The sequence below is a fragment of the Zosterops lateralis genome (genome assembly GCF_965231275.1).
Source record: "Zosterops lateralis genome assembly, chromosome: 24".
Taxonomy (NCBI): Eukaryota; Metazoa; Chordata; class Aves; order Passeriformes; family Zosteropidae; genus Zosterops; species Zosterops lateralis.
The window spans coordinates 53,688-193,748 of record NC_139784.1 but is presented as its reverse complement, the minus strand read 5'-3'; the positions used below and the strand labels follow the sequence as shown (position 1 = coordinate 193,748).

The window sequence follows — 140,061 nt, the reverse complement described above, 5'->3', positions numbered from 1 at the left end:
TGGTGGGGTCCCAACACAGATAGAGAGGGGATGGAGCTTTTTGGGCTGTCGTAAACTTTGAAACTTTCTTCTTCTTGAAAGAACATGGTGTGCCGATTTAGACAGAAATGTGAAAACAATAAAAATTTAAGCTCAGTTAAGGCCTTTTTTTCTCAACATTTGAGGTGTTCTGACAAGGCTGCAGCTGTGCCCTGGCTTATGTTTCAAATAAACCATTTCAAAGATCAGAAGAAAGGACCTTTGTCTCTTAAAAAGGCAGATAGAAAAGGTCAACCCTAAGCATTTTCAGCTTTTTTCTTTTTTTCAAGTGCAAAAGTCACCAAAACTGCAATGTTCCCCAGAAGGTTCTTTCTAAGGAGACTTTTGTTTCAATGGAAAATGTTTTGCCAAAATTTTCTCAGAAGGAGCTGGGAGAGCCAAGAAGAGAGGAAAGGAATGGAGATGGGGGAGGGCACAGAAAATGGTCAGAGTCTTTGGAAGCTCACAGAAGTCCAAAGCAGCCTTGCCTGCCTTGTGACCCCTTTAAGACCTGCTGCCCACACACTGAGGGTTTCCCCCACTCCATCCAGGTGTTCCTGTAGGATATCTTGGGGGGTCAGCCCTGGACAGGAAGATCTGCTCATGTCCTGGCACTGAGAGGTTAGGAGAACATAACCCCCATCTGCCGTAGAATTCCAGAATGGTTTTGGGGTTGGAAGGGATGTTGAAGACGATGCTGTTCCACTCCCTGCCATGGGCAGGCACACTTTCCACTAGACCAGGTTGCTCCAAGCTCAATCCAACCTGGCCTTGGACACTTTGAAGGGGTGCACAGCACATCTCCTGTTCAAGCACCTGACTAAGGGCTTTGCCCCGCTGTCTAAGGGTGATGTGGTCCTCCTAGAAGCTTTGACCATCCCCTTGGGTTCCTGCTGACCCCTTCCTCCTAATCCTGTGGTGAGCCTTCCTCCCTGTTCCAGGAGATGACCTCTCACTCTGCTTACTGCCCTGTCACTTTGCAGATGACTCCCAGGTCTTTCATGTCCAAGTGCGTCAAGTGGAAGATTACCCTGTGGACATCTACTACCTAATGGACTTGTCCAACTCAATGAAGGATGATCTGAGGAACATCCAGAACCTGGGCACAAAACTGGCCAGTGAGATGCGTAAGCTCACCAGCAACCTACGCATCGGCTTCGGGGCCTTTGTGGACAAACCCATTTCCCCCTACATGTACATATCTCCTCCAGAAGCCATCAAGAACCCTTGCTATGAGTAAGTCCAGGTTGAGGGAGTCCTCTAAGGGCCAGAAGTTGATGGGACACCACCACAATGTGTCTGGAAATCCACATCAGTTCGTGAAGAACTGCAGCCCATAGAAAGGACCTGTGTTTGAGACATTCTTGAAAGGTTGTCTCCCATGGGAAGGACAACAGGCTGGAGCAGAGAAAGAGTGTGAGGAGGAAGGAATGTCAGAGGTGTTAGGAGCTGAATTAATCCCCCATTCCCTGTTCCCCTGTGCTACTAGGAGAGGAGTAGGCAGGAGTGAAGTTGAGCCTGGGAGGAAAGGAGGGGAGTGGAGAAACTGGGTGACTGATTCTGGACAGGGTTTAAACCTTAGTGCAATCTGTGTTCCACTGGCACAGAAAGAAGGAGCAGTTCTAAACTACAAATATCATTATCACTGGAAAACTCTTGAGGGAAAAATTTTGCATCATTTTTTCAAAAGAAATGTTGAGGCTGGAAGAAAATGACTCCTAAAAGTCCCAGAAGGACTGAGGCTGGAAGCTGACCTGAGCCCAGCATCTCTAGAAAATTAATATTATTTAAAAGACCCTTCACCAGCCTCAGGCTCTTGGGGGTTTGGGTCCCTCCAGCACATCCTGGGCAGAACATTGGGATGTGGGATGGCTGTGGGGCAGGGATGAGAGCTGGAATAGCCTGATGAGCCCTGTGCCCTGAGTGCTCTTCTCCCACAGGATCGGGGAAACATGCCTGCCCATGTTTGGGTACAAACACGTCCTGTCGCTCACGGATGAGGTGACTCGCTTCAATGAGGAGGTGCGGAAGCAGAGTGTCTCCCGGAACCGCGATGCACCGGAGGGCGGTTTTGATGCCATCATCCAGGCCACTGTGTGTGATGTAAGGGGCAGGAAAGCCTGGCTAGGGGCAGGACAGGGTCACCAGGCTGGGCCAGGTGGGTTAGCAGGGACCAACCAGGACAAGATCATAAGCCTTGTTGAGTTGTTGTGTGACTGATTTCTGGAGAGAATGAACATTCAAGTGAGACATTTCTAGCCCAATAGCCAAGGGAAGAGCAGGACTCTCACAGGATCATGGTAGGGGAGAAGAGCACAGCAGGTGCTCAGGAACCATGTCATCCTTGCAGTGACCAGTCCAGAAGGGACAACACTTCCTATGCCTTTATCTTGCCTTTGCTGGAGTTCTTGCATCCCTGAGTCATTAGCCATCTTGATTAACACTCTAACCAATTAAAACTCATCTTTCACCTACAAGCAGCCCATGCCCACCTTCCAAACCCCACTCCCACAGCACTTCCCTGGGAGAACAATGCCTTGGTTCCCTGTGCAGAGGTTGGTCTCTAAGGCCAAGCCATGACCCCCTGGCACAAAGACAGCAGTGGGGTTCTGGCACATGGGACTACCCTCAGCATGTGCTGACACATGACTGGGAACTGCCTTTCACTGCAGGAAAAAATTGGCTGGAGGAATGATGCTTCCCACCTGCTTGTCTTCACCACGGATGCGAAGACCCACATCGCACTGGATGGGCGGCTGGCTGGCATCGTGCAGCCCAATGATGCCCAGTGCCACATTGACAAGGATAATTTCTACTCTGCTACCACCACACTGGTAAAGCCCAACCCAGGCATGGGGTTGTGGAGCCCAGAACTCCTGTTGGGTCCCCATGGGATGGGAAAGGTGTTTCAGCCGTGGTTGGAGAGCATGATGGGGACCAAGGTGGGGGGGGTGTACATGTTCCTAGGCTGTACCTCTCCTCCAGGACTATCCCTCTCTGGGCCTGATGACTGAGAAACTCTCACAGAAGAACATCAACTTGATCTTTGCTGTGACAGATACGGTTGTTGGCCTCTACCAGGTACAAGTTTCTGTGCAAAAGCCACCTTCCTGAGGGGCTGGTGGGCCATGGGCTAGACATGGCTTGGTGGTCTCCTCTCTTATCAAAGCTCCCATGTGCCTGGACAGGGTTTGGCCCAGCCATGGCACATTTACCCATCATAAACAGACCCTGTTTATGATATTTCTCCAGAACTATAGTGAGCTGATCCCAGGCACAACCGTGGGCACCTTGTCCAGGGACTCCAGCAACGTTCTGCAGCTCATAGTGGACTCCTATGGGGTGAGTGTGCAGTGCAATGGCCTTACAACAACACTCTCCCTAACAAAACAGCCGCTGCTTCCCACTGCCAACAACCCACACAGATTTGTCAGCTCCTCCAACCCCAAGCATCCTCCTTGGACCAGCATTGAGCATCTGCCTTAACCCATGTGTGCAGGCACTCCAGGGTTGGGAGATCACTGTTCACAGCCTGTCCCTCCTTGTCTTGAAGACTTTTCCCTGTAGAGAATGACTGAGTCTTGAGAAAGACAGGGAGCCCTTGGCTTGCCCTCAAGATGTGGGGCACTTGGCTTCTTTCCCAGGTGTGAGGGAGCATCACTGTGGTGCTGGGGCAGGGGAAGATCCTCCCAGGGCTGAGCCCTGCCCAGCCTCTGCTGTCTCTTGATCTGTCCTCTCTCCTCTCCTAGAAAATCCGCTCCAAAGTGGAGCTGGAGGTGCGTGACCTCCCTGAAGAGCTGTCCCTGGCCTTCAATGCTACCTGCCTTAATGATGAGATCATCCCGGGGCTCAAGTCTTGCATGGGGCTCAAGATTGGGGACACGGTGAGGATTCTGCTCATGGGTATGGCTTTTCTCCCCTCTATGTAGCAGCACTGCCAGATCATTTGTTGCTCTGCACCAGCATCATATGCTTGTCCCACAACCTCCCAGGTGACATGGACCCTGGAATCCCAGCACTAGAGAGAGGTCTAGAAGGGTGGGTGCAAGGAAGAAAATGCTTTTTTTGAATCTGCAGGATGCAAACTCTTGTGATCCCTCCAGCGCAGCCCAGGCTGCTGCTGACAGGGCATGGGAACCTGGAATCATTTGGATTGGAAAAGCCCTCTAAGACCATCAAGTCCAACCACTAACTGATCTCTAAGTCCACAACTAAACCATGTCCCTAAGCACCATATCTACAGGTTCTTTGAATTCTTCCAGGGACAGTGATTCTACTTCTTCCCTGGGCAGCCTGTGCCAGTGCCTGACTAACCTCTCAGTGCAGAAATTTTTCTTGATACTGAATCTAAAATTTGCCTGGCTATTGTGGCAGGCACATTCTCTGGCCCACACTGTGCTGGGACAGCTTTGATAAGCTTTGATGAGCCCAAAGAAGCCTGGTAGGTCCCATTTCTGAGCTCCTTAAGCTGGGCTATGGACTGGAGCAGTACTTATATCCAGGCACACACCTTTCCCTCCAGGTGAGCTTCAGCATCGAGGCCAAAGTGCGGGGCTGTCCCCAGGAGCAGCAGAAATCCTTCACCATCAAACCTGTGGGCTTCAAGGACAGCCTGACAGTGGTGGTGAACTTCGACTGCGAGTGCTCCTGTGAGAGCCACGCCGAGGCCAACAGCCCATCCTGCAGCCATGGCAATGGCACGCTGGAGTGTGGCGTGTGCCGCTGCAACCCTGGGCGCTTGGGCTCACACTGTGAGTGCTCAGAGGAGGAGTACAACCCCTCACAGCAGGACAACTGCAGCCCCCGGCCAGGCCAGCCCCTGTGCAGCCAGCGTGGTGAGTGCATCTGCGGGCAATGCGTGTGCCACAGCAGCGACTTTGGGAAGGTGACGGGCAAGTACTGTGAGTGCGACGACTTTTCCTGCGTTCGCTTCAAGGGCCAGATGTGCTCAGGTGAGTGCTGGGCTTGGCAAGGAGGCAGCTTGGGGCTGTTAAGGCTGCCTGAGATCATGGGCAAGGGAGACCAGTCATTTTGGTGCTTGTCCCATGAGTTGTCCCCACCTCTGGCTTGTTCAGCTGTGGATCTCCCTGGACTAGCCCTGGTCTAAAGTGATGCCAAGGGAATTACTCCCTTTTTGGCCATTGATATCACCTCCTGTGTGTGAGAGCTGGGAGCAGGGATGGGCTAGAAGATTAAAAAGGAGGCCTGGTGGGGCTGATGGGGACCAAGAGTAGTTCTGAGGTGCACATGGAAGGGACTTTGCTCGAACCACAGCTCAAACACCTCAGAAATACTGCTCTGCAGGAGGAAACTCCAGGGTGGAGGGGAAGGGGTGGGGAGACGTGGGTTTTAGCCTCCACCAAGTTCTGCAAGACTTCCTAGTGGCAAAAGAGTTGGGGAAGTAAATCCTCCCTCCTCACTGGCCTTACAGCATCTCCCCTCCTGAATATGTGTCTCTTCCACATGCTCCCAGACTCCCCCTCTCCAGTCCAGCTGCTCTCACTAACGGGAAGAGAAGACCAGGTCCTTGGGTTCTCTGGTTTTCCTCCCAGTGAAGAAGCCCTCCCTGCAGAATCCCCACACCAACAGCAATTCCAAATGTCCTGATATGCCAGGGCCTCTTACCCACTTACCCACCTTTCATTTAAGGCTTCTTCCACCCATATCGCCAGTAAACACTGAAGGACTGAGTGAATCGCAGTGCTCTGCCCATCTCCTGTATTTAAGGGATGTGAGAGAGGTGACAGTGCCTAGGAATGGGACATGAAACTGTGGCACATCCTCTCCAGGAGCAGAGCACCCCAAAACTGATTCAAGGGGGGTATGGTAGAGGGGTAGCCACCCCTGTTCCTAACCCCAGCCTCCCTCTGTAAACCCAGGATAGGTAGCTGCTAACAGAGTGCCAAAAAAAGCCACCACTTTCCTGCTGAAATCCCAAAAATCCCCAGGAAAACGTCAGTGGCCAAAGTTGATTCCACTCCACTAGAGCCCAGCCTGGGTGAGGTGAAACCTGGGGCCAGAAGACACTCAATTCTTGCTCCCTAATGTCTCCAAATTGAATTTTTGGGACCTCACCTGCCCCCTAGGCCAACTTCATGGCTCAAACTGCCTCTGTGCTGCTCAGATTGATCCTTTATCTTAATAGCCTGCTGATAATGGAGTGAAAATGCTGGTTTATCCCACCCTGAGTAGTCAGTGTCCTCAAGGAGCCTGTTCCTGTTTGAGCAAGGGCTGCAGGTGCCCAGGACGTGTAAAGGACAATGATGAAGAGCTGCCCCTGGGCGGGGCAGGCTGTTAATTAACCCGAACTCTCTGACCCTGTTGAGCCACTTCTCCCCAACCTACCCATCTGTTTCCATGCTTGTCACCCAGCATGGCATTATTTTCCTGTGACTCAGACTTAGTTCCTCATTAATGGAGTTACACATTTATTTCACATGCTGGTGTCTCCAAGGGCATGGCCAGGACAGTGCACAGTGCCCCCACAGGGAGCAGCATTCTCAATGTGTCCCACTGTGCTCAGGGCTCAGGACAGGTCAGCACGTGCAGCTCCACAGTGTTTCCACCACTGATTGTGTCTCGTCTTTGAGCTGGAATCAAACCACAATCCAAATAGCTCCAGGGTTTGGCAGGATTTGAACATGCCTGTCTGTCTTTCTGATTAAACCAGTCTCTGTGAGTGCATGTTGGGCTTTTCCCAGCAGTCAGCTTTCCCTTTCTGATCAAAGCCTCCCAAGCAGTGAGACCTGGGGGCTCTGACCCAGATGTCCTAACTCAATCCGAAATTCAAAGCCACAGCCAGAACCTGACTTGCTCAGAGACAGGCCTGATGGAGCATCTCCAGTTGCTGCTGCTGGAGCTGTGGCAGCTCAGCCTGAAATGTGGGAGTTTGTTCTTGCTTGGGTGGGATAAGAGGAGTGTTGGGAACATGGTGAAGGTCTGGGTTTGGTGTGAGCCGCTCTGTGTCTCACCCCAAGGACAGTGCAAAGGAGTTGTTCTAGGTGGCTGGTCTGCCTTGCTATGCCCACAGAGGGTGAGTTGCCACTCTGGGTCATAGGTATCCATATAGGGAATTACTAACAGGCTCTGTGGAGACACTTAAGAGTTCTGGTGCTTTTTGGTTGTCCCCAGGCCACGGGCAGTGCAGCTGTGGGGACTGTCTGTGCAACTCAGACTGGACAGGCGACTACTGCAACTGCACCACACGCACTGACACCTGCATGTCCAACAATGGGCTGGTGTGCAGTGGCCATGGCTCCTGCGTGTGCGGCCGCTGCGAGTGCACCCAGCCTGGCTCCTACGGAGACACCTGCGAGAAGTGCCCCACCTGCCCAGATGCCTGCACCATCAAAAAGTGAGAAAGCAGAGGGCTGGGACAGGTCATACCACATTATGGGCTGGCAGAGAGCTGGGATAGGTCATACTCCACTTGGGAAGCTGGCAGAGAGCTGGGAAGGGTCATATCCCATCGTGGAGCAGGCAGCACTGGTGGCAGGAGCGCTTCACTATCTGCAGCCCGGCAGGGTTGGGACTGCTGTGATTTCCACAACCTGATACTGAAAGGTGCGACAGTTCCCTGAGGAGAGCATGGAGAAACTCATAGTACCTCCCTCCACTTCCACAGGGATTGTGTGGAATGCAAGAAGTTTGAGCGGGGAAAGCTCGTGGAGCAGCAGTCTTGCAGCCGCATGTGCCGTGACGAGATTGAGACAGTGCAAGAACTGAGTAAGAGGAGACCCAACCCCTGCCCTTATATGTGGAAATCCAGCGGGCTGTGTATGCCACACACTTTCCGTCTGTGCACCCCTCGGCATGGGGGTTCTGAGCCTTCCCTCTGGCAGGTGACAGGGGCAAGGATGCCGTGAACTGCACCTATAAGGATGAGAATGACTGTGTGATGAAGTTCCAGTACTACGAGGACTCCAGTGGCAAGTCCATCCTCTACGTCATTGATGAGCCTGGTAAGACCCAGCTGCGACGCTTAGGCTGGGGACTGCAGAATGTGCTGCGCTGGGTTTCTGTGCGGGGGAGGGGTTTCTGGGGCGGGGCGGTTGTGTGCCCTTTGTACCTCCCACTCCAGCCAAGCATACGGAGGGGTGGGGGGGCGGTGCTGAGAGGGATTAAAGAACTTCTTTGTTCCCTGCTCAGTGGCACCGGGGCTGTGAATTCCTGCCTCTCAGGTATCCCATTTCCTAAGTTATTTCCTCTCCTCATTGAGGTCAAGGATGGGTGTTCAACCTTCCCACCGCCCTTATCCTGTGTCTGACTTTGTGGGGGTAATTTTTCTTGGGAAGCAGATAAAGGGAGGCTCCCATCAGCAGCCCCGGGGTCTCTACTGACCTCAGCTGAGCCTGGGGCTGTGTGGCTGCAGATCTTTCAAGAAGCAGGACCGTGAGGGCAGCCACCACCTCTCGCTGCAGCTGTCTGCCATAAGCAGGGTATACCCCACACTCCCCAACCCCACAGACAGACAGGAAAGGAAGGGCAGGCAAGGGCTGGGGTGGTCACACGGCCCTGGGCAGTGTGCAGGGGGAGTAGGAGCTGCAGAGGCTCACAATGGATCTCGCTGCCCCCATTTGCCAACTCACTGTTGACACATGGCCACAGGCCAGGGTTGGATGTCAGGGGCTGGTGGTTTGGGGCAAACTTCCACAAACACAAGGATCTGGTCAACGGTGTCATCCCCCACTGTGGGTGGGACCTGTGATACCCCTGATCTGGCTCCAGGCTTGGGTGCAGACCCCCACCCTACAGATAGGTGCTCTAGTATTTTGGCACAGGTGCCCCATGGACGGGATCCTCCTTCACAGAGCCTGCTGTGCTCAGGGTGGAGGCCCCTGCTTACTGGCAGAGGAGGATGATGCCCTCCTGAGACCAAAGGAGCTCTGTACCCATGGCCAGGTAGCCCCAGTGCTGCTTTAAGTTGCCCTGGGGGTGCTGAATCCCCCTCAACCCTTCTCTCTGCTCCAGACTGTCCAAAGGGGCCAGATGTCCTGGTGGTCCTGCTCTCGGTGACAGGTGCCATCCTGCTCATCGGCCTTGCTGCCCTGCTCATCTGGAAGCTCCTCATCACCATCCACGATCGCCGCGAGTTCGCCCGTTTCGAGGAGGAAAAGGCCAGGGCCAAGTGGGACACGGTGAGGGGCAGTGGATTGGGTGTGCTGGGCAGGAGCCCTAAAATCCCACCGCTCCTGGTTTGAGGGATCCAGATCCCAGTGCTCCTTGCATGAGAGTCCAGCTGCTGTCTGTGGTCCCATGACATGGTCCTTAAGGACCAGCTTGTCCCATTCCTCTCTAAAGCCTGAGACAGTGTTCCAGGGAGGACTCAAGGTGACATTGCCAGTTGGGACTCCCCTCCCTGAGCCCGCTGTGGTCCCAGAGGCTTGTGCACAGGTGACAGAAGATGTCTTAGATGATTTTCTCACCTCCAGCATATCCGAAGAACTTGTCAGCAGCATGACCCCCTTACTCACCGCTCACATCAGTGTTTCCATTCCATCAGTGAGGCAGAAGGTCCCTCCTTGCCCTGGGATGCTGGAACCCAGAGCAAAAGGGAGAGGACTGGTACAGCACTGGTACCTCTCCCCCACCTCTCCTCCATCTCCTAACTCCCCACAAAGTGAAGGGATGGTGTGGGATGGGACGGGACGGGACGGGACGGGACAGGACGGGACGGGACGGGACGGGATGGGATAGGATGGGATGGGATGCTCTTTCAAGAGGTCTCTCTCCTCCTGAGCTCCTGCTGCTTTTCCTTTCCTCCACAACAGCTTTTCGCAATTCTCTCCCATGAAACCTTAGGGGGAGCCATTAAATTGCTCATCCAAAGCCTTGGGTGGAGACAGGGATCCACCATTCCATGCGGAGACAGTGCCTCGGTTACTCGATGTTAAGTAGAACAAATGCTGATGCCAAGCACAAAGTGATGATGCTCTTTTTCATCTTCCTTCTCCCTCCAGACCCATAACCCTTTATATAAAGAGGCCACATCTACCTTCACCAACATCACATACCGTGGGAACATGTAAGGATGCCACATCCAGCACTGGCCATTGGATCAGCTGAGGATCCGTGGGATCTCTGGAACCCAGTTTACAGAAGAGCTGGTTTGTGTCAGCCTGCGTGTATGACTGCATATAATTTAACAAGTCCCTGACTGCCTCCAACCCCTGTTGTCTGTCACCCCACTGTAACTGCAGGGATGTGTTTTCCATGGCAAACCTCAGTCCTTACCTCAGCCGGTCGCTCACAGAGCCAGCGGCCCCTCCATACACTGAATGCAGAGAAATGGGATGATCTCTGTCAGTCTGTGAACTTTTTGGTGCTCATCGGGCCAAGGGCATTTCAGGAGCAGCTGCTTGAACCACATGCTGAGTTGTGCTCTCCTCCACAGCCTATGCTGGTGAAGCTCTCCCCGGTTGGAGTCTCCTTCTGCACTAGCCTCAGTCTCTCTGGGCACAGGGACCTTCTCATTTGGGACAGGGCAGCTGCCAGCAGGCAGGAGTCATCACTGGTTTTGGAGGTTCAGGACACTGCTTGAACAGCCCAGCAGCCCCTTTCTTCTTGCAGCCATATGTCACTGGTGCTGCTGTGACCCAGGGTGGTAAAAAGCTGTGCCCCACATAACAGTGCCCTCCCTCACTCCCTCCAGTGCATTCAGTCTATACCACCTGTCAACTCCATGTAACATCAACTGTGCTGGTACCAGCTGCAGCCTGGCTCAGCCCCTGGGATGGTGCTGAGCTCATTCTGTCCACCTCCACTGTCCCCAAGCCACAGCGCACATGGATGTGCAAGCACCTGCTTCAGGAGGATCATGATGTCTGATATCCCTTGAGCTTGGCCACCTCTCTGCCCTTAGTGTTTTTTGCACTGTGTAATTGCACCCCTGGACTTCTGTGTGGCTCAGGGTTCCAGGAAAGCAGGCAGGGCTAAGGCTATGTCCTGCTGCCTGAAGCTGTGTGTCACCCGTGGAGGAAAACAAAGAGCTGTCCTGGGGCAGTGCTGGGATGTAACAGTACTGTTGCCTGGTCCGTGCCCTGCCAGAGCACATCTCAATTCCCCTCAATTGCCCCAAAAAGCAACAGTGACCGTGTTCCTGGTATGGGGTTGGCCCTAATGGCTCCAGCAGCGTGTTACTGAGCTAGTGGTGGCCCTATATCCCTGTTCCCTGGCTGGCCTATCCCAGCAGTGTGGGAGCAGGGGCAAGGGTTGATGCTGGGTGGGATCTGAGGCTGAGCGCTGGAGGGGGGCCCGGGATGGATGAGCAGCACCAGAGTGTCAGTGATTCACATCACAAAAATAAAAAAAATAACTTAAAAAAACCACTCAGACTACTATCAGTGTTGTCCCCAGCCTGTGCCCAGGTTTCTGCCCTGAGGGCAGCCCTTGACACCCCAGCACAACTAGGGGAGCTGGTTTGAGATGAGATGGGTTGAGAGATGGCAGAACCAGAGCAAGCAGGGCCGTGGGCCCCTGACGGGGGTCTCTGCTCTGTTGCTGGTTCCCTCCTCAGGGTCAATAACAAGTTGGGGGGGGCACAGGGTGGGCCAAAGCCCACTGCAGACTATTATACTGGTAGCACCTCATTCCCTTGCAAGTAGAGTGAACCTCTGCATGCCACATCGTGTTTGCTTGAGTCTCTGACACCCCAGACACACTCCTGGGGTACTGGGTGCTCCCAGCCCACACTGAATGCACCTACACAAGATACATTCAGGCACCTTGGGCAGTGTTCAGTCCCCAGGTGTGCCAGGCAGGGTCTCAGTGGGTGGTGATTCCAGCACCCAGGTGGGATCTGGGCTTGGGTGGAGGTGGGCCCAGCTGGGTCTGACCACAGGAGGAGCATTTTGTCTTCCCGTGGGCTGAGGGAAAGGCAGAGGCAAAGGCAGAGCCTGGCTGCAACATGAAGAAGCAGGATGAACACCCCCAGGCTATCTGGGGCTGCTTCCACTGGAGAAACCCCAACAATTCCACATATGCCATTCAGGCAGGAGACTTCCATTTCCCATGGAGTTGTGGAATGAGGCAAGACCCCAATTTACACAGTTCACTGCCCCTTGATGCCAGGGGACATGGGTATTTGCAGGATCAAGCCCATGACCACAAGGAGCAGCTGTTGGGAGTCTGAAGTGGCTTTTTCCCCCCAAAATCAAGGCAGTGTCGCTGTGCCTGCCAGAGTAGAGGGAGCAGCCGGAGGTCCCTTCTGGGGCAGCACATGGACTTCATGGTTGCTCTCAACTCCCTGGAAGAAGCCATTTGGGAGTAGTAGTAGCTCCAACCCTGTGGAACATGCAAATTCCGCGCTGCATGGAAGCTGTTGGAGCCCGGCACCACTAGATGGTGGTGTCTGCATGTGCTCGGCCCAAGCTTTCCACCTTCTGGGCTGCTGAGTGATCATCTCCCACACTGGACAGGGACATTTGCTCCACAGAGGTTTCCAGGGAGTGGGGACACCCTGAAACCCATCCCACCTACATAGCTTCTACAGCAACATTTAAGGCCAGGATTCTTTTTACTGCTAATTTAATTCATGGAAGCGCTGAAGTGCTCTCTTTCCTTGGACCCCATCAGCTCCTGTTGTAAACTGTTTTCTGTTAATGAACCCCAGAAATAAGCAAAGCACTTCTAATGCAGACAGAAGATGACAAAAGGTGTGTTTTTTCTGATTCACAACCCAGAATGGGGTTTTCTAGGTCTCTAAGGAATATTCTGAAATGAAACACATCTTCCCATTCAATCTAGGGAAGCAGGTCAATGTTGGAGTGCTGAAGCCCCCATACTCTCAATGGAAATCCACTTTCCAGAACAGAATCTCCAGGAGGTACTGAAGGACATGGCTGTGGAAGGTGAGTACATTGGCACTTCAGGATAGTTCAGGATCTGGAGCATCAGCTGGGCAGAAAACCTAAGATTTGGAGAAGAAGAGAAGAAAGAGCTGGAATTAAAAACAAAAAACAAAATGGTGCATTTCCCTCAGCACAAAACCAAAGAAAAATTTAGGTTGTATTTTGAGTTCCCCTTACTCAAAGATATTTGCTGAGAGAATTGGGATTGTTCCTAGAGAAACAAAGCTTCAGAGTGACCTAATTGTGGTCTTGCAGTACCTGAAGGAGGTAACAGGAAAGATGGACAGAGACTCTTTTACAAGGACCTGGAGTCACAGGACAGGGGGGAATGGCTTCCCACTGTCAGAGGGCAGGGTTAAATGGGATATTGGGAAGAAATTTTTCCGTGTGAGGGGTGGCTCTGGCGCAGGGTGCCTACACAAGTTGTGGCTGCCCCATCCCTGGAAGGGTTCAAGGCCAGGTTGGGCAGGGCTTGGAGCAACCTGGTCTAGTGGAAGATGTCCCTGCCCACAGCAGAGGGTGGAATGTGATGGTCTTTAAGATCCCTTCCAACCTCAACCATTCCATGACTCTGTGATATCTCCCCACTGACTAACTCAACCTTCTCCCGTAGCCCTAGGGACATGGTTGACATCCACAATGTCCAGCTATCCCCTTAGCCAGCAAGGAGCTCCAGGAAGCTCAGAACACACCACAGAAGGGGACTGGCCTTCCCCTCTTTGCTCTCTACTTCTATCTGGACTGTCCTTAAGCAGCCCAGTGACAGGAGCACAGGGAGGCCGCTGGTTCTCTGCAACTCTCTTTGGATCACTCTGACATGGGACATGCCATGCACTCAGCATAGCTTAAATTGTCTCTATTTCTGCACTTCCCTTAATCTTGAGTTGAATCTTTTTCTTTGCATTACACACTGGTGTGTCTCAGCTGTGCCACCCCTCAGTGGGGCACGGGAGAAGAGGTTCTGTCTGTACGCTTGGTGGAGCATTGAAGGAGGTGATGGGTGATGAGTGGCCATGGAAAGGTAATTTAATCCTCCTTGGCCTCAGCATCCAACTCTTCTGGGAGAGACAGAGTTTCATTGCATTATTATGGCTACATTTCTTCAGATCCTGAGATGGAAAGAGTGGGTGAAAGGCGAAGAAGTCACTATTAATAATAATAATAATAATAATAATGTCTTTTTGGCAAGTTTCTCTGTGCTGACCACCAGCAGGCAGGGTAGTTTCCCAACACTTTTTTGTTACAGACAGCACAACCATTGTGGATAATCTGGGCTTTGATCTGGTCACAGAGGAAATTCACTTGACCCCAGAGCAATAGGAGGCATGAAGTCTGGATTCTATGGATGGAGTCTCTCCAGCTGCCCTTTTGCCATCACTCCCAAAGCCTGAAATCTCCCTGGAGAGCTTGTCCTGGCTGCCAGCAACACTCCCTGCTTCACTCAAACATTGTCTGGGCGCTTCCCCAGGGCACAAAAGGGACACTAACCAGGACCTCAACTCCATCCTGGGCTCTACAGCCAGCAGGGTTCACCTGGCCAGCAAGGAAAGATGGAAGCCTTAGGATAGAAGAAGGTAAGGCTAGGTATCCAAGGTCTTTTTCCTTTGAGGAAACCTAGAAATCTTTGGAAACCAACAGATTAGTTAAAAGCCTCCTGCATGCCTCTACTGGTGTTTGTCAGATGACAAGAATGTGATCTTAACATGAGGCAACTGATTCCCTTAAAATATTGCAGTGGTTCCCACCGACATGGGATAAACATGAAAGCAAGTCTCTGGTGGTGAGGAACTGATGGTTTCTCCAGCAGTAAAATCATCCTCCTCTGTCTCAGCAGAGTCTAATACCTTATTTTTGTACCTCCAGATGCCACAGAGTCATCATGCTATGATGGTGTTATAAATGAAATAGCCGGATTACTAATCGAAAGCAAATTTTATTTCGCGAAAAAGCAATCTCAGAAAGCCACAATAAAAAAGGACAACTCCAATCCCGGGATTGGAGCTGGGTGAACCTCGGACTGGCCTCTATCGCACCAGTCCCTCCCTGTTCACAAATCCCGCCACCGAAGGTGCAGTTTATATACAGTTTATTTTCCCTAAGGCAGAGTTTCTTTGAACACTTTAGCTCAGATCGCATATTCATGTGTCTTCTTTTGGGACTTCTGTTCTCCCAGATGCAGGCAGGGGCGAGAGATTTATTAGATTTCTGAGAAGCCGGCATTGGAATGCACAGTCCTGATAACTCTGGCCTTCTGTGTCTCAGATGCATATCTGGTATCAATCACCTAGGTGCAACCTGGCTCACCACTGTTGATTGCCCATCTTCGTCGACAGCAACTCTTTTACTGTTGTAAATTCGTGGTTCCTCCTCAGAGCCTTCCATGCTCTTAAAGTTGCAAATTAGCTTTCCCCGGTAGCTGCTTGTGAGCTCTCAATATTTTTTTAATTCCCATGCACGAATTACTTTATACAGACACTACACATAACAATGCGGATTTCTGCCCCTGAATTTAGTCCAGATTCTCACTTTTTCCTTTTTCCAGTTTGTTTCAGATGTTTCTGGCGACAAGAGCAGAGGCCAACCTCTTCTCTTACCAGATGGGACAGAGAAAGAGTCAATTTTACCTTTTCTGGCTAATGATAAACTGCAGGGAATTGTCCTCCCTGCCAGATACCTAACGAGCACTGTGGAAAATGGAGATAGATCCCCATGGTGTTACTTGTCCAGATCTTCTCAAAGCTGCTGGGATACTGTTGGGGGTTCGGTTTGTTTCTTTTTACTCTAAAGAATCTTTTCCCCATAAGTTACCAAGGAGGCCAAGTGTTGGATACTTAAGAGTACTTAACCAAAACAAAGAGGTGGCCAAAGCTCAGAAGGGGGAGATAACGGGAGTTTTGGGGGCAGGGAAAGGACAGAGCTTGAAGCAGCAGGGTACTTTGTTTTTCGGCGTTCGGGGAGAGAGAACGGCTGGGTTGCTGCTGGCTGCTAGAGGAGTTCACTGTGGCCAAAGGGGTCCAGTCCTGGGAAATCTACCATCTGTTCGCCCTGGGATTCTGAGCTCCTCTGCCGCCCTGCTGGAGCTGGGCCACCCCTGCCCCGCCGTCGGCTTCTTCAGCGCCGCCCTTCTTGCTAGAGTGTGACCCTGCACCCCCCTGCCCTGCCGGGACACCCTGCCCCTGCTGCCGGGACAGGGTGTCCTGCCTTTCCAGTTACCAGCCCGGGACTCTCCACTGTTCCAGCCTGGTGCTCTGAGGGTCCTGCCGGGGCATCGAGACTAAACTGCCCTGGGTTTTGTGAAGCAAAGCCCTCAAGGTTCTTGGTACTGTTTTGTTATTAATGCTGTTGATTTATTAAAAAACTATGGACATTGATCTAATACCAATATCCAACTATGACGGACAAAGACTCTCTAACAGTTTAAAGTTAGAAAGTGTATGTTTATTATGTTTATTACGACGCCGGGCAGCGTGCGGGATAGCTCCCAAATACACACGCGCAATTTACAGATCATCACAGGGTCTTTTATCTACAGGAGTATTGAATACACAAACTACAAATGCATATTCATAGCTCTGATACCTCCCATTCCCCGCTTCGTATGGTAATTAGCCCAAAAAGCCATCAAGCATGCGTAGTTTGTTCTTTGAAATGGGTCAGTGGTCTTTTTTTATAGGGTGGGGTCCCAAAATGATGAAGTAAGATTGTCTTCCTCAGCTCTGACTTTTTAACCTTTAGTGTTCGTGACAGCTAAATCCTGTTTTTCCCAGGACTGTTTGATTTATGATTGTATTGTGTTCATGGGGTCTATTGATTATTCAGGATGCAGAAGCCTAGTTTGACAGCTTCTCTGATTTATCAGTTCCTTCCAAGAATTATCAGTTCCTTCAGTCTGGCTTCTGTTAGCAAAAGGGAAGTCCTAGCTACATTATCTCAGCCCTATCTATTTTGACTACAGTCTTTAATTCTTCTAAATCAATGCCTCACTGTAGTTGTTGTTTTTGTTTGCTTTGTTATACATACTAGTAAAGAACTGCTATTCCTATCCCCAAATCCTTGCCTAAAAGCCTCTGACTGCAAATTTATAATTGGAAAAAAGGGATGGTTTACACTCTCCATTCCAAGGGAGACTCCAGCTTTCCCTGGCAGATACCTGTCTTCCCAAGCCGAGACAGATACTCGTTCCCTTTGAGCTCAGTGAAAGCAGGACAAGGCTCAGTCACAGCTCGGACCACTCTCCTCCTCTCCAGCCTGTACGAAAAATTACTCGGGCAGTTTCAATTACCAGAGGACTCCTCTACCTCAAAGTATTTGGGGAATGGGCAGAGTTGGCAACTCTACCCCCAGAAAATTGTTTCAGATTATCAGGTGAGTTGCCTCTGTGGGATAGAGAGGGAAGTGCTCCTCTCTACTGGGGTATTTGTGCCTTACATAACAACATACACCAAACACAGGGGCCCCAGTATGAGATTTCCAGAAAAGCTTTATATCTGGTTGCACATCCAGAAGGATCCGCACGGCTGCCATCTGCTTTGCAAAGGCACTCTGAAAGTGTCACCACGGGCATGTCACACCCCTGTGCAGTTTAAACCTCCCAGGAAGCAGGTCCTTCCAAAGCCGTGGGTGCAGCGGCTGGTGCTGAGTGGGGCTGGGCTGTTTCACAAGCCAATGTCGCCCTCTTTCGTCCTCTGGTTGCCACCTGCAGGAGCTCAGGGACTGCACCAGCCACTGTGGATGGATGGATGGATGGATGGATGGATGGATGGATGGATGGATGGATGGATGGATGGATGGATGGAGGCTCCCTCAAGTGTTGCAGAAAGAATCCCCACAAAATTTGGAAAGACATGGGTCACCCTGTGCCTCCCCTTGCACACTGTGAACAAAATTATAGAATTCCAGAATGGTTTGTAAGGGACATTAAAGACTACCCAGTCCCCCCATGGGCAAGGGCACCTTCACTGTCCCAGGCTGCTCCAAGCCCCATCCAGTCTGGCCTTGGACACTGCCAGGGATCCAAGGGCAGTCACAGCTTCTCTGGGCACCCTGTGCCAGGGGCACCCCACCCTCACAGGGAACAATTTCTTACAATATCCCATTTAACCCCGCCCCCTGTCAGTGTGAAACCATTCCTCATTGTCCTGTCACTCCAGACCCTTGTGAATAGTCTCTCTCCCTCAGGTACTGGAAAGGGCCACAGTTAGATTACTTCAGAGCTTTTCATCTCCTGGCTGAAAAAAATCCCAATTCTCTCAGCCTTTTCTTGTACACAAGGTGCTCTATCTTTTGGATCACCTTGGTGGCCTCCTCAACTTCCCTCTTTCCTCCTTCATCTTCCCCCTCTCTTCCCAGAAGGCCAAATAAATAAATGTCTAAAGGAGTGCTGAGAGATGGAGCTGGACTCTGCTTGGTGGTGCTGAGCAATAGCACAAGAGGCAACAGGCACAAACTGATGCCCAGGAAGTTCATCTGAACATGAGGAAGAACTTCTTCATTGTGCAGTGACCAAGCACTGGTACAGATTGCCCAGAAGTATCAAGCTTTCGTTACTGGAGATACTCCAGAATTGTCTGGAGGCAGTCCTGGACAATCCATTCAAATCTTTTGAACTTGAACCCGTAACGCTTTTTTGTAAGAGGACAAGTGGGAATGGGTTCAATATGAAAGAGTAGGGTTAAATGGGATATTGGGAAGAAATTCCTCCCTGTGAAGATGAGGAGGCCCTGGCACAGGTTGCCCAAAGCAGTTGTGGCTGCCCACGGATCCCTGGAAATGTCCAAGGCCAAGCTGGACGGAGCTTGGAGACACCTGGGCTAGTGGAAGGTGTCCCTGCTCACGGCAGGGGGTGGAACAGGATGGGCTTTAAGATCCCTTCCTACCCAAACCATTCTGAGATTCTGTGCCATGAACTCTGGAATGACCTTACTGGAGCAGGAAGTCCCCTGCGGTCCCCTCCAGCCTGTCCCACTCCGGGACTCCTGAAGCGCGAGATAACCTCCAAAAAAGGCCTTTTCAGGAACTTTTCCCGACATGTTGCCGCGACACCGCCCCACCTGACCACCCCTCCCACGTGACCGCCACACGCAGTCCTCCTTCGGGTCGGACAACGTGGGGCCACTTCCGCTTCCGGCGCTGTCCGGCCCGTCATGGCAGCGCCCAGTGAGACGCGAGAGCGGCGGCCTTTCGGGAGGCGGCTCCTCACCGACCCCGCCCGGCTTTTCCAGCACAATGCCTGGTGGGTGAGGACTGCCGCCATTGCCCGCTCCGGACTCCTATCAGCCGTCCAGGGGGGCTGCTGCCCTGTGGTGCCGCCCCGCGCCTGGCAGTGGAGTGGGGGTGGCCGGGGCGGGTTCGCTGTCGCTTGTCCGGTTTGCCGTATTCGTGGCCAAGGGCTGTGTAAAGGGCCAGCCCCGACCTGCCCGCTCCACCTCACAGGCCCTGACCGAGGTCCGAGGTGACCGCCCTCTTCTCCGGACGCGCCTCGGGAGACGTCGTCAGGGCGCCGAGCGGGCTGAGGCCGTGGGTGTAGAGCTGGCGGCCGGACAGCGGCTGCAGGCCGGGCGGGGACCAGCATCCCCGGGTAAGGCGCTGCCCAATGCCGTGCTAGGGAGTGCTGGTCCCCGGGGGTCTTGAGCCTTCGGGAGTGGTTCCCAGGGGGTCCTGAGCACTTGGGACTGCTCTCTGCGGGTAGTGAGTCTTGGGAACTGATCCTTTGGAAGCTCCTTATTCTTTGGGATTGATTCCCAGGGTGTCCTGAGCCTTCGGGACTGATCGACGGAAGTTCTGAGCCATTTTCAACCCCTCCTGAAGCAATATCTTCCTCAGGCTGCTGTGGTTGTAGCAAATATTTTATTGCTGTGGTTAATAAAGGTAGATTACCTGCTGTCAGAAATCCATAACCTGTCATTTCTTCAGGGAGGTTGTGCCAGGTGTGTACTTGGAACAGGAGCTCTTTATTTGGATACAAAAGTTGTTTTAAGTCAGCTAAACATCCAAATTCTCTGTTTGGCTCGGATCTGGAGGTATTTTACATTTTTGGAGTAAATAGATCCACTTTCGGTCTCTGGTTGCTATACCTTGTTAAGAATCGGGTGTGTTTAATTTGCAATTACGTGATATTTATATGTGTCAGCCTGTCATTCCTTCTGGGACCGTTCTATACAAAAGGTATTTTACAAAAGAATATTCTTAGTTTTCCTGTGGAAATTCTTAGTAATCTGTTTTTTTTCACTTTCACTTACCATTTAAGCCTTTGTTTTATGAGTTAAAATCAAAAGATTAATTTCTTCTGAGACAAGAACTGCTTCTTGGGCCTTGTAATCTGCCTTTCATTCACTTGTTTTAATGAAAAAAGGCTGAGCAAATCACTTTAATTACTGCATAGCTGTGTATGTGCATTGAAGTTATTAATAATTCTCAATGCTTTAAAGCTTCCTGCATATTTTTCTCATAATTTGATTTAATTTGTTACCTTCCAAATAATCGAACTGCTTTTTTTGTTTTAACTTGAGAAAGACTATCTAATTTTGTGCTGAGTGTGCTCATGGTTTTAGCAAGGATCTATTCCTTTTAAATTTGACTGATCATCCAAAATGGGACAGATATAGGATCCCTTCTGTTTACAGTTCCATGAGTTCTTTCAGGACTAGGACACACATGTGCTGACTGTGCTGTTGTGCTGGTGCTGGGCTGGAATTGGGGACCACACCTGCACCCCTGTCCATTTGGGGGGCTCTCCAGACTTTTCCCTGTGTCTTTGTGCTACCAGGCTTAGCTCTAGTTCATCTTATTTTTCACAACAGGGATAATGTGGAATGGTCAGAAGAGCAGGAAGCCAGTGCCAGGAGTAAAGTTCAAGAGAACAGCTCACGACTATTGCCACAAGATAAACAAGGTACTTTTGAAGAGTGTCCTCATGGTTTTGTGCCAGGAATGGAATAGTCTGGTCAGAACATTATCAATTCCTCCCTTCCCCCTCTCCAAGTCATTTAGAAGCCATTAACCTTTCTGTTCTTAATTTACCTCTCTGTGACTCTTCCACCTTCACTAGAGACTCCTCCTGGCTGGGAGGAGTCAAATTGGGTTGAGCTTCTTTATCATGTTGCATATGTTAAATACTTGTTAGTTTTGTTGTCAACAAACCTCTTTGAGTGTAGAGTTGTTGCCTGTGCTTATTTTTGCTCATTAAAACTTAACTGCTAATAGCCAGTCTCTTTTTGCTGGCTTGCTGTGGAGTGAGCCCTGAGCTGATTTTCTCGTTAAAGGGTCTGATAATGTAGTGTCCGCATCTATCTACAGAGTGAACAAACTTCTTGGGAACAATTTCATCAGAGAAAGAAAAATTGTCTTTTTTTGTTTATCCTCAGACAGACAGCAAAGGGATTCCAAAGTTTTTATTTTATTTGATTTAAAGGATACTTATCAATCCAAAATGTAGAGCTTACCTGTCTCTGAATCAAGCTCATAGTGCTCAGCTCTGTGGTTAAGTCATGGTTGAAGTCATTCTGCTATGGTTAATAATGGAGTTCCTCCACACCTGATAGAGATCATCCAATCCCTCAAATGATGGTGAAATGGTTCTTTGCTGTGGTAAGAAACCTGTCTGATCATGATCTTATTATATATACCCTGCCGAGCTCTAGGGTATATCTGCTCCTTTTGTTCAAATTAAACGGAGTGTGTCACCCATAAGATGATACTGAGCACTACTGGAACTATTGAGACACTTCCAGTAGTACTCACAATAGCAAATTTAATTACACCAAAGAGTAACCCTCCTAATTCCTAATTTCTTGGACTCCTTGAAGTATCCAGCAGTTTTCCATTGTGATGCCCATTGTGTTGAGTTAATTTTAAAGTCTGGTTAGCATTAAAGGGTGCTGTCTGTCATGCTTTGAGAACCTATATGGAACTAGGAAATTGTGGAACAATTTGCTGTTGGAGCAGTTTGTCAGAGCTCCATGATGTATTTCCCAGACTCAACAATGGAGGCCAGTCAAATGTTGATGGGTGCTATTCACTGGGAAGCATGTGGAGACAATGGGATGGCTGGAAAGTAGGGAAAGCAGCCCAAGAAAACGTGCCTGAAGGGTCTGGTGGTTTGAGATTCAGGATGTCCGAAGGGGAGAACAAAGGCAGAGTATTGGTCATTATGGCTGTATTATTCTGTGGAGTTCTTGAGGATGTCAGGATTTGTTCTGAAGAAGGAGGGAAGCTCTGTGAGTATGTGGAAGATGTGTCTTCTGGCTGGGAAAAGGAAGAGAAGAAGTCCAAGTTTCTTGGTTTCCTTTTGAGGCTCCATAATTATGCCTCTTGCAATTCAGGAGGTCCTTGATTCTCTTCCAGTCTTTGTGAACGGTTACTTTGTTTGCTTTTCTTTTGCAAAGTGAAGGAGTAAGTCTGGGCTTGGCTTTGGGGGTGTGCTTTCAAAGGCGTCCAGAAAGTCAGGAGTCCTTATCAGGAAAGTTTTTGGAGGAATCTTGCTTGCACGCCAATGGCACTGTGAGCTAATACCCCAAAAAGGGCCTGAAACAAGTATGATGTCAACTTTTTGGGCTGGAAGTCTTACTGAAAAATTAACATGGTCATATTTTCACTTAAATATGTTTCTTGTATAATCTTTGTCCACTGGCCCTTGAATTTTTGTATTTATATTGTTACTGATTGTTTATTCAGGCCTTTGAAAACACCAGGGGCTCCAAGGTAAATGAGCTTTAAATAAAACTTCCCCACATGTGGTTTGGAGTATAACAGCTCTTCAATAGCACCCAACAGAATTTTACAGTAATCTAACAAAGGAAGAGCACAATGTCTTGTTCACCAGTGTAACGTGACAAAAATGTGGGCAATCCAAAATGGCTGGGCTGGAATTTTGTTCCAGCATCTTGGGTAAGTATTCCACTGCACTTGGGCTGTTGTGGAATTGTTTGAGATGGGCAGAAATCAGGATTTGTATTTTTGTTAGGTGAAACAGTGTTTCAGCCCCAGAAGCCTTGCATATTCCTACTACACGGGAGAAAGACAGTTGAGGACAGAGCATGCCAGGGTTTGGATCAATAGCACTTCTTCCAGCATTAGCAGTCATTGACTTCTTCCATGCGAATAGTGAACTGACCTGGCCCTGCTCACTGTGACCTACAGTGAGATCATGTTACAAGCTTACTGCTTGTGTGTAATATCAGACATGAAAGTTTTTTTCAGCTTGGGGTTTAAGAACCAGGCTTCTTACAAGGAGAAAATCCTTGTAGTTGACGCAAAGAGATTATTTTTATATATAGTTCTTTGTGCTGCAGGGATAGATCCTACTAAAAATAGACATATGACTGATTAATGCTTCTTTGTTAAAGCCATTTTTGTCTATATTTGGCTGATGCTACATATTTTTCCAGGTGTTATGAGTTCACTTTACTGTGTCACTTTGAAACAGTTTTATGTTCTTCAGGAAGACTAAAAAATAAACAGCAGTTCAGTTAATAATACCCTCCAATCATTTTTATTCAGTGATGCACTTGTTGCCGTGCAAAGGTGCTTGAGGAATTACTTGTTATTAGAATGCAGTTGGGATTTCTGGCAATGGATGTTAATGGCTCTAGGTGATTCCAAGTGTAGGATGCTATAATTAAGTGTTGATTCCCAGGACAGAGAACTCATCACATTGATGAAGTCCTAGAATGCCGCTTGGATTTGTAGCTTCCCATGTAGTTCCCCTAGATGGTACTTGATCTGAAATCTGTGAAAGTGTGTGGAAATAAGTTTGCAGGTGACTCAAATTTCACTTGATTGTGGCTTTGTAAGAGTTATTCCAGCTCCCTGTAATACTCACCTCACTCCTGGAATGACCCATTTAATGTGAAAGTGCTGCTGCTCAAATTAATTCTGTTCATCTTGAGCCTGTCCACCTTAGCTCTCTCCACTGGTACTTTAGTGCAGTGGTCACTGTTGGCTCCCCTCTTTTGTTTTAGTTCATAACTATGCAATGCTCTGACATGCACGGAACTATGGAAAGCAATGTTATCTGGACTGGACTGCAGCAAAATGTGGAAAACATGCTGTCCTGTTACCTGGAGGATTGTATAAATTCTAACTGAGCTTCCTGCCAGGCCTGGAGTGTTACCTAATTTTTGTGTTTCTTCAGCTGAAAATAGGAGCAGTGTGTTGGACAAGAGCTTTCAGGCAGCTCTCACAAAATTCCTCAGGAGTTGTGCTTGATACTTAATGTCACCAGGCTCCAAATTAGGTGTTCCAGTGAACTGAAAAAGTTACTGTAAGAGATGGAAGCAAACCTCAGATTTCTTTATTCCAGTCTTCTTCAAAAAGACTTCTTCTGTTGACAGCTTCCTTTGAATCCTACCAGGAGACAGAGTCTCCTCTTCTCTCTTTTCTGTTTTTAAGTCCTAACAAAGTGCCTGTGAGGACATAGGCTGAGTGTTTATGTGGGATTGCAAATTTAAAAGGTGATTTTCAGTCAATAATCTCACTTATTACAGCAGGTTGGTGCATAGATCCCTCACTCTCTGGACTGATTAAACCCTGAGACCTTCTGATTTGATGCCTGGTGATGTTTTTGCTTGTGTTCACAGAGGAATATGAGGTGAATGCTAAGAAATACTGGGATGACTTCTATAAAATCCACGAAAATGGCTTCTTCAAGGACAGGCACTGGCTGTTCACTGAATTTCCTGAGCTGGCATCTAACAGGAACTCAAGCCAAAATGAAGTTTCTGTGCATGGATTTAGTAACACAAATGAATCCAAGAATAAAGGACTGGGAAGCTGTGAAAATGGCCACTGCTCATTGGAAACCAGGAGACAGAGTCAGTTAAACCTGATAAAAAGCCCACCTGCAGGCCACACAGAGGAGTTGGCTGCACAGAAGGACAGTGAGCTGTGTCAGAGTGATGGGGATTACCCAGGATCAGCTGCATCTTACCGTATATTAGAGGTAAGAGATGTAAATCAGAGTCACGCATCAAAGCCTCCCGTGTGTCAGTGTGGCTGGGACATAAAAATGTGTATCACTGCCCAACAGCAAGGGAGTAGATAATTGCCTTCGGTCAGTAAAATGCAAAAATCACGGGGTAGTTTAGAACTTATCTGTTGGGATTCTTTTTGTTCAGACGCTGAATTGGCAGAGCACAAGGACCATAAGAAGTTTACAAGTTTAAAAGCCAAACTACTGCTATCAGATGTTCAAACAAGCATTTAAAAATCATCTTTTGAAGAAGTTGATTCTTCTACTCTGTATAAAGCTTTCCCTTTCCATTTATCTTTTCCATGTTTGGGCTGACTCCTGTTTGCCTTGGGAGGTGTAAAACAAAGCAATGAAGCCAAAAATGTAAGGATGCTCTTGGGTTTGTTCCTTAGGGGCCTTGCGATAACAGGAAATCGCAGACTGATACAGGCTTTGCCCAGAGAAGTTTGTGGTGATTATAAATATTGGACTGCAGACAGCTGGTTGTGACCTTTTGCTCTGCCAGCTCTAGTTGTTCACTGTAGATATTACTGGATTTGTTTAATGCTTAGTATTATATGAAAGTCCTGCCCTTCCAGGGAGAGTTAGTATGAACTGTCCTTCTGATTTTTGAATTCAATCTGACACTTTTAAGATTTCCTCAGATTCTGGTATTCTCAATGTGCCTTTCCTATCCCACCTGAGCAGTTTAACTAACATCTGTAACTGCAAATCCTCTGTTGTGTTTTCTGCTCAGTCTGTCAATTTTACTTATTTTTTAAATATTCAGAGGCAAATTCCCCAAACCCAGTTGTCTGAGCCATCATCTCTTCAAATGGGAATAAGCAGAAGGAGTAATTAGACTAAAGCAAACTTAACTTCTCTGTTGTTCTGATTTTCTGTGGAAGTGAATGTAACTCATTCATGGCCTTTGCCAGTGTTTCAGTGGCTCATACTGGTTGCTATGCTTGGGTTTCCAACAAAAACAGCTTTCGAAAGAGTAACAATATATAGCTTGTTATTAAGATTTCAAAAAGAACTTGCTTAGTGTTTTCCCACACATGTAATCCTGTTTCTCAGATCTTAACACACTCAGATCACACTTACAGGGACACTTAAGAATGGTCACTGCCATGCTCAGCTTTACTCATGAGTTGCTCTTCATTCCATGGCTGTAGACAGATGATTGAAAATTATCTGCATGACGAACTGAAGGAATAATTTTCACTGTATGCATCTGCTCTGTTTATGCAGGTTGGCTGTGGGGCTGGGAATACAGTCTTCCCAATTTTACAAACCAACAAGTAAGTAGTGACAAGACAAGAGGAAATGGCTTCCCACTGCCAGAGGGCAGGGCTAAGTGGGATATTGGGAAGAAATTGTTCCTTGTGAGGGTGGAGAGGCCCTGGCATGGGTTGCCCAGAAAAGCTGTAGCTGCTCCTTTCCTGGAAGTGTCCAAGGCCAGGCTGGACAGGGCTTGGAGCACCTTGGTTTAGTGGAAGGTGTCTGTGCCCATGGCAGGGGTGGGACTGGATGATCTTTAATGTTCCTCTCACCCTAAACCATTCTGGGATTCTGTAAAGTAATTCTCAGTAGGCTTTTACCTGCATGAGATATCAGCCTCTGAAAAAGAATTGGAAAAAACGTTCCATGTGTTCCTAATTTAGACAATCTCAGAGAAAAGCCAAGTGCAAATGGTATCTTTGCCATCTGCAGCTTTGGGTCATTGTGTTTTGAGCTTGGAAGCCCTTGGTTTCGTATCCAGAAAGAAAAGGAAGCAGTCAGTTCCATCTGAGAATAATGGCCATAAAGGAGCAAAGGAATCCATCAGATTTTGCACAGAAACTAAGGCCCAGGATTTCTCAGCTTGGTGCATTTGAAACACTCCTTAATTTTTTGATATAAATGATGAGTTTCTTTGATTTATTGCAGTGACCCAGGCCTGTTTGTTTATTGCTGTGATTTTTCTACAACAGCTGTGGATCTTGTCCAGGTAATCTCAGTGGTAACTTACGAAAATGTGGGAAGTGTCTGGGGCCAATTGCCCATTAACACTAGTCTGTTCCAGCTGCCATTGACTCTCTGGCTGTGCTGGCAACTTCCTGGTTTTAGCCAGCCCTGGTGCTGACCCTTGGCACTGGGAAATCTGGAAAATGAGCCATCAAAGCTTGTAGAAATTAGGGAAGTAAAATTCTCAAAATGTCACATTGGCAGCAAACAAGTTAGCTAGATTTTTTCCCCTGTGGTTGGCAGTACTTTTCTCAATACAGTGTTCTTTTAGCTGAGTAACTTGGAAACAAACTTGAACCTTGAAAACATTCAGACTATTTTTTAACAGGAACTGAAGCTGGTTTTGGTTTGTGTGTGTGTTACTGTCACCAGAGTTCTGGGAACATGGTCTGCTTCTGCACAGGCAGCTGAAAGAGAGATCATGCTTGTGGAGCAGGAGGCTGGGATTTAGTCAAAGGACAAATAAAACTAATAAATTTCAGATCAAGGCAGAACTGAGAATATACAAAGTATCAAGTGCAATCAGTCACTTCCTGAGATGAGAGGGGAGCATAGCACCAGAGACAGCATCCATTTCCTCCTCTGGATATGACACAAGCACTGTTTGTAGAGGCTTCTGCAATCTTTAGCAGCAGCTTTAAAAAATATGCAACTTGTAAAAGATGTCTAAATCTGATTTTTAAGACTAACTTTAGGCAACCAAGTTTGATTTTTAGGGTGTAGGGAATATCTGCTTGTAGGTGAAATAAATATTGATTTCAATGATGCAGAGAGGTGCCCTGACACTCACTTATGTAAAAGTTTCCAATTTATCAGTATAAATCCCTCACTTCTTAGTGAGAGTTAGTGGAAATTCTGATCTTAAAATTGCAATATCAATTTGGTAGTTTTTTTCAGTGCTGATAGTAACAAGACCAAAACCCTTTGTAAATCTCCTGTGTGTAAATATTTTTTCACATTTCCCACCTGTTCCTTGCCTGACTAAGGAACGTACCTGACACAGAAGTCGGGTGAAGCTGAAACAGATCTCTGGACACATCTCTTGATAATGTGAAAATTAAAAAACTCCATATAATCCATGTAGTCCAGCTAATACTGAGATCAGGGTCTGCTACTAATGTTCTTAATTTCTTTCTCTCAAATACAGAACAATGCAGAATATGATACTTCTCGCTGCTTTGCATTTGTCCATGACCTGTGCAATGACCAAAGTCCTTTCCCAATGCCAGAGGAGAGTCTTGACATTGTTATTCTTATCTTTGTCCTCTCAGCAATTCTTCCAGAGAAGTAAGTTTTAATAATTCCTTCTGATTGCAGAAGGTAATTCTTCTACAGCTGGAGTTCTTTAATAATCTCCTCTCAAGGAAAATTTAAATTTGTTCTATTTGTGGTCCAGTTTTCCATGAAGCCTCAGAAAATGAAATTTGAAGGTATTTGCTATTGTAACCGATTCTGGCAGAGGACAGGGTGATTTTAAATGGCTACAGGTGATTGTTGCTGGGGTCACTGTTCTGAGCCCCAGCCACACTGAGCACTCACTTTAGAAAGTGTTCTGCTGGATTTTCAGGCTCAGAGGTAGATGAATTTCTCACATGGGAGGTGGCAAGAAGGAAGGGTTCAGGTTCAGAGAAAAGGTAAGGAAAGTGCTGTGGTCTTAGCGTGATAATTGTTATGCTCTACACTAGTCTCTTTTTTTGTTCCCTTTAGTTTTACTTCACAACACTTCTCTTCAAGCTTACTTATTACTTGTCTTACAGAAACCAGTGGAGATCCTTTTGTAATCAGTAGTGGAGAGCATTTAATCCCTGCTGTGGCAGAATGTTATCCTTGTAGGGAAAAAAGCAAAATCAAGGAATGTAAAAAAATAGAGACAAAATAATATCAACCCACCATGCTCTGGGAGAACTCAGAATGGTGCTCCCTTTGGGTAGCTCTTCATACAGAGTTGAAACATGTAGAACTTCATTTCATCTTTTTGGAAGGAAACATGATTTTGCAGCATGTTGAGCACTCCTGGTTTGTTTATCTCTCAGGATGCAGTGCATTGTGACCAGACTGAGTCGCCTTCTGAAACCAGGGGGAATGATCTTGTTACGAGATTATGGACGTTATGATCTCGCCCAAGTTCGGTTTAAGAAAGGTATTTCCTTTCCACTGGGAACTCCTGCCCCATCACTAGTAGATTCTGCTTCTCTGGAGCTGTGTCTGCCCTTTTTGGAGACAGCTCATTAATTCCCCAAAGCACAATGTGTGCTGGAGAAGTGCCTGTTGTTGGATGGCAGTTGTTGATTTTTAAGTGATCAGTGGTAACTGTTTATATCTGTCTTGCTCTTAGGTCAGTGTCTGTCTGATAACTTCTATGTGAGAGGTGATGGCACCAGAGTCTACTTCTTCACACAAGGTGAGAGGCCAGAAACATGCCTCTGAGCATCGAAAAACATCCTTCTGACTCTCCTCACTGCTTCTTGTCCCTGTGCCCTCCAGTTTGTCCACTAGATCTTGCCCGCCTCTTTCTTGGAACACTCTGAAATATTAAGCGTCTCTCAATTAAACAGTGGCCTGGGCTTGTCAGCTCCTGGTGCAAGCATGGCATGGTCAATTCCTTAGTGGAAAATCCTTGAAGAGGAAGACTGGCATGTTTGCTACCCTGGGAAGGGTGGGATTGGAGGAGCTCTCCTTGCATATTTGCTGCAGATGATGGTGGGAAATGGATACCACTTAGCAGAACTTCCCTTAATTTTCCTGCTCTCCTCTGAGGAAATCAAAAGGGTGTGGTTCAGTGTCGCTATTGTATTAGGGACGGCTAAATAACGACACACAACATGCTTCTCAGCAGACTAGAGCCTCGTTTATTGTACATCACATCTTTTTGTAGACAGTTCCGAGAGAGCAAGACATGATTGGTCCTCAAACCAACACCTCACCATTATTGGCAAATTATAAATAACTTCTCTTCGTAAACACCTTGCAAGTAAAGAGCTAATTCAAAACACCAGCTGCAAAGATTGTTTTAATTCCTTCTTACAGTTCCAGTGTGGGGAAGTTATGTGGCTTGCTTTCCCACGAACTCTGCTGCTGCTGCTGATACTTAAAAATCTCTCTTCTCTGACCTGGCTGTCAGCATCCACAGTTCAGCATGGAGCTGAGGCAGCCCCTCCCATTCTGCTGCTGCTTGCTGTTAGTAGCAGTTGTTATTCTCCTGGTTTATCACCAGCTGCACCTCCAGTCCCTCCACTACAGGCCTCTGTGCACAGTCCGTTCTAGAGCAGTGACACAACTGAACAGTTCTCCACTGCATGAGTCTTGTTTGGCACAACAAAATTAACGTTTAATGCATGTTTGGCAAACACCTCACAATGGAAAGCATCTGATAAAGGGGCACAAGTTGAGACCTGTCAGGCTTTTCCTACAGAAACTTCAGACAAACCACATGCTCTGGGAGTAAGCTCTGCTGCTCAGCAGTACTGGGGTGCTGTGAGTCTTATTTGCTTAGTCAGGAATACCTGCCAATAGAATTGTTGAAGCCTCAAGGGCTCTTAGTGCTTTAATTGGGCCTCAGCAGGGTGTGGGTTTTAAGGATTTTTTTTTTCCCAGATTTAACCTTGATGAATCCCATTCCCCTCCAGCCTAGGCAGCACAGATCTTACTGCCACTGTTTAAAAACATAGGTTTGATCCCGCTCCTTGCCCTTGCGGACTCTGAAATTCCTCTGAGCAGGGGGTAAGAAGTGGCTCTGTCCCAGCTTGCCAGAAGATGCTCCTTATTTGGTTACTAGAAGCAGTTCCCACATTTGAAAGTGCTACTCTTTCCTTTTTCAAGTCTCTATAGTTGTACTCCAGATAATTCTTTTCTTCTTTGCTAGAAGGGAAACTTGAGAAACTGTGATGTTAAACTCCCCAATAAAGTAGTTAGGTCTTGTTTGATCATTTCCCTGCCAGGGTGAGACCGTGGGTTTCCTCTGGCCCATCTTTCAGCTTAGCTTAGCCCTCAGTGTGAGCAGGTATCAGTTAAAGAAAAGCTATGGTCTCCTCAGTCTCCTTCTCTCTGCTTCCAGATGAATTAGATCATCTGTTCACCACAGCTGGGCTGGAGAAAATCCAGAATCTGGTTGATCGGCGATTGCAAGTGAACCGTGGGAAACAGATGACGATGTATCGGGTGTGGATCCAGTGCAAGTACTGCAAACCCACTGCGCTTCAGCCATGAGGCATGTGGATTTTGGGCTGGAGCATCTTCATCTCCTTCTGGTGACGTGTGTGATGCAGTTCTGCGCACCCAGGACCTCAGTGCCTTGTTCCATGCCTGGCATCACTTCAAGTGAGTTTTGCTAAGGACAAACGCTCTGAGAGTAGAACAAGCAGTATTTTAGATGTCATAGAATCACAGAATATACTGAGTTGGGAAGGACACATGAAGATCAAGTCCAACTCCTGGCTCTGCACAGGACATACCAACAATCTCACCCTGTGCTTGAGAGCGTTGTCCAAACCTCCTTGAGTTCTGGAAGCCTTGGAGCCATGACCATTCCCTGAGGAACATGTTCAGTGCCCAACCACCCTTTGTGGGAAGAACCTTTTCCTGATATCCAGCCTAACCCTCCCTGGACACAGCTCCAGCCATTTCCTCGAGTCCAATCCCTGGGCAGGAGAGTGAAGAGATTGGTTCCTGCCCCTCTGCTGTCCCTCAGGAGGATGTTGAAGATCCCAGTGAGGTCTGACCTGAGTCTCCTCCAGCTGAACAGAAAAAGTGCCCTCAGCTGCTCCTCGTATGGCTTCCCCTCAAGGCCCTTCATCATTCTCATGGCCCTTCTCTAGTGGCTTAATGTCTTTTTTGTATTGTGCTCAAAACTGCCCCCAGCACTTGAGGTGAGGCTGCCCCAAAGCAGAGCAGGACAATCCCCTGCCTGACCAGGAATGCTTTACCTAATGCTCCCAGGACACAGATGTCCCTCCTGGCTGCCGGGGCAATGCTGACTCATGTTGAACTTGCCATGGACCAGGACTTCTGAGTCCCTTCCTGCAGCTGCTTGCCAGCCTCATTCCGCAGTCCATCCATACATCCAGGGTTGCCCCTTCCCACATGCAGAATCCAGCACTCTCCATTTTTGAACTTCCCTCGATTGGTGATTGCCCATTTCTCTGATTTGTCAAGGTCTCTCTGCCCCTGAGAGACCTGACAGCTCCTCTCAGTTTAGTGCAGACAGCAAATTTACTTAGTATTCCTTCAAGTCGTGCATTCAGGTTATTAATGTGGATGTTGAAGAGCACAGGCTTGAGAAGGGAGCCCTGTAAATGTCATGCTACTGGTCTGAGTTTTAAAACTTATTTATGGTTTTAACCTAAGAGATGGTCATGTATCAGCGAGTTTCTTACAGCAGGTGAGCAAGTTGAGTAGCAACTTGTTCATACTCCAGACTTCCACATGAAATAGGAGAGCTCTGACCTTATCTGTTTTGTTTACTCTTGTCTTGGGAACAAACATAGGAAGGATAAATCTGCTTTTCTCTGCAACTGCTCACTGATATGAATCCCTTGGCCACCTTATCTCATGCAGCTATTTCCTAGTCATTCAGGTGTGTGCCAATCCATGAGTTAAAATACATTGGTCTGAGGGCAGGAACTGAAACTATGTGAGTCTTTCTGTTCCAGCTTTCCCTGGATGCCTCAAGGTGTGGAGATAAAACCTGTGGAGAAAGCAAATGCTGCCGCTCTCCCCTCACTGTCCACAGGGATGTCCTCCCAGGGAACCAACACACAATAGCTCAGGTGCTGTATATTCCTCTCAGGCAGGGTTCAGGTTTTCAAAGGTTTGGTGCTGATGCCAGTTTTGGGGCACCTTCAGGGTGCAGCAGATCAAAAGTAGCTAACAGGACCGGGGTTTATGAATAATTATCTGCTTTTTCTACTGGATGCAGCTCCTGGGTCACAAACTGCCCTGTCATGGTGATGTGCTAAACCCAAGCAGATGAGACATTTTGCTTGATCTGAAATCTGCAGGATGTTTAATTTTTGCATTCTTGTTTAATTTCTTAGAGGAAACCAACACTGTGGCTTTTGAAAGCCATTTCCCTTCTCTGACAGTAAATACCTTTTATCTCAGCTTGTTTTCTTCTGTTATTTTAGGGAGTAGTATGGCAGGTATTAGAATAAGTTTTGTGCCTTTCAGTGGTGGTTTGATTCATATAAATCAGGCTTGCAGAAATCTCAGGTGTGAGCCTGGGCCACCATTAGGGAACTACAGTTTTCTCCTATTACAAGTCTCACTAGTCCCTATCCTTCAGTTGCAGAATAAAAGGCCTTGGCTGGTATTTCTTGCCTTATTTTAGTTCATGAACCATCAAAATGTGTTGTGTGTCCTACTCGCTGAAGTGCAGTTTCTCTGTATTTTGTTAGCCAGACACTTGTATTTGGAGCTTGATATTGTCACCTCTAGAATCACATAGGTTATGAAATAACTGCTATCTTGAGCCAGCGGAGAGAGGGTGTGCTAGTTTGAAAACAAACCAATGGGACATCCCAGGTCAGAACTACAATTTAATAGGAAATTAAAATAAAGGCAGGAAACACCAGCTTAACCTGGCTTAACCCTGTTGGTCAGGGTGGTAATAGCCATCCTATTAAATGGTGGCTGCAGTCCTCTTGAAGTGATAGATGTGGTTCTGTTGAAGCAGTGATCCTGTAGAAAGGTCTGGTCTTCCTCTGAAGGTCCAATGGTGGTTATGGAGCTCTTGTCCTCTGGCAGTTCAGTAGGTAAGGACTGCCTGTGGTGTTTCAAAGCTCAGATTATATCCATGTAGGAATGCTTGGTTCCTCCCCCTGGGTGGACCATTTCACAATGGGATGATGTAATTTTGTGAGTCATGCAGTAAGGCCTTGAAGGCTCATTAACAGAGAGCTATCCCCCAGAGGGAGTTATCAGGGATGTGTCATGGAAGAGATAAAGGACACTGTCCTACCTGATTTTAACAGCTTAAGAGGATGGTGAGAGAACACATACTTTTGGTTACATCCTACATTGTAACCCAAGACAATGGGTTAAAAGCTGAGGAAATGTTATTGCTGGTTTTGGAGAGCCTGCAGGAGCCAGGATGGATGGACCAGGAACACCCTAATTTGGGAAGCATTGGCAGGGACTGGGCAGTACTTCCAGCTAGGCTTGTGGCAGCATGATGAGTTCCTAACTTCCACATCACTGTGTCATCCTGCAGGTATTGCTTTGTCTGCTACCTGAAGGCTTCTGGGTCAGGACATTTCAGCCCTCCCTGGGAAAGGTAACCCAGGGAATGCATTCACACCATACGAGAATGGAAATGCACCATTTCTTTTTTTGTATATATTTCTTTTAAATAATGTTGAATCAAATCAAATTATTTTTGGGGGGGAATGGAAGTCAAATAACTGGGAAGAGAACTCTTGATCAGTTTGTAGTGTATTTTCTAAAGAGCCAAGAACCTTTCCAGCATCTACAAATGAAACAGGAGGAGATAAAGCATGTCTCTTCTGAATCACATTTGTCTTCCACTGAGTACAAGCCTAACCCACCCCAGAAGCTCTGCAGTCACGGCTGTGTTTTCATGCTAAACCTACAAAGTTTGGTTCTCTGGCAAGGTTGAGGCCTCACGCAAGGTCTAGGCAAAACACAGCTCAAGTCCTCTGGCAGCAGGTGAGCAAGCTGCTTATCCAGGCTCAGAGTCAGGCTTAGCAAGAGCCCTGTGAGCATTGGACCCAACCACCTCAGTGACAGACCTCCTTTGTGTAACTGGGGCCTCAGGCAGTTCCCTAGGATCCTTTCTCTCTTGGTCCCTGAAGGAAGACCTCCTCCCAGGATAGCTTTATTTCCCTGAAAGAAAAATTATTGGGGTACACAGTCAGCATAATTAGTGTGAATTAAAGTAATTTAAATAATGCCTTATTAATCATCCAAAGGCTTGTAAGTAGTGCAGGAAAATATGTTTTTAATTATAAATATGATTTTTGTAAAGTTGATGGACTCCTCTTTAAATTCAAACTCCTGAATGGGAGAAAATGAAGGCTTCTTTCTTTGTGTTTTCAAGATTATATCCCACTTGCCTGGTTTTAACTTGGGCTTCAAGCAAAAACTTGTAGCCCTGTGAGCCTGGAGCCATTGAAGTGGCTCTTTGCCTCTCTTAATGCTCTTAGTTCTGCTGGGGTATTTAAGCAGTCACTCAGCAGGGCCCATGCTGTTCAGACACGCTTTTGTTTCCTGTCCTCTTGGTGGTGTTCAGAAAGCAACAAGTTAAAGGCGTTGAATTGAGCCAGGCCTCCTACAGACAGATACTGTTTGAGCTTCCTTAACTAATCCCTGCCAGCTCCTGTTCTCCCAGAAGCTGCTGCTCTCTTGCCACTCCAGGCCTTGCCTCCCACACAGCTCTGCTGAGGTATCTTGGTCCTGACTTGCAGCAGTTCCTGCCATTCCCACCTTGGACCTGCTGAGCAGGCTGGGTTGTTTGAGCTTCCCAGCATGTTCAAAGGAAATCTCCAAATTTACTTTTACCATGCTGAAAAGACAGGTTAAGTGCCATTAGTGTTTTGGGGGGTTTTTTCCCCTCTTCCTTCTTAGCAAAGTAACGTTAAGTCTAAAGCCTTGCTGGGCGTTTCTGCTCTAGTTTTGTTCCCAGCATTCCAAGTCTTGTGGTCTGTGGCTTACAGGCAGTGCCAGCGTGGCCTGATGAACCTCCCAAGCAGAAGAGATGATTTCATAGCACTTCACATGTGCTGCCCCAGCAATCTTGGAGCCAGGCATTGTTACACTTCAAAAAATCTGGTCCTGGCTCTTGCCAGAAGATGGTGGATTTCCTTGGAGATTCATAGGATATTTCGGCTGGAAGGGAACTTTATCATCACCTATTGTGACCCCTCACATAATCTTTTCATGCAGGGATAATGCAATCAAGCCTATGACTTGGATTTGGACTTGGCGATAGTCCTTCAGAACGGACTTTGATCCAGCCATGGTGCTGAGGGCTCCAGTGAAGGGCAAAGAAGCTTTTGCCTCCCAGGTATATCATTCTTCTCAATGCATTGTGGTTTCATAGACAGGCTATGAATTGGGAGGCAGGAGGGAACAAGGGAGCAAGGCACTGGGGAGTATTTCTGAGGCCATCACTTCAAAATTAAGTAAATTGTAAATTCCACTGGCAGTGAGAGCTTTCACAGGATCTTCCTGACAGCACAGCAAAGTGAGAACAGCAGTCATCTATACTGATTTGGAATGTTAAAACAGTGGTCATCAAATTCTTTTGACTGGGAGCTTGTGAGATCAGACACAATTATCTTCTCTCCCAAATGATTCTGCTCTGCCTTCTTCAAGTATGCCACCACCATTTCTAAACTGCAGTGAGTTCTAGAGCTCTGGGATAAATGAGACCTGATTATTTTCAGTAGGAGAGAGATGTGAGCACAGGGAATGTCCCTGTGCACACACCAGCAGCTTTTGGCACTGCATTGTAACAAAAGCTAGAAGAGCTTCTTGCTGTCATTGGTGTTGGGATGAGCCCTGGCTTGTCCCCACTGGATACCCTACAGGAATTGCAGACCCAAACTGAACTTAACTATTCTTCTGGAGCACTGCTAAATGATGCACAGATTTTACTGCCCTAGAATTGAGGATGGGGCTGCAGGGATCAAGTTATTACAGGATTTGGGGACCTTCCTTCCATCTATGTAAACACAGATGAAGGGAAACTGAATCATACAGTCTTTGTTCTGATCAGTCAGCAGGATCTGATTTGTCAGTCAGAGAAGTGCTACCATTTTTGCTTTGTTGCCATATTGAGGAAAATAAGTCCATGAGAGTGGATGACACAATCAGGATCACTTTTGCTATTGTAACTGTTCCTCGACAGGGGTGCCTGGCACACATCCTTGTGTGTAGTGTCCCTAGACACTGACTTCAACAGGAGTTCTGATTTTAACTGTGTTTCAGGGCAAGATAGAAATTGCCAGAAAAATGAGGATTAGAAGAAATTTCTTGGAGGACCCTCCTGCAAAATGAGATGCTCTGGAGGAAAAGGAGTTGTCAGCTGTGTGCTTAACTAGCAAAGCTCTGGAGTTCATGCTTTTATCTCTCACTGAAGGCAGTAAGTTACTGTGTATAACTGCCTGGCTGAATGGGAGCTTGTGTTGCTTAAAAAGCGGGACACATTGCAGGAAATTACCCTTGTAGGCAGCCCAGAGTGCTAATCTGAAAAAAATAGGGTACAGTATGAACCAGAAGAGCATGAGCCAGGCCTGGACACTTGGCTGGAACACAGGCAGGGAAAGGCAAGGGAATCTGAGTCATGTGTGCCTCTGCTTTTCCCTCCTGCCCAGGGATTGTATCGCATGGCAGTTGTCATGCCAATGAAGGCTTTTATTCTTGGTCTTTGACCTGCAGTGGGATGAGCAGGAAATAGCAGCAGTTGGAAAGTAGTGATGGCAAAGCTCACTGGCAAGTCTTCCATGTCAGCACCTGCCAGCAGCTCCCAGCCAGTTGGCTGTTTCCAGGAAAGAAGAAAATCCTAGGGATGTTTGGACCCTGCTGTTCTAAACTGCTGTCTCGTGTTAACCCCAAAAAACCCTCACTGCAAACACCAACATAGCATGGGAACAGCATCTTGATTTTGGGGTGGAGTTTGACTGCTGTATTTAGGTTGTCTTGTTGTCGAAAGGACCCTTGTAGATCTTGAAGTTTCATGTTATGTGGAAGTTGGGGAGTTCCAGGGGATTGCCAGATCTTTGGAATATGAAACTTACTTTCAGCTCTTGTGAAGCAAGAAGCTGCTGTTGGCAGTCCCTGGTTGCAGGGGGCCAGGCTCACACCTCTGTGCTGTGTGTGGAACATGAGGGGATCTGCTCAGGTGTGAGGAGAGAGGTAAATCCTTCCCCAGGGTCACTGGATGTGGCTTTCCTCATTTGGCAATTTAGTTGCCTGATCTCCCCTCAGACTCCTCCTTCATCCTTGGGACCAGGCTCAAGGGATGCTGCATATCCCCATCACCTGGGGAGCAATACCTGGGCAGAGCCACCTCACTACAGTCTGTAATTACACAGCCACATGGCTTTTTCCACGTTTGTGGTCCCAGTGGTGAATGTGAAGAGATCAATGGAAGTTACACAGAAAACTAAATCTGGCTTTTCCACAACTGCAAGTGACTTCTTCCCTACTGAGATGAGCCTCATTGGGAACATTGGAATGTATTTGCAGACATTCACAAAGAGACTGAATATACTTAGGAATAAAGTGTGTGCAGTAACTCTGGCTTTACAATAAGATGTTGATTTAATTTTCCTCTTACACAAATCTCAGGGTAGTTTATCTAATTAAGGCTTTCCAAAGCCCTTGTAAGGTAGAGCATTATTATGTGTAGTAACAAATGAGCCAAGGACTCAGACCAGCAGGGAATCTGAATTGTTTATTCGAAGAAAGGAGCTGGTTTTATACACTGTTTCAAGACACAGTATTTCCTTACATGGTAATTCTCACTAAGCGACCTATCATACATCGCCAAGTCAGCAACATACTTTCTTAATGTTCTTCTATGGGGTGATATGCACTGTTCACCTGTTTGTCAGCTTCAGGCAGGCTCCTGTCTACAGGGCCTTGCCTGTAGGCACCTCCTGTCCCCAAGCTCAGGCGAAGACAAGCTTCTCGGTGTGGCCACGTGCTTCTTTGTGCTCCTGTGTCCTTCTGCAGATGCGTGTCATGGCCTGCAGCTCAGCTCCATCCTGTCTCTTCCCACAGTTATGCCCATTTTATGCAGGAGAAAGAGAAGCAGTGGACAAACCAGGTTGAGAATAAAGTCCTGCTGTATTCTGGGAATCCAAGAGTGAGCACGGATAGGGAAGGGCCTACTGACACATTCTGGAGAGTCATTGTTTCAAGTGCTTGCAGAACCAGCGGATGTTTCCAGTACTGTGTGCTTTGTGATCTCAGAGGTGTTCCTTTCCTACCTGTGAAGCTTGTTTCCCCTCAGCTGGATCATGATGGCTGCGCAGTTCCAGGTGGCTGCACGATTCCAGGTGCCTGTACACAGCTGCCTTCCTCCTCCAGCAGCAGGAAACGCCTTGGATGCTGTGAATCAGGGCTTTGGGGCTGCTCATGGCTTGCTGCTTCTGTGCAGGCTGAGTGACCTGGATGCTTTCCTACTGGGTTTGGGTATCAAAGCTTCCCTAATAGGATACCTGAAGGTGTAAACAGAGGGAGGGGCAGGAACAACCTCAGAGATAAACTCCATTGTGTAGGAGGGTGGAGGCTCTTGGAATGGCCTCAGGAAGGAGTCAGGCAGTGGCATGTTTTCTTTGAGGCACTCAAATACCAGTTTTCTTCCTAAGAAAAATGAGGAAAGACACTTTTAGTGTTCCTAGTGTGGCAGAAGCCCTACCCTTAATAGACAAGAAACCGCACAGGGGTGATGTGTTCTGAATGCCCCAAGCCTAGAAAAATCTTCACTGGCAGCTCATGCCTCACTATGTCTAACAGAATCTGGTGTGCAGACCAGGATCGACCTCTTCAGGATATGATGCCTGGAGATGACATTATCCCCTGGTGCTAAAATCTTAAAAAACCTGTTGAGTGTTGTACTCCTGTGGGGTTTGATTGGGGTTTTTTTTCACCAGTGCTATAAAATGTTTGGGTTTGAGATCACTCATGCCAGCTTTTACATTCTAAAGGTTCAGGCTATTTGTTGTTTTTTTTTCCAGTCCCCAGCTGCCCGTATCCCAGTATCACTGAAGAATCTCAGCTCTTCTTTTGTATACCTTATATCAGTAGATTTCCAGACCTTGTGGCAATACAGAAATGCTTGGGAAAATACAGTTAGTGTATTCCACAAGTTTGGAAAGCAGAGGCAAAGAAAAGTCACCAAAAACACATTCAAAACATGAATCTTGACTTCTGACATTTAATTTTTTCAAAATTGAAGGCAAAAGGAACTTGTTATGTGCTCTGTTAAATCTTTATAGAATCTTCCCCAGTTTTGGTCTAATCTAACCTGTGGATTAGCAGACAGGCTATGGTGAGAAGACAGGGCTTGCTGCTGTTTTGCTGACCATGCTGTGCCTGTGGAGGGGAGCTCCAAGCTCTGGTCAAATCCAGTGACAAAGAAAATGGCTGTGGCAGCTGAGTCGTTCTTCAAAACATGATACAAGTACTGTGTACTAGGGATATTCCTGACATCCAAGGAGGCTGAGACAAGAAGATAAGAGCTACCACAGCAATATAATTAGAGGCATTAACACTGCTTGAGGGCAGACCTGGTGAGCAGGATGTGCACAGGAGTGATCTGGCAGAGCTGATGGTGGAGAAGAGCTGGCTTGTCCTCATGGACGAGATAATGTTTGGTCAGCCATGCACATACTTTGTTGCTCATAACCAGCTCCTCTGAAAGGACCGGAGTTCAGGGGCTCTGAAAAAGTTTATGAAAAGGAGGGAAAACAGAATACTTTCATGCGTCACTCAGGTGTGGACTTGGAAGAAGTTTTCCTGCATGAGAATTCTTTGAGGTCCAAATAGTCTCTTCTCTTGTTGGGCCAGAATGTGAAACACACAGAAATTGCTCCCTAACTGTAATACGATGGGGAAAATAAAATTGAGGTCAACAGAATCTTGATTTCTAACCTTACGTTGTTTTAGTTTTGAGGCTTTATAAGCTTTTAGAAGTAGTATCTTAGAAGTTGACAGATTTTTTTTAACTGAATCAAACAATTTCCTGTACGAAATTATGAACTATTTACATATTCCAGCCACTTTCAAGAGCAAACGTTTCCCTGTAAGAGTAGAAACAAACTGCTCTTTTCTGACCAGAAACACATTCCAACAAGGTGGCTTTTCTTATTAAAAAAAAAAAAAAAAACCAAACCAAAACAAAAAAAAAAAAAAAAACCCAAGAACAACAACAAAACCCAAATAATTTAAAAAACAGTCTACCAAATCTGTGTCGAGCCCAAACCTGGGGGATCAGCTCCCAGCAGAGACGATGTCATAAAAAATAGTCCAAGTGTGATGTAGCAACACTGATAATTAAATTTTTACCTGAGAGACCTTTGCTGTTCCGGGGAGCCCAATCTCGGATGTGCTGGCACAGTACAGTTAAAAGTGTTGTACCAGGCTGGGCTGTGCAGTGCATCCCCGTTCAGAGCTCTGTCCTGATGGAGTGTAGGAGGAAAAAGTTCTGAGATCACTGCAAAATTTATCCAGTAACTTCCTTCCTACTGTTATCTGACAAACTTGTTGAAAAACCCTTGTACCGACCTGTACTCTGCTGACAGCAAGTGGGGTTATTAAAGGCTGCTCTGAAATTCCTGCTTACAGCTAGAAATACAGTTACAACTTGTTGATTCCTTCCTTCTTGGTGCCACAAAGCTGCCATGTCTGGTACGAAGTGCAATTTTGGCATCTTGGAAAAGAAACTGCAGCTGGAAGTGTTGCTCCAAGCTGCTTTTCAGAAGATGAAGGTGGAGAGGACCATAGTTGAGTGTGCAGCAGAGGAGCGTTGGGAAGGATATGACTACAGCAGAGGATGAACTGCTGGACAACCAGGAGCAGAGCTGAGCTAGCAGAGCTCTTGGACTGCAAAACAGAAGGGCTGCCTTTCCAGAATGTGCTGAAAGGGATGTCCCCTAGTCCTGAATTGCAAAGTGAGAAGAGAAACCCCAGTTATTTCAGAGGAATGCAGGGCAGGAGAGGGGAGTCACAGGAGGAGGATGGTGCATCCTCAGTTTATCTGTTCCTTATCAGATGTCACCACCTCCTATTCCAGCCTGATCCAGTAGAGCCCAGGTCTGGGGCCATGGGTCCTCTGTCAGGCCTGGAACTCAGCAGTGCATCAGGGGATGTCTTGGAAAACATTCCTGGCTGCAGTGGATTCTCCAGGAGGCTCTCCCTGGGAATTTGGTCCTGCTGGAGGGAAGGAGAAAAGGGGCATTGGTCTGTGATTTCAGTGAAAATGATAGTGAGCAAACGACCATCGGGAAATGACAGAGGCTGCCCCATCCCTGAAAGTGTCCAAGGCCAGGTTGGATGGGGCTTAGACCAACCTGGTCTGGTGGAAGATGTCCCTGCCCATGGTAGAGGGTGGGGCAGGATGGGCTTTGAGGTCTCTTCCAACATAAACCATTCTGTGATTCTGTGACAGCAAAAGTTTCTTCTGGTGGCCTACGTGGAAATACTGACAGCATTGTGATACTTGGCAATGCAGTCCCTGGCAACGTGTGGAGAAGGAGAAGGAAGTGCCCCATCAAGCGCTGTACAAAAAATTGGACCGAAATGACCTCCATCACCCCTAAAGCACAAAGGTGTGGGACAGTACACCACAAAGGTGGGGGTAGATTGGATGTTACTGGTGTCCAATTCCTGCCTAGCACTCTGAGGGGGTGAACTGCTCCCTTTGGAGTTGGAGGTGTTTCTAAGAGCAGTGAAGGGGAGTCCAGAAGAGGTGGGAGGTTCAGTAAGTCAGTCCCTTTATTTGGTGTAACAGCTCCCACAACGTCTCTCCACCCAAAATCAAACTGAAATGCTCAAATGAAATTTAAACCTCCTTGAACAATGTTCACTGCAACTGGTCCTAATTAACGTTCCCTAAATGGCTTTAATTAGCTACTAGCTGATGGAATATTTACTCGAGGATTTTTTTCCTTTTAAAAAAACCCACAACCCAACTCAGACACAAAACTATTTATTTAATTATTTATTTTACAAATTCCTACCACCAGTCATGCTGAAAATGTGACTTACAGAGCAGGAGCTGGAGTGGCTCTTGTACTGAAAGAGAAACAGATTAAAGTACAGGAGAAGCAGCTTGCACAAGCAGGCAGTGCTCCCAGAGCCATTTGCTGCACTGACTTGACAAAGTACGATAAACTAGCAATTTTAAAATAATACAACTTCCCCCACTGCCTTGCAGAAGCAGTTTTTCCATGGTGCTCCACTGGCTCCTTTCCACATCCCTTTTGCCAAACTAGTCAGTTCCGGTTCGGTCATAAATTGCTCGATGTCACACAAGTGAAGGGGAGGTCACAGATGTCCCTCGGCATACCCAGCCCTGCCAAATCCTTTATTGAGCTCCAGGAACCTCTGCTCCCATTGCTAATCTACGCCTGCCTCCCCTTGGACAGGCCTGGCCACTTCCTTTCCCAACAACCCTCTACTGCTTGTTTGCTTTTTGAAAAGCTGATTCAGCCTTGGATCAAGTGGATGCAACACTCACAGTGATTTGGGTCCTGCCCCACCACCTGCAATGAGCCAAATGAATTGCGATGGAATTGCTCCATTCCAGCCAGGACAAGCCCTATCTTTATTAATTTTGGGGCTCTTTTCTCAACCGTGGTGGCAGCTTGGCTTTGGAAAGTCAGCAGTGGAGTGTGTGTCATGGGGGCTGCTGAGGCACCTGGGTTGTGTCTCACACATGATATCTCACACATGTTGGATCAGCCCTGAACCAGGGGCCTGGTCTGTTCCAGGTGGTGTTCTCCAGGGGCAGGGATGGAGTAGGGGTGAGTTCGGGGGTGCTGAGGTGCCCTTACACCCTCCCTTAGGGGAATGAGGATGTGCAATTGTTCGTGGGTGTGTAAGATGGAGACTGGAGAGGAGATGAAAAACTGGGGGGGTGCATGGATGTCATACCTGCACTCCCTCTCTGCAGCATCCTGGGGCAGGGGGTAGGTCAGCCTCTGTTCCCCCTGGTGGTGGCATCTCCCTAGGCCTTCCCTGCCTTGCCCCCTGCCCTGGGTGGATCTGACCCCCTCCTTGTGCCTGTCACAACCCAGCACCCTCTGGCCCCCCTAGGACCCTGGCCCTTGCTGCTTCGCCATCTGTGATCGCCCCCTGCCCCGAGGCTGACCATCAGCCCTGACCTCACCCAACGCTGAATCCAACCCCCCCCACCTTGTGCCTTGCCCCTACCACCCCTAGGTGGTCATAGTCCACATTGACCTTCTGTTGCCCCCCAGCCCTCTTTGTGACCGCCCTCCATACTTCCTGCGTCCCCCAGACCTGCCCTGACCCCCAGGCCCTTCTGTCCCCGCCTTGTGCCTAGTACCCCCACCTCCCGCAACCCCATGAGACTTTGACCCTCTGGTTCTTCCCCTCATGTGTGTGACTGCCCAGTGCTTCCCAGACCTGTCCCCACCCCGAAACTAGAGCTGACCTGCTTTTGAGCCTGCTGCTCCCTCAGCCCCCCCAAGCACCATGACCCCATGGTCCATCGTGAGCGCTTGCTGCTCCCCCAGACTTGGTGTGACACCTGCCATACCCCCTGCCCCCTCGGACCTGCCCTGACCCCTAGGTACTAATGGCAGACAAGCCCCCCCCCACCCCGATCCCATAGGACTTTGACCCCTTGCTGCGTCCCCCAGCTCTATGTGACCCCTCCACTCCTCCCGCCCTCTCCGACCTGCCCTGACCCCCCAGGCCCCACTGACCTCCCCCCACCACCTGCCGCCCCCTGCCCCCTCCCTCCGCCCCCTTAGCCCCCACCCCTCTTAAAGCCACGCCCCCTGCCCTCCTCCCCCTCCCGCCGCGCAAGTCTCGCGAGACGCCGCGCGGTTTCCCCAGCGCGTGTGCCCCCATCGGCCGGGCCGGGCCTAGCGCAGCGGGGCGGGAGGGACGAGGGGCAGCACCTGCCCCGGCTCCGCCGCGCCCGCCGGCCCCGTGCACCCCCCGCCCCGCCCGCCCCACCTGGCCGTCGGGTCCTCCCGCGAGGCCTTTGTCCTGCCGCCGCCGGCCCGTGCACGCTCCGGCCCGGCTAGGCCCCTCACGCGAGGCCGGGGATCCGCGGCCTACCGCCAGCCCGGAGCCTTCCCTCTCCACACCCCCCCACCACCCTTCCCTTCCGCCCTTCTCAGTCCCGGTGTCCGCGGCGGAGGCCGCGGAGCCGCCCCCGGCCTCCTCTTCCCGCCCGTGCCGCCGCCGCCGCCGCAGCAGGTTCCCTCCTTCCCTCCTCCTCCTCCTGCTGCTGCTGTTGCTCCTGCCCCCGGCGGCGGCGGGATCCGCGCGGTGCCCGGGGAACGCTGGGCCGGGCGGCGGCGGCAGGAGCGGCAGCGCCAGGTGAGACCCCCCAGGGGCGGCGGGGGCAGCGCGGGGACACCTCTCGCCTCGTCCCCGCCCGGACCGACAGTGGGTGGGGGCGGCCACGGGGGAGGAGGTGGCGGGGGCTGGTACCCCGGGCCGGGTCACGGCGAGAGGGCCGCGGCCTGAGCCCCAGGGCGGCGGCAGCGCGGCCTGGGCTCCTCGCCGGGCACGGAGTAGCGCAGGCCCCGCGGCCCGGCCCGGCCCGGCCTGGCAGGCGGGGGTGAGGGCTGGGGGTAGCGCGGGGGCGGTAGAGGGTGGGCACGGCCTTCGGAGGTTCGGGCTGAGGGTTGAGGCGGTGCTGGAGGGGAGGAGGAAGAGGCCGAGGCGGTGCAGCAGCTGGTAGCGGGGCAAAGCTGCTCGCTCGGCGGCTGGTGCCTCTGCTTCCCGAGTGGGTAGGAGAGGGGTGCTGGAAATCCCCTCCCGGGAGGACAGGAGAGAATGCCAGCCCTGCCTGGAGAGGTGCAACGGGTCCCGGGGCAGCCCCCGGCGGGGGTGTCTTGTGTCAGCCTCTTCCCCAGAAGAGCATCCCGGTGTGGGGACGCGATTCCCTGCGGATGGTCGCCCCACGATGGGCTAGAGCCCGGGGAGCACTTGAACATCTTGGCATTTGCGGCTTGTCTGTCATTTTCCTCGCTGCTCAGATTTCCTGCTTTGAAAACTGGGCTGAGAGCTTTGTTGGGCTTTTAGAGCCTGTGGCAGAAATATGGTTGTTTAAACCACGTTTAGGTTCCCATTCGTTTTTGAGGCTTGGAACTGATTTGTGAGAGCAGTTGAGAATGCCCCCGGATGGACTCACTTTGCCCCTGTGACTTGGAGCCGCAGCATTTGGAGGAAGCAGCAGGGACAAAATGGACAGTTCATAAAAGGAACAATTGTGCACTGCCTGTTCTAGAGGGCACTTGCTGCCCTTCAAGAACTTTCTTCATCACATATGCTCCTCACACAGCAAATCTTTATCTTCTGTTTCTGGCCTTTTTTTTTTTTTTTTCCCTACCTTAGTCCAGAAAATGAAACTGGAACAGACATTTCTGGAAATGAACTTGATTGGTGCAGTTGGGAAGATGTGATTCACAGTTATAATGAACAGTGAATTTTGTCCCATTTTTTCTCAGTTCAGGATTTGAATTATGTATTTCCTGATTTTTAACCTGTTTACACAGTTATGCTGGGTAGGTTTTTAACCCTTCAAATAAGGCATCTATAGTGTTGGATTGCCAAGAGGTACCCCAGGTACATCCAGAATGTAGGAGCCTCTGTTATTTTAGAAGTATCTGATGCTTTACCTTGTAAATTAAAAGGTTTAATCATGCATTATTTTTTTCTTATAATCCCACTCTGTGCTTGGAAGAAGCAAAGCTGTTATCAGTGAAATCTGGAGTTCGTGGAGATCGAGTATTTCCAGGATTGGCCAAAAATAAATTATGGGGTAAAGAATGTTGCTTTTTTTTTCTCCTAGTCATGCAGCACAGATGAAAAGCTCTGAAGCTTTTAGTCATAACATTATCGTCCCATGTTTTCCTTTTAATAAAGCATCCAGTGGGAGAATGTGACATAATTGGTTTCTTGGATTTAGAGATCTTGAAATGGCTGGTACAACAGAGGAGAGGAAACTCCAGCAGGGTTATGGTTTAAATGCTATAATATGGTGGCAATGGTGCCATTACTACATGGCTATCTTGAATTGCTCTTGCAAGAAAATGCTCTCTACGTGGTTGTGCTGCAGAACAGGCACTTTTAAGTCTTGTCAGTGGCACAGAATATTAAATGTCTCTCTCCTTTCCTTGCATTGCATAATCTGAGTGTTATTCTTCCATAGCAGCAGAAATGATGGAAGAATTGCATAGCCTGGACCCACGGAGGCAGGAGCTCCTGGAGGCCAGGTTCACCGGGGTTGGGGTTGCCAAGGTGAGTGTGAGTACCTGTGGTGACAGGTATGACTGCTTAGCCATCCTGCCTTGCGCTTTGGTTGGGTTTTTTAATTTCTACATGGATAATTTTGCTTTGCAAACAAATTCTGTATCACTTGTTGTGTTTTGACCTCTAATTTGTGTGAAGTATGTTCAAGAGGAATGAAAATGGGATCTCTGTAAGCAGATGTTATGCTATACAGATGATTTTGGACTCTAATTAAGTTTCTAGGAGTTGTTCCATCTTAAGACAGCTTGTATGCCCATAAAACCCCATGACAACTTTGTAGAAATGGGAATCTTATCTGGCTCGCTCTTCCTCCAAGAATACCTTTGAGAGCTGAATTTGGCTGCTGGTGGGATACAGTTTCAAGTATTGTGGTGTGTTGGGTACAACACAACCAGGCTGAAACACTGAGTTCTCTTATTTGGGGTGCAGGAGCTAAAATTGTCTACCCCATCACATGGAACACACACAGAAGGTGTTTGCAGGGCAGTTCTCCTGTGTCTGATCCACAGCCTGCCAGTAAAATCCCATCTTCATCCTCATGTACAGCTTCCACTTGGTCAGGCGCTATCTTAAGCAAGGCACCTGAGTAACAACGTTGTTTAGTTGCTTGGTGTCCTGGCATTAAGCTGTGAGTTCTCAGAATGTTGCTACTGTTAATGTCAGTCTTTCTGAGCAATGAAATGGTGACAGAACTCATTTTAAACTAGGTCGGGGATAGTGAGTTAATTTTTGAGGGACATACTGAGTTTTGGACAACATCAAGGTAGATGGTGAAGGAACACATGGTTAGATAAATTTCTGAAGCCACTTAGAATTATTTAAAAAAAAAAATTGTAGATGCCGCATTTCTCAGAAAAGCACAAAGTGATTCAGACCTTGAGAGAGTTCTGTTTGTGTTCTCACTTTGTGCTCTGCCTCTCAGACAAAGTTGAGTCTGGGAAGAGAGCATGAGGAAACCAAATGCTCAGCTGTAAGAAAGTGTAGTAAGGAAGATTAACACTAGAAGTTAAGAGGTAACAATTTTGGTTGCTGAAGTAAGAGTGTGGGGATTTTTTTGTCTTTTCCCCTGCACTTAAGACTTTTAGCGTATTAACGTCGTTTTCTTGCATAAAACACAATGGCATTTTCTGTACTGTAATCTTGTTTCATACAACATTACAACTTTTCATGTACTTTTTCACCCGTTTCTTGCCTTTTTTGCCCCATATTGTCACTTCAGAATCTTTACCTGCAGCAGTACAGATAACCCAAACATCTTACTAGAATAGTTAAAAGCATAGACACTGGTATAGCATTAAAACAGTGCCAACGTATTCAGTGTTCACTAATAATGTTGGCAACTCTTCCTTTTAAAGGAATAACCTTTGAGAGATACAGGAAAGTAGATCTTAATTACGTTTCCAATATGTTTGGAGCAGAAAGTACATGCCCTTTTCTGTAGGGGTGAATATTGAAAACTCATTTCTAAAGCAATCCAAGGAAAAAAGCCTCATTTGTTGGAGTCCTCACTGCGAACAAAGCTGTTCTGTTACTGAATTTTATTTTTACTTGTTGTTATACAGTTTTACCTTGTACTAGTCAGTAAACTGTTAAAGTGCATTACACTTATTGCAAACAATATATTTGTTTATTTACTTGCATTCTTGCTAATTTGCAATAGTTCAGCCAACCATTGATATAAACTAGCATGACTCTACTATGTTGCAGCAAATCTTGGTTGCAATATTAATTTCAGCTACTACATTCCCTCCCAGGTTGGTGCTTCAAATTCCCTCCCTACCCCCCCAAGCCTCCGTCCGTCATGCTCCGCACTGGCATTGGTAGGTCACTGTCTTAAAGGGAATATATTGGGAAAGCTGTGATAAAATTTTGTGTGATTTAGCTAAGATTTTTAGCTGGCTCCAATAAAATGTTTAAGGAAAGAACTGTGGAGTAAGTGAGTGCCATCTAGTGGGACAGGGCCTGGCCCATCCTCCTGGGATGGAAGGTATCTGGTGCTGTTTATTGCATAAAAGGAAGAAATGTCATCTCAGATGCTCAGATGTGATTGGGTGAAGGCAGCAGGCAGTTGTACGAGCTTCCTGCCTTCCTCCCACTGGGTGTATCTCGCTGTGTATGGCTTCTTTCTTTAATGTGTAGAAACACAGCGCATATTTTGGACCTCTATAAAACAAAAGTAGTAGTTTATGCCTTAATGCAACTTCAGCTTCAAGCCCACAGTTCCTCTGTGTTACTAAATAACAACTGTAGATGTTTTGAGATACGAATGAGAGCAAGCTGATCTAGAATAAGTTTTCAGGCTAGAAATGAGAAAAAGGCTTCTAGCCATTAGAGTCATGGGATTCTGGAAGACCTTTCCAGTAACAACAGTAGAGGACAGAAATCCTAAACTGTTTTGGAAACAACTGTGTGCTTGTCACCTCCTTTGGTACCTGAAGGCACAACCCAATCACAGAGGTCATTTGCAGCCCCAAAAGCCTTAAAATTCTGTTGCAGCTCTGTGATGGAGTTTCTTACTTAGTAGCTGAAGAATGTATTTCACTAGAAGCTTGGAGTTAATTCACTGAATCAAATTTATGGGAAAGGAATGTTTCTAGGCAACTGTTAGACTCCTGTGCTTCACCCATGTCACTAGAAAGCTTCAAAAAGCTGGTGATGCTTTAGATGTGTATACTTGCCATATGGTAAAGTGCCATTCTTCCCCAAATTCTCAGAGCAAGTTCCTGAATTAACACATGACACTCTGACACAGATAATTCCTGCTTATTTAGCTGCTGTTTGTATTTACTTACTGGGAAAACCTAAGTGCATTCCCATTAGGCATTATCATGCCTAGACATCATCCTTGGTTCAGGAGGCCCAGGAGAAAAAAAAAAAAAGAGTTCTTCCTCTAGATATCTAGATAATATTGTTTAATTTAGTCTGTTCTCATCTTTTACCTCCCTTCTTCCTATTTGGGTGCTGCCTTTAAGATATCAGGTAGGTTAACTTGAAGAGATTTGTGTAATTTCCACAGACTTTTCCTGGATAAGAATTTAAACAAGTAGTTGTGATGGGTGAATCTGTATTTGCACACAGCCTGTCTCAGGCTTAACCAGGGTGGGTCCTCACAGCAGCACATGTATCTTCTACAAGTTTGGTTTTCAAAAGATCTCTGAACCAAGCTCTGTCTGCTGCTTTTATAGTTAAACTAAAATGGCTGAAGTACTTCTATAGAGAGTAGTAGCTGGGCGGTAGGAATCTTGTAGATCCATCTGACTGTGCCAGAATTGAAAAAGTGTTGGTCTTGGTGGTAGCTAGTGCTCCCTTTCCTCCTGCTTTGAGGTAATGATACAGAATATATGCTGCCAAAAATTTGTTCATAAAGAACAGTATTTGCTTGTATTAGTTTGGTTTTTACTTATTCTCTGTAACTTTTGAAGTCTTGATCACTTCAGCAACTCCAGTTCTGTGATGTACTTAGCTGCAGTTTTAGCAGCAAAGCTAGCATGTTGAGAAGTCATGTTTGAGGGTAATCATGTCCTCCTTGGAGAGAAGTGGTGCTGCACAGTAGTGGTCCCCAACAGGTGTCATAGTCCATGAGAAGAACCAATTAATAAGGGTTTTAAAGCTTAGAATTGAATTTAGCAGCTGCTGCAAAATATGCCAGGACTTTATGCCAGATATTTGAAAATTGTTTGGATGTTTCTGTGTGCCACATTACTTCAAATGTGTTGTCTGGCTGCTAGAGCACAGAAATAGTTGACAGATCTCAGTCCCATTTCTGCTCCTCAGCTGAAGGTTAGGATGAGTCACGTGACCCTTCTGTCCAGTTTGCCATCAGTAAAATAAAAATACTGTACTTCCAACCAGAGAGAACTCTTGAGGCATAATGGAAGCCAAGCAAATCCTGCTGCAAATCTCCTTGCCCATCTGATAGAGTGGGGGTTACCTGTGAACATCTGAGAATAGATTAACTTTTCATGGCAAAAAGACCTGAGTGATTCAGGGATTTCGTTATCAGCAGTAATACTGAGCTTTTCTAAAAGTCCAATTAAGAAGCAGGTTGTAATTCTCATACTTACGTGATGCTTGAAATAAGATAAGAATATGTTAATTAAACCTGACACAGTAGCACTGGACCAGAGTAACTGTAAACCACAGTTTCACTTCAGTGCAAACCTGTGTGGAGTCAGCACCAACCTTTAGTGGAACTAGGGATTTGAAATCTTTGCCTTTGAAATCTCTTGATCTGCTACAAAATTCAGAAGAACTTGGGTTATCCTGGCTTGATGTAATGAAGCATGTCTATCTCCGTATCTCCTTCATTTAAACAGCAAGATAATTTTGCAGTGCTTGTTGCTGTAAGCCTATGTTGGAGACTCTGGCTAGGCAGCTGGAATTCCTAGAGCTCCCTTTTAGCGAAGAATTGGAGAGCACAAAATGGAGACTACCCAGCTTGAGTTGTGGAGTGATGGATTGTTTCTGGGAACTTGGGGAGGCTGTGGAAATGCACAAGTCATGGGAGGCAGGAGATGGTAAAGGGGGCTGAGTCAGCTTGGTGTTGTTCTAGATGATCTGGTGGGAGCTATTAGCCAGATAAGCTGTTTTTTTTAAAGTCTCACCCATTGAAGCCTCACTGTGGGCTTTCCAGGGGCTCTGGCAAAGGAAGGAAGAAATGACTAACCAGCTCCTGTGAATGGCCAGATTTTAAACTCTTGCCTCTTGAGTAGGAGTCTTCAGAGTGTCTGCTGCTGCTGCTGCATCCAGTTCTCAGTGTGGAGGCTTTATTGCGCATAGGTAGGTCACAGACTTCGAAGCAGCAGTTGATAGGTGAATCACAAAGAGAAAAAGCATACCAGCTTATCTTGGAGAAAAATTCCTTGTGGAGGAGGAAGTGTGTGTTGTTCTTGTGCTTGTAATTTGGGTAAACACTATAGGAACTATTAGCTTGTTTCAGATGACCCACGTATTTTGAATTTTTGCTTAGCCGCATCACCAGTTGCCTTGACAGCGCAGAGTGGATGGCTGGAAGGGAGAGCAGAGAAGTGCAGTATTATCCCATAGTGTTCTATGCTAGAAAAGTCAGATAACTTCCGGAAAAAATTCATAAGCCCTTCCTGTGTAAACTATTGCATTTTATTATTCCCCACTGCTACTTCCCTGGCAATATATTCATGTTAATGTTCTGTGCTTGCTTCAGGCTTTTTTCCCAAAATTCACATTCATTCCTTTAATTCCTTTTGTGTCATGTCCACTTAAAAACGGTATGCTAAATTAAGTACTGAACATTTATCCCAAGTCAGTTGCTGCGTTAAGTATAAACAGTCATGAATGATAAAATATAAATTTGAAGCTTTTTTTTTTTTTTACAGATACTCACTGACTGTTAGCTGAGGGGAGAAACTCGGATGTATGGTTTCTCACATCCATGCCTAAACTTACTGCTATAAGCAGTTGCTACCTAATTTCACACATAGCCTCGTGTTATCTGGATAATCAGGAAAAGTTTCCTTTCTCTTGACTCATTACATGAGAAGACGTGCAACTGAGCACGAGGTCACGTTTCTGAAACATCCTAGGTATTGCATCTTTGTTGCTTTGAGTACAGCACGTTCTAGTGAACATTTTGAGTTTCCATAGCCAGAATGCCTCAAAACAAGACTTTTTGCTGACTTTGCCAAGTTCAGCTCTTGTCTGTAAAGGTCTAATCCTTTAGAGTAAAAATGTGTCAATGAAAGGCTGTCTCAAATGTAAGCAGGGGAAAGGGAAAGCCATGCATTTGATCCATTGCATGGGTCAAAACATGTCTACAAATAATTATGTATTTGTTCACAAACCAATACATGTGACAGTGAACTTTCTGGATACCTGTAGACAATGATAAGCTGTTCTGTTCCAGTTTCGTAATGAAGAAGTTGTTTCCTTCTCACCCTTTCTACTGAGTTGAGTTGTACTGAGTTGAGTTTTACTACATCATCAGTGTAGATTCTAGAAGAAGGTATAAAATAAAGAAAAAAAAAAAAAGCTGTGAGGTTTTTTTTGTTCAAGAATCTGACCAGCATCAAACTCCTCTTCTATTGATGCAAGAAATGCTTTTGATTTCAGCTGGTAGAGCTAAAAATTTCTCACTTACAGTATAGTCAGTACAGGTACTTGTAATACTGGAAGTAAGAAAAACGTTGTGGATTTTGTATTAGGCATTCTTCCAGCTGCTTGCATCCCAGAACTTTATATTCAGGTACAAACTGCATAGATTTCTTGTACTGGACAAGATAAACTTGTATTTCTGCAAAAAAATGTTAGTATCGTTTCTAGCTGTAAGTGGCCTCATCAGTTAATTCTCCAGGTGATCGCAGAATACAGGGGCCTTGCAGAAGAGTTGTCCTGTGTAAGCCACTGGTATTCCCCTTCAATCATAATGTTCATGGAAAGTTCAAATGTGGCATTTTTTGAACAGCTGCTCCTGTCATTTGCTATCCATCTGTAAAATGGAGGCAGTGAGATTTAAGCAAATGTGGAAACAACTTTCACTTTCATCTTCATCAAGGCAGAACCCCAGTGTAAGACCAGGAAATGCTCTTTTAGAGAGATGCTCCTGTATCTCACAAAATTCTCACCTGGAGGTTGATTGGTGCCTCAGATGTGCTGTTGGGGTTGGAGTTCCTGAGAGAATGGAAAGATTTTGGAGGGCAGCATTTGTGCAGTTTATAAACAAGTTTTTTTCATGGGTGAAAGGATTCACTTTCTACTGCCACTTGCCATAAAATTTTACAATATTTTTAGCAGTGAGACTTTCATGTGGATGTAGCTAAAGTTAGTGCTGCTACTTCCGTTAAGTCCTGTTGGCCCAGGAGTAAATTCTTGGAATAACCAAGAGTTGTACCTATAACATTTGTGAGCCATCACATTTGGTAGTGAGGAGCTTGCTCCTTTGCTTAAAAGAAATTATTGCTGAAGAGATGAGGTGAGACATTTTTCTGGTCCTGAGTTATTTGTGCGATCCCTTAAAGAGATAATGGTATGGCTTAAAGAATATAAACCTGCAATTTTTTCTTAAGGGAATTGTAAATGTTTAGCTTGAGTTATTCAGGTGTTGGGTTTTCTTGGTTTGGTTTGGTTTTGGTTTTGGTTTTTTTGGTCTTTGTTTGTTTAAGTAATTGAGCATGTCGTCTTAGGAGAAACAAATTTGATATTTAATACTGCCAGTGAACACAGAAGGTAAACTTTTACTTTCACACATGCACATGCCTGCTTGGGAATTGGGGTTAGTAATAGTTATGTCACTATTTGATAGTGGTGTTTGTTCCTTAAACAGGGTAGGGCGAACTGGTTTGTTCAAAAATTAATTTCTGTGGTGTTTCTCTGTGGTGTTAAGCCTTCTCCTCCACTCGACCACTTGAGTCTTCTGCTCAAGTGTATAATGAGAAGTGGCTTTGCTTTGAGGAAAGAGTGATTGATGGGAAGTGGTTACTGCAAAGTTAAAAATGCTAAAATAGAATGCACCTTGGGGAAAAGATGCTCACAAGTTATTAATGGAGAACTGGCTTTATCATGTCATTCTTCCTGTTAATACATTCCATCATTAATTGTGAATCTTTTCTTTACATCTTTCTCAAATTTGTCTTCATTTCTTAAGTTAGATCTGTAGGAGGATACTTTCGTGTCAGGATAAAACACAGTGACTTTGCATGATTCACTTTTTCCTTTTAAAACCAGTTTTATTGGAGATCTTAAATAATTTTCAAACCACTTGGATATGTAAAAATGCAGCTGTGTATCCAGCAGAGCCTGCCAAAGTGCAGCAGACTCTTGAGGTAGCTGGTTGCAATTTTAATAGATCTATGCTGGCCTCTTAAGTTTCTGCTTTGGCCTGGTGGGAGCAGCTGCTCTGTGGGCAGGTCCATAAAATAGCCAAGTAGGAAAGGTTATATTATGGGTACCAGTTGTACTGTGTTTGTACTGCTGTTAACACAAGTTTCACTTGTTCACTTTCCTCCTAGTGTTAAAAAAAGCATTAAATGACACATTTAAATCAGTGGTACAGCCAGCATCTGATAACAGTAATAGCTGGCTTGCCAGATAAAGATGTATCTGAATGCTTAGCTCAGGGTCAAGCAGATTCTTGCATGGAGAGCTGATCTTGGAACTCCTGCCACTCAGCAAATCAGGTTTTTTTCCTCAAGCCTTAGGCTTCTATAAATACCACCTTGGCTGTTTTGTGGATGTGGGTAAATAGACCAGCTAGGATATGAACTGATGCAGAAATATTCCAAAGGCTGGATTATTATCCTGAGAAAAAATTGTTGAACAATCCACCTGTCCATCTGCAAATGGTTTCTGAAGCTTCTTAGTGCCCCATCCTGTGTCTGGAAGTTTGACCCATGGTGCTGGTGTAACCATAGTTAGCCCAGAGACTGAGTGTTTGTTAGGATGGGCCTGCCTTGTAGGGACATTGTTTCTAATGATCTTTGCTTGCTTTTCACTAGGGTCCATTAAATAGCGAGTCTTCCAACCAGAGCTTGTGCAGCGTGGGCTCTCTGAGTGATAAAGAATTGGAGGTAAGCAGGCACAAGTGTTTGGGGTAGTCGGGTTAAGGATGAACATGATCGATTGCAAAGTGTAGAAGAAATTGTGTGAGAGTCAGTGACAGTCATCTTAGGAGAATGAAAGGAACCAGGGAAGTATTTAGCTTGACCCTGCAGGTGTTTGACCTCTCTGTGAAGCTCCTCCTTGAAGCTTCCCACCATTCCAGGCAGGTTTTACCCACTCCCAAACACAGCATTCGTAAAGCTCAGCTTGGGAAACTTTTTTAATTCATTGGAATACATTTTTGGATACACATGAAAAGCCAGATAGCATTAAATGGTTAGTCTCACTTCTTTAGGATTAACTATTCAAAATGCTCATTAAAGCAGCAAAATGAATTGTAGTTGGGTTTTTATTCTGAAACTCAATGTTAATAAACCAAAATCTCAGATTTAAGTACATTTTTTAATGCATTTCTTACAAACTTCCCCCATGGGTTACCAGGTAAGTTTTGGATCGTATTTCCCTCTATTATATGGTAGTACTGGTATGAGGGGCTTTTAAGAATGCAATATCTTAAACTCCATAAAGTAAGTGTAGTTAATAGTGAAAATCTGAGAATTCATTCTTCTAATGGTTTTTTTAAACAAACTTTTGTGGAGAGAGATAAATTCACCAAGCTGACATACTCGAACCTCCCGTTCCTTACTTTTGCAGTCTTGTAACAGATTATGTTTTATGTCATTTTTGTTATGTAAGTACTTGAATGGAAAAACAACTTAAACTGAATCTCATTAATAATCTCACAGCTCCATGGAGGCTGTAATGGAGTCTGTGGTGTTGTAGTCACACCAACGCTGTTCAGGAGCTGCTCTTCATTACACACTGAGGAGGCAATGTCACTGACTTTTACACATACAGGGGCTGGAGCAGCAAGTCTCTAGGTAGCTTTGGAGTTTTCGGTCCCCTCATTCTAAAAAAATACCTTGCAGACACAATAACCACCTTTGTTTTAATATCCCCTCACCAAAACAACACTCTCTCTGTGAGTACCCAGCTGGTAACATGGGGCTGTAGATGTCCAGCACCCACTGGGGACACAGCCACGTTTAGATTCAACTTTATCCTTTTTGTCCTGCTAAAGGAGGGAGATTGATTTCTGTGCTTAGTATGTAGAGATCTTTAAAGAGGGAAGTTGAGACTTGGATTTCTAAAGAGCATGAAACAGGTTTACCACAGACTCTCTGGCCACGGCTTTCCCTCCCCCAGAGCTGTGTTTTGCACAGTGTTTTTCTCCCTGCCCTCAGGCTGTAGTTCAGTGGTGGCTGCAGTGAGAACATATAGTTTGGGAATTATTTGGGGCAATTTGAGATAAGAGATGTTTTTTAAAATGACAGTGGTAATGGGAATGACAAGACATCTCTTTCCAGCAACCTCAGTGACCTGCTTCCAGCAGTTTCTCAATGTCTTTGGCAGGTTTGGCCACAGATGTGGCCCTGGTGATGGGGAAGGCACCATACCAGGGTCTTCTCCATTCTCACATGTTTAGGCTTGTTAGCCTTCTACAGAGAGATAGGCATGACACTTCCGGAGCCTTTAGGCCTTTCAACTGTGCTCTATGTTGTGCCTATGCATAAATAAATTGATTGTGTAGAAATCCACTGATCAGCTGCCTATCAGGTCGCTGGGTGCTCACAGAAATGGGACATGCAACTCACCCTTGACTTTAATTAGGGTAGATGAGGAGCAAATAGAAGTGTAGGTGAATTGCTGCATCTGTAACAGCTTTGTCCTGGCTGCCGTCCTGGGATAGTTCTTATAGCCATCTGCAGTGGTCTTTGAAAAGAAGCATTACCTGCAGGCAAAGTGAATTGGCTTAAGAGACTGTGATTGGACTGCAGATTTGGATGTCAGTAGTTAAACGTCTCATCATTATTGCCCTTGTACCAGTACTATGATCACCTTGAAGGCGTTTACATAGGTTTTTATAAATGTTTGAGCTTGCTCTGCTAACCTGGGAGGTCACTGGACAGTAGAGGCTGGCTTTCAGCAGCTGAAATAGAAAAAATAAATTTACCTCCTTGTTAACTACATTCTCTTCCTACTGCAGCACATCTGTGACAAGGTAGCAGCTCTTTGAGAGCAGTTGTACCAACAATAGAAACAAATGCACCAGAGAAATGAAACGGCCACTGGGGATGTGGAACAGATTATTGTGTTTGGGCATTTTCTTTCAATCTTGGAATAACTGCAGTAATGTTAATTTGGAAGTATTGTTTAACAGACTCCCGAGAAAAAGCAGAATGACCAGCGGAATAGGAAGAGGAAAGCAGAAGCCTACGAGAGCAGTCAAGGTAATCCATGCTCTGACCCTGCCACAGGACTGCTGCATGCTTGCTAACATGGGCACAATGTGCAGAGGCAGTGTCCTAGGAAACTAATGGCTCTTCCCAAGGGTGTGTCAGGCAGCTTGTTATAACTGTTAATACACCATCATGGTATATTCTCTTCTGGGACCCTTGTTACCCTTATTGGCAGGAAAATACTTGGCTTATTTGCACAAACTCGTGAATTTTTGTGGGAGAGGCTTCCCAGAGGCTTTGTATGCTGCTCTGGAGTGTTGTTTTAGTCCTGTGTCACTACATATACAGCAGCCAGACTTCAGACTACAGCCTGTACTCTCTTCCTTGCTTTCCAAGATGTGTGCCTGCCTTGTTAGAGCAAGTTTTCGCCATGACAAATCAGGAACAAGCTGTCCCCAAGCAGGCAGTGCTGTCCTGAATGCTGTGGAAAACCTGGCATGTTCGATCCAAGATCAGATTTTTTAAAAAATGGGCAGATTTTGATTTCTTTCATTCTTCAACAAGAAATTAATGAGAATTGTGTTGACAGAACTGCTTTGATAATATAATAAGAAAAAAGGACTAAGTTTTAATGAGCTGATGTTAAGCCACTGCTAATTATCTCTTAAACTCTTACAGGAATGCTTGTGAGAGATCTAATATGCAGTAATTTATCTGAAGGTGGAGGAGTAAAAGTACCCTTTGCTCTCTCCTTATCTTGAAGGAAATTTTGGAGAACCTATGCAACAGTCAAGACCTTCAGTGTTTTCTAAGTACTTCAGCAAGTGCAAATGGTATTTGATTGGATGTGACATGTTTGGAATTGAGAGTTAATTGAATTGTCAATTGTAGAGCCTCCCAAAAACAGCACAAGGGCTGTAATCCTGGGGCGGGCTTTTGTTGTGCAGAAGCTTTGTTTTGATAGGTATTGCATTGAACAGGAAGAGGAGTGTCAGAATGTAAGAGGAGGTTTTTAGAATGGCATGCTAACTTCTCTTCTTAAAAGCACAACTCTTATTTTAATCCTTTGCTTTCCTTTTTAGGGAAAGGCACTCCTAGAGGACATAAAATTAGTGATTATTTTGAGGTAAGAGTCTTTTCATTGACAAATCTGCCTTAATTCACATTTTGCTAAATTTGTAGATAGAAGTTTCTCATGTGACGTGTTACTTGATCCGTCATTAGAATCATGGATTGATGCTATCAGCCTGATATGCTCAGATCTGATTAGGCATAGGATATGAGGAAGTTGATTTTTAAATTTACAATTAGTTGAACAGTTGATAGGGCATTTTTTTTCACTTAAGTATAAGTTTGAGGTTGATTTCCATTGGAACCTGTATCTCGGTTGAGGATATCTCTAGGTTTGCAAACAGTTTTGATAAGTGCCAAGTGTTGCAAAAGAGCCCATCTGCACAATCCTGCTGATTGGAGTGGGAAGTTGTTTACAGGGTTCCCTCTTAAGAAAAACTTCCCATGGGAGGCTGGCACCATAGAGGCCAAACCCCTCCCCAAAACAGTGATGGACATTCTAAAAATCAGTATTTTTTTTGCTCTGCATAATATCTGAAGTTTTTCTAGGTCTGCGCAATCCAGAGTGGTAGCTTTTCTCTTAAGTTTGTTCTTTATTTTATGGAGTAACTCAAGAGTCATAAATTAAGTGCTTATTAGTGTTTATTTCTTTCCTGGGTAAATTTTTTTATGAGCAGTACACTGTAGTGTACTGTTGGTACAGAAACTGTAAGGGTTTCTGTACCAACTGGAGCAACTCTCCAGTTCCTTACCTGTCCTGCCTCTTAACAGTGACTGGTGCAGGTGCTTCAGTGGAGATGAACATTCTCTACCACTCCTGGGTGCCCATCAGACACATCTTCTCACAGGGAATGGGCAATTCCAAAGAGTAAATAACTGATCTACGGCCAAGTGTGCAGGTTTATATCTTTGTGTTAAAAAGGAAAATGTACTTGGTGCAAATAAAAGTGTTTGTCTTCTGTAGTAGGTACTTCTGTTATTTTAATAACTCCATGAACTGTTAAGGTTTTCCTTTTAATTTATGTTCAGTTTATGTAAATTACTCCCTGAAGCCTATAAGGCTTCATTTTTGAGTTAAATGTGTTTCTTCTGTTTGTGTTAAATTTAGTTAAATGTAGTATCTCTGTGGAATTCCTGACGATCAAATCTGTTTGTGTGCCCAGTTTGCTGGGGGCAGTGGCCCAGGAACCAGTCCCGGTAGAAGCGTGCCGCCCGTTGCCAGATCCTCTCCACAGCATTCCCTGTCCAACCCCTTGCCGGTGAGTATTCTTGGGGACACAGCTGGTGGCCTGGTATCAGTTAACTTGGTGGCCGTGCTTCAGACAGGTAATAAAAGGTTCTGGGCACGGAAGTGTCTCTTGGTGAGTGATTTGGCTGCTTCTCCATTTTAAATATGAAACTGGGTTCTGAGAGCAAAGCCATTTCTAGGACCCTGGGAGAGTGGCTACACCATCTGTAGCAGATACGAATATCTGAGCCTAAATTGTACAGGATGAATGTTTCTAACATGCTGTGTTGGTACAGAGAGATGCCGGTCCTTAATGAAGGTGGAGCTGACCTGTTAGTTACCCTATATTCTATTGTAGCACATGAATTTCTCCGTGGAGTTGGGCGTATGTTGTGTGTTTGTGCACCACTAGTCAGGGATATTCTTATCTTGATTGGACCGCTTGGGTATCTTGAACAATGTGCCCACCACAATTATTTTGGGAAGGCCTTTTACTTTTGTTCATGTGCACATGACTTGCAAGGGGTATTTGCAAAAGCTTGCAGAGAAGTGTGTATACATGCATTGCTGATGCTGTTTTTTGGCATGTAATTTCACTTTACTTGCAGCATTTCTGCAGGGTCTGGATGTGAAGAAGTAACCAATGTTTTTAAACCATTTTAGGACAGAGCAGCTAAAAAAATTTGTTGCAACTAGCAAAGCAGTATTCAGGGGCTCTGTTGCCCGAGCTTTAGTTTTGACCGTTGGCTGGGATCCTTTTTAAAGATTTTCAGCATTTGTTGCGTGTCACAGAAGTCTGGAGACATTGTGGGAAAGGTTGGTATTCCCAAAGCCAAATGTAAAGTCTTTAGTGGTTATTCTGCAGAGAAAGACCTTTGCACAGTTCCTCAATGTACTGAACTGAACCCCAGTGCTGAACACTGCTCAGAATTCCATGTGTTGCTAGATTTCAGAAGCTTTGTAATACTGCTTGAAGGGAGAGATTCACATATGCTTCTAGATACTTTTTAATGTTTCTAAAAATTAAAATGCATCTTATTAATTGAATGGACTTTCATCCTATCATGTATTAATTCACTAATACACCTCTTTAAAGAGTAGTTAATGAAGAAATAGCATCTCTGAATGTTGCAGATGTATGAGAGATTAGGGACAATTCTTAATCCAGCAGGTTAGATAACACACAATGGGACAAGTGGATTCTTCCTTTGGTTTTCTTCTTCTACACTTGTATGTATGGAGTAGGTAAAAGTTGAACAGACTGTTTCTGATCAATATTGATGTTGCAGTTAGTTTCAGCTAGGCCAGTTTGTCTCTCTCCTTACACAGGTGCTTAACTTCTGTTCTTTACTCTTGTAGCTAAACCTGTGAGGTTTGCTTATTCATAACAAACTATTCTGGGTCTTTGTAAGGTCTGTTCTCTTCTTACAAACTGAATGTCAGTGATTTGATCTAATCCCCCCAAAAGTGGGGGGATGAGTGAAAATTGGAGGACGCTGAGTGTCTTACCTTTTACAGGTGTCAGTGTGATCTTGGAAGGAAGCAGTGTGTTAAAATGTCTTTCACTTGATACAAACCTCTTCCAGACCTGAGTTAATCTATACTGTACTGGAAAATTTCTGGCATTAGAACTTGCAGAGGAATTGTAATGGCCTCAGAACATTACTGCTTCTCTTCAAATCTCTTGGCTGATTTGAATTGCCTCGCTTCTCATTTGATTAGAATGATCTGCAGGTCTTGAGACTCTTGCGAGCCTGCTCTCAGGCACAAGCATTCTTTTGGGGAAGGAAGCATACTCTTAATATTGGTAATGTTAACCAGAAAACAGGTTGCAGTTTAGGTTTTTAAGAAAAACTGAAGCCTGACCTGACTGTTTGCTTTCTTGGAGGCATTTGCCTGGAGTTACAGCTTGGAAGGACTTGGATGATTATTACCCAGATTGCCAAGTTTTAGCAGTGATGGTGTGGCTTTGGAAGCTGGGGCATTGAATTGCTGTGTGCCATAATCAGTGTAACTCAGATGATTCTTGTTATTGAACCCAGTTCCTCCACCAGTTGGAAAACTAATCTACTACAGGAGAAAGGAGCTGATCCTTAAGAGATGTAATAGACCTTTAAAAGATTTTGGGAATTAATTAGTACATCCCTAACCTTGTGGGAGATGGGCCCGAACTGTAATTACAGAAGTGAGATTACCCTGATGTCTGGGTCCTAGACATGGCTAGATTGCTGCCATTTAGCACTTCTGACTCAGTTTCCCAGAATAGCAATGTATCATGAAATTGGCTGTTTGAAAATGAGCCCTTAAGAAACATAAAAAAAATATAATTGTGAATGCATTGACAAAAATCCCAGTGTAGAATTTTGGACCTGCAACCTATTTTGCCCCACTGACTCTGAAGCACATGTATTTACAAAGGAAAAGAATATGTTAACTGACAAAGAATTCTGTCCTGTGTGTTCATATGTTAGGGATTTTTTCAGTTGTTAACTTTATTTCCTTGTTGCTGTCTGCCATTGGAGCAATCACTGCAGGCATCCTGTTTGAGTTATCAGATCCTCACCATGCTGCCTGCTCATTCCTGAGCTGCTGCTTCACTGACAACAGTTTTGGCAGAGTCAGAGAATTGCTTTTTTTAATTTAAAAAAAAAAAATTAGTTCATTGTCTGTTTTTTGACTGTGTTGCAGCGGCGAGTGGAGCAGCCGCTGTATGGGGTAGATGGCAGCGCAGCCAAGGAGCCGCAGGAGGAACACTCTGCCCTGCCAACGCTGATGTCGGTGATGCTGGCGAAGCAGCGGCTAGAGAATGAGCAGCTGGCACAGAGGGGAGGTGGCCTCTGTTTTACTTTTGTCTCGGTGAGCAGCTCTGAAAAGATTTGAATCCTAAGGCATGTGTCTAGTTAAGGGATGGGGAATTTGAAGCTTTTCTGCCCAAGTTCAGGCTTGTTTTTGCCGACCCCAGTCTGTCACCTTCTGGTAAGTTCATCTTCCTTGTGAAGAGTTCTAGGTCCTAGGTTTTGGTTGTTAATTAAAATGGTGTGAGTTTTAAGTTAACAGCTCAAAATCTTACGTAGATCAAAATGTTGTCATCTGAGAGGATAATCTGATAGATCAAGAAAAACAAAAGATTGAAGTATAGTCGTCTTGTGAGAAGTGTTTGGTTTGGCCTTGCTTAATCTCAGCTGCTGTGACTTATATCAGGCTTTTAAAAGTTTTGTCTTCAGCAGGTTGAGCCAGGCTTCTTGGAAGAAACTGACTCTGCTTTTACTGAACTGAATCTTTAAAGCATCCTTAAACCTGAACATGGAAGTGTGGTGCAGGCCAGGCTGCCGTTCCAGTGTGGAGATGAATGTATCTGCATGAGCACTGGTGATCGTGCTGAGGGACATGTAACAATACACAACTTTCTTTTACAGGCCCAGCAAGGCAGCCCATCTTCTACCGGATCAGGGAACACTGAGCATTCCTGCAGCTCCCAAAAACAGATTTCCATCCACCACAAACAGTCACAGGTATAGCTCACTTGACAGCATAGCTCTTGGATGCGAGGTTAAAATTTGATGCAGCTTGTCTGCTGTGCTAGAGGATGCCACTGGTAGTGGACATGATGTTTCCAGTGAGAAGAGCCAGTATTCCCAACTCCATCTGTAACTACTGAGTGAAGTTAATTGATCTGCATTTTGTTCCTCATCCTGTTACTGAAGTCACTTACTAAAGAATGTTTTCAGTTGCTGCTGCTGGAGTTTGTCCAATCTGCTGCTGAAGCTTTTCTGTGTCAGTGCTGTGGGCAGTTCATCAGCTGTGTGTGATTGTGCTTGGGAGAGGAACACCTCAGCTCTGTCTGTTTCTGTTCTGTTGTATCCTCAATGTTCTTCCTCACTCTGGAAGTGAAGGAGAGAAGGAAACCTGAGTGATAGATATGAATGTCTCTGTTGAAGCGCTGGGTCTGTTCAAGCACTGGGTCATCACATTGCTTACAGTAGAAACAGCCACAGTCTGGCTGGCAGCTGTTTGACCTCTGCAGAGTCCATTCATGGAATAGTTTGTCCTGTCAAGGTGGAACACAGTGTATTCCCAAAAGTGTTTGCCAGCAACTTCACTGACCTGGAGTCAAGAAGAGAAGTAGCTCTTCTGACTGTAATGCTATATTTTTGGTACTTTTTAAATTACTGAGATTTTTTTTAGCTGTGTCATCTTCTGTTGCTTACTAGGGTGCCCAGCTTTATCTGCAATGCACCTGGTTTATTTCTTCCCCAAGCCTGTTTTTAATCTTCTTCGGATTTTCATCTCAGATCTCTGTGTCTTCCCTTGAGCAATTTTTAAACAATCATTTCCTCACACCAGTCTGTGGCAGAGGTGATTTCATTGCTGGGAAGGTCCATTCTCCATTAACCCTACAGGTGATACAAGTTCTCTGTTCACCAAGAACAGCAGTCCTCCCTGTGGAGTACTCATTTGCTCAAGTGTGGGCTCTGTTGTGTCACTAGAGTTGCATTTGTTATCTGTATTTTTAAAATTTTGGTCTGGGAAGATGCCTGTTTCCTGACAGTGTATGGAGAGGTCTGTATGTGAGAATAATGCCATAACTCAAGAACCTGCCAGATACTCTGTCAATCTTTGCTGTCCCAACACCCATGCTTAAAACAGTGGTTCTGCCTGGAGGGAAGTAAGGTGGTTTTATTTTCTTCTGTGCTTAACATGCCCACAAAGGTCCATGTTCTTAGCAAGATCCTATCTGGGCAAGCTTTCTGCCAGTGTTCAGCTTCATGATATTCCCCAGAGGTCTAGGTGGAGCATATATGTGTAGGAAAGAATCTAGGAAGGTGCTCGGTGGCATGATGAAGACACTCTCTTGGTACGCATTCTTGGTTTTTCCCTTCCAAGCTTGTTTGGAGCTAATAGAGTTAAAAAATAGATAAACTTTAGCGATTCCCAGCTTGAATCACTTGTGCCGGTACCAAAAGCAAATCAGCATGGTGTGATTTCCTCGGCCTTTTCAGTTAGTGCTGGGGCCCAAATGCTCTGAGGTGACTTGGGGTGAAGTCACTTGTAAGACTATGTATCCTGACTTCATCTGACACAGGACAAGCATGTCTATGCGCTTGCCTAAGTGAAATAAGTCACTTACTAAAGAAACTCTCTGCTGTTTGGCCAGCAGCTGCGCCAGGTTCTCCACAGACATCCTGCACAGTGCCCTCCCATGGCAGAGCTTTTCCTGCAGGCAAGGAAGCATGAACCAAGTTAAGTCAAAGGTGAGGTGACCTGCCCAGGCTGCCTCTTTCTCTCTTGGGATTTAGACCCATCTTGCTTGATGTGCCATGCTGGCTGGAACCCTGTTTAAGCTTTTCCATACTGGGCATATGTCAGGAAGCAACAGTCAGCCAGTTATTCCCTGCTGCTGGCTTCCAGACAAGCTTGAAATTTGGAGAACAGTTATATAACAACTCCACAGGTAAGTCTCTGCAATCTCTTCTCAGAAATGGAATAGGTGCCTGCTAACCACAAGTGTGAAATCTCTGTGTGTGCAGTCTTTGAGTTTCCTCTGTGTTGACTTGGCTGTTTTAGATTCTGTGTTCACATACATACTGACTCCTTCCCCTTTTCTTCCCCACCCTTTAATTGGAGTGCTGAATCTGAAATATTCAAAGAATATAGTGTGTCTTCTGTTCCTGGGTATGACTCTCACTTTACTGCTTCACTGAAGGTATTTGAGATGTTCTGCACCCCATAAAACTATCTTTATAGTTTTCACTCAAGCTATAAAGCTCCTGTCCCCAGTGGGTACTAATACATCAGGTTATCAGAAACAAAAGTTTGTGCCCAATACTCTTGCTGTCAGTCTGTTACAATATTTTAAAATGGATACCCGTGTTTTCTGTCAGGACCACAGGTGTTGACTTTGTCTACAGGTGGTTATCTGTGCTCATGAAAGATCATAAATTTGATATTCCAGCTAAGGTCTGGGATTTGATATGGGTTTTTTTTTTTTCTTGAACCTTTTTTCTGTACAAACTCTTCTGCATAGAGACCACTAAAGACTGTGCAGAACTCAACTATAAATATAAAATTCACAGGACACAGAGGATATTTTAGGCTGTAGAGAGTTACCAGTTTGTGCTCTTCAGAGCTACTGGGTCACTGCACCTCCTGTGCTGGAGGAGCCCACCATGCAGCAACAAAAAGAGTAATGAAGAATATTCTTCCCCTGAATGCCAGGATGCAGGGGATCTGTTCTTCTGAGACCCAGCAGTTCAGATCAGAGGGGGTTTACAGTGGGACATTAGGGCTAACTATTCAAAACATGGTCCATTTGTCTTAAACATGGTTTATGGTGATTTTTCCCTACAGTCTGACCTCACAATGGAAAAAATATCTGCACTAGAAAACAATAAGAACTCTGACTTGGAGAAGAAGGAGGGGAGAATAGATGACTTATTAAGAGTAAGTATTTAAATTGGGACAACTCTTCTAAAAGCTGCTATTTAAAGGTACTTAGAATGCTTCTGCCAGCTAGGCTGCAGAGCAGGGGCTTGTAAACCAGCTGTAGAACCAACACTTGCAAGGTAAAACAAATCCAGTGATCCCTTAGCAGCAGGATAATTGTTTGGCCTGTGGACACTGTTTGAGCCTGCTTGAACCTAAGCAGTGTCTGGGCATGTACAAGTGCAGAGTTGTAGCTTAGTTGTTTGTGTCCTCAGCAGTGCTGGACTCCGTTTGATCTATTCACAGAATCACGGAATCATTAAGGTTGGAAAAGACCTTGAAGATCAGCAAGTTCAGCCGTCAGTATAGCACCACCACCATGTTCTCACAGAACCATGTCCTCAAGTGCCACATCCATGCGTTTTCTGAACATTTCCATGGATGGTGACTCCCTTTTCCCTCCACCCAGTTACTCCCCTCTTCTTAAGTCCTGAGGAGGTGACTCTGCCTTTTGTTTGGCAGCATGTCCAGTAGCCTCTCAGTAGCCTGGGAAGCCATGTTCTGAAATGCTCATTCAGGAGAATCAGAGACCTGTATAGAGATGAGAACGTCCTTAGGCCAAACCAAAAGAATAAAGCTCTTAACCCATTAGTATTCTTCAGTAAAAGATAAATACCTTAAAATCAAGAATCTTGTCTTAATGGAAGAGTTCTAATTGACTTAGCTTTTATCAGCTGGAGAGGCAGTTCTTGCGAAGTGTCGGAAAGTGTTAGGACATTAAAGGGAGTAGAGGGAAGGCTTTGTGTGTGTCTCGTCTCAGCAGCTAAAAGAGCTCAGTCAAGCTTATTGGAGACACGAGGCACATGTGAGTGTGTGGCAAACAATCCATGGAGCAAGGAAATATATTTAAAAAAAAAAATAGGATTATTTTTGTTTTTACCAGACTACTAGTAGGAAGAGAAATGGTTACATTTAACTCTGTTAATGAAAGTGGTTGCACATACAGTCCTGCTGCATGCTGCGGTGGTGTGAAGCAGCAGCTGCCACTGGGAGTAGTCTGTGTAGAAGTACTGATGGAAAGTGACTCAAACAATAATTTAACTGAAAATACAAAGATTTCCCCCATCCTTTGCCAATAAAGAGGGAGGATAGTCCAGCAATGACTAAGCTATTTTGAGACTTCATAGCTGTGGCAAGGTCTTAAATATTTAACAAAAAAACAAAACAAAAAAAAACCAAAAAAAAACCAAAACAAAAACAAAAACAAAAACAAAAAAAAAAAAAAAAAAAAAAAAAAAAAAAAAAAAAAAACTTTTGTTTGTCCTTAGTCTCTTTGTACCTTAGTTCCTTACATGTAAACTAAGATGACAGAACTTCCCTGTTCTAGAGGACTGTTAAGATATGAGTGAGTTAAAAACTTAAGAGTTTGTCTTGGATGTTTTGCTAAACAAAACCTGTTCTTTTATCCTGCTGGTTTGCTGACTTTAATCTGATATCCACAGCTAGCTGGAGAAACTTCTTCTGAAGCGATGCTTCGTTTGGCTCTTCTGAGTGGTTTAAAGTCACGGGCTTTGTTCTCTGTTCACTCTTAGGCCAACTGTGATTTGAGACGGCAAATAGATGAGCAGCAAAAGATGCTGGAGAAGTACAAGGAGCGATTGAATCGATGTGTAACGATGAGCAAGAAGCTTCTCATAGAAAAGGTGAGCAGGGGACATCTCTGCAGTCACAATTCATGTCCTTGAAAGCATCTCTGTCTTAGCAGTAAAACCCTGCTCCTGTTGTTTTAGTGATAAAAAATATTTGGAATTCTGTCTTGAATTATTTCTCAGCAAACAGGTATGTAATCCAAAGAGTGAGGTGGTTCAGAATGTTCAGATTTGTTCAGAATGGTCAGATTTTGCAGTGGCAGAGTGATCTCTTGCTTAAATGAAAGAGCTCTAAATGCAGCAGGCATTGCTTAATTTGGAAACCCATACACTTGAAAAGCAACTCTGTGCAGCTCTGAGAATGCAGGAGCAGTGCCCCATTGTGCAGTGGAATTGCAAAAACACTGTGGGACATGAACAGGTGATTTTCCTTCTTTCAAATGGCAAAGTTTGAGATTGTTGCTTTGTGTGACACTAAAAACAACACACTGTGGACAGTGCCAGGTTCACCAGCATCCAGGCTGGTTCAGTATTGAAAGATTTCCAGCTTTCCTGGTGGTTAAACAGTGTCGGGGTTTGTTTGCTCTTTCACCTGTTGGCCAGTTACACCCATTGTTTTTGAGCATTGGATGGGTAAAAATACCCGGGTACTCTCTGGGACATGCTGTCCGTTTGAGTTGATTTTGTCACAGAGCTGACTGTTCTTGGTTGAACAAGGCTCCCCTCTCAAGAGTGGTGACCTAGCTGAGATTGTGTCACTTCTGGACATGGTACAATACTAGGACTGAACTGGCTGATCACTGGGTCTTAGTCTTAATAGTGATTCGAGGTCCATCTTCTTTCTTCATCTCCTGAATAAGGGCCTGATTAGAACTGTGCCTGCAGTCTAGCTAAGCTCCTGATACAAAGGAATAGTTTTAATCCTACTGCCAGGCTGATCTCAACTGGTCGTAGGATGGGTGAGCTGCCCAGATAGTCATCAGGGGGGAAGAGTGAGGTTGAAATGTCATGATGGAGGTGAACAGATGCCTGCCAGACCAGTGCAAAGCACCAGCAGTAATTTAATCAATGATATTCAGCTGGGTTCCAGATAAGCAGAACTAAAATAATAGAAAGTGATAAGAATTGGTGGTGATTTAAAATGCAGCACAGCCCTTAGCTAGTAATTTATGGCTTGTATTTTTACATGGCTTTATTTTGCTTTCAGTCAAAGCAGGAGAAGATGGCATGCCGAGATAAGAGCATGCAGGATCGATTGAGGTTGGGGCACTTCACCACAGTGCGGCACGGCGCGTCCTTCACTGAGCAGTGGACAGATGGCTATGCCTTCCAGAACCTCATCAAGTGAGGACAAACAGGATTCTTTAACTTCAGAGGCAGAAATGGAAAAAAACCCTAGCAGTTGTGTGTGATGTCTTGCACGTCAGAATGTAGAATGGTGTGACTGATGCATGAAAGGATCAGATAGGAATTCCTGACAATGGGGAGCTTTCTCTCACTGAAGTGAGAAATCCGTTTCCACTGAAACTTCCAGAGACCTGAACTGGAATGAAATGGTTTGAGTTGGCCTCTGGGGCAACTGTTGTTACCTGTTGGGAATTCTCAGTGCACTCACCCAACTGTGTAGTGCTTGGGGTGGAGGGGTGGACTAAAATATCGCCTGTTGTGAGTCAGTCCATTTGATTTACGTCCTTGCATATATTAGTCAAAGAAGGCTAATTAACTTGCTTTTTTTTTTTTTTCCCTTAAGTAGAAAGTGGAGATGCTTGAAGGAGAAAATCCATACTTAGTAACTTGTTTTGCCTTCTGGTAACAGTGATCAAAGGGCCTGCAGAAACCTGGAGATGGAGATCAGAGACCCTTTATGCAGGATGTTAATGGAAATAGCCAGTCAATTCCCACCTGGCCTAGACCTTTAAGTAGGACTTGGCAAATTAATTGCACTAGAGAGCTATGTGTGATCCTTTAAAATCACATCACTTCTCTGTAGTCTCCCTCTGATAGGGAGGTGCAGCTCTTGTTAGGCACAGATTAAGGACTTAAGCACATAGAAAAAAATACTTCTCAATTTTTGCAACAACTCACCTGCAGTTGTAGTCCCTTTTTAAAAGGGAATTAGGTATGCAAGTGCTTAGGTCATTTAGACTTGAATTTTCAAGAGTGCTTTTATCACTGTAAAATGTTTCAAGATAGTCTTTTTATCTTGGAGGAGAGACAGTTTCTTAGTGAAATCAGGAATGATGTTGGTTATTTTCCAGAGAATTTAAGATAGCTTAACTGTACTTTTGAAGTGTAAGGATACTTTCTCACACAGTGCCAGACTTCAGGAATAGTTTTAACAGGAAAATCTGGGATTTCGAACAGAGGCTTCTAGGAAAAAGTGTGTGGAAAGTTAGTGACTTGCCATGGATCCTAGGTTTCCATGGGGTTAGCAACTGCTTTACATGAATTAAACCTTTCACCTACTGAAAGATTTCTGTAAGCCAGGAAAAGGATCTCATTTTATGTAAAAATATCTTCAAAACTCTGGCTCATAATGTTTGGCACATGCTCCTTTTCTGTACAAAAATATTTTGTTACAAATCTTACGAGTACAACTGATTTGAAATTCATGGCTCCAGTCTGGTAAGAATAGATGTTGAAGACAACCAAGTGCACACCCTTAGATATCTGTGTTGTGTTTTTTCTTCTCTCTGCTTTTCAGGCAACAGGAAAGGATAAATTCCCAGCGGGAAGAAATAGAAAGACAACGAAAAATGTTAGCAAAGCGGAAGCCACCGGCAATGGGCCAGACCCCTCCAGCAAGCACCGAGCAGAAGCAGCGCAAGAACAAGACCAATGGAGCAGAAAATGAAACGTAGGTTCTGGGCCTTCTTGGTGCGTGGCAAAGCCCCATCCTTTGATTAGAGCACAAAATATCTCCTGGGAAATGGAATCTTACCCTTGCTTCCAGGCTTCACTCCATGCACAAATGAATGTTGTGGAATTAGCCTGGCATTCAACATCTGGCGCCAGTTCTAAATAGTTTTCATTGAAGTAAAACAAGGATCACTGCTGAGTCCAGACTTTGTATGAGCTTAAGTTTTTGTTTGGTTTTTTTGTTTGGTTGGTTTTTTGTTTTTGTTTTTTGTTTTGTATTGTTTTGGGGTTTTTTGTTTTGTTTGTTTGTTTGTTGTTTTGTTTTGTTGGTTTTTTGTGTGGGTTTTTTTTGTTTGTTTGTTTGGGTTTTGTTTGTTTGGTTGGTTTTTGTTGGGTTTTTGTTGTTGTTGTTTTTTGGGTTTAGGTTTGGTTGGTTTTTGATTTTTTTTTTTTTTTTTTTTTGAGTCCAGTAATTTTCCCAGTGTTCCTGTTGTGGTCTGGTTTGAAAAGTGGGCTCTTACTTCAGTGTTGCAAGTTCAGAATTGATCTCTGTAACAGAGTATACATGGTGCTTTTTTTATGGAAGCCTTGATTTCTGTGTATTTACTAAATACAGTGGAGAATTCTGAGTTAAGGGTTTTGAAACAATTCATTTGGGATGCTGAAGGAACAAAATACTCTCTATAGAGAGTGCATTGAGCATTGGCCTGTTCTCCAAAATGGTTCTTCACACATACATGACTCAGGGAAATGGTGAAAGTGCTACTGTTCTTGTAGATTTTTTTCCCCTCTGCCTCTTTTGAGGTTACTGAGGCTCTAAGAGACTTGATATTCTTCTAGAGTAAAGCTGAGGCTCGAAAGAAATTTAGAATGTTATTTTTTCAGAAGTTTTTGTGAGTTGGAAATACATTTAGTTAGAGACTTAGCCCTACCTTCTCCTAGTTCCCTTTATAGACTTCATTTTATTGCTGTAGACTAATATCATAACCCTCACTGACACTTTTTTTTTCATTATTAAATCTCCTGGGCTTGACTTGACCTCAAAGTTCCAGAAGCCCTTTGAATTCTTGGTCTTAATCTTCAAAAGGACATGTGAAGCAAAAGCTCCCACTGCCTTCGCAGTCTCAGCAGAGATGGCACAAGGTTGGGTGAATTCTGATGTTCAGGGTACCCTCAGCTCCCTTGGTATGCCACCAAAATGGGGTATAGGTACCTGCAGATCAGGTGGGTTATCTTGAAGAGCACTGTGTTATTTGCTTCCTGCAAATAACTAAGTTGGTTGGAGACATTTCCCCCTCATTCTGACCTGAGAAGAACTAAAAAAAGAACTAAATAAAACTTTAAAGTCATCCTTTGGTATTGCCAGGTTTGAGCTGAGAGAAGCAAATGGAATGTTTGTATTGTTTGTATCAAAATGGATATTTTGAAACATTGCTATTCACTGTGGCAACCTTTCACTTCCAAAGGGCAGGAGGAGCTTTCCCCATTTTTGTGGGATTCTTTTTCTCCAGCAGTCTGGTGCAGCTGTAGAGTGGCTTATTTTCAAGACATGGCAACACAGGTCCTGATGTGCCCTGGGAATCCTGGTCATGATGGTTCTCCTTGTGCTGTGAGCCTGGCTTGGCATAAATCCAGCTTTACCATGCTCTGCTAAGAAGCCTTTTGGGCTCCCAAGTCTTTTTCTCTGTTTCTTGCTGGTTTATCATTCTTCACTGATACATTTTAGGGTAATATCTTTGATTTATTAAAAAAAACTATGGACATTGATCTAATACCAATATCCAACTGTGACGGACAAAGACTCTCTAACAGTTTAAAGTTAGAAAGTGTATGTTTATTACGACGCGGGCAGCGTGCGGGATAGCTCCCAAATACACACGCGCAATTTACAGATCATCACAGGGTCTTTTATCTACAGGAGTATTGAATACACAAACTACAAATGCATATTCATAGCTCTGATACCTCCCATTCCCCACTTCGTATGGTAATTAGCCCAAAAAGCCACCAAGCATGCGTAGTTTGTTCTTTGAAATGGGTCGGTGGTCTTTTTAATGGGGTGGGGTCCCAAAATGATGAAGTAAGATTGTCTTCCTCAGCTCTGACTTTTTAACCTTTAGTGTTCATGACAGCTAAATCCTGTTTTTCCCAGGACTGTTTGATTTATGATTGTATTGTGTTCATAGGGTCTATTGATTATTCAGGATGCAAAAGCCTAGTTTGACAGCTCCTCTGATTGATCGGTTCCTTCCAAGGATTATCAGTTCCTTCAGTCTGGCTTCTGTTAGCAAAAGGGAAGTCCTAGCTACATTATCTCAGCACTATCTATTTTGACTACAGTCTTTAATTCTTCTAAATCCATGCCTCATCTTCCTGGTTTAAAAAGCTTCTTGTTGTGTGCTTGATAAAAACTGCTTGCCAGGGTATGGATATGGTTCATGTGGAGCATTGTAGTTTATGTGAAAACACTGGAGTTTTTGCAAGTTAGCTGTAGCAACTGACTGAGTGTCTACTTGCTTAATCATTAGTTACCCAGTAAGTGCATTTGTTGGACCATTGTATATCAGGAGCAAAAAATTACTTCTTCTGGAGGGAGGCTTTTCATTGTGGAACTCTTAGAGAGGCTGACTTTTAGGCAGTTTAAATATAAATGTTTCTAAAAGTTGAATGAGAAGCAGACAGCCAAATTCTTTTTTGATTTTTGGTTTCTCTTTGGTTTATGGTTGTTGCTGTGTCTTAAAAAGGAGAGGAAGGTCTCGTGATGCAAATTTAAACACAAGCTCTCACAAAATGAGTTTTCTAGCCTGTGAATGAGAAAAGAGTTTTCATTCAGGAAGATTAATCCCCTGGGGCTGGTTGAAATTCATTAGAGAAGCTTGGGCAGCCTTCAGCTGCACTAGAGGTAGGTAGAGTGTTTCCACCATGTTTCTGTGAAACAGGGCAGTGTTTCTCTCAGAGCCCCTTTGATTTTTGTGATGGTTGCTGTGACAGACAGCTATTTCTGGCAGTGTTACCCTGGTGGTGCTCATTACATCTCTGCCCTAATGAGTAGACTGATGGTGGTTGTTATTTGTGCACAAACACATGTGCAAACCTTGTTGCTGCTTTATTCAATTTTGTCTTTATTCATTACACAGCAACAGCAACCAGTCAATCAGAGAATCACAAGGACTTAAACTCTTGGGATGGCCTTTTAGATTATCTGAATCTAACTAAAATTCATGCTATGTGTGTGAATTAGAATCATAAAATCACAGAATATCCTGAGTGAGAGGGGGTTCCAGGGGTCATCAAGTCCAGCTCAGGGCCCTCAGCAGTTTTATATGAAATGAGACAACATGTGACCATTTTTGGTACTGGCTTTGTTTTATACGTATGCTTAATTTGTAATAAGCAATTACTTCTGCTTGAGATTCTTTTATAGGGAACTTGGCTTATGAGTTTTCCATTAAATTTATCAGGTAACAACTGCTTTAGGCCTTGTTTCAAGTACCTGGACTCTCTACATTATCGACAGAGAGAAGTTGAGACATGTCAAGATGAGCACTTGATGAGCTGAATGCTCTCTCCTCTCAATTTACTGAGTAAGATCTCCCTGCACAGATGTAGGATTCAGTCCCCCTTGAAAGAAGTGTAGGTGTTGGTGCTCTAGAGGCCTCCTGCACTAACCTTGTGTGAAGTACTGTGTAGAGCATAACTGCTGTTGCAAAAATCCTCCTGGGATATGCTTTGAACTCAGTTTAGGTTTAAAAAATTGTATTTGTATGCTGTCACATGCAGGTCTTGTTTACAGAGTGAAAAGATGCAGTTGATAAGAGCATCATAGCTTTTCGTTCACATGTGATACTTTTGCCAAATACCTTGTTGGTAGCAATGAGACAGTTAATATAGTGATTCATTTTTCTAATCCTAAAGGTCTCAGGGTGTCATTGCATTTCACTAGTGATTGGGTCTGTCACTGTTTTAGTGCAAGGCTGTGCTTTGATCTATGTGGCACGCTTGGCGTGGAAAAGACATTGAAAACATTATGAAATTTCTTTTGACCAACCACCTAGAGCAGAAACTTTGCACATCATTTCCTATCAATACAACAGGGATTATTCCCCTTATCCCGTTGCTTCTCCTAACTACACATGAGGTCAAAAATACAATAAAGTGAATTTCCCAAGGTTTCCCTGGAATCCTCTTGGCAGAACCTGAAACAGGAAAAAGTTCTGTATCCCCAGATCATTGCTCTGTTTGCAGCGGCTGTGCGGCCAGGTGCTTCTAGTCTCAAAGTGAATAGCTGGGTTGAATTATCCAGCTTTTATTACAAAGAAAATTTTGAAAATTACTCAGTAAAGCCAACCTTACATGCAAAAATAAGATGTGGGATGTTCAGGCTTCACTTTTCTATATTTAGATTATGGTTTAGCTGTCTTTGTTAAAAGTCAGTCAGTAGCCTAGATAGGTGTTATTAGGGACTTGAATTTAATATTAATGGGTATTGTTGAGGTTTAAGGTTTTGTTCTCCTTTAGACTGATTATTAAAAATATAGGTTGCAGAGTTTATCTAAAAAATTTCGTGCTGACTGTTGATGTAATCTGTGGAGTTGTTTCTTCCACTGGCTATGTGCATTCTGCAGATTGTTCACTTTATCACATTTGGAAACCTAGTGTGTTGAGTCTTTCTTTTTTATGCAGGTTAACATTAGCAGAGTACCATGAACAGGAGGAAATCTTCAAACTCCGACTAGGTCATCTTAAAAAGGTAAGAACTAGTTGCAGGAAAGGCCTTTTGTGCAGTATTTTGTGAACAAGAGCATTTCTCTCTAGAGATCACTACTCATTTGATAATCAACAGGGTTTTGCGCTTGAAAGGGATTTCCAGGATTTTGGAATAATTTTTTCAGGGCAGTGGTATTCACAGAAGGTGTTCTTTGCTTTGATAAATAGATTTGTGTCCTTACAGTTCGGATTTCATGCAGAGTTCTGTTTTTTGCCCTAAACCAGGACAATCATCTGTCACTGTGACCTGCCTGGTGCTGGATTCTGAATGTGTATAACATGGGGGAATAGTAAGGCCAAGGAACAAAATTATAAGCACACAACAAAAAAAGAATGCAACAGTCTTTGACTTTTCCAGTTTTCTGCAATATTGAGTAACCAATGTTATCAGTCCAAAACATCTCTTGAGCTGTTGCAAACCAGTCCTGTTCTGGCAGCTGCAATGCAAGTTTGTTCTCAAATACCTTGGCCTCAGTAGGAACTGTACCTGCAAGTGAGCTTATATTTAGATAAGGGGTTGATTACCTTGAAAGCGATTGCAGTGACCTATAAATAAGTTTTCTGGGACACTTAAGCAGATGAAATACTGGGAAAAAAATAGATGTCTTCTGCCATTTCCTGGTTAGGTGCAATCTCTGCTAAGGCCGAGGAATTTTCCTTTGGAAATGAATCAAAGAAGAAGCAAATGTCTTGCTGGAGTGCCCCTTCCTTTCTCAGGTGGTGCTCAAGCTCTGCATCAAGTGTTTTTCCTGTAACCTTGACATACAAGCTGAATGCAAGGCCTCATTAATGCATCCATACTCCTTGTTATTTTCTGTGGAAGGGAAAGTTACTGCACACCCAGAATCTGCTGGCAGTCTGCCCATTATGCTTTATTGACCTGTGAACAAAGAGAAGTGGTATGGGCAGGAGAATGCTGCAGGCATGCTGGCTCTACAGCTCCCACATTGTTCCAGGGGATTAACTGCAGGTCCATCTATCCTGGCATGTAACATTGGCACCCTGGAATGGAGGAATCCATTTGGAAATGGACCTTAATGGAAAATGAAGTAATATGTTGGGATTGTGGCATTGTCTGAAGCTGCACTTATCCTTCTCCACTTTTGGAAACTGGCTCATTCTTTATGTCTAAAAATAGAACCAGTTGGAAAGGGAAGGAGCAGAGTCACAAGACAGATGGGTAACAATGTCCCCTGAGTTACATACACAAAGTGTACTGTTCAGGGAGCACATTTGAATTGAAATTTGCAACCCTGGCCACAGTGATGTGAATTCTTGTGTAGATTTTAAAGGCATCAGATTTTCCATTAGACAAACACTATGTCAGAACTTCCACATGGCATTGACAAACACTCTGACCTGTTTGAGTAGTTACCACTAGTGAAACCTAATGTCATTCTCTCACACTTTGCATCCTGTCCAGATGCTGCCCCATCCAGTGTGGCATCATGACATCCCTGCTCTTACTGCTGAGGGCTGTCTTCTTTCTCTTGTCCTACCAAAACTGAAATTCCTTCAAAAACAGCTGTATAGCACTTATTCAGGGAAGGAGCAAGACCACAACAACAAGACTTCTTAATTACAGAAAATATTGTAAACAAGGTGGTGTAAAGATGCGTCTCCTCCTGTCTGTGTAGGTGTGAACAGAATTGCCCAATCAGTTTTCATTCCTGTTTATGTGCTACATGACTGCAAATTGACTCTGATCATCTCTGATCTCCCAGACAAGTTTTATGTCAATAACCTCTTCAAAAGAGGAATTGCATTTGTGTTTCTATAGATCAAGTGGAAGCACTACCTGCAGTACCTTACAGAGTGTTGTGTTTTCCTTTTGATTTTCCTTGTTTAGGAAGAAGCAGAGATCCAGGCAGAGCTGGAACGGCTAGAGAGGGTTAGAAATCTGCACATCAGGGAATTGAAAAGAATACACAATGAAGATAATTCACAGTAAGCACATGGGATTCAGGGATAAGAACTTAAAGTAATTTTTTTATTTGTTCTCTCCATAATAAGAAACAGTCTTTTCATAATGGGCAATACTTAATCCTTCTAAAATTGATATTATAACTCAATAGTCACTTGATTGTGGGTGGTACAGTTATAGCTTGAAGTTCTCTTAAGACAAAGGCTTCCAAGTGCATCAAGGTACCATTAAATAGTCTTTCACTGGTGCAGAGTGATCAAATAGTATAAAATTTGTTAGTCATTAACACAATTGTATTTCTCTCTCTGAAAGTGAAAACACTGTTTCTTAGCTGTGCGGTAGCTATAATTTATTGTGCAGAGGATATCATTGTTTCTGTCTTCTTAAACTGTGTCTTTCTCACCAGATTTAAAGACCATCCAACGCTAAATGATAGATATTTGTTGCTACATCTTCTGGGTAGAGGTGGCTTCAGTGAAGTATATAAGGTAACTTGGAAATGGCAATCTTGTGTAATCTGGATCTGCGGGAAGCAGAGTTTTAATGCTTGTTTTCTCAATGCTGTATGAGTTATGGAGGGAAGAAGGGAGGACAAAGCTCATGGTGCATCTGACTTGCATTAGATATCAGAGTTAAGATTTTCAGGAGCTGGCCTTTTCCTCAGGAGTCAGATTTCATTCAAATATGTGTCAAAAAATATTGCACCAAGTCTTCAATTTTTGTTAAACCAGAGAAGCAAGGCACTTGTTTCCTCAAATGCTACACACAAATACCTGTAGTGGCTAAGCCTTACTGAGATGGCACAGTAAGTCTGTATACCTTTGTAAATAAGAGAAAATAGCTTCAATAATAAGAGCAAAGCCTGTACTTCCTGGGGGTATAAGACTTCTTTTTCTTGTGCCTTCATTTTACCGCCTGAAATAGCAGACTGGGGACTCTGTGTGTGTGTGTGCAGTTTTGGGACTTCCTTAGAGCTGAGGATTCCTGGTGTGTCAGCACTCTTAACAGCCAAGACCTGGGATACTTCAGTGCTTGCTATTTGACTGTTACACTTAAAGCGATTCCTGTTCTCAGTATTCCCCACTTAAACTCAGAAGTTTGGAATTCATGTTGAAATTGGCTAGAATGGAAATAATCGTGCCAATGCAAATATTGGAAACTTCATAGTGCTTTGTTATTTTGATTCAGCACAACAATAGGAGCCTAAACTAAAGGGACTAGACTCTGCTCTCGGGGGGGGGGAAAAGAGTGTGAGCTATGTGTAAGTACTTTGAGCTGCTTTGCTGACTAGGCAGAAAGTTTTGGCTCCACAGATGAAAGCAAGATGGTATTAATGTTTCCTACCTGCCTGATCTTAAGAGTTGTAACTTACTTTAAAAAAGAAATGCTTAGCCTTCTTTTCCGTGGTCTTGGCCAATCTGTTAAGTGTTAAGAATTAAGTAGGCAGTTTTTGAGGTGAGCACAAATTATGCCTGTTTGCTTATCAGAGCATTTTGTCTTGTCCTGGAAATTATTATATTATTGTTGCTGCTCTCAGGCAAGGTAGAAGATTTCTCCATTGCTCTGTGAGTGCCATTTCAGAGGTCCATTCTTTAAAGAATAATAAAAAAGTGGAGGGAAGGATAAAGCACAAGATCACACAGCTCTGCCATTGAATTCTCCAGCTTTTATATGTGCTGAAATAGACTCTCAGTTGGAGAGCTGAGCTACCAGTGTGAAACAAAACATTGAAAAATCTTCTGTATTTTGGTGGTTGTTTTTTGTTAGCCCAAGTGTAGAAAATAAATTTTGGACTTGGGGGAACAATAGCAGGGTCTTTCCCAGTATAGAAACTGTCTGTATTTTGGTAATTTGATCTTCCTGGTCCCTTTGTAATTCTGGTAGTAAAATACCAAAATCAATGCAGCATGAGTTAGATTCTGTAGGGAAGGTCAGAACAAAGCACGAAATATTCAATTGTTTTCAGAGTGGCTTGAATTCATTAGTGCAGCTTATTAAATCAAAATGTGGGTTTGCTTTTCCCTCACTATGTTTTAATGCGGATTTCCTGGGTGGGGTGGTTGGTTTGTTAGAGCTTGTCTGCTTTTGCGGTATTAACTTGAGCCTGTGATTCCTACTGATTTTCAGCTCTTCTCTCTGCAGGCATTTGATTTAACAGAACAGAGATATGTAGCTGTGAAAATACACCAGTTAAATAAAAACTGGAGGGATGAGAAGAAAGAAAACTATCACAAGTAAGTGAGTTTGTAAAACAGACAGCCATATTTCCCAATCCCTCCTGCATTTGGTTATCCAGTGCCTGTGAACAGGCTGCCAATTTTTTCCTGTGTTTGCCACATTTCAAAAGCCACCTTCTGTCCCTGTAGCTACTTGCAAAAGTTCTGGTCAGATTAGGAGTGTTTTAAATGTGTGCCTACACACTCAGTGTTTTGTATAAGCCTGGTGACTTCACATATTAAAGCATCAGTGCTTTGTGAGGAAAGTGCTGAAGTGGCTTCTTTCTGAAATGTTCAAGCAGTTCCATGGGAAGTTGTTTCTCTTGCCCATCTTTCAGGTACACACCTGTGTTTTGCTCCATGGAAGCTTCCCCCTTCCTTTTGTTTCCTAGAATAAGTAACCCTAATTGTGGCTTTCCGCTACCTGAAGGGAGCCTGCAAGAAAGATGAAAAGAGACTATTTACAAGGGCCTGGAGTGACAGGAAAAGGGAGAAATGCCTTCAGCCTGACAGAGAGCAGGGTTAAATTAAATATTAGAAAGAAATTCTTTACTGGAAGCCTTTTGCTATTGCTAACTGTTGCTCCCAATGGCATGGGTTAGATAGCTCTGCAGAGTGACAGCCAAGCCTTCTCCATAGGACTTCCAAAATAAAGCTATGTTCTTAATTCCCAACAAGTCACTGGGACAAACTAAGCTGAATTTGAAGCCTAGAAATCAGGCTGTTAAGCATCATGGAATTCTTCTAGAACTTGATGATTTTTGTATTCAGCTATCTTGGATCTTGTAAGGATTTATGAGGTTCTTCTATTCTGGCAAGCAGTACCATTAATCAAGATGAGTTATTTTGTAGCATTGCCAGGGTTGGAGCTGCACTTGGGTTCTCTGGTTCTCAAGAGCTGTTCTGTGCACTTCCTCCTTCACTTGATTTTTCTGAAGCTGTCTCAGAAACACGGCATGGGTTTGATTCAAGCTGGGTGCTGTGTGGTATGTCTGGATTCACTGTCCAGAGAAATTAGAATTAAGTCACTTGTATGACTGATGCTTAGACTTTACTGTTTTCAGACATGCATGTAGAGAGTACAGAATTCACAAAGAACTGGATCACCCTCGAATAGTTAAACTATACGACTACTTCTCACTGGATACTGACTCGTAAGTTGTGTTGCTCTGTCCTTTCTCATGGTTTGACCTATTCACTAAAGGCAAAGTATTTAAAACTTTCCAGGAGAGTCCAGAAGGTGTCCACACCAATGTTAGATTTTACTGCAGAGATAACAGAGGTGTACTTCCAGCATACACTGATTTTCTAGAAATTCCAGCTCACAAACCAGTGTGCTGTCACATGTAGTGCTTTAACTGTTAAATCCTGCTATTGGCCCTGGGCAAATGCCACAGGTGATAGAGCTTTCAGCCTCTTGGTCTTTAATGGGGGATCTCTGACCTATGTAGTGTTGAGCAGTGAGGCCTGTGCTCCTGGTAGCTTACTTTTAGAAAGGGATTAATAGGCTGCAGGACTCTTAATTTAATATATTGGCCAAATAGGTGAGTTACAGACAAGCAGTAACAAAGTGTTCTAGTTTCTATCAGATGTCTTAATTGCAACAACCACTGTTTTTTTTTTCAGGTTTTGTACAGTGTTAGAATACTGTGAGGGGAATGATTTGGACTTCTACCTGAAACAGCACAAGCTAATGTCGGAGAAAGAGGCACGATCCATTATCATGCAGATTGTGAATGCTTTAAAATACTTAAATGAAATTAAACCTCCTATCATACACTATGACCTTAAACCAGGTATGCTGTGCTGACATGCTTAAGGATGCTAAGGAAATGTAATGGGTTGCAGGTTATACAAGGAAGTTTCCTTTGGTCAGACAGCAAAAAGAAGACGGGGCTGTCTGGGAAAGCTAACTTGCAACAAGAACAAAACATAAAATGCATACAGCATTTGGAAAATGTGTAAAGGGTGTAGTCTCCCAGAATTGCAACGTAAAACAAGGAGGTGTAACATTTTCAAGAATGAGACCTTGAACCACCAAGTGGCTGTGTTTGTTTTCTTAATGTCCTGCTTGTATTCTACTGTTGAGAGCTTCTGTAATTGCTTCATAAAGGTTCCCACAATTACTGGTGTGCTTCATGTTCCCATTCTTCTGGCTTATTCTTTCTGTAATCATCTGGCTGAAAAATTGATGGCACAAGCCAATGTTGAAATGTTCATTTTTTCATATTGTGTGTCAGCTCCCAAAGCTGAGGACTCACAGACTGCTCAGGTTTGCCCTTGAGTTGACTCAGTTACATCTGCCATGGAGAAGATCCTCCCCAAATGGTGTTGTATATTTTCCTTCTACCACTGGGGCAGAGCCACAAGGGGGAAAATGGAAATGTTCTGTTTTGGGATGATGCATATTGGCTACATAGCTTTTTTCCTAGTCCAGTAAATTCATCCATCTCTTTGGGCAGCTATCCCTGGCTTGTCTCCCTGTGCTGGTGGCACCTCATCAGCATTGTGTAACTGGTTTGTGATGTGGTTTGTTGCATCAGCATGAGGAATGTGTACGGGAGATGGTGCTGTTGCACTGATTGTAGTGACCCTGTTTCCTCCCTGGCTGTTCCCAAGTTGTCTGAGCTCTGCCTGCAGCTGCCTAGAGCTGTGATTCATCCACTGCCATCACACACAGTTCTGGTACTTTATTGTAGGCTTGGAGAAAAACAGTGATGATCTGACTTCTTGATGGGTTTATGAAAGTCTCTTGCCTAAGCAGTAATTGTCCTTTTTGAGCTTAGAAAGTCACTTAGGGAGCACTGTCAGAAAGGAGAGAGTTTCTGGCATGTTGAGAAGACAGAGCAAGTCAGAACAACTGGGCAGAATGAGTCATAATTGTGTATGTGTACTTCTCTCCTTAATCCTCCTTTTTGACCTGCCCTTCCAGCGGGATCTGTGGGAGGGGTCAAAACAGCCTGGACTTGAAGCTCATTTGGCTAACAGGGCTCAGGGTCTGGAGGTTCCAAGCAATATGATGTCACTAGATCATTCAAAAGATGGGCAGATCAGCTCTAGCACTTGGTGGTCCCCAAGTTGTCTCTGAAGTTCAGAGTTTTGAGAGTTAAAATATCTGGTGCAGCTCACTCTGGGTCCCTTGTCCTTGTGCAGTACAGGGCTCAATAGAATTTTATTCTTGCTAAATGTGTATTCTAAGGGCTGTTTCCTTCCTCTGTCTAGGTAACATTCTTCTAGTCAATGGTACTGCATGTGGAGAGATAAAAATCACAGATTTTGGACTTTCCAAAATCATGGATGATGACAGCTACAACTCAGTTGATGGCATGGAACTGACATCACAAGGGGCTGGTACATACTGGTAAGTGATGCCTGGGGCACTTGCAAGTTAAGATCAAGAGCAGTTTATAAAAAGCTTTGGAAGTGTGTCAGCTCTGTGTGTGCTGCCATTGGCTGTGACAGCTTGACACTGGAGGTTTGAGACCCTGGAAACTGTTCTTGTTGCCACACAGCTCCTTTTGAGGCTGGCGGCTTTTCACTGTTCAATAGATCATTGTTTGAAAACCAGCTCATATTCATAAGGCCGATGAAAAGTTGCATATGCTGCTGAGATAGTGAACTCTGGAGTGGGGCTTGGCTGCTCTTTGGCAGTCCAGAGTGGCTCTGTGTCACTTCTTAAACAAGAACAAGGGAAATACTGGACCTATTTGGAAATTCAGGTGCATCAGGGAGATGAAAAGAGTATTCCTCTGAAATGAGAAGGTGGAGATCCATAGTTAGCTCTTGAAAAAGATAAAAATCTCATGGTGGTGTCTATAGCCAGAGCTTCACTTGGTTGTTGTGTTTTCAGCAATTTTTTATCTTCTGTGCTAAGTGTCACTGTATCACCCTTGGCTGAGAGCAGACCCTTGGTGATTGTCACTGAGTGTAACTCTTACATGTCAATGAAGCTGCAAACTGTCACCATGGGCAACAGAACATTTTTTGGGCCATTCTGTATTGTACAGCTTTGTTCTGTTCCTAAAAATGAAACTAGCTGTACCCTGAGTAAAGCTTAGTATCTCTAACTGAACATGTCATCTGGGGTTGTATTTCTAAAAATATGTATTTTGGCTGTGTGCTTTCATTGTGAAATTGTTGGCCAAGCGCTTTCAACAGCAAGTGTCAGTCCTGAAGATAAAAGAAATGGGCTTGTTTTGCATGATCTGGTGAAAAGAAACTGACTGTGCTGACTAGCTCAGAATACAAGGAGACTCCCTGTGATCATTGTTCCCAGAAGGAGTAGGCATTGGTGATCTTGGCCCAGAGATGCACAGGAATGAAATGGGACCCTCAAGTCCCAAGCAGTGTCTGATCATAGAATTTTCTCTTGTGAAAGGAATAATGGAAAATACTTGAAGGTGCTGCTCCTAACTTCTTAACCCTTCCTTCTAATCAGGTATTTGCCACCAGAATGTTTTGTGGTTGGGAAAGAGCCTCCAAAGATTTCAAATAAAGTTGATGTCTGGTCAGTGGGAGTCATCTTCTATCAGTGTCTATATGGCAGAAAGGTAAGAAGGCATTTAATTCCTTTTCTTAGTGGTGTTTCCCAAACCTTTTGGGAGGCAACCCAGGTGTCTGCTTCCTTTTCCACAGACTTAGAATGTGCTCCCTTGTCTCTTTGCCATCAGTCCTGGGGCAGAGTCCATGCTAATGGAAGTGGGGAGCATCAACTAGGCTGTCTTGTGCTCTACCTTTAGCATTTCCTTCAGAAAAGACATTCTGCAGAACATCTCTTTCCACAGGACATATTCACACTGAGGCTGTTTTGGACAGGACAAGTGTGTCGTTTGTGGTCTGAAGTTTTTGGTCTGGTCTTATTTGTGACACTTTCAATGCCCTGAGTCTTTGTTGGTCTTGATGGCTGCTTAAAGGAGAAAAAAAGTAGGTACAAAGACCGGCTTTAGAAGTTTTTAGGATGGCTTTTTGAAGGGAAGAGTGTGGATCAGGAAAAGGTGATTTGTCATGAGAAAAGGCAGTTTGCTTTATGACAACAGGAGAGATTAGGATGAAGAAGGGAAAGAATTCCATGGGCTCTAATTTTCAGGAGTCTCTGGTAACCAAGTGTTGTGAAAGTCGGTGCTGACGTGTGCTGCTCAGTGCTGTCAGTCAGACATGTGGAACCAGCCTAGCAGAGACGAGTGGGTGAATTTCTGCCAGCTTAGATGGATGACAAATGCTGTAACAGACCCACAAGGTCTGGAAGCAGGTGGAGGTCCCTACTGGCCAAGCCAGACATGTTCCAGCTTGATCCCTTTTGTTCAGTTGAGTGTGGAAGCAATGCATCCTGGTCCTCTGGTATTCACAGCACCTTTCCAGCAATTGTGGACAGCTTGCCTGGAAAAATGCAGCTGTCAGGTGATGACAAACAGTAGAGCTACGGGGGTTTTTTGTCTGTCACCAACCTTTAACAACTTTTTTCTTTCTTTTGGTAGCCCTTCGGTCACAACCAGTCACAACAGGATATTTTGCAGGAGAACACAATCCTGAAAGCTACTGAGGTGCAATTCCCTCCAAAGCCAGTAGTCACACCAGAAGCAAAGGTAAATCTGCTTGAGGGTCAGGCAGCACAGGCAGTTCCAGCTTCCTGATTTCCATAAAACCAACAGGAGTCCTGTGTTTAATGCTTGCCTATCGCACAGTAATCAGTGGCTTTGCATGTCCCATCCTTGGAGGTGTTCAAGGCCAGGCTGAATGGAGCTCTGAGCAGCCTGGTGTAGTGGAAGGTGTCCCTGCTCGTGGCAGGGAGGTTGGAATGACATGAGCTTTAAGGTCCTTCCAACCCAAACCATTCTGTGATTCCATGATTACTGCAGCTGTCAGGCTGAGCATTGAACAGTGGGTGCCCTCTGCCCATGCTTCTCCTGCTGAGCTTTAGTGCAAGAGCTGGTCTGTGTCTAGGGAAGGAATTTCAGCACTGGGGTTGTCACGTTGGCCCCACTCCCAGAGTCAAAAGCTTCCTGTTTCTGTCATTAAAAACTAATTCTTTCTTTGGCTTTGGGGCGCTGCAGGCATTCATCAGGCGGTGTCTGGCCTATCGAAAGGAGGACCGGATAGATGTCCAGCAGCTGGCCTGTGACCCCTACTTGCTGCCTCACATCCGCAAATCTGTGTCCACAAGCAGCCCAGCTGGAGCTGCAATTGCATCAACCTCTGGATCATCCACTAACAGTTCTTCAAACTGAGACAGAGTAATAGGCCAAAAACTGCTTGAGAAACCGGCAGAAAATTTTCAGAAACACCTTTGGAACAGAGGAATCCACAAGGGTCTCAAGAAACCTGTACCAGGTGCTTTTTTCTCTTGCTTTTTTCCATCCATAGAGCATGACAACATCAATTCTCATCAAGAAAGCCTTCAGCATCTAGGCCAAGCCACGTGGATAGGAGATGGCTTGAGGTTAATCCAGTCAGTGACCACAAAAGGGTGGCTGCTCTGAGTGAGGAGGGGAAACTCAAGAAAAAATACAAAAGGACATGGTTCCATGTACTGTGAACTTCTGAACATGCAGCCTTGGGGAATCCAGGACGCCGTGTGTGCTTCATATGAAGAATGTGGACTTTGAAAAAAGACTGGGCTAGTCCAGTGTTGATATTTAAGCATTGTTCTTTTTCTTTTAATAAAGTTTAGGTAACATCTCCTGAAATGCTCGAAGCACCAAGGTTCAGCTGGGGATGGTATATGACTCTTTGCCCTTTGGAGGGGAAAAAAGTTGATCCTGCCTGTTCATGGCACTAGAGTTAGTGTTTTACCCCTAATTAATTTCAATTTTTTAAAAATAACATTTTTTTTGGAAGAACACAGTTTTCTGGTCTCAGTGAAACCCGTATTAGCAGGTTTGTGGCAGTGTCCATGGTGCAGCTGTCTGCTCCTTTGGGGTGGTCTCTAAGGAATGATTCACCTTCTCAAGAGGGTGGTGAAGCCCTGGGAGAACAGGCTTGTGTTACTCTGTGATCAGGGTGGGTCACAGCTCAGGCTGCCACAAGGTCTCAGCTGCTGCTTCATCACTCTCACAACAGTTGCACCTTTTTAATGTGTTGAAGTGCTGTTGTTTTTGCAGACCCAGCCCCTCATGCTCATACCAAACTCTCCACACTTGTGAGCCTGGTCTTGGCTGGCAAGCAGAGAGTTGGCGGGGATTGGAGCACAGCTCAGGTGTCACAGGTGTGATCTGTGCCCACACAGCTCTCTGCTGACCTGGTTCATGCTAGAGCATTCCAAAACTGAAGCCTTGGAATGAGGAGCTATTGTCTGCTCCTCTCCACTGGGTGACTTGGCAGCAAAGCTTCCTCTCTCCCTTAATACTCTTCAAACTTGCTGACTCATGAAACTTGCTGCCATTGCTGCATCCAATTTCAGATGGCAGGGAATGAGATAATGTTTTGAGCAAACAGCCTAATTATTGTCTCCCTCCTGTAATCTGCCTAGAGGGGTCTTGTACCTTCAGCTGGATCTGCCTGTGGTGAAATGGGAGCCTCCCACTCTGCTTGCTTTTCCCTCCCTCATTGAAAGAAAACTGAAAACACAAGAAGTCCAGCAACTGAACATGTGGCAGCCAGGTTGGAGTGCCCCTAACATGTGGCAGGAGTTCTTAGCCAGAAATATTTAAAGATGCAGTGTTGAGGAGCAGGGTTTGTCCTGGGGGGAATTGAGTGCTGCACTATTGCAGTTCAGGATGGTGGTTAAAAACCAAGCCACTCTGTGTGCACTTCCCAACCCACTCCCTGAACCACTGTGGGCTGGGAGCTCCTTGGTGGGACAACTCCAGGATTGTACCCACAACTGTTGACAGCCTTTGGGCTGTTTGGGTGGCTCTGTTACCCCAGTGGCATCTCCTGGCAAGTGCTATTCTCCATCACGCACTCAGAACTGCCCCTTGTCCATCTTACTGTAGGCCACCATCTGCAAATACTGTGCTTAAACCTGATCAGGAACTTATTAACTGAAAAATTTGGCAGTCTGTTGGAATTAAGCAACAGGCCAGGGAAGTGGAGAACTCTGCTGCTTTGATTTTTCTTACTATTTTTGTAGTGACTCTTGGGCTTTTAACTGGATTTACTCCCTTGCAGCTGCATTAAGGTGGTGTCTAAACTGCTGTAGTGTTTCAAAGAACAGCAATACTGCATCTTTAAATCCTCAGCCATCCTCCCTTAGCCCTTTCCATGCCTGCTGCTCTAAGCCAGAAGTTAATTGTCCAGCAAGCAGCTTCCACATGTTTATGCAGCCTCTGTCAGGAAAAATCAGGGTTGGTGCTTCATCCCATTTGCCGAAACTGGTGACTTGGTATCTGTCCACATCAGGGAGAATTCTAAAAGGGTTTTTTCTATCCTGATCTTATTGTTTCTTGGCCAGCCAGTGTGTGCATCTGTGGGTGTGATTAATTTTATGTCAGAAGCATTTATTCCTGCTGTGCAACACCCATCCAGGGCCAGGGGACAGTGACAGCCTTCTGGGGCTGATAGCAGGGAAGAACCCTGGTAGAATTCTGGCTGCAACACTTCCCTTGTTAAGATGGGTTTCACTTCTAATAACAGACCCTATTGCCACACTGTTCATTTACTTAAAGTGTATGAAGAATTTGTAACTTAAACCAGGCCAGACTGTTTTGGCTCTACCCAACAAATGAAACATGGATATTAAAATAAGTTTTAAGAAACTGATTTGCTTGGCTTTTACTGTTTGTCTGCTCTTGGCATTGGCATGAGCTCTCTTGCAGTGGCTGCACAGGGATGACACAAGACAGGATGAGGAAGGATGGAGGAGGGGTGCATTCCATAGTTCAGACCAGTGAGATCTCTGCATCAGAGGAGGAATCACTGAAAATTACTGAGTCACTTACTGGTATTGATCTTGTCCTGGAACATAAATTAGAAAGCTGAGGTGGTTTTGTCCCTCATTTCCTGTAGAGTACCAGCTGCCTTTAGAAGCCATATATGTTGACATTAAAAACCGCCTTTTCTGTTCATGAAAATCTGTGGGTCACAATCCCCCATCCACTCCCCAGCCCATGGACACCCAAGTTGCCCCTCTCAGTCACTCACAGTAACCACACTGAGCAATGATGAAACTCAGCTTTAATTTCTTGGGGCTGGGCCTTGTCAGCTTCACAAAAATACACAACAGAAAATGAAAAAGGACCTTGGCAACTGAAGATGCTGAGTCTGTATCTGGAGTGGGGAGCGCTGGGGCCCTTGGCACAGACAGCTCCTCCACAGGCATGTGGGGCCACTGTGCTGGACATCTCCCAGGAGCCAGGGCCGTACCTGCCTGCAGAGCTGCTTCCTCAGGTGAACAGCCACCAGGCTCCAGGTTGCTCTGCAAACCTGACCTGACCTTCACTGTGTCTGAGATCCAGCACAGTGAGTGCAAGTGAAACCAAACACTGAGCAAGCTTGGCTCCCTCACTGCTGCTGCACTTGATCATTTTACAGCCCCCTGTTCCAGTTCAGATGATGTGACAGATTTGGGCCAGAAGAGGCAGCAATGGTGCTTCAGTAGCAGCAGCAGCAGCATCATTGTCCTGCAGCAGGTAGGCAAGAGCCCACACGTGCAGGGATGTGTGTGGAGGACACAGCTTTGGCACCCACAGGATCAAGATTCACCAAGCGGCTGTCTCTCTTGATGCTTCACCTACCTTCGCAGTTGGGAGTCATGCTATAAATGAGCTTCCCTCTGCTAAATGGACCATTCCCAGTTTATTTCGTGACCTGGCAAACCCACAATGTGAGCTTTGCAACCACAGCCAGTGTCTGCCTGGGGTCTGCTGCTGGAGGATGTTGTTTTCTGGATGCTACACAAGCTTGGCTCAAACAGCCTTAACCTAAACCTTCCTACTCCCAGCACGGAGAAGAAGAGACTTGGGAGTGTGTGGGAGCATAATTAGGCACAGCCCTGACTCCCACCCAGCTTGGACTTAACCTTTGCCACTACATGCTGATGCATCTTTGCACTGAGATACTGATTTTACAGCTGCACATGGGTCTGCCTGTGGTCTCTGCTTCTCCCTGGCCCCAGCACTGCCTTCAAGGGCAGCTGGGTGCCCCCCTGGCCATGGAGGCAGAGTGAGGGCAAAAGGCCAAACAAATGCAGAGCAGCTTGGTCTCCCCTCACTACATTCACACACCGGAGCAGGCTTTTGGCCAAAAGGACACTTGTCTGTTCTGGGGGTGGGCCTGAGACACGCTCCCAGTTCCAAGCTTTAGCTACATGGGGGTGTGAAGGCCAGGAGAAGCTGCTGGCATGTGCTGATGGTGAGGAACTGCATGCTCCTCTGTGTTCCTAGCCTGCATCTCCTCCTGGGATAGGTTACTGTAGTCTTTCTTCTCCCTCCACCTTCGGCTGCAGCTTGTGTTTCACTCACTCTGTTGCTACTCATCTCCAAACACATTCAGTGAAGGGGAGGCTCAAGTGCTTTGAGCTGGTTCAGGAAAGCCTGAAAATTGACATAATCCATCATCTGCCCTGCCAGAGTGGGATGAGCCTCACCAGGCCCCAGGCAGCCCTGGCCAGGAGCTGCTTTCCCCTCCTCTGTTACTTGGGCTGCAGGGATGGTGCAGAGCAGTGCCATGGTCCAAAAAGAATTAAAATACAGAGATGGAGATAAAAACACAGGGACAGAGATTAAAAAAATGCAGGAATGAAGATAAAAATGCAGGGATGCTGTGAACAGCAACAGGATGAACTCAGGGAGATTCAGCCTCATGTTCAGGCTAGAGCTCCCATTCCCACCTGGGCTGCCCTGGGGAACACCAGCAGCAAAGTTATAAGGTGATTGGCTCTGCTTTGCATCCAGGGGAAGACAAAATCCAGAGCTCTGCTCAGCCCTGTCCTCTCCCAACTGAAGGTGCTGGCTGCATATGAGCCACAAGCACACGCTGCCCTGTTGGCAACTGCCTTGCTCTTGGCTCAGCTCCGCATCAGGATCAGGACTCCAAACCTGCTTTGTTCAGCATTGGCTCATCTCAGCTCATGCTAATCCTGAAAATCCAGGCACTCACACCCAAATCCAGAAGAGTGGCTGGGATTGATGCCAAAACCACTCCAGGCTAAAAGAACTGGTGAGGGATGGAAGTGGAAGGGGCCATGTCCATGGCTATGAGGTAAGGCAGTGGCAGAGATGGAAATGTAGCACTTGGGGTCAATTAGACCATGCTGCTCTTGCTCAAAAGCGCTCAGGAACAGGGTGAGATATCTGCTCTGTGGTCCCATACCTGCTTCTTCCAGAAGGAAGATGCTGTTCAGGATGTGCTGTCCTCCACTACTCTCCAGCTGTTTTCCCTCCCTACTCTGCAGCCTAGTTCCACCAATTTGTTCTTGAGTCATGCAGAGAAAGTGTTTTTCTAAAAGTCAAATTTCTTGTAAATGTCTGGAATTCCATCTCTGCCCCTTTCCAGGAGCCCTCCAGGGGAGGCCAGGCAGGAAGGAGAGGCAACAGGCTGAGAAGGCAGCACTTCTTCTTGGGCAGCCCCCAGCACCGTCTCGCCCCCGCAGCAGAAGGCCAGGATCTCAGCACTGGCCCTCACAAGGCTGGAGCGCCCTGAAATTCTTCATGGCAGCTCTAAGTGAGCACATCTGGTTTTAATAAATTATTTGCAGCTTGAACTTGCCTGACTTCTAAGGGCTGCAGAAGACAGAGCAGCAAAGAGCTCTGGGAGCTGCCATGTGGGGCTTCCACAAAGGGACCCCCTTAGCAGTACCGGAAGACAGCAAAGTTGGGAAGGAGGTCGGGGAATAGGGCTGACCAAGCATATTAAGGGACCCTAGCAAAGCTCCATCTGCTCCTTGCAAGAGCCAAAGGGACGGTTGGGCTGGAGGCAGGGAAAGGTCCCTTCATTTTGGCCAGGATCCTTCTACCTGCAGCTGAGTGTTCAGCAGAGCCTTGGATGATCCTAAACATTGTGTTTCAGCTCCTGGGGGAGGAGCACAAGAAGCAAACAATAGGTGCCTCCCTGACACCTCCTGCTTGGTGGAGTCTCGGCCACCAGCACTGAGACTGCTCTTGCAGTGTTGAACCCTAACAAGAAAACCAAACTCTCAGGAGAGCATCAGTCTGGGGCTTCAATGACAACCAACATGCCTGGGGCTGTGGCAGCACTGAACTCCTGCATGGTGTCCCCAGGCTTGTCCTCAAAGGGAAGGATGCAAATGCAAAGTTTGGGGATGAGTCTCTTCCTGTACTCCCATGGGGTTCCCCACCAAACCCCACATCTCAGTTAGAGGATACCAATCACCCTCATTGCCTGCAACGCAAAGCCTGGAGCTTGGAGAGGGAGCTGGACTGGCTGTTCCTGCCTGTCTCCAACAGAGAGAGTGACGTGGCCATTCCCTGCTGCTACTGCCGGTGCGAGGGAGAAGGAGCCAGCAGGCGCCAAGACGGCCTCTTCCCCAAGCAGTGACCTCAGTGCACAGCGCCTGCCAGGTGGGTGTTGATCTTGGCCCAACCAGTCCTATTTGGAGCCAGGATGAGGCCGAGGCAGCACTGAGCTCTTGGCAGAATCTGTCAGGTATTGCTGGTCCCCAGCAAAGCAAAGCCCCTGACACCAGAGTCCCCCAACAGCTGCCGCCCATAGGCAGGGCTTTGCTCTCCTGGAGCCCTCAGTCCCACAGAGAGCCATGGGCTGGGGGGAACACCCTTGGATGAGTGCAACAGAGCAGGACATGCTGCCTCCCTGGTCATCCAATAAATAGGATGACCCTTAGAACCCTCAGAAGTGGCCAGACCCTTCCTTCAGAAAATCTGAAGACTACAGATGCTGTCCACAGGTCCCCAAATAATTTCCTCTAATCTCTCTGGCACAAGCAAACACCAAACATGCCCCACGACAGTCACAAATTTAGTAAGTCACGGGGTGCCTCACTGCTCTGAGCACCTCAGCTCCAAATCTGGGGTTTCTTCACCATCCCTATGCTTGGGTCCCACTCTACATTGGTGACGTATTTTACAACCTGCTGAGCATCCTGACTGACCCTTTTTCTCCCAAGCGCTCCTGACCAGACTGCCAGCCAAAGGCAGGCAATGGCTTGGGTCTATCTCCAGAAATGTTTTTCAAACTTTCTGCAGAATGATTTTCACTTGAGCCAATGCTGTTTCACCCCCTCCCACTGCAGTCCCTACGACATGACCACTCCCTACACAGGATGTTGTTTTGGCCAAAACTGAGAATTTATTTCTCCAATTAAATGACAGATACAGATGTTTCAACTGTGGGAATCAGCTACTGACGCTGAGTATCCCAAGTTCCAGGTAATCCTGGGATAAAGCCATTGTTCCCAATCGATCTCCCCAGGCAAGGAGCTCTCCTGAAATTGTGGCCAAAGGTGCAGTTGGCCATCCCCTGCATGCAGCCCTGTGCCTTTGTCCTTGTCTGGCAGCAACTCATTAAGGCCAGAGGTGTCAGACAGACTGGAAATGCCCCAAGGGAAAAACACACTTCCTCCTGACCCACTCTGCCTAGTAGCAACACAACTGGTACTAAATCAGATTAGGAGGAGAGTAAGGAATTGTTGACCTGTGTTGAAGAAATTAATTAATAGTGCTAATTATCTGCTAATCATATGCAGCATAGGGACCTCCAAAACACAGGATGAACCAGGCCAGAAAGCTGCAATGCTCCATGGGATCCAAAGACCTTTGACTCTGCTATGTTCCTTCTTTCAGATGGGTTCAACTTCCTTGAAAGGGATGTCAGGTTTAACCAGGACGGGTGGAGGGTCTCAGTCACAGGACTCTACAGCCCCATCATGTCCAGCCACTTGTGTCTCAGTGGGTGGCATCCCCCTGGAGTGCTCTCAAAGTTTTCGGGATAGAAGCAAAGATTTGGGTGATTCCTTCCTCTCCTCTGAGCTGTCATGCTTGTTTCCTGTGGCAGCCATGGAGGCCAGCAAGGCCTTTCTCTCAGTGCTGCTGCAATTAAAAAATAATCCCTGCTTTAGAAAAACCAGCAGGCCAGATACTGATGTGCTTAATTAGCCCCCCCAGAGGGTTTGCATCCCCAAAGCCCATCCTGGCACCAGCCTGAAAGTCCCTCCTGCCTTGCTGGGAAACAACGGATTACTTTGTTTTCTGAAGAACAGCCAAACCATGGCTGGCTCACGCTTGGTCCTCACCCCCTCAGGGATTTGTGCCATCTTGGGGCCAGATCCTGCTCCCTGCTCAAGGGAGCTCTGCCATGAGCTTGGTCTCATCAAAAGCATCATCTCCCCTGATTTTGTATGGCAGAGTCTTGTGTGTCAAGGACTGACTGACCCTCCCTGCACTGCTCAAATCCCAGGAAAGCTTGAGGAGGTGAGGCTTTCACACCCTAAAGGATACTCCCATAAGAATGGGCACTATAAGCATCACCCAAATGCACTAAACAGAGGCAGAAACCCAGGAATATGGCAGCTTCCAGTGTTTTCTGTGTATGCTGCCTTCTTTGTGCGGCTTTTGGGGCCATGGGAAGCCATGCTAGAGTGAAGGTGTGAAGATAAAAGTTCAAAAGTTCTTTTAAAGTTTTTAAAAGTCTTTAATGTGCAGTTCCTGGATGCGGGATATTCCTGCATCAGATATTGTGGATGTTCTTTGCCCCATGCCCGCAGCAGAGCACCAGAAGCTGGAGAGCCGCACCAGCCCCCACAGATGGAGGGACTGGGCTTGTGGTGGAAGGTGCGGTGAGCTGTGTCCAATTTCAGCATTCACAGCTGGATCTGCTCGGCTCTGTGTCACAGACATGGATAGAGGAGGATCCAGCTGGGCTGGCTGTGCTTGGGATGAGATAACTCTGCCGGGCACCCAGAAGTGCAAGCAACGATGTGTGGTGGGAGCTCACGTTAGCTCCTGGCTCCTCTCTCTGGCAAGGTGGGGTCCCACGCTGAGGACCTGCAGCGGGACCCAACGGGGGACTGACGGCACCGCGGGCATCTCCTCCACACTCTCCGCCCCGTACCGGGGCATTGCGACCACCCGGGCTGCGGAGAGGGCTGCGTGGGTACTCTGCCGGGGGAGCCAGCCATCGCCGGGCATCTGCAGGGACGCCCTGTGCAGGCCGGGCTTCGTTTCTGCCACTACGCCGCTTCACCCCTGGGCCCTCCGCCCCAGCGATGCGCTGCAGCGGGCGGAGCCCCCCGGGCTGGGGCCGCGCCCCGCTCTCTGCCGCCGCCGGGGCGGGCCCCCGGTCTGCTGACGCAGTGTCTGAGCCCGGCGCGCACGCTTCGGGTTTTTTCTTATTTTATTTTGTAACATCTTTTTTCCCCCCTTCCTTCCCTCCCCCTCCCGCTCGCGTCCCTCCTCTTTCTCCTCCCTCTCTCTCTCCCCACCCCCCTCCCCGTCCGCGGCCCCGGCCCGGCAGGAGCGGCAGGAGGGGCTGGAGCGGAGTGGAGTGAAGCGGAGCGGGCAGCGCCCGGGATGGGGCGCGGCTCAGCGGGACCGCGGCCTGTCTGCCCCCCCCTGTGCTCCCTCTTCCGCGGCCCGCTGTGCTGCCTCCTCGGGCTCCAGCTGGTGCTCGGCGCTGCGCACCCAGGTGGGACCGCGCTCTCCCTCCCTCCACTTTCCTGAGTTTTCTTCTCGGAGGGAAAAGGGGGGGCCAAACCACGTCGAGTAGCCAAACCAGGGCTGGGGGACCCCTCCCTGCCGGACTCCCCCGGGGAGGGGGTGGCGGGACCCCGGCGGCGGCGCCCCGGCGGCGGCGCGCAGGGCGGAGGGGGCCGCCTCGCTAGAACGCGGATCACATCGCTGTGGCTTATTTCTCGCGGAATGTATTACTTGCTTTTACTACGGTTTGTTTTACTCCATCCCTCTGGTCGTGCTGCCTTCTGCCGCGTTTTGTTTTCTCCAGTTTTGTCGCGCCGTGTTTTCTTCCGATCCCCCGCATTTTCACTCCCTTTTATCACTCTTGAGTTTAACTCCTCGCGCCGAGCGGCCACGCAGCGCCGGCCGAGGCCGGCGGAAACGCTTCCGCGGCGGGGGTGGGTCCCGCTCCGGCCCTTTGTTTCTCCGGGGAGGGCACTTCGTGGAGCCGGAGGTCGGGAAGGGGCCGAAGGGATTTGCTGGAGCTTGCGGCCCTCTCCCATCCTGACCCCCTCTCCTCTCCCGACGTGTTACTCATATGAAAAAGTGGGATCGGGGCCCGACTGGGCATTTGCAAACTTTTTTTTTTTTTTTTTTTTTTTTTTTTTTTTTTTTTTTTTTTTTTTTTTTTTTTTTTCCTAGTATCTAATAACAATAAAATCAACGGGTTGTATTTTAATTTTTTTTAACCTTCTGAAGGCACTACGAGCCAGACACTGGAGGCTCCTCTGCATGACCCCTGAAATTGCCGTTTGAGACTCTTTTTTATTCCTGGATAGTCTAGCCTAGAACTAAGGAACTGCTTTTGGGGCTTCCTTGAATTATTTTGGCCCTATTGATAAAAATGTAAAATTCCAAAAGAAAGCAAAATTGGCTACTTTTGCCTGAAACAACTGTAAACCCTTGGCCGATTTTATCAGAGCACATTTAGCAAATCCAAAGTAGGTTTGGAAGTGGCAGCATAGGAACACACTGATCCCCTGCCCCCACCTCCCCTTGCCCTCTTGCTTTCCTCTCTCACCCCAGTCTCACAGTGCCTGGGGCTGAGCCGCCTCATTCTAGGGGCAGACATGGGGTCATGGTCATGATGACAGTGGGCAGCAATCCCATGCCAAGCAAGGGATCAGTTCTGGAATCAGAAGAGAAACTGCTTGGCTGGGAGATGGAGAAAGCAGGAAGCAATGGGAAAGGAGACCCCTGTACCCTGGGACAATTTGGAAGAGCGGTCAGGATTTGCTGCTTGTAGACATCTCAGCTGGATTTTCCACAGCTGAATTCCTGTTAGACCTCCCCATAATTTACTTGAGGCCTGTGAATTCCTCCTTCTGTGGGCTTTAAGGGAGTTATTTCATTTCAGCAAGGTTTTGCTACCTTTACAGGCCAATTCTGGCTGTTTCATCCCAAAAAATGTCAGTGAGATCCAGGTCTGGCGATTCTGAGAACAGAGGCATCTCTGTCCTGGCTGTGGGGCGGGAGTGCGGTGGCAGCCGACCCCATGCCGGGCCTGGGTGAGGAACAAGGCGGCTTTCAGCGGCCGCCAGCCTGCAGGGCTGTGTCATTCATGCCTTGTTGGTGCTGAGCACCCTCAGCTCTTTCTCCCCATCCCGACTTTCAGCTGCTCCTGCCCTGCATCAGTCCTAGTTGAGACCCTGTGGATGAAGGGGGCAGAGTATAGCACCACTGGAGGTGCCACATCCGGGATCTCCCAGCACCAGGCTGGTTTGCAGCTCAGAGAGGATCCTCACTAGGAGTTTGGGATCAGGATAGAATAGTCCCAAGAGTTCCTTGTTTCCAAGGACACTTTCAGTGGGGGCCAATCCAGAAGATAGGCCATTGATTCCCCTGGGGAATTCATGCTTCCTTGTGAGGTTTGTGCCAAACTCTCACCTCTGGGACAGCCAGAAAGGTGGAGCAAGAGCATTTGGCAGGAGGTTTGGGGCTCCTTGCTGAGATATTTTCTCCAGCTAACCCATCTGTGCAGCACCATGCTTTCCTAGGGAAACTGAGGCAGCAGCTGCTATCCTGCCAAGGCTGCAGGCAGGACAAGGTCCTTGTCTCAATGCCAGGACTTGGTGCTGGATCAACTTCCCACCTACCCAGTGCTCAGTATAGGTCCTGCTATGTCAGCTGTGGGGCAAGAGAGAACGCAAAAGGGATCTGGAAAGAATTTACAGCCTGTAGAGTAAACAGAGCAGCCTTTGCATGAATTTCCCCCCGCCGTTTTCCCCATCCTAATGGAAATAGCTTCTTACATGGCAAATGCAGCCCCAAGAAATTATATCTTGATCTTCGTCCTGTTTAGGAGCAGGAAAAGGGGTCAGAGGTGCTAGCTTTGCTGCTGGAGCCTGCACGGCACATGGAACAGTGGAGACCTCACCTCCCCAGTGTCTGCAGCCACGGCAGCTGCTGGGACGTGGCAGCAGGGCTGGGGATGGTGCTTATGCAAGACTGACAAGAGTGGAAAGAGATTTAATGTAACCTTACGTACAAAACTGTCCACTTCCCCTAAAGCCACCCAGCTGGTGTGGGGACCCCAGGAGGTTTCCCATGGGGAGGTACTCCTTGCAAGCATGTGCAAAGGCATTTTCAGGCAAGGTCTTGGTGATGGTTAAAGCCACGTTGCAGATTTTTCTCTCTGGCTTCATTTTCTCTCTGGATGGATTTTGCACCTTTCCCTGCAGGCAGAGGCACTCTCCTTAAGTATTACTTCCTTAAGTATTTTCCAAGGAAATGTTTTGTCCCCAAATCAAAGCAAATGTGTGCTGAGGATGTTATCATCCTTCTGTACATCCTTCCAGATGGTAAATCCATCACAAGAGACTCTGGTCCCATTGCCTCAGTGGGTGCTTGGAGCAGGGAAGGGAAGGCTTTGGTCCAGCTGTGCCAGAGGTCCCAGTGTTATCCACTGGATCATCATGCCCTGCTCAGCTCCATGAATGCAGCTGAATCTTGGGTGAGAGTGGGAGTGGTGGCTGCCCTCCCACCCACTCCAACCCATCCTGAGCCAGCATTTCCTTATTGTTACAATTCAGGATGGCTCAAATAATGATACATAAGCTCGGGTTTCTTAGGAGAGCATTATAGCGAAAGTTTATTGAGAGGCACATCCTTTTATACAGTGTTTCAGTACAGTGGATATTAATTGGTCATTTGGAACAACACCTCTCGACCGTTTCTTACAAGTAAACAACAAGTTAGAAAAAACACCACGAGTCAGGAAAAGGGATATCTACAAGGATTGTTTGGGTTCCTCCTTATGATTTCCCAGGCCAGAGTGGAACATAGCCTCAAGCTACTGCCTGAAGCCTAAAAATCTATTTTCTGACCACTGTCAGTTCCCACATTTCCTGAAGGTCTGTTTAAGCAGTTTGTAAAATTTGATTCTTCATGTGCAGTGAGAAGCAGGATTTTAATTAATCTGAACCGTGCACAGCTCGCAGAGCATCAACGTTTTTCTCATTCCTAAGATTGCTTAGAGGCCAAAAGAGACCCACACAGATGCTCTTATTCTTAAAGAACCCATCTGTAATTTCTTAAGGATTAGAAAATGATTGACTTGCAAATTCCTGGGAGCACTCTTTAGTCTGGGAGCAAAGGTTTGGCTGTTTCAGAGGGCACAGGGTATTTTCCAGTATCTCCATCCCACTGCTCAGTCCTGCACTGGACCTCATGCTATTGCAATAGGGACGCATATGGGATTTTCCATGTAAAACAGCCTTGTTTGCAGAATGGTGCAAAGGTGGAATGGACAGATGGAGCTTTTCCTATTCCTCCACCTGAATCCAGACACAGCAATATGGAGCTCTGTAGCAGTGGCCCCATTACCCCAGGAATGCCTGGTCTGGGAATGCTGGGCATGAGGCAGGCAAAGGGAACCGGGTGGGAAGTTCCATGGTAAATACCATTTTATTATATATATATATATAATATAGATACCATTTTTATTTTATATATATATAATATATATACCATATATATATATGTCAGACACTGAAGGCTGACCCTGGTAGTGTGAATGTTCTTGGGTTTGGTGAACAGGGGGGTCTCTGTCCAAAGACAGTGATACCACTGCTCAGGGAAAGAACATTAGGAGTGGTACTGGAGAAATGAGGGAGGAGAAATATCTATGGATGTTTCATCATTTTGGGGAGAGTTTCTTTAGTAGTTTTGAAACATTTGATAAGTCGTCCACCAACTGTGCTGGAAGCACCTTGTGTACAAGGACATGTCAGGGCTGTCCTGCATGTAGCAACACTCCACTGGCTAGTTTGCTGGCTAGGGGGTCTGGGGTGCTGCTGCACTGTGTCCTAGGAGGGACCCTTTACCACTGTGCTCTTGATGTGTCCATTGCACTTCTCCATCCTGGTTGGAGCCCATTCGGTGGATGGTGCTGCCTTCATCTCCCTGCATTCCTTGAGAGTCAGAACCTCTGGATGAATGCAGCTGCTGCAGGGCTGGAGCCTGCAGCAAGTCTAGGGAGAAACTGGGGAAAATTTCTGTCCTTCTATCCTTTGCCAGGTACCAGAGGGCAGATTCTTGGGCTCTTGTCTCCCTTGTGGCCACTGCTGTGGTCAGTCCCTTGGGCTGCCCAGGGACAAGCATCCCTTCTGAAATGTGTTCATTTTGTTTGTGTCCCAGGCAGGATGCTGGGAGAATGGGCTTCTTAATGTCTTCAGAGAGGCTGAAGCGAAGTATGTGGTGCCCTTCCAAAACCTTTACAAGACAGCAGGGGTGAGCAGGGTAGTAGGTAGCCATCATCGTCGCAGCCAAGTAAGGAGCTCATCTCATACAGCTCCCACCATAGAAACAACAGCTTCTCTCTGGCTGCTGGGCCAGCCAAGAGGAGTTTCTCAGCTTGAAGTGCACATCCTGCTGCTCCATACCCCCAAAAGACTGTCTGAAGCTTCACTTCCTTTTTTATAGCAAGAGGTCCTTAACTCCCTGAGGTCTGTTTTTAAAAACCAAAACAAGAACCACCCTCTTTTATTCTGGAGCTTGGCTTGGAGCACCCAGTGCTGCTTCTGGCAAGTCTAGCCCCAGCTGAGCCTAAGGGTTGTGCTGTGCGGGGTGAGTCAGTGGGATGTTGGGCATCATTGCTCATTTGCTGCAAAACTCTAATTTAGGAGCTCTGAGGGTGGGGGTGTCTCCTCTCAGCTCTGAGCAGACAGGACCAGTGCCCTTCATGAGCCAGACATGTCCTAGCTGCCAGTATGGGTGCATTTCCTTCCCTTTTTTTCTTTTTTTTAGTCTGAAGTTCCTCTCTAAGGAGTTGCATGGAGTTACCGACACCAAGAGCAGCTGGGGGAGGTAGAGCCATGACGTCCTTCCCACAGGCTAGGAATGCTCTTGTGTCGTGTGATCGCTGGCAGCAGCTCTGCTGTTGGGAGCAGATCCATGGACACAGCTGATTCTTTTATCACTGTTTCCTATTCCCAGCCTGCAGAAGGATGCACAGGCTCCTTTGTTGGACCAAAAATTGGTGCTCTTCATGGCAATGGCTATCCTTCTTGCTCTTCTTCACACCAAGACTGTAAGAATGGCATCAGCCATGCCTGGACTGACTGCTGGAGCTGGGCTTTGCTGGGAACATCTCTCCAGGAAGAGGATTTTCCTCCAGAGGAATAATTTGTCCAGTAATATGAAATTCAAGATGGAGTTGGGGCTTTTCTCTGACCGTGCTGTATCCCTCAGCAGAGCTGTCTGGGCATGGTCGGGGGGGCAGTCCTGGGGTCCTGCCCTCCCAAATGTCACTGGAAGGTGAATTGTCAGACTGGTCCCCCAATCCAGCAGTTCCTTCTCCTCCTCAGGGCTGTGCAAGCTGAGCCCAGCTGAGGCTTTGTCAGGTGAAATTCCTGTGTTCCATGAGCAACTATTTTTGGTTATTTGCAGAGTCCCAAAATGGCTTGTGTTGAAAGGGTCCTTTAAAGGCCATCTCCTTCCACCCCCTGCCATAGGCAGGGACACCTTCCACTAGACCAGGCTGCTCCAAGCCCCACCCAGTCTGGCCTTAGATGTTCCCAGGGATGGGACAACCACAGATTCTCTAATACCCTGTGCTAGGGCCACTCCAGTGTCACAGGAATAAATTTTTTCCCAATATGCTGTCTAACCCTGCTATCCTCCAGCTTAAAGCCACTGTCCTGTCACTCCAGGCCCTTGTCCAAAGTCCCTATCCAGCTCTCTTGGACCCCCTTTAGGCACTGGAAGGGACTCTAAGGTCTCCCTGGAGACTTCTCTTCTCCAGGCTGAACATCCTCAGGTCTCCGAGCACATCTGTATTTTTTGTCATCTTTTTCTATTTTTTTTTTTATTCCAGGGGAATTTTTCTTCTCTGTTGCTGATCTTTTCCTCATACTTGGTGCATCCCCACCATGTTTATCGTGAATGAGTTCCCTCTTCCCGCAGTTTCTCACCCATCAGTGCCATGTAGGTTTCAGAGCCACTGCTCACCCTTGGGCTGCAAAAATGGGCTGAAAAGATGGTGGTTTGGAGTAGGTGGCTTGGAGATGCTGTACCCTGTTTGCTGGCAGGTGAGACACATTACGTGAGGGGTTCAGGCTGAAACAGGGATTCCTTTCTGCGCCATACGAATGAAGGGTGGGTTTCTTGCTGCCAGACATTACAAGTAAAAGGTTTTCTTGGGCTCACAAATCCAAATGAAGGTGTTAGCACACGGGACTGCAGCCTCTGAGGGAGCTTGTGAGTCTTGGAGCACCAATGCAGGCCTGTTTGCTTGCATGGCTGGGGCACCTTGTGGGCTTCAAGGTTTTGCTGCCTTTACCAGGTGGTTTGGAGCAAACCATATCCATGGTGTGTCTGCAGCACAGGAACCTCTGAGAGGGATCACCCCAGTGGCTCCAGGTATGCTCAGCCTCCTGTGCAAGCAACCTGGAGCTGTGTTTTTTGGGACATCCCACATAAAGGGGAACCTTGAATGAGAACAAGGGCAGGTAGCACCTTTGCCAGGGCAGCTGCAGGGCAGGGCTGAGTTCCAGAGGTTTGTGAGGGGCTGTGGCATCACATGGTGTCATGATCACCCTTACAGAGGAGCCAAAAGAGGTGGCAGGAGCTGGCAGGGATGTGGTAACAGAGCCTCACAGCACTGACATGTTGGAGACAGCATTTGCTTTCAGCTGTAATTGCAGCCAGAGCCCTGGCGCTGCTCCAGTCCACAATAACTGGGAGTGGGGTCTAGCTTCAGTCCTTTCTTGAATTTGCTCCCTGCATTTGTTGCTGGTGATGGGAGGATGACAAATGCAATGGAACAGGGATGCTCTGGGTGTCCTGTTGTGGGTGGCTGAGCTGGAATGTGCTTGAGGCTGGGTAGTGCCAAGGATGCCTATCCATGTCATGCTGCAGGGCTTTCTCTGTCTACTGTCCCTGTGGCCTCTCTCATCCAGTGCTGCCCACAATCCCCAAAATTGCTGGTTGTGAAGCTTTCCATATTTGCTTGAGGGTGGGAAGGCTGTTGTGGGAACGGTTGAGCTGAGTTCCTTCAGTTCAGGCTTCCTGCTGGCCAAGAACTTGCTTTTTTGATTAAGAAAAAAAAATTTGGAGCCAGCACAGGGTGTAAAAGCTCTCTTGAGGTCTGCCTCAAAAGATGGCAGCTTCTCCATCCCTGCAGTGTTCAGCCACCAGTGGCAAGGCCAGTTTCTCACATGGTGCTCAGGCATGAGCATCCCAGTATTTCCCACATGGGAGAGGAGAGTGTTTCTGGTGGCAGATCCAGTGTCCTGCCTTCAGTCCCAGCTCCCCCCTGTCCTCACCATCACACTGCCTTGTAGCACCAGCTGCTTTCCATGATCCCACCAGTAGGCTGAAGGCAGCATCCCAATTGATGCGCAGCCAAGGGGAGAAGACACTATCCTTGATGGAAATGTGTGGGATTTTGCTTGCTTTCACAAGTCATCCGCAGAGGAGGAGGACCAGGATGTGATGGGTCAGAGCTACTCTGAGCTGGCCCTGCTCAAAAGAGGGAAGATGCAGGAGGGAAAGACAGAGTATGTCAATCCTGGCCCTGATTTAATTTTGGTGATTCCAGGCAGAGCATCCAACGGGATTGGGTTTTCCAGTGCTCTTTGTCCTCAGCCAAAGGACAGCTCCTCTTTGGGAAGGATCTGCAGGTGTTGCCATGGGTGTTTTCCATAACTGGGGGGTGATTGGAAAGCTCTGCCTGTGTAATTTCAGGTCCACAGGTGGCTACCAAAACCCGAGGAACATCTCTGAAAGGAGTCAGCCACAACTGTGCCATGGCTACTGAGGGCAGTGAAGGAGAGTGGGCCCTGGAAGGGACGAGGACATTCCCAGTCCCTTTGGGATACTCCTCTGGAGCTGCCTCTTGCAAGGATTGAGTTTGCTCTGCAGAATGCCAGCTTGGGAAAAGGAATTCATTGATCCAAACTTGCCGCCTCCCACCCACCTACACATCTATCCTGGGGTCAGGAATGCTGAATGTTCCTCTCAGTGCCCAGGAGCCTATCCAAGCACCACTGCTAATGTCATGGACAGCATGGACCCACTCAACCCCAAATTCTATAGAAATAAGGGAAAGAAAGGTGTCTTTTTGGTGAAGCACAGCTTTACTGCCTTGTGTTGAGCTTGTGTGGGTTATCCCCCCCTCCCCAGCTCCTCCCCAGCAGTGCACAGCAAGCAGTTTTGCACAGCAGTTTTGCTGGAAGAGCTGTGGGGGTGCCAGGCCCGAGCTGGTGCTGGAGCTTTCCCATTCCTCCATGGCCCAGCAAACACTGGGGACACACACTGCATGGCCTCTCCTGCCTTCTTTGAGCCAAAGGGCTAAGCTGCTTGCAGCATGCAGGGGCTACCCAAATCCCGTAGTCTATAATCTCCTACCTCCAGCTCTTCTCATTTTAGAGTAAAATGGCATTTTGTGCTTCTCTGGCCCCAGGCCTGCCCCCTCCAGTCTGGATGGCTTCCTTGAACATGGTGCCACTGCAGGGCCACTGGTGAGTGTGACCCTTGCTTGCATGGTGCTGGCAGCCCCAACATGGCACTGATTCCTCCTCCTGACACCGATTCCTCCTCCAGGGCTTTTCCAACCCCATATTATTTTTTTTCTTGCAAGACCAGGCTCACAGGTAACAGTCAGGGGTGTCCTGTTGCTGATGCTCCATATGGTGATGCTCATGGTAGAGCAGTTTTTTCTGTTCTAAGGAGCAAAGCACCATGGTGTTTGGCTCCTTGCAGAGGAGCCACTGTGGCATCAGGCTGTGCCCCAGGGAGGCCTCATCCTGCTCCAGTGGGTCACAGCACTAATGCTACATCACCCAAACCTGCTTAAAGACCTCCATGTCCCTGATGCTGGAAGGGCTGCACTGCCCTCACTGTAGGTGGGAAGGGGATAGCAGTGGGCTGGGTGTGGCATGGATGGTGCTGGCATGGGGAGAAGGTGTTTGGTGGGGGATGAGCTAGTCTCCCACTGTCCAGGTCAGGATCAGGCCAGTTCCAGCTGGAGAAAGACCAGCACCACCTTAAGGAATCTGAGCTTCAGCCAGCCAGAATCAGCCTTTTTCTAGATTTTTGCCTATTTTCTCACTTGCCATGATTTTAAAAATATTTTCAGTGAAATTAAAAGTTTCCCTTAAATTAAATAAAGCCCTGCAAACAAGCTACACTTTTGTTTATTTGTCATCATCTAATAAATGTCCTCTGAGCTGGGGAAGGAGCCTCTGACATAATTTCTGTCCCAGAACTGGGTTGATCCTGGAACTCCCAAAAGAAGTGGGAATGTCCGTCTTCCTCTACTTTTTTTCCTTTTGTACGCAGGGCAGAGAAGTTCTGTGAGCCAAGATGTTTGTTGCTTGAATGTGCCGGAGCTGCCTGTAACAACAAAGCTGGGGCAGGGTGAGGTTGTGGGGAATTAAGGAATGAAAACCTTTTCAGCCCCCCAAAAAAATCATACAGTGGCAAAAATCCAAAGCAAACCAAAGCAAATTATAGTGGGGCCTGTAAGTTCACTTGGACTTCTGGTGAATGTTTGTGGTGGGAAAAAATGGGATGTTTTATAACAAAAAAAGAACAACAAAAGTGGTGGTGTTGATGTGGTGCTTTCAGAAGATTCTTGCTGGAATGTTGGGGCAAGAAGAGGCAGTGAGAAGCCCTGAGGTGGCTTTTAGCTTAGAAACATTCATTTGAAGAAATGAAATGTCTTTCAAACATGACACATCAGCTGGAGCAGTGTGTCCCAGAATAATGTCTGGGATTTACTGGTTTATACAGGTTTTGGGATAAAGTCACATGATGGGGTGACCCCCAGTTATGTTGAGGTTCAGGGAATTTCCTTGTGGATGCATGGTTGGCCCATGGCAGCAGGCAGGACTGTGGGACATGTGGAGTTGGGGTTGATCTTAGCCTGTCTTCTCTCATTGGCTGCACCTCTGTCTGCTGGCAGCAATTCCCCTCACTTGGCTTCTGCTTTCCAGTGCCTGGGCTGGGATTCCAAAGGGTCCTGGCATGACATTTTGTATTTGCTGGGGCTGTGCAGGCGCTTTCCTTCACAGGATGGGAGACCTTCCCCAGCAGTTCCTGTTTGCTCCACAGTTTTTAGCAGGTCCCCAAACAAGCATAGCAGTGACGCATGCGCTATTTCCCTGCTCTGTTTTTCTCTGCCTGGAACCCATGGCTGGTGCTGAAGCCATTGGCTTCTCCAGCACTGGCATCATTGCAATGTCTGGGAATGCAGCACCCAAATGCTGCCCATGGGAGGTCAGTTTTGAACGGCTCTAACGATGCAGTTAGAGTGGGCAAGCACTTTGCTCTCGCTCCGATACCCAGCAGCCACCTTTGGTGATGCCACACTGGATACAGACACCCACCTGTGTCATTCTGCCCAGAGCCCACCACTGGGGATGGGCACTGGGTCAAACCCTGAGTCAGTGCTGAAGGAAAGCGGTGACCCCAGCGTCCCAGGTGCTGTGCCCAGGGATGCACACTAAAACTTGCTTTGCACAGAGCCAGGACGTTCTGTCAAGGCTCAGAGCCATTCATGGCACTTACTGAATCCCCAGTGATGCTTTCACCCTTTCCATTTGTTCTCTCCCCAGACTCCAAAGTCTTTCTCATCTACAACACGGGAGTGCAGGGCTGCCTGGAGACCAAGGACTCGCTGGTGCGACTGGCCAAGGGCTGCAACACCAGTGCCCCAGCCCAGCAGTGGAAATGGGTCTCCCGAAATCGCCTCTTCAGCGTGGGGGCCATGCAGTGCCTGGGGGTGTCATGGCATGGGACCAACGCCACGGTGGGGCTGCACCTCTTAGCCACCTATGAGTGTGACCGCGAGTCAGTCAACATGCGCTGGAGCTGCCGTGGGCTTGGGGAGCAGCTCTCGCAGCATCTAGGTGCCCGCCTGGGCAATTCCTCCCTGGACAGGGGGGACCAGGCACATGGCTCACAGTGGAGGACGTACGGCACCGAGGAGGATCTGTGCTCCATACCCTACTCTGGTAACACCTCCTTGGGCATTAGTGTTATCCTGTAACCCAAATCAACCCCAAAACACAAGCTGAGGCTGTGGTGCTGCAGTAATTGGGAAGCTGGGAAGCTCAGTCCCAGCTCACTGGAGCTACAGAACCAAGCAGGATCAGGGTGATGGGGGGTGGGAAGCCCCCAGGCACCCCGTAACCCCGCACACTGGGCCAACTTTCACCCCTCACCCCAAATCTCCCTTCAGCCCCCATAGACACATCCTCAAGCAAGGGCTTCTCTTTTCTCTCAGAGATTTACACCATCCAGGGCAACTCTCATGGGAAGCCCTGCACCATCCCCTTCAAGTATGACAACCAGTGGTTTCACGAGTGCACCAGCACAGGGCGGGAGGACGGGCACCTCTGGTGTGCCACCACCCAGGACTATGGCAAGGACGAGCGGTGGGGCTTCTGCCCCATAAAGAGTAAGTAGAGGGATGCATCCCATGGGAAAAAGCAAAAACCCCATGTCAGTCCCTCTTGGGGACTTTCAGGCTTCTCCTCTCCCCCTGTGAGCGTTCTGCAGTGCCAGAGCAGCAAGTTATTGCAGTTTACTGGGTTATTGGGGGAATTTGTGTGTCTGTTGTGTCCTCACCCTGCTCATCCCCACAGGCAATGACTGTGAGACCTTTTGGGACAAGGACCATCTCACGAACAGCTGCTACCAGTTCAACTTCCAGTCAACGCTGTCGTGGCGGGAAGCCTGGAATAGCTGTGAGCAGCAAGGGGCCAACCTGCTGAGCATCACAGAGATCCATGAGCAGACTTACATCAATGGTGAGATTCTGCCAGCCTGGCTGTGCACCCCTCATCTAGGGCAGGGCTGATGGCACTGTGGGCATTGCCAGTGCCAGTTTGCTCTGCCTGCCCCAGATTTAGGGGGGTAACAAGCTGGGGACTGAGCTGGGGTTGAGAGACTGATTCTACCCCTCTGGCTCTGTTGGCTCCAGGTCTGTTGACTGGGTACAGCTCCACGCTCTGGATTGGTCTGAATGACCTGGACATCAATGGAGGCTGGCAGTGGTCAGATAACTCACCCCTCAAGTACCTCAACTGGGAGAGTGGTGAGACAGGGGAGGTTGTGTTGGTGATGGTGCCTGAGGAACACCTTGTGACCACCAGAGATGGCCCCATGGCAAGGGAGGTGGCCCTGCCTCCTGCAGGGTATCCCCTTGCTGCATGGGGACAGAGAGCCCTAGGGGCCTGTGTAACAGCCTGGGACATCTTTGGAGCTGCAGCTCCAGACACAGGCTGCTAAGGGGGAAGTGGCCCTCTGCAAACACTCATTGACCTTGTGGATAACCTGGGCTGATATTCCTTGTTTGGCGCATTGCTGCATCCCTGCTTAGTGCTGGAGTGTGGCATAGGAGTAGTCTCCAGCTGCAGACACCCATCCCTAACCCTGGAGTACTCAGAGGAAAGAGGGCCATGCCTAGCGCCATCACCCAAAGGCATTTGGGGGAGTACACTGAAACCCTTGAAGGAGGTTTGAGGACAGGTGGGAGGAGTTCAGGTCTTGTCCTTTGACCCCCTGACTGCTATCAACATTTCCAGGTAAAACAGTGATCCTTTGGGTTCTTGTGCATTGAGGCACTATAAATAATCCTGGGCGTGTTATCACGTCTTCCTTGTGCAAAATAACAAAATAAAAGAGGTTTTACTGGTGTTGAAGCAGGCAGAGCTGCATTGGTGGCTCTGTCCTGGCTCCTCAGTAGCTTGTCCCCTCGTTATCCCACTCTCCAGACCAGCCCGACAACCCCAGTGAGGAGAACTGTGGGGTGATTCGCACCGAGTCATCTGGGGGATGGCAGAACCGCGACTGTGGTATCGCACTCCCCTACATCTGCAAGAAGAAGCCCAACGCCACAGCTGACCCCTTCCTGATGGGTGAGCAGGGGATGACCAGCACTGGGAATGGGCAGCTCTGTAACCTATTTGGGTGTGCTCCCAGCATGGTCAGGGGATGCTGTCCATATAGGTGCCCATGCTGTCCTCAGCTTGCTGTCCTAGGTGTGCAGAGTAGGGCTTGATTTAGGAAAAGTCATCCTTAAGGAACATTTCCAGGAAGTGCTTTGTGCCATTCCAGATTAGATGGTGAGGGAGAGATGGAGAACAGCAGGTCCCTGTGGTCCCTAGGGGAGGGAATGCTCTCTACTCTGCCCTCATTCCTCTGGAGACGGATTTTGTTTTGTCCCTGGAGCTCTGAAGCCACAATTCCCACACCTTCCATTGCCTGTTACATTTTGGCCGTGGCTTTCCCACTGCGGCTTTGGCTTGGTCTGCTGAGCACCCGCAGGACTACGGACCTTTCCCTGCCAAGGAGAGGGCTGGATTAGCTGGGCAGGAACCCTCAGGCTGCCTTGTATCCTGCCAGACTCATGGTCAGAGGTGAAGGTGGACTGCGAGCCCAGCTGGCAGCCCTTCCAGTCCAACTGCTACCGGCTGGTAGGAGAGAAGAAAAGCTGGCAGGAGGCAAAGAAGACCTGCCTGCGGAGCGGGGGTGATCTGGTCAGCATCCACACCTTCTCCGAGCTGGAATTTGTCACCAAGGATATCAAGCAAGGTAAGGAGGAGCTTGCTGTGCTAGCAGCCCCTTTATTGTCTTTTGGGATCCATGGAAAAGTCCCTGGATATGCTAGAGACTGCAGAGTTGACTTTGTGGTTGTGCAGGGAGTGGAGGTCCCAGGCTGGGAGGTGCTGTGTTCCTTGGAGGAGCCCATAATCTGGGTGCATCCTTCATCCAGCAAATGTAAAAGCTGTTCCTGGAGCCTGCAGTGCTGAGTAAAAACTACACAGCTGTAGCTGGGAATGGTGCTAGTCCCAGCTGGTTAATATAGGAAAAGATGGGAAAAAAAATCCTGCTGGACTTTCTGGAGGAGGCCAGCAAGGAGGTATAGGAGAGGGGAGGAAGGAGAGGAAATACCGCTGTCCCCAGGCTGGTAGAAGACTGGGATTTGCAGGAAAGGAATGGTTGAGAACCAGTAGTTCACTGGACCTGAGCATACAGACCTGGACTTCTACTCCCATACTGCTAGCCCTTCTCTGAAAGCTGCAGCCAAATGTCCCTGTGTTTCCCACTCTGGGAGTCCATGTCCTTGTATTTGCCACTCCAGGTGCCCATCCTTGCAGGCAGGAGCTGCCCTGCCCTATCCTCCTCTGTCCTGCCCACTGGCACAAGGAGGTCAGAGCTGAGCCCTGAATGGGTTTTGGCAGGCACTGTGCAGAGAACAGTCCCGTCACGAGGGCTGAGATCACCAGGGGGTTCTGCACAGGGTCAGCCAGGAGGAGGGAATTTCACTCCCTCCCTTCTTGTCCTGGCAGATGTGGAGGAGCTCTGGATTGGCCTAAATGACCTCAAGCTGCAGATGAACTTCGAGTGGTCAGATGGGACCCCCGTGAGGTTCACATACTGGCACCCCTTTGAGCCCAACAACTTCCGTGATAGTCTGGAGGACTGTGTGACCATATGGGGACCGGTGAGAGCCTGCAGGGGATGGGGGCTATCCTGCACCTCTGTAAGGAGCACCGCAGCATCCTCATTGATGAGGAAGGCATTCCTTAGGGAATGTCTTCATCTGGGTTCAACTTAGCTCATCTGATCCGTTGGGGTGGGAGGAATCCATCTCATCATCCTTGGGGATTTGGTGTGGGGAAGGAAAGTCTGTGGACCCAAGGTAGGGGCAAAGAGGCTGAGACATTCCCCAGACTGTCAGACAGGCTCATTGCCATTCCTCCTTCCACCCTGCAGGAAGGGAGGTGGAATGACAGTCCCTGCAACCAGACCCTGCCATCCATCTGCAAGAAGCCTGGTCGAGTGAGCCAGGAGAAGGAGGAGGATGACCACGGGTGCCGAAAGGTGAGGGCCACCTGGGACGGCAGTGGCTCTGGCTGCTCCACAGCTCTGCATAGTGCTCAAGGCTTCAGGGGACCTTTCCTTAAAACCATTTTGGGGAGCCCCGATGAGCAGCACCCAGAGCATCTGTTTCTGAGAGCTGTTGAGCTGGAGCACTCTGGGGCTGCTGAGCCCCTCACTGCTATGGTGAAGTCCATGGGAAGAAATTGGGACACAAAGCACATGCATCTGTGCACGTTGTCAAAGACCTTCCCCATCAGGCAGCTTTGGCTGCCAGCAGGGATGTTCATTTTTTTCCCCCTTGCCTCTCTTTGTGCCAAAACACAGAAGCACTTGGGAGCCTAGCAGGATGAAGGTGGCCCTATGCCTTAACATGATGGCAGGTTGCCTCCTGCAGGCAGAGCCTGAGCATTGTGGGGACACCAAACCAGTGGATTTTCACTCAGCCTGTGCCCTGCCTCAGTTTCCCCAGCTGTCACATGGGGCTGAAGCCCCCCTGTTCCCACACCTGCTGGGAAGTGGTTTTTGTGGTTCTCTGCAAAGCCTCCAAGCACTGAATCTGGTAGCACTGTGGCTCTTGAACCTCTCTCAGCCTTTCAGAGCTGGCCCATTTGCTTGCACCTTGACTAGTAAGCAGCTGCTCCAGACCAGCTCCCAGAGGTGCTGCTGGGCTCCTCCCATGTCTTTGCCCTATTTCCAGCAGCTGCTTGGCTCTGCCAGAACTCGGGGGAACACAGCATCCAGGAGAGCTGCCATGCGGGGCCAGATTTGAGGGCTGCCAGACATAGCTGGAAGAGCCCCAGTGTCCACAGGTGCTGGGGATGAGACACTCAGTGGCAAAGTTCTGCTACCATGCATCTGTGTGTCCCCAAAGCAATCCTAAGGATTCCCTATGCAGATTTAACTCCCTCCTGGCTCTCCAGCCACAGTCTTATCCTGGTCCTGGGTGCCCAGCAGAGATGCACTGGGAAGCAAACTGTGAGGGACAAATGAAGCAATGAACCAATGCAAGGCACAAATGAAGCAAGAACCATCCTTCCTTTACTTACTCATTCTCAATGAAGACCTTTGCCACCCAGAGGAAGCAGCTGGTGGAGAGGAGGCACATCTTTCTTGGCAGTTTGGTCCTATCCACTCCAGCTGCTCTGCAGGTTTTTCATGGTGGTGTTGCTGCTTTCCCCCCCCCACCCCCCCCGCCCCCTTTAAAAATCCCCTTTATTTCAGGAGCAGCCTTAAAGGAAGCAATGAAGGATAGAGGTTTGGCCAATGGGAAATGCAGATCAGGAGAGGGATGTGAGGGCACACTGGGATTGGAGGCTGGAGGCAACAGTTGGGGCTGGGGATCCTGTTCTGGCCCTCTTTTGGATCACAGGGACTTGCTGTGGTGCTTAGTGTGTGGGAGTGCACCCCCAAGGTATTACGGGTACTGAGGCTGGTGCTGGCTGGTGACATTGCACTGTCCCAGGATAGGCCCCTTTCTTGGCTGTTCAGTTGCATCCATGCTGTTCCAGAGGGACCCAGCATATGGGTCTGTACCTGGATTTGCCAGCTTCAGAGAAAGGCTGTAGGAGCAAGAACTTGGGGTAAAAACTGGGATTTGTGGTTGTTTTCATTTTCCAAAGTTGCTCTCCTACCTCTCTCCCCACTGTGCTGATGACACTGCATATAGCATGTGCCCCCACTGTCCCTCCAATGCCCGAGGGACCCAGGAGTAGAACCCTAGTGATGCTTCCCCTTCCAGGAGGTCCCTGAGCCTGGGGCCACTTGGCTCCTTGACTGAGCCACTTCACCCTTGTGAAGGGTGTGTGTCCCCTCTTGCAGATGAGCCCTCATGTCCCTCCCCACTCTGCCACCACTGCTGCCAAACCCAGGGCCATCCTGCTCCCTGCTCTGGCAGAAAACAGGCAGTTTTGCCTCCAACCCCGGAGAGACTCCAACATCAACAAGGCGGGGATTAAAGCTGGCTGCAGTGGTACTCGCTTTGGACTCAGCCCTGCAGCATAAAGAGGAGGATTGTGTTCCCCTGCCTGTGCCTTGGCTGGGGCTGGATGCTGGCAGAGAGAGCTGTTTCCCCAGCTTTGAAGCTGCCTGGGTGTTTGTTTTCCCTATAGCCATGTCCTCTGGGGCCAGGGGCTTGTTAGAGCTCAAAGCTGAGCAAGGTCAAGCTGGGGCAGCTAGAGGCAGGAGACTTCCCAGGAGAAGGCAGAGGCAGTAGTGGGATGTTGCTCTCATGCCCTGGGATTGCTCCCATCCTTCTGGGGAGGTCCAGGTGGGCAGTGGTGGATGTTCCCTGTCACCTGTCCCCAGGGCTGGAAGTGGCACAGCCCGTCCTGCTTCTGGCTGGGTGAGGACCGTGTCCCCTACAGTGACGCCCGCAAGACGTGCTCCGACTACAGCTCCACACTGGTTACCATCACCAACAGGTCAGAGCCATGCCAATGGTGGTGGGTTTTCCCCAGAAAGAGCCCTGCAAGGTGGGGGCTGGAGCATCATGGGCAGCTCAGCGCCCACTGTCGCTGTCCCTCCAGGTTCGAGCAGGCATACGTGAGCAGCCTCATCTACGGCTGGGATGGGGAGTATTTTTGGACGGCTCTGCAGGACATCAATGAGACAGGCGCATTCCACTGGCTGAGCGGTGATGAGGTGATGTACACTCACTGGAACCGCAACCAGCCCGGTAAGGGTCGGGGGTGCGATGGGGACTTCCCCTTCTTGCAGGGTGGGGCTGGCACTGTCCCCCAGCACAGTCCAACCCTAAGTCTGCCATCTCCCCTGCTCTTGTGAGTGCTCCAGGTTACAACAAAGGTGGCTGTGTGGCTCTGGCCACTGGCAGCTCCATGGGGTTATGGGAGGTGAAGAACTGCAGCACCTTCAAGGCCAAGTACATCTGTCGGCAGAACATGGGCACCCCAGTCAATCCTGAACTGCCCGGTCCTTTCCCCACGCCCAGCCTCACTACCACCTGCCCCCCAGGATGGAGCTCTGACCCCAAACTCCGTCACTGCTACAAGGTGAAGGGGGGTTGGATAGGTTGGTGTGGGGATGCACGTGCCTCCCCAGTGCAGGGGAGTGAAGGGGTACACTTTGGTGCTTGCAAGAGACACCTCACAACCCTGGCTGGGGCTGGATGGCAGAACTGTGCCCTGGGATGTGGCTGCCTGCTGGTGGGAACAGTGCTCTGCTCCTGTTCTGCTGCTGAGCTCCCCATGCTGTGGGTTCTTCTTTTCCCAGGTATTCAACTTTGAAAAGCTGCAAGAGAAGAAGACATGGATCGCTGCACAGGAATTCTGCCGGGAGCTGGGGGCCCAGCTGCTCAGCCTTGGAAGCTATGAGGAGGAGCATTTTGTTGCCAATACCCTCAACAAGATTTTTGGGTGAGAGGCTAGCAGCCTCAGTGTGTCCCACTGTTGGAGTGTGCTTGCCACAAGCCCACAGCTCTCCCTGGTGCTCTGGCACATGTGGATGGATGGATGGATGGATGGATGGATGGATGGATGGATGGATCTCTCTGAGCGCAGACTGGTGTACAGAAGGTGCATCAGTTGGTGTGGTTGATATGGGAGATGTGCAGGAAGTTCAGTGTAACTTGGGGATGGAGCTTGGATTTAAAGCAGCTCCAGCCCTGAGATAGGATGCCTGTTATCCCAGTTCCTACCTTCAGGTATGTGGGGATGGCAGGCTTTGAAAACAAACAGAAAAAGCCCTGATTATAATTATATATTTGTATATAAATATGAACCCCTTCAGTTTGAAGGGGGTTGTGTACTCACCTGTCCCCCTGACTCCCCATAGGGAGTCAGAACCAGGGCTCCACGAGCAGCACTGGTTCTGGATTGGCCTGAATCGGCGGGATCCCACTGGTGACCAGAGCTGGAGGTGGAGCGACGGGCTTGGGGTGAGTCCAGGGGGCATTTGGGTTGTGAAAGGGGCAAATCTGGTGCTGGTGGAAATGCCCAACACTGCCCATCTCTCTCAACCCCCCAGTTCTTCTATCACAACTTTGACCGCAGTAACTATGATGACGATGACATCCGGAGCTGCGCAGTGCTGGATCTGGCCTCCCTGCAGTGGATGCCGATGCAGTGTGAAGCCCAGCTGGACTGGATCTGCAAACTACCCAAAGGTACTGGCAAAGGGGTCCCCAAACCCATCAGCTGTGACTGACCTGGAGGAGCTTGGGCTGTGGGTGGTAGAATCCTTGGGAAGAGGGAGGGTGGTTTCTAATTCAGGGACTAGGAGAGCTGCTCTCACTTCTGGGGGAATTTAGGAGGGGCATCCTGCTGTTGTAGCCTATGGATGGTCTGTGGAGAAGCATCCCAGCCTGCATCTCACTGACAACTTCTCCTTGCCCTTTCTTCAGGTGCTGATGTGAAGGAGCCGGAGATCACAACCCAAGGTGTCTTGGCCACAGCCTTTTGACACAGTCACAGACTATTCTGGGTTGGATGGGACCCAGAAGGACCACGCAGTCCAGCTCCTGGTCCAGCACCCCAACAATCCCACATTATTCTTGAGAGTGTTGGCCCAATGCTCCTTGAGCTCTGGCAGCCTTTGAGCCATAGTTATTGCCCTGGGGAGCCTGTTAAGTGCCTGACCACCCTCTGGGGGAAGAACTTTTTCCTGATATCCAACCTCAACCTCTCCTGACTCAACTTCAGGTCATGCATAGACCACCTGATGGTGGTCATGGGTGTCTGCTGCAGTGTTATTCAGAGGAGGATGGATCCTGGGCAGGGTTGTGGGTGGGAGGGGAACCCAGGCATCCTGCTGCAGCTCCACTGCGGGAGAGGGACAAAAGCAAAGCAACCCAGAAAGCACGGACCAAGGGTCAGGGTGACCATGGCAGGGGTGTCAGCCTCAGTGTGACACCAGTTCCTGCCTGCAGGCAGCAAAGAGTGGGTGAAGTACCAGGAGGCCGAATACAAGTTCTTTGAACACCACTCAACATGGCTGCAGGCACAGCGCATCTGCAGCTGGTTCCAGGCTGAGCTGACGTCAGTGCACAGTGAGGCCGAGCTGCACTTCCTGGGCCAAAACTTGAAGAAGGTACCAGGGGGACAGGGACTTCCTGGGGCACCAGTGGGCTCTGCTGTCTAGTGGGCTGCTCTTCCTTGTCTTCTTTGACCCTTTTCTGGAGGGACAATATCTGGGGGTACTAGGCTTTGCTGGGGTCATGATGGACTTGTGTGGTGGCTAGTCCTGATACCTGGGGGTGGTTTGGGGGTTCAGCATAGTGATGTTTTATGCCTTGCTTTTGTAAGCTGGGGAAGGGTCTCTGATCCCCATGGAAGCCTCAGTTGCCCCCAAAGATCCCCCTGCCCCTGAAGGGCACTGATATGTCCTCTCTGGGCATGCAGTTCTCCAGGGGCCAGGAGCAGCACTGGTGGATTGGGCTGCACACCTACGAGAGTGACGGGAGGTTCAAGTAAGTCACAGATAGCCACCGTATCCTTGGACATCCCCACCTACAGTCCCCATCACATCCCCACACCACTATGTCCCTGCATGTCCTTACACTATTGTCCCCATCTCTCAGATTGCTGACTCAGCAACTGCATCTCAGGGGTCTTATTCTGGGCTGCTGGGCTGGAGGTTCCTCACCCAAGAGGGCAGTGGTGGGACATGCTCCCAGTTAGGACATTCAAGTGGTCCCATTCACCAAGTCAGTGCTCAGCCTCGTGCTCCTCCTGATGCTGTTCCAGGTGGTCTGATGGGTCCCTCCTCAACTTTGTCTGTTGGGCACCAGGCAAGCCTCGGGCCATCAGCAAGGACAGGAAGTGTGTGTACATGACAGCCAGCCGAGGTGAGGGCAGGGCAGGGCTCTGCGTGGGTTTCTGAGGGGCTGGGGCAGCGTGGCTGGGGCAGTGGTACTGGTGCAGAGGGGCATCATCCCCAGCCTATCACTCTCCACAGAGGACTGGGGGGACCAGAAGTGCATGACAGCACTGCCTTACATCTGCAAGCGGAGCAACAGGACAGCTGTGAAGCCTTCCCTCTCCCCGGTACCTGCTGCCACAAGTGGGGGCTGTCCCCAAGGCTGGCTGCCCTTCCTCAGCAAGGTACCGCTGCAGGGAGGAGGGACAGCAGGATAGGAGAGGGGATGGCAGGATGGAGAGGTGATGGCTACTTCCTGGTCTTCCATTAGCCCTGCAGAGGCACAGAGGGGTTGGCTGTAAAATAGCAGAATGGAGAGGGATGCCTGCACATGTTTTGTGAGGTGTGCTGGGGGATGCATTTACAGGGATGCTGGGAGATGTGCTGTGAGATGGGGAAGGTGAGGTGTATGCACAGGTTTGCCAGGAGAGATGTGGGAGGGCCAGAGGGGTTGGGGGGTGGCAGGCATGAGGGTATGCAGGAGAGCAGGACCATTGGGGCAGAATGGGGCTGCAGAGGGTTGCTGGGTGGGAAGGGTGCAGGGCTCAGGGTTGGGGGCAACTGCACCTCCTGGCTCATTCTGTGCCCCTGCCTGTGCAGTGTTTCAGCTTCAATGGCCACAACAAAGGCGAGCTAGTGAAGTGGCCAGAGGCGAAGCAGGTGTGCGAGAGCCAGGGTGCCATCCTGGCCACCATTAGCAGTCCCCTGGAGCAGGGTAGGTCTCCTCTGCCCCACCACTCCACCAGAGTTCTACCTGCCAGGGGTGGTCCTCAGCATCTCACCTGTCACTTGCAGCCTTCATCACATCCATGCTGCCCAACATCTCCTTTGATCTCTGGATTGGCCTGCACGATGCCCAGGGGGAGTTCCAGTGGGTGGAGGGGGAGCCACTGCGGCACGTGAGCTGGGCACCTGGAGAGCCCTCAGGCTGCAGCTCCTCCAGCCCCCGTGATAAGCCGGTGAGGGAGATTCCCCACAGCACCCCCATCCCCCAGGAAGGTCTCAGCACCAGGCCCAGCCTTGGAAAAGGAAAGATTTAGCAGGCTGGGGTGGCTCTCTAAGGGCAGTGCAGGATGCAGCCCTGCAGGGTGGGGGTTTCTGGCATGGGGATCTCTGTGGTGTAGCACAACAGTGCTAAGGGCAGTGCTGACCTTGTGGTTTGGCTGTGCAGACCAACTGTGTTGTGGTGTGGCATGGCTCGCCCCCTCTCTTCACGGGACGTTGGGATGACCGGAGCTGCCTGGAGGAGAAGCATGGCTATGTCTGCCAGCAGAGCATAGGTAGGAGAGGGATGAGGGACAGCCTCAGCTCTCTTGGCTGGAGATCTGCCACTGCCATCCTGGTGCCCCTTGCTGTGGTGGGACTGGGGAGCTTGGAGCAATGGGTTTAGCTTGGGGAGAACTGGGGAGACAGACTTAACTTGGGCAGGTGGGTCCTTGGTCCCAGCCTTTTCTGGGACAGCCCCAAACCTGTGCACACCAGCGTGGCTCAGTGTGTCCCACATGGATGTACATCCTGGTGGAGAGCTCCCGGGTGGGGATGGTGCTAGGGTGTCACTGACTTGTCATCCCTAGGGATGTGCCTCTGCCCTCCCCAGTTGCACCAGGATATCACCAGGTGCAACCAGCACAATATTGCTAAGGACAGCCTGGTCTGGGTAGGGGTGGACAAGGGAGTGACCCACCTGGGATGCAGAAGTGTCCTCTGTGCCCTCTGACTATGTCTCTTTGCTCCTCCAGACCCGTCCCTGAGCTCTGCGCAGGCACTGTTCCCCCCTTCTCCTACCGGCACCCTCTTTTACCACAACAGCACTTACCGCATCCTGCAGAAACCCCTCAGGTGGCACGAGGCGCTACTGCTCTGCGAGACCCTCAATGCCACCCTTGCCACCATCCTCAACCCCTACAGCCAGGCCTTCCTCACGCAGGCTGTCAGCAGCCTGCAGGCTCCACTCTGGATTGGCTTGGCCAACAATGAGGTGAGGGAATGGGGCAGGCACCTGGGGCACTGGTCCCCAGAGGGGTCACAGCAGCCCCCCAGGCATCTCCCCACTGTGGTCTTCCAGGGAGGCCGGAGCTACTCATGGTTGACGGAGGAGAACCTCATCTACACTAACTGGCAGGATGGGGAGCCCCAGCAGATCCCTGGCTGCTCCTACATGGACACGGATGGGAGCTGGCGCACAACTGGCTGTGACACCAAGCTGCAGGGGGGCATCTGCCAGCTCCAAATAGGTGCTGGCCGGGGGGCCTGGGGTAGTCTGGGTGGGGTGTGACCAACGATTGGAAATGGCATCCCACCAGGGACTTTATGGAGCATGTCCTTGTGGGTCTGGGTGCCCCAGTGTGCTGTGGGACCCCAACATCCTGTGCCCCACCACATCTTTAATGTACCATGTGCTCCCCAGGTCACCCCCATACACACAAGTGGACCTACAGTGGCAGCTGTCCCAAATCGCTGGAGGACTCGTCCTGGATCCCCTTCCGGGACCACTGCTACACCTTCCACATGGAGATCACCCTTGGGCAGAAGGACGCCATGAGGAAATGCCAGAAAGGTATGAGGAGGTTGGGGTGGTAAAGGAGAGTGATACATCCTTGGAAATGGTAGAGAGTGGGATCCCCAGGATGTTTGTGGGTGCAGCAGAGCCCCCTTGTCCCTGTGCCCGTGTCCAACCTTGGTCAGCCATTGTCTCCTTGCTGTTCCGTTTAGGGTTCCCCAATCATCATGTGGTTCATGGGTGGGTCCTCAACTTTGTCCTCTTGGACACTACTGCTCCCTAACTCAATCCTCTCAGTTCTGGGCTCCTCCATGACAGTCTTCCCTCTGCAGTTGGCGGCACAGTGTTGTCCATCCAGGATGAGATGGAGAATGTCTTTGTGTGGGAGCATCTCCAGGCATACGAGGGCCTTTCCAAGGGGGCCTGGCTGGGCATGACCTTCAACCCTAAAGGTACAAAGGAGTGAATGAGGTTTGAGATACTCCCCTAGACACCTCCATGAATTCCCACCCAGTCTGCAGTGAGCAGAGGAAGCCCTTGGTGGTGGCACCAGTAAGGAAGGCTCATGCCATAGGGTGACCAGGTGCACCAGTATCTCAGGCCACGTTGGACATACTGTGTCTGTCCTCCTCTGGCTTGGTGGGATAGGAAACCCAAAGCCTTCTCCAAGGCACTGGAGCCTGCAGATTTGGAAAGGTGCACTGTAGCCCGTGGTCCTCCCCATCACACCTCCCCACCATAGAATCCCAGAATCGCAGATTGGTTTGGGTTGGAAGAGACCTTAAAACTCATCCAGTCCCACTCCCTACCATGGGCAGAGCCATCTTCCATTAGACTGCATTGCCCAGAGCCCTGTCACACCTCCTTGTACTTTCTGAAGTGGAGCAAAAGTGAAGTGTCTTCTTAAGACTCCTCAAGCTTAATTTTCCCATTTCCTAGGTGGCACCTTGGTTTGGCATGACAACACTGCCGTGAACTACTCCAACTGGGGCCAGCACGACACGGGGCCCAGCATGCTTAGCCAGAACAGCTGCTACTGGATCCAGAGCAGCAACGGCATGTGGCGTCTAGGCTCCTGCACAAACGTAACCATGGGGGTCATTTGCAAGATCCCCCGAGGTAGGGCCCCCTCTGCTCTGAGGCTTCTGGGCTGATGTAGGGTGAGCTGGGGGCTGGGGCAGGGTGCTACGCAGCAGAGCTGTCCCACTGGCAGCACCAAACACATGTTTTGGGTAATTTCAGTGCAGGGGCTTGTATGGGTTTGTGTTGGGGTCTGCAGGTCTCCATTGGGCTCGGTGATGGGCTGTGCATGTCTCAGTGGCTGGGTCAGCATCTTGGGGCAGGATGAGGCTGGTGGAGCAGAGCCAGAGGACTACCCCAGCTGTTTATCACCCATTGCCTGTGTGGTGCAGCACTGGGAGCAGTGCAGGGTGTGAGTCCATTGGTGCTGGTGGTGGGAAGATGGGAGGATGTTATGACTATGCACTCACCTGTCTTGTTGCCATTGCAGCGGAGGAGAGCAGCTTTTCCAGGGCAGGTGAGTGACACCATGCGTCTGGGCACAATACTGGGACTGGAAACCAGGACTGGGAGCTGGTGCCACAGCCCAGCTTGTGTAAATAACCAAAGGATTGGGGTTTGCGGGTGGGGAATGCTATTCCCAAGTGACTTTGGCTTTGGCTTAGGACTCCTGAGCAGCAGGAGCCTTCCTTCCATGAAGGTGTGTCTCTGCCCAGCTGCTTGCCACACTCTCCTTTATGTGTCCACACTTCCTGGTCAGGCTGGGGGATGGCCAGCATGTCTGTTGTTAGGATCCCAAAGATCCATCTCAAGCAGCTGCCAAATCTTCATATACACCAGGAAAGACGTAGGAAGTCTGCCCAGCTCTAGGAGGTCTCCCAGGGGCAAGGTGTCCCCAAAACAGCAAAGCAGATTTACAGAGTCACAGAATATGCTGAGCTGGAAGGGACCTACAAGGATCATTGAGTCCAGCTCTAAGTGAATGATCTATAAGGGAATCAAAACCACAACCTTGGTGTTACCAGCATCATGCTCAGCCAACTGAGCTAATCTCATTCCAGTCCTGTCCTGCTCTGACTCACCATAGGAGAAACAGGCTCCCCAGGGCAGTGGTCGAGCTCAAGAACTGCCAGATCTCAAAAGTGTTTGATCAGCACTCTTAGGCACAGGCTGGGATTCTTGGGGTATCCTGTGCAGGTTCAGGAGTTGGACTTGGTGGCCTTTGTGAGTTCCTTCCAACTCAGGACATTCTATGATTAAATGACCCTGCCCAAAAACATGGGTCTGGCTGGAGCCCCACCAGCCCCAGCTCTCCTGCCGGCTGAGGAAGGAGCAGGAGCCATCTGTCTGCTTCTCAACAGCCTTTCCTCCCTGCAGCTCTGCCAGAGAACACTACAGCCATAGCAGTGGTCGTGCTGTCGACGCTGGCGCTGTGCGCTGTGCTGGGGGTCGTCCTCTTCCTGTACAAGCGTCGACAGAGTGCAGAGCGCAGCGCCTTTGAGAGCGCTCGTTACAGTCGCACCAACTCCAACCCCAGTGAATCTGCCGAGAAGAACATCCTGGTGTCGGACATGGAGATGAATGAGCAACAAGACTAATGGCAGAGGGGACGCTGGGGGTGGGGACCTGGGGAGGGGGGAGGATGGAGAGCATCACACACACTATCCCCACGCATGGGGCAGGGGTGGCAGTGGGACTGATGTGGCAGGGCAGGGAGAGGGACTGGGGTCAGGGTTAGGGTCCAACCAGCTGGGCAAGAGGAGGGACCTAGGGTCCCTCCTGCCCCACATGTCACTGCCATCATCTCTGGGCTTGTCCACAGCTGCCGGGGTTTTGCCTGCAGCAGCTGTGGAAGCAGTTTCAGGGGTAAAAATATTTGAGGGAAGTTGCTGCACAAGTTTGAGAGCTTTCCAGCAGCATGAACAGGCTCCAAGACACTTTTGCCTTGGGAGAAGGCAAGCACAGGCATTCAGGCCCTGCAAACATGCTCTTCCACCCAGGAATTGAGTTTGTGTCCACAAAGACATCCTCCCAGGCAATAGGTCTCCAAAGCTGATCTACCTCCCCTCTGTGTGCAGTGACAAGGACCCTGCCAGCTCCCAGCCCCGCCACTGTGCTGCTCCTTCCCTCTCTTCGGCCTCATCCCCTCCCTCCAGCAGAAAGCAGCAGTGATACTGTTGTGGCAATCCCACCGTGGACCCTCAGGATCAGCAGTGGAATCCCCCTTCCTCCCTTGCACATTTCTAGGGCTGTGTCCAGCCCCAGTGAGGCTGTGGCAGCTTCCCTGTTCTGTAAGCCAGAGCTTGTCCCATTTTCTTAGGTGTGTGTGTCCCCCAAATAACTGCACAGGAGAGCACCACAGCAAACTGCTTGTCCAGCCCCTCTGGTGGGAGCACCCTCAGAACCACAGGAGGAGTTGGGTGCCTAGGCAGGAGATGCTACCAGAGATCTGGGGACACCCTCTGTGTCTTGCCAGGCAGGGATGGCATGGGGCTGGGGTCACTTGACATTGGTGGCTTATTGGGCCCAGAAGGCCAAGGATCTATGCGGCAGGGTGGGAAAGATTTGGAAGTTTTGGTGGTTGTTTTGAAGTTTGCGTTTTGTTGGGTTTTTTTTAAGGAAATGGTGGTAGCTTTTGTTGCTATACTGTACTGAGAGCGTGCTGAATATATACTTTTTTCACACAGCTGGCTGGGGTGTGTGTGGTTGCCTGTTTCCCATGTAGGGTGTTGCAGATGAGGAGGTGGAGTAGAAGGGGGAAGGCAGTGTATGGCTAATCCTCTGCCTGGCTTTTGAGCTGTGCAGAAAGCCCTGGGGATTCCCAGGGCTGAGCCATCCTCCATCAGCTGCATGCAGCAATATCCCTGGGACGAAGGATGCCTGGTGACAGTGAGAGGTGTTAGGTCCCTAACGAGGGTTCCCTGCTAGGAATGGGATCCAAAGAGCCCCTTGGACCTCTGAAGTGGGATGACACAGCCCTACAAGATATGTTGCCTTTAGGCCTCTGTCTCTGAGGCTTGAGTTGGGGTAGGTTTTGCTGCAAGAACAGGGACAAACAAATTTTTGTCTGTTTTTTGACACCTGTGTGGATTTTAAAATCTGTTGATTTCACTTAAGCTGGACATTAAGTGTTTAAGAAACTATTGGGGGGTGGGGGATCCAGGTACCACTGGGTTTTTGTTTACTTTTTGGCAACCTACAAAAGCTGCCATGACATTTCAGGGTGAGGAAGCGTCTGGAGCACATGGACCTGCCCCACCTCCATTTCTCTCTTATTTCCTGAGATCATTTCTGGTTTGGAGCAGTTGGTTCTGTCCATGGGCCCATGCCTTCCTGATGTGGGAGCTAGATCCTGAAAAGCCAAGCGTGAATTCCTTCTCATCCCCCGCAGCTGGATTCCTGCTGCAGAGCTGCTTGGAATAGCATGCTGAGCTGAAAGCTGTGTTGCTGGTGAGGATAGAGGTCTAGGATTAACTCCTTCTGGATGGGCAGATGTGTTAGGAAGTCCTAACAAATAAAGATTGAGGTTTGGATTGATGGGCAGGGTGATGGAGGAGCAGTGCTGAGGGTGCAACTGGGCAGGGTTGAGGCTCCTTTGAAGTGATGAGACCCTGGGCACGGTGGGAGCAGGGTAACATGGGGCATTATGGGTGGGATGGTGAGGAGTAATAGGTGATGGACGAAATTCTGTGTCATGGAGAGGCTGGGAAGGAGCTCCCACAGTCATGCAGGAGCTGTTAAACTTGGCTCTCACCCAGCCTGACCTGGAAGACCTTGCTTATGAGAGGGTTCTTTTTATCTTTTTTCTGGTGCAAATTACTTTGTACTTTTTCCTTCTCCTTTGCTATTGATAAAAGAAATCTGTACAGTTTAGAAGAAATGTTGTCTGAGAAGAGTTTTGTAAACTTTTGGCAGTTATCGGATTACAGGGAAACACATATATGGTTACGTGGTATCTCCTGTCACCATTAGATAATGTGAAGAATTGCTTAACAGGACCCTGTCAATTATATATATATATATAATATGTCTGTATATATATATATATGCGCTTTTTTTACTCTGTGGTTTGTAAGATCCTTTTAGAGGCTTGGAAATAAAATTTCCTTCCCCACTTCTTTTCTTCCTTTTATTTTTTTCCTCTTCACAATTGGGAAAAGCAAAACTTGTCTTTCCCTATGTCCTCAACAATATAAAGCTGAAATGACACTAAGCTGCCTGCAGCAGAGGAGGTTCCAAGGTGCCCAGGTGAGGGGGATGTTGTATTTATTCCTTGTGTTTTTTGGTTTCATGTCCCATGGATAATGATGTCTCTGCTCCACTGGTTGTTTGGAAGTGTTGGCTGGAGCACTTCCACACACCAGGCTTCCCCTGCTTGCAGTGGTCACTCAGTGCTGTTTTCTCTCCTCCCTCTTCTTTGGGGCTGTCCCATCCCTTCAGTAGCCCGGGGCTGTCCACACCCACCACTCCCTTCCCTGGAGTCAGAACCAGCACTGTCCCCACTCCCTCACTGTGCTGGGGAGAGATGCGATTTTATAATCACTGAATCACATAATCACATATTTTTTTAGGTTGGGAAAGTTCTCTAAGCTCGTTGAGTTTGACCGTTTCCCCAGCACTGTCAAGCCCACTACTCGCCCATGTCCCCAGTTGCCTCATCCACACGGCTTTTAAATTTCAGTGAGGTTTTATTTGTGTTTACTGGGGTTTTGTCTTTGAGTGAAGAGCACAGGACAGGCACCTGGAGCAGAAACTCTCAGGATGCTTTGAAGAAAGAAATTATTTTTCTCTCCTTTTGTTTTTCACCCAAGAGATGAGAGGATCTCAGGGGGGCTGCTCCATTTAGTTGCAAACAGCAGCCGAGATAATGCAGAGCGACACTGCACTGCAGCAGGGAAAAGGAGACTGGAGTCACCTTCCTTCTGGAACTTAAACCCTCTCAGAGTGACCTGACCTGAATTCAGGTATGTGTTTTCTCTTCAAAGGAAGCTCAGCAAAGCTTGTACTACCGATGTTAAACAGTGAAGATCAGAATGTGGTTTATTTATTTATATTTTAATCTAAAAGAAATGTGGCCTTTGGGGAAAGCACAGTTTGTAGTAACCAGAGGCCCTTTCTCACGGGCATGAAGAATGTCCACTTTTTATCAACTCTTCTAAACCTGAACTGAGCATGCTAAGTTTAAAAGACTCATCAAGAAAATTCCATGAGATCTGGTTCAGAATGAATTCATCTGGAGAAGGATATAAAATAAGCTCATTATTTTAATCCCCTTTATTTTCCCTGCTGAATACCAAGGTATCAGACAGAGGGAAGGCAGCACCTCCAAAGCAGGCCACTAGGGCATTCTGAACTAGTCCCTGGCAGGTGAGCTGCCTGTCAGCCCACTGATCAGCCCGGGATCATGGGCTAATGTGAGGGTGTGGAAGGGGAATGTCCCTTTTATTTTCAGAAGCAGTTTATAGCACATGTAAGTGCAGCATATCACACCCAGACCCCAGGATGTGCTTCATCTGATAAACCTAAGTCAGCTCAAGATGTCAGCACAGCCTGAGCCTCCCATTGTGTCAGCTCTGGTGCACTCACTGGGTGCTGGCAGATCTAAACTGGGTCAGGTGAACAGTGACCTAAAATTCCCTGTTCTGAATAAAAACAGGAGACTAGAGCAGCTTGGTGAGCTGCAGTGTCTACATCACACCTCATGGCAGGTGCACAGAATACTGCCCTCAGAGGCTAAATCCCTCAATTTGATAGGTAAAAGCAGACCTGAGCTGCTTGGGACTTACAAATCATCTGCATTGAATGTTTGTAACCAAGCACTATGGCTCTAATATCCACAGTGCGTGGGAAGCACTCTAATATATTTGGGAGCTCAACAGCACAGGCAGTGCAGAATCCACCATGCCATGCTTAGCTCTATTAAAGGCATGTGGTGAGTTTGTCTACAAGCTGTAGCTAGCAGAGTGTAGAGAGAGTGAGGAGACTGCTTGGCTGAGCTGCTCTTTGCCACTCAGATCCAACACAGCGGTGCTTGTAAAGGTCACAATTCCGTGTTAAATGTTCATGTTAAAGGAACATGAATGTGCTGAGGGGCTGCACTACAACAGAGGTCAGGGTTTTGCAGAGCCACCAACATGTCTGGGCTGTGACCAGTGGCCATTGCCATTTTGAATCAAATTGCACTTGGCAGCTGTTTTCATTTCACTCTGTGGTAAAAACCACTACTCTGAAAACAACCAGTTTGTGCAAAACGAATCACCAGAAAGCTTTTGTTTCCTCATTCCCAGAAGCCAGGCATAAGCCTGACTCAGAAGGTGGATAAAGGAGGAATCCAATGTTCTGTGAATGCAGTGTCTGCTTAGTAAGTAATTTTGTTCAGGAATGACCAAATATGCTGCATGCTCCTCACTTGGGATGGTTACCAGTCAAATTATCATGTAGAGTTTATGCTTAATTGTTACCTTCTACTTCTAATTCATGCAGTCAGTACAGAGTTTGGAAGGCCCAGATGTGAACACCAGTAAGCACAGTCCCACATATGTGGGATCAGGTTTCCAGTGATGAACAACAACCAGTGCGGTGTTAACCAGCAGCATAGGGGATATTAAGTCCCTTAAAATTTACAAAATTATACCATCTCATCACAGAGTAAAAAGAATTGTAGTGTATCAAGCAATATGTTTCAAGTTCATATATTTGAGAAAATGTGTAAATCAGGCAAGAAAGAGAAAGTTAATGTACAAATCTGAGCCTTAAAAAGAAGCTTATAAGAATTTATACAGCAAATTTGTACACTGATCAGTTCTTTTGCTGAGATGCAAATGCTCCAGGCATCTTACTGTACAGTGCAATGAAGTCTTCAGGCTCTTTTCTAGCTTCACTTCCAAACAACAGCTGTACTTTCTAGTTGCTTTCCATGGATTCAACTCTGTGTGTCAGCATTCAAGTCAAGATCTGAGCAATTGTTTTCCTTCTTCCTACATTCTCCCTTATAAAACAAAGGAAAATCTCCCCTTTATTGAGGACATGGTAGTTGTTAGAGAATGTTAAATACAAGAACTTTCCTGAAAGTTCATCCCACTCCACCTGAGAGAAAGCACTGGTGTGCTCTGGTCCTCTTGGCTGGAAATTGTGGACAGGATCACATAATTTTATACACTCAAACTCTAATCAGAAGAAACCTCAGAAGCAAAGAATGTCAGTGTTAAATGTGACTTCAGACACACATCAGGGGACCACAGGCATCTCCACAGCGTGTGATTTTAAAGGTTAAAGGAAGTTAGTTAAAGACACAACTTACTAGCCAACTGTTTCCAATTAGATGAGGCAGTTTTGGGACATAATCAATAGAAATGCCGTCGACTTCACTACTAGTTACTTTGACCTGTGGTCTTTGGAATTAATTAGCTGCCAGTGTTTGGACTTTAAAAGATAACAGTACAAGTTCAAAAAGGACTGTGTGACATAAATACACTTGTTTTGGCTTTAGTTAAAGTAGGAGAAAAGCAGGAGCATAAAAAAACAGTGAAAAGGGTACTTGGTTAGGCTTCTTGGTGGAATTCGAAGGTCGTGAGAGTTTTAATTGTTTTTCTCAGAGTCAGATCTGTAAATGAAGAATGAAGGGTGATTTAGAATTCCTTTCTCCATCAACAAGAAGAAAAGCAAGCGACATTAACAAGATGAAAAGCTGCTGCTTTCTCTTAAGCCTTGAGATAGAGAACAATCACTGAATAAGTATTTTGATTGCCAATTATCTGCACAGTTATCTTGCTGTTCTGCTCTCCAAGACACCTGCATGACTACTTCTGAAGTTGATTCTACTGCCCATCTGAGGGTACAACAGCTTCCTCAGCATTCAAAGCCTGTTTATCAAAGGCTGTAAAATGATGTAGCCTTCATTTATACAGTTTGACTTACTGTGAAAAGTATAAGGTGTAAATAACGTTTTCTCACTACACATAAACTTCTAAGAACTGCAGTGCCTCAGTGTCTTTTTGCTTAAAATGGGAATTTTTAAATCCTTACAGTACTGTTGGTAAGTTTTAATATGTGAAAAACCTTTTCAAGCAACTGTATGCAAATCATGCAAAACCTGGAGAGTCTGCTTGCTTAGATTAGCTATTGTTTACAATACAGCTAAAAAAGCAATTTTCCTTTTGATGGGCTTGTCAAATCTGTAGCATTGTTAACTCTTCAAAATTATATAAGAAGTAAATTTAGTCCGTTCAGTAACTACCAGACATAGTTTTTTTGGCATAATGGCTAGATGGGGGACAGTGTTTTAAAAAAAAATAAATTAAAAATGGTCTATGTAGAAGAGACATGATCATTAATTAATTAAAATTTAATTCAAAGTACGATTTTATATTGTAAGGAATGTGTCAGAATGGGCAAGTCACTTTTTGTCTGTTTGAGAATGTTTTGCCCCATGCTCTGATGGAAGGCAATATGCTGGAAGTGGAAAAAGCAAGTCATGCTGTAGGAATTCCGCACTGCTGGAGCTAATGGGAGAGAGTCTGTGAAAGTCCCAGCTTGTAATTATCCAGGCAGTTACAAGATGTCACTGCATCCCCAGCCAACAGAACCAGAAGAGTTCTTCTTTTGCCAAAACCCATGGAGAAGGGGAAGCACATCTATCAAAGGAACAGGACTCACTCCAGCTGTTTGAGCTTTGCTGAGAACATTAGTTGTGTTACAGACGTAGGAGCTGTGGCCGTGCTCCACTCGCTTGGCATTTCCCATTGTTCCCAGTCATTGCAAGTCTTTTAAATCCTGTTTACATGTGGTGTTTTTCCTGTAACTGTTTGAAAGAGTAACGTCACTTTAGCAGCAGCATCACAATCAGCTCCTTGGTAAATGGATCTGCAAGACAACAAATAGCTGTCAGTCATTGGGAAAATAGCTACTTAAAATATGCATTCTCATTTTTCTCTTCACTACATGGGCAATGGATTGTAATAGGACCTGGAATGGGAAGGAAAAGTGTCTGGTTTTGCAAAAGACTGCAAATTCACACTCTGGAGAATATTATTATGCTACGGTAATAAATTATTTACTATAGAGAAAGTTTTCTTACCTTTGTATTTGCATTTTATTTCAACCTTTTAAAGAAATACAACCATTTCTATCGGCTGAGGGACAGGAGTCCCTGTTCTATAATCCAATTTAGCAGTGTTACATCAGGAACAGGGAGGTAATCTCTTTTTTAATCAATAATCATTGTTGACAAAACATAGTGAAATATGAAGTTTAGTTTGCCTAAATAGCCATTAAAAAATCCAAATTGGAAGAAAGAAGAAAACCTCTTTAATAGAAAATAGATTAAATACCTGTGAAATGGATAGTTTAACTCCAAGATCAAATTGAAGGTTGTGAGTAGGAACTTTGGAGGCAGCAAATTTACAATTACAAGGCAAAGAGCAAACATAAACATGTGTGTTACACTCAGAAAGGGGAAGTGACTGATCCCTGACTCACCAGGTGATAGCTATATCAATAAAAATAGAAGTTCAAGCAAGTTTCATAACGACTTTTTTTTTTTTACTTCTCATTGATTCAATTAAAACTCTCCTTGTTCACAGAAGATGTTCCAGAGTAGGTATTAGTGTGGCTTAGATGTACTGCAGGATTGAAGATGATTTTATTTTACTGGAGTAATCGTCACATTCAGGAATAGTTCTGAGGCAAAACAGAGTTTGAAGAGAGGGAAAAGGGACACAGACTGAAAGAGTTTGTGGAACAACAAGGACTGCTGAAAATATATCTTTTTAATCAATAATACAAGCACCTCTTTAAAATTCGTGTCTGGAATGCAAGATTAAAAAAAAAAAAAAATTAAATTGCGGCTATGTTCTAGCAGGTTTCTAGGAGTCCCAATATCCTTCTGAACTCAGCAGGGATAGGCACCTAAAAATCCAATGGCTTAATGTGATTGTAGGTCTTGAACCCTGAGAGAAGAAACAATCCAGAAAGTTTCCTCAAAGGATGAGGCTTCAGCTGGTCTTTGTTCAAACACTGAACCTGGTTTGGGAAACAGCTTGAGCCTCCTCCTCTTTTTGATGCAGCCCTGCCCGTTGACATCACAGCTGTATGAGTAAATGCTCAATGCTCTAACCCACAGAATCCAAAATCCTCTTTGTTATAGACGGGTAATATGATGATTGGCTCTCACAATTAGAGGATGAATATTGTGTATATGATAAAGAAGTTTGTATATGTTAAAAGAAGTATGGTTATGTTATTGTGATTTGTTGTTTGGACATCATCTGTTCTCCCCATAGTCCCCTTCTCCCCTTTCTCAATTGTTGCCACTGGACAGCCTGGGTTGTCAAGGACATGTGGAGGGAGAGCCCTTGCATGGGGCATCTGTGAATAGGGGAGGCTTCTTTCTGGGGAGGTGCGGCATGGCAACCTCTGACCTCCAGTCAAGCTACATGAAAGAAGCCTCCACCAATGAACGGCAAAGAAGAGTTGACGACAGGCTTTGGGAGGGGGCAGGGTGGATTGGTGCAACACCAGGCAGAGCAGCCACTCTGTGGGTGAGCACATGGCAGTTGGACTGCCAGGGCGCTGCCCTTTTCCCTTATTCTGTCCTTTGTTGTATTTGTTAAGGTTTAATAAACCTTCTAAAATTTTAAAAATGAGCGGTCATTGCACACAATCTTGCAAGTGAAAGCAGAGCATTTTCTTACAGAAAATGTAAGAAATTAGAGATTTTCTTAGTTTGTCATTGCACCTTAAAAAGTAATCCAGCTCCTTAACCTGGTTTGCATATGTCAGTGCCTCACTGTTAGCAATGCTCTAGTAAACAGGGTGGGTATGTAGAATTTCCTGATCAGCTCAAAGGAAAAAAAACTGATAAAAATTAAAATTAGAAATGTTAAAGATTTGAAGAATTGAAACCCTTGATTGTCATAGAATAAGTGTATTAATATTTTAAATGTAATAATCTTAAATTGTAACATAATAGTAAAAAGCCACCTCCGTAGTCCCCCTGGAGGGGGCAGTGAGGGGGGTGCTGCCTGGTCACTGGAAGCCGCCCGCAGGCCCCCCCCCTCGACGCCAGAGTGGACTGCTCGCTGCCTTGAAAGAGTCTGCACCCCCCCCAGACCCCGGACCACTTTAAGAAAACCTACACAAACCCTGAAGTGGGCTATCCCAGCCCCAATCCCCGCGGAATGCTGGCCACCCGCGCCTTCTCCCCCCCCGCCGCTGGGTAGCCACAGCTCTACCGACGGAGCAGTCTGTCCCACCCCGGCCCGGCTCCCCAGAGCCCGTAGAGCCGCCGCTGCATGGCACGGGCTGCCGAGCCGGCCCGAGCCCAGCGCGGAGAACCCGCGGCTCCTAGCACATCGCCACCACTGCCGGCATGGCTTTGCCGATGGGGTGGCCCCCACCCCGCCCCGCTCCAAAAAGAACCTGCTTCCCCGAGCCACGGCAGTTCGCCACTAAAGCGCCGCCACTGGCGCCCCCCCCCGCCACCATCTAGCCCGCGGGACCTCCGAGACACCCTCTCTCCATGGAGCGCGGCCGTCTCGCTGGTACCAGTTGCGAAATGACCATGAGGCTGCTGCAGCCCCTACAGTCCCTGCGCCCCCAGGGCAACCCCATACATGTAGATTAGAAATCCCAAACGCATTCTGGGACCCTTTTTAACACCAAAAAACCCCTATAAAGATAAATCTAAGTAAGATTTAAACCCACAAAAACCAGTACTAAGCTGTATATACCCTAGAGCATCAATAGAGCTAATTAATCCAATTTTTGTAACTCGCTGTAACCTAAAAATACCAAAAGAAAGGTGAAACCCTGAAGCAAACAAACAGAACTCAGAACTTCTTGGAGACTCCCAGCAAGGGAAGAGTTCTCCAGCTTTGCAGGAACATCCGGCTGCAAAGCTCACCAGAACCCTCCTCCTCAAGGGCGAACCCGGATGCTGGCCCCCTCGAGACACCCTTGTAAGAGCTGATTAATAAAAGCATTTTAAGGAGAAAAATATTATCTCCGTCCATTTTTAACAAAACCACAGTGACTTTGTTAGAATTAGATGAGAACAAAAACTTTATTTAAAAAGTCTTTAAGGAGATGCCAGCATTCTTTCTAGAGGTTCCAGAAAAAGCTCATAAGTGCCAGTACAGGCAATTTCACATCTTATTGAAATAAATAATCAGGGGATAGCTGGCACATAAAACACGTAACCAATTCAATTTTACTGCAACAAACTTTTAAAGAATTAAAAGACTAAAGCCCAACAACCAGAATTTGTATTCTGGGGGGGTGGGGTGTGGGTGTTCATTTTTCTTGTAATTGTTTATTGTTTTTATGGAGAACTTCTTAATTAAATACCTTTACTTCATACTTGATATCATGTAAATTTTCCTAATTTCTGAAACTTGCATTTCCTGAATTATTTTCCTCCTTCTTTTTGATGTCTAATGTGTTTCATTTATATCTAACATTCCTCCTGACAATTCATGTGATTGTCCATATTTAATGGGAACAATTAAACAAGAATTTTGTAAAAATTTAAAGGTCTTTTGTAGCTCTAAGTTCCAAAGCTGACTTTCATTTTCCTCTGGTTTAGGCTGTCTTGAGCACCTGGAGAAAGGCAACCAAGAATAACAAAGGTTTCCCATTTTAACACTGATTAGACATACAATTTAATATAGCTAGAAAAAGTAAAGAGAATGCTCTGTAAGAAAATAAAGTATGGAAGTGCTTAAAAAACAGGGCAATTGTGGAAATACTTATGATACAGTAAAGTTTTGGATTACTTTCAGTATCAAAATGGCTTGTAAAGAGACATTACTGGTTTGCCATTAAATTTTACCCATCAGTTGAGTAATGACTTTATATTTACAAGACTTGTTTCATTTAAGCATCTGGTACTAAGACAAATCTAAAAGTTGTAAATGTTTATGATTTTTTTAAAGTATTTCGCTTTTGGAATTAACTTTATACATGGGGAAAGACTACCAGACTCTCTGATATTTTTATGGATTTAATAATGATTTAATAATGTGCTAATAGCACTCAAACTGGAGTACAACTGAACTTAAACTACAAGTAAAGAATAGAACCTCTTCTGCGATTTGTGTGGGAGAGAGTCTGGCATCTGCACTTGGTGATTGTCATTTCCAAGTCCAATTTGAACCAAGGCTCAAAGAAGAGAGGTGCATGATCATGACATTTGCTGATACAACCTGTGTGGTTATCTCCCTCTCCGAGCTTTCAGCCACCTCTTTGTTTTGCTCAAGCACACTTAAACACCCAATACTCAGTTTCCTCAGTAACTTATAGGGAAAAGAAATTCTTTAGAGTAAAAAAGGAGCAAACCTAACTCCCAACAATTGTCCATGATGGATGCAGAAGTTCCACCACAGTGCCACCTTTGGGACAGTGCCTCTGCTCCTTTATTTTTCCTGCGATGATCTGTTTGAATAGAGTGGACTGACTCAGGTATCAAAAAGCCCATGTCCTTCACAACTGTTATGGGGAATGTACTGTATTAAATAATTTGTGCTAAAATAAAGTAATATAAAAATAAGAAAGCAGAAGCCAATTTCGAGAAGGCTGAGTTTGCATTCCGAGATGGGTGGCTCCAGCAGAGAGAGAAAAGAAATCAACAACTGAAAAGAGAGTCACAACCTTGGAGATGGACCATTAATGGTGATTAAACAAGGAGACCCAAATCAGATAAGCCTCAAGAACTGGGCACACCCAATGTTGCCCTCTCGGAAACCTCATCAATTCATCAGCTCTGCTGGAAACCTATTCAGAAGTGTTCTGGTTTGGGTTGAATTAGGGGAGAACCTTCAATAAATCCCCTAATAACAAAACCTCTACCACCCCTCCCCCCAACCCTGGGTTTGGGAAGGAATCTCTTGAACACAAAGTGGAAAAAAACGGTTTATTAACAAATGAATAAACACCTCCCCCCCCCCCCCCCCCCCCCCCCCCCCCCGACACAAGGGAAAAAAAAAGAACAGAAAAGCTCAGGTTACTGTGAGGGGGAGGGCGCAGAGCTTCTTTTACGAGCCCCGGCGATCCTCGATCCTCCTCAGACTCCTCCAGCCAGATCAGCTCCGGGTGCCGGTCCTAAATCTTAAAGCGGGGGGGGGGGGGGGGGGGGTAAGGGAGAAGAGGAAAAGGAAAAAAAACAAACAGAGCACAGAGGCGGCAGAAAGAAAGGAAGAAAAAACAAAAGAACAAAAAAAGAAACTAGCAGAAAATTGTGAGACAGCAAAAAGCACGCCTAAAAGCAGGAAGCCAAAGCAAAAGCAGCAGCGGAAAAAAACACCAGCAGGCAAGTGCCCGCCCCCCTAACGGGGATGGGACACCTCTTAGACATAACAAGGGAGTCCACGATATGGGATTATGGGATAGAGAGCACTGTCAGCCCAGGACAAGAAGGAATACAGTCTCAAAAGAGGACATATGAATATACAATCGCAACAAAGGTGGACAAAGGAACCCTGCCTGGGGGAAAATAAATAGTATAAAAACTGGACTCGTGGTGGTCGGATTTGTGAATGGGGGAGGACAGGTGCGATAGAGGCCTGTCCATAGGTTCACCCAGTCTCGATCCCGGGGTCAAGGCTGTCCTTTTATCGTGGCTTTCCATGTTTGCTGTTATGCGAAAATAAACTTTATTTTTTTATTTTTCAAATCTGGCTCTCTCATTTATAACACGACTGAATCACAGAATCACAGAATGTGTAGGTTGGAAGAGACCTTCAAGATCATTGAGTCCAACCCAGCCTTAACACCTCAACTAGGTCTTGGTATCAAGTGCCACATCCAGTTTCCTTTTAAACACATCCAGGGATGGTGACTCCACGACCTCCCCGGGCAGACTATTCCAATATTTAATCACTCTTTCTGTGAAAAATTTCTTCCTAATATCCAACCTATATTTCCCCTGACGAAACTTAAGACTGTGTCCTCTCATTCTGTCAGTTGCTGCATGGAGAAAGAGACCAACCCCCAGCTGTCTACAACTACCCTTCAGGAAGTTGTAGAGAGTGATAAGGTCACCTCTGGGTCTCCTTTTCTCTAGGCTAAACAACCCAAGCTCTCTCAGTCGTTCTTCATATGGCTTGTTTTCCAGTCCCTTCACCAGCTTTGTTGCCCTTCTCTGGACATGTTCAAGCATCTCAACGTCCTTCCTAAACTGAGGGGCCCAGAACTGGACACAATACTCAAGGTGTGGCCTGACCAGTGCCGAATACAGGGGAAGAATGACCTCCCTGCTCCTGCTGGCCATACCATTCCTGATACAGGCCAGAATGCCATTGGCCCTCTTGGCCACCTGGGCACACTGCTGGCTCATGTTCAGCTGGCTGCTGACCAGAACCCCCAGGTCCCTTTCAACCTGGGCACTGTCCAGCCACACTGTCCCCAGTCTATAATGCTGCAGGGGGTTATTGTGGCCAAAGTGCAGGACACTTGGACTCATTAAACTTCATTTTGTTGGGCTCTGCCCATTGACCCAACCATTCCAGATCTCCCTGCAGAGCCCTCCTATCTTCCAAGCGGTCAAAACATGCTCCCAGCTTTGTGTCATCTGCAAATTTACTAATGAAAGATTCAATACCCTCATCCATATCATCAATGAAAATATTGAACAGAGCTGGTCCCAGCACAGAGCCCTGAGGAACACCACTGGTGACTGGCCGCCAGTTGGATACAGCACCATTCACCACCACTCTCTGGGCCCGGCCATTCAGCCAGTTCCTAACCCAGCAGAGAGTGCTCCTATCCAAGCCCCGGGCTGCTAGCTTATCCAGGAGTATGCTGTGGGAGACAGTGTCAAAAGCCTTGCTAAAGTCCAAATAGACAACATCCACAGCCATTCCTGCATCCACTAGGCGGGTCACCTGGTGATAAAAGGAGATCAGGTTGGTCAAACATGACCTACCTCTCCTAAACCTGTGCTGGCTGGGCCTGAGACCCTGCCCATCTTGTAGGTGCTGCATGATGACACTCAGTATAAACTGTTCCATTATCTTGCCAGGTACTGAGGTCAGACTGACTGGTCTATAATTACTGGGATCCTCCTTCCTACCCTTTTTGTGAATGGGTGTCACATTGGCCAGTTTCCAGTCTTCCGGAACCTCACCAGTGAGGCAGGACTGATTGTAAATGATGGAGAGTGGCTTTGCAAGCTCATCTGCCAGCTCCCTCATCACCCTGGGATGAATCCCATCTGGGCCCATAGATTTATGAGCATCCAAGCATCTCAGCTGTTCCCTGACTGCCTCCTCTTGGATAATGGGGGGACTATTCTGTTCCCTGTCTACCAGCCCAGGAGGACAGTTGTCCTGTAGGCAAGTCGTCTTCCCACTGAAAACTGAGGCAAAGAAGGCATTAAGCACTTCTGCCTTCTCCTCATCAGCAGTTATTAAGTTTCCTTCCTTGTCCAATAGAGAGCAAAGGTTAGCCTTACCTTTCCTTTTACCATTAATGTATTTATAGAAACACTTTTTATTGTCCTTTACAGAAGTCGCCATTTGGAGTTCAAATTGAGCTTTGGCCTCCCTAATTGTTTTCCTACATTCTCTAGCAGCCCCCTTAAATACTTCCCAAGGGACCTGGCCCTCTTTCCAAAAATGGTACATCCTCTTTTTATTCCTGATTTCATCCAAAACCTCCTTGCTTTTCCAGGCTGGGCATTTGCCTCGTTGACTGGTCTTCCGGCACACAGGGACAGTCTGTTCCTGTGCCTCAAAAACTCTGTTTTGAAGAGCACCCAGCTTTCTTGAACTCCTTTGTTTTTAAGGGCTTCTTCCCAAGGAACTCCCTGAATAAGTCTTCTAAAAAGGCCAAAGTCTGCCCTCCGGAAGTCCAATGTAAAAGTCTTATTGATGTACCTGCTGATTTCACCAATTATTGAGAACTCTATAATTTCATGATCACTCTGCCCTAGTCATCCTCCAACCACCACATCTTCCACCAGCCCATCTCTATTTGTGAACAATAGATCCAACATAGTCTCTCCCCTGGTGGGCTCATCTACCAGCTGTGACAAAAAGTTATCATCCATGCACTCTAAAAATTTCCTGGACTGTCTCTTTTCTGCTGTATTAAGTTCCCAGCAGATGTCTGGCAGGTTGAAGTCACCCACAAGAACAAGGGCTGATGATCCTGACACAGTCCCCAGCTGCTTGTAGAATAAGTTGTCCACCTCTTCCTCCTGGTTGGGTGGACGATAACAGACTCCCAGTACGGTGTCAGCCTTGTTGGCTCTCCCCTTAATTCTCACCCATAGGCATTCAACTCCATCTTCATTAGTTTCAATACCTATGGAGTCAAAAACCTTCTTAATATAAAGGGCCACCCCTCCACCTCTTCTCCCTTTCCTGTCTCTTCTGAAGAGCTTGTAGCCATCGAGTGCAGTGCTCCAGCTATGTGAGTCATCCCACCACGTTTCTGTGATGGCGACTACATAATAGTTTTGCTGTTGCACTATGACCTCCAGCTCTTCCTGCTTGTTACCCATGCTGCATGCATTGGTGTACATGCACTTCAGCTAGGCTACTGATTTCACCCCTAACTCAGACTTAGCACCATTGGGCCTGCTTCCAGGAAGCCTAGCTGCATCCCCTTCCCCCTTCGAACCTAGTTTAAAGCCCTCTCAACAAGGTCTGCCAGCTCCTGAGCCAAGAACCTTCTACCCTTAACAGAGAGATGTATCCCATCTGGTTCCAACAGAGCAGGTGCCGTGAAAGTTGCGCTGTGATCAAAGAATCCAAAATTCTGTCGATGACACCAACTTTTAAGCCACTTGTTAATGATGTGAGTTCTCCTATTTCTTCCATCATTTTTCTCTGCCACCAGAGAGACTGAGCAAAACACTACCTGGGTCCCTGTCTTATCAACCACATGACCCAATGCCCTAAAGTCCCTTTTAATTGCCTTGACACTCCTTTTCTCAATCTTGTCACCGCCAGACTGGAGTATCAGCAGTGGGTAATAATCAGTGGGCTGAATCAACCCAGGAAGCCTCTTAGTAATATCCTTTATCCAGGCCCCAGGGAGGCAGCAGACTTCCCTGTGGGTCCCTGGGTGACATATGGGACCTCTGTTCCCTTCAGAAGGGAGTCACCTACTACAATTACCCTTCTTTTCTTCTTCTTGTTAGAAGTGGAGATTTGTCTTACAGATTAATCCAAATAGGGAGGCTCACTGGGCAGATAATGTTCCTCTAAATTCTCCAATTGGTTCTCTAGAGCTAGGGCCTCATATCTGTTTTGAAGTGGCACCTGGCTGGGAGATGGAAGTTGGGAGAAGTTTTTATTATTACCTCCCCGAGTAGGAACCCTTTTCCATTCCCCTTCATCTACCGGGTGCTCTTCTATTGCCTGGGAGTGGGAGTCATACAAGTCCTCCGAGTCCAGATGGGCATCCCTTAAAGATGGAAGGGCTGAACTCCACCAGTCTATTTCCCTTTCACTTTCCCTGATACTCCTTAATCATTCAACTTCCTCCCTAAGCTCAGCCACCAGTGAAAGAAGGTCATTCACTTGCTCACACCTCAGGCACGCCTCCTTCACATTATCCCCTGAAACTAATGATAAGCTCAAACACTCTGGGCAGGAATAGGTCTGTACAGACACATCCTTTTTGGAGGGCTCCACTTGGTTACATACACTAATACCAGCAACAGTTTTTGACCGTGTTGAAACCATTACCTCAAGACCAAACAGCCAGTAGAAACACCGCGAACGACACAACACACAGTACTCCTTACCAGCAGAGAACTAGCAACCCTGCCTGCTTGCCCTGCCTGTGCGAACTGCCTTGGCCACGCCCCTGTCTCCCCGCTCCTGTTCGCCGCGCTCCGGGTCCCCGTGCTCCCTACAGACCTCTTATAATGGGGCCACTCATCAACGCAGGGAGCTCCACCCCTTGCTTCTTGAATGACTCACAACTGAAGAGATCCATACCTGCTTCACCTTCTTATAATGGGCCACTCAGCAACGCAGGGAGCTCCACCCCTCGCTTCTTGAACGACTCACAACTGACTGAATGTAAATGATTCTGTATCAAAATATTTGAATGACTAACTGATAAAAGATAGTGAAAATCCACCCTGAACCCCTGCATGGCTGTTTTAATTCAGTATTATCTCTGAAATGTCTGTTTAAAAGGGGTTTCTCTTTCATTCTGCCTGCTGCCAATAGCCTCCACAGGAAAATTTTCAGGCAGGCCATCTGTAACCTCTGTCTGCAACAGTGCATTGAATTATTAAAAAAAATATGGATATTGATCTAAAACCAATATCCAATTATGACGGACAAAGACTCTCTAACAGTTTAAAGTGAAAAAGTGTATGTTGATTATGACGCCAGGCAGCGTGCAGGATAGCTCCCAAATACACACGCGCAATTTACAGGTGATCACAGGGTCTTTTTATGTACAGGAATATTGAATACACAAAACACAAATGCATATTATAACTCTGGTACATCCCATTCCCCGCTTCGTATGGTAATTAGCCAAAAAGCCATTAAGCATGCATAGTTTGTTCTTTGAAATGGGTCGGTGGTTTTTTTTATGGGGCGGGGTCTCAAAATGATGAAGGAAGATTGTCTTCCTCAGCTTTGACTTTTTAACCTTAAGTGTAATGTGACAATTGAATCCTGTTTTTCCAGGACTGTTTGATTTATGTTTGTATTGTATTCTTGGAGTCTATTGATTAGTCAGGATGCAAAAGCCTATTTTGACAGGATCCATGATTTATCAGTTCCTTCAATCCGGCCTCTGTTAACAAAAAGGAAGCTTAACTACCTTACCTCAGCAATATCTATTTTAACTAAAGTCCTTAATTCTTCTAAATTAATGCTTCAGCATCATTTGACACTAAAGCTGTCACTTAGTTCCTGATTTTTATAAGAAAATTATGGCAAATCAAAATATTTAGCATTTTCTACTGTTTCTTCTGCTTGCAATAAATGTACCACATGTATTGTTAAAAATGGGCCGAGATAATATTTTT

General features: G+C 47.2%; 4 protein-coding genes across 9 annotated transcripts in view; all 4 read left to right on the top strand.

Moving 5' to 3' along the window:
• The window catches only part of ITGB3 (integrin subunit beta 3), a 21,896-nt gene extending 10,438 nt beyond the window's left edge, over window positions 1-11,458 (top strand). Inside the window, exons 4-15 of the mRNA XM_083877528.1 lie at window positions 1,002-1,254; window positions 1,959-2,121; window positions 2,691-2,852; window positions 3,004-3,099; window positions 3,271-3,360; window positions 3,768-3,902; window positions 4,541-4,970; window positions 7,150-7,372; window positions 7,643-7,743; window positions 7,860-7,979; window positions 8,989-9,155; window positions 9,978-11,458. Coding sequence (XP_083733654.1) covers window positions 1,002-1,254; window positions 1,959-2,121; window positions 2,691-2,852; window positions 3,004-3,099; window positions 3,271-3,360; window positions 3,768-3,902; window positions 4,541-4,970; window positions 7,150-7,372; window positions 7,643-7,743; window positions 7,860-7,979; window positions 8,989-9,155; window positions 9,978-10,046 — 2,009 coding nt within the window. The 3' untranslated portion in view covers window positions 10,047-11,458. The remainder of the gene's footprint in view (window positions 1-1,001; window positions 1,255-1,958; window positions 2,122-2,690; window positions 2,853-3,003; window positions 3,100-3,270; window positions 3,361-3,767; window positions 3,903-4,540; window positions 4,971-7,149; window positions 7,373-7,642; window positions 7,744-7,859; window positions 7,980-8,988; window positions 9,156-9,977) is intronic.
• Window positions 11,459-18,997: 7,539 nt separating this feature from the next.
• On the top strand, window positions 18,998-41,661 carry LOC310918536 (tRNA N(3)-cytidine methyltransferase METTL2-like). 4 transcript variants are annotated; one of them, XR_014591681.1, is made up of 10 exons: window positions 18,998-19,098; window positions 20,666-20,757; window positions 24,443-24,804; window positions 26,068-26,117; window positions 26,746-26,806; window positions 27,971-28,110; window positions 28,857-28,963; window positions 29,159-29,224; window positions 30,878-32,588; window positions 34,031-41,661. XR_014591681.1 is itself a non-coding variant. In XM_083877415.1 (9 exons), the coding sequence occupies exons 1-9, from the start codon at window positions 19,010-19,012 to the stop codon at window positions 31,027-31,029; spliced, it is 1,119 nt and encodes a 372-aa protein (XP_083733541.1). In that variant the 5' UTR covers window positions 18,998-19,009; the 3' UTR covers window positions 31,030-32,921. The 4 variants fall into 4 exon arrangements, 2 of the variants coding, with proteins under 2 accessions (XP_083733541.1, XP_083733542.1); XR_014591682.1 differs by lacking the exon at window positions 34,031-41,661 and having other exon boundaries at window positions 30,878-31,140; window positions 32,472-32,921; XM_083877415.1 differs by lacking the exon at window positions 34,031-41,661 and having other exon boundaries at window positions 30,878-32,921.
• A 3,101-nt stretch (window positions 41,662-44,762) lies between these two features.
• Window positions 44,763-86,437, top strand: TLK2 (tousled like kinase 2). 3 transcript variants are annotated; one of them, XM_083877629.1, is made up of 24 exons: window positions 44,763-44,865; window positions 46,238-46,315; window positions 46,706-46,794; window positions 48,561-48,626; window positions 55,275-55,346; window positions 57,599-57,668; window positions 58,700-58,743; window positions 59,852-59,947; window positions 62,605-62,772; window positions 63,333-63,428; window positions 66,265-66,357; window positions 67,932-68,042; window positions 69,196-69,332; window positions 70,693-70,845; window positions 75,531-75,597; window positions 77,464-77,561; window positions 77,945-78,026; window positions 79,681-79,772; window positions 80,819-80,908; window positions 81,381-81,550; window positions 82,977-83,115; window positions 84,193-84,304; window positions 85,229-85,336; window positions 85,805-86,437. In XM_083877629.1, the coding sequence occupies exons 3-24, from the start codon at window positions 46,714-46,716 to the stop codon at window positions 85,976-85,978; spliced, it is 2,319 nt and encodes a 772-aa protein (XP_083733755.1). In that variant the 5' UTR covers window positions 44,763-44,865; window positions 46,238-46,315; window positions 46,706-46,713; the 3' UTR covers window positions 85,979-86,437. The 3 variants fall into 3 exon arrangements, with proteins under 3 accessions (XP_083733755.1, XP_083733756.1, XP_083733757.1); XM_083877630.1 differs by lacking the exon at window positions 48,561-48,626 and having other exon boundaries at window positions 44,764-44,865; XM_083877631.1 differs by lacking the exon at window positions 62,605-62,772 and having other exon boundaries at window positions 44,764-44,865.
• Window positions 86,438-95,148: 8,711 nt separating this feature from the next.
• On the top strand, window positions 95,149-124,286 carry MRC2 (mannose receptor C-type 2). Its single transcript, XM_083877687.1, has 30 exons — window positions 95,149-95,288; window positions 106,396-106,794; window positions 107,067-107,240; window positions 107,428-107,592; window positions 107,766-107,879; window positions 108,559-108,702; window positions 109,190-109,378; window positions 110,137-110,291; window positions 110,564-110,671; window positions 112,976-113,091; window positions 113,197-113,345; window positions 113,462-113,679; window positions 113,900-114,042; window positions 114,461-114,563; window positions 114,653-114,791; window positions 115,029-115,064; window positions 115,554-115,714; window positions 116,026-116,093; window positions 116,371-116,471; window positions 116,582-116,727; window positions 117,143-117,257; window positions 117,338-117,501; window positions 117,714-117,822; window positions 118,282-118,520; window positions 118,608-118,776; window positions 118,950-119,099; window positions 119,375-119,494; window positions 119,982-120,161; window positions 120,553-120,579; window positions 121,440-124,286. The coding sequence occupies exons 1-30, from the start codon at window positions 95,174-95,176 to the stop codon at window positions 121,658-121,660; spliced, it is 4,437 nt and encodes a 1,478-aa protein (XP_083733813.1). The 5' UTR covers window positions 95,149-95,173; the 3' UTR covers window positions 121,661-124,286.
• The last annotated feature ends 15,775 nt before the right edge of the window (window positions 124,287-140,061 follow it).

What these genes read in the sequence shown, in the direction of transcription:
- TLK2 (XM_083877629.1), top strand. Translation starts at nt 46,714, where the DNA reads ATGATGGAAGAATTGCATAGCCTGGACCCACGGAGGCAGGAGCTCCTG. An exon ending in GCCTTCCAGAACCTCATCAA is followed by an intron (nt 69,333 to 70,692) that starts GTGAGGACAAAC and finishes TCTGCTTTTCAG; the next exon opens with GCAACAGGAAAGGATAAATT. An exon ending in AAGAAAGAAAACTATCACAA is followed by an intron (nt 79,773 to 80,818) that starts GTAAGTGAGTTT and finishes TACTGTTTTCAG; the next exon opens with ACATGCATGTAGAGAGTACA.
- LOC310918536 (XM_083877415.1), top strand. Translation starts at nt 19,010, where the DNA reads ATGGCAGCGCCCAGTGAGACGCGAGAGCGGCGGCCTTTCGGGAGGCGG. An exon ending in CAGCTGTGGATCTTGTCCAG is followed by an intron (nt 26,807 to 27,970) that starts GTAATCTCAGTG and finishes TCTCAAATACAG; the next exon opens with AACAATGCAGAATATGATAC. An exon ending in CCAAGTTCGGTTTAAGAAAG is followed by an intron (nt 28,964 to 29,158) that starts GTATTTCCTTTC and finishes TCTTGCTCTTAG; the next exon opens with GTCAGTGTCTGTCTGATAAC.
- MRC2 (XM_083877687.1), top strand. Translation starts at nt 95,174, where the DNA reads ATGGGGCGCGGCTCAGCGGGACCGCGGCCTGTCTGCCCCCCCCTGTGC. An exon ending in GTACCTCAACTGGGAGAGTG is followed by an intron (nt 107,880 to 108,558) that starts GTGAGACAGGGG and finishes CCCACTCTCCAG; the next exon opens with ACCAGCCCGACAACCCCAGT. An exon ending in GTACATGACAGCCAGCCGAG is followed by an intron (nt 116,472 to 116,581) that starts GTGAGGGCAGGG and finishes CACTCTCCACAG; the next exon opens with AGGACTGGGGGGACCAGAAG.